General features: G+C 38.8%; 1 pseudogene; it reads right to left on the bottom strand.

The window, feature by feature from the left end:
- Positions 1–40,852: 40,852 nt before the first annotated feature.
- Positions 40,853–114,019, bottom strand: LOC139728462 (corticotropin-releasing factor receptor 2-like; annotated as a pseudogene).
- Positions 114,020–144,179: the final 30,160 nt, after the last annotated feature.

Raw genomic sequence — 144,179 nt, 5'->3', positions numbered from 1 at the left:
TGACGAGGACGTTAACGACGACGATTGCGTTGGCCGTTCTCCTCGTCTCTCCCTGCGTCGTGTTGCAAAGTAGCTTTAAATTGCGCGAGGACGCAACCTATATAAAGTAAAATGGCGCCCCAATAAGATGATGAGTGCATCAAGTGGTTCTCTGCGTCGTGAATTGAGCGGACGCTAATGTGACCTAAAACGCGTAGATAAAATTCAGACGACGCGAGATTGATTTTGATAAGCAATTCTGCGCATGCCCAGAACAGTTTTCTTTTTTCCTCTGAACGCCAACGTCGCGAAAATCTTGAAGCTCTTTTTTTTTTTGCGAGATAGTTTGCCAAAACCACAGTATGAAATATTAAAGAGCATTAGGAATTTAAGTTTATTTGATGAAAATTTGCTTTGAATTGGAGGAGATGTCCAAAGACAAAGTAAAGCGAAGCGATCCTTAAAAGAAAGGTCCCACCTTTTTATTAGGATCGCTTTGTTTTACTTTTTGAGGTGTCTCAGGGGCAGTATCAAAATCACCTCACTCCAGATCCAGCAGTGGATTACATTGCTAAAGGTCAACAACAAGGCAGTGATCAGATATTCAGGTGCGCAGTGCTTTGTTCAGCCCTTGTAAGACACACACGCACATATATATTATATGAGTTCTTATGGGTGTTTCGCAAGAAAAGAGATCGTATCAAGGTGATAGAGTTATGTAAACATTGTGCAACGCGAATGCTCGTAACACGAGGTGATCAATGGGTAAACGACATGTACCCAACTCCGGGAGTTAATTATAACTTTTACGCAGGGAGCAGCTTCACCAAATTACAGTTCTAACGACCAGTTTGAGCATGCAAACGACAAGTACGTGGTATGATGGATGCAATTACGCCTTCAAAGAAATGACATAGGGGTCGCAAGAATAATATCATAATTATGTTAAAACAACAGCAGCAACAACAACATCAACAAAAAATAACGAACACGAACAAGATGATAAGGTTTTAGATGGCAGAATATTATACGTGTAAAAATAAACAACTGTGGGGCAAATTAATTGATATTCAATAAACACAAACGCGTTATACATTGACATTGATCTGAATTGTCAAAGTAATTAATCAAACGATGTTTTCTTCGCATGCACTGTTTCCAATAGAATGTATCAATGTGAGCTTGGTGTGGACTCTAATAGCGGGCTTCATGTAAGTTTTAGAGAGCCCATGTGTGGTACGTACACATGTGTGTGTGTGTGCGCGCGCGCGTTTCTTTCGCATTGAATAAAAATCATGGCAGCTTTCATTAACATCATTTTGTTTGGTGTACTCCTTGACAGAATATATCATGTTCTGTATATTGGAATACAATGATGAACGCTGAATCTGTTGATGAACGCTGAATTTGTTTATCTGAACATTCGGGTAGAATGTCCAAGTGTACTGAGTCCTGGACAAGAGATACAGTACATAGTATAGTATTATTTCACGACTACATTCAGTTTATTTTTCATGATTATTTGAACATTCAAGGAAATAATGAATAGCAACGAATGAAATCGAAATAAAACAAAAAAAAAACAACTAGGTGAAATACATTGGAAGGAGAAAACATGAACGAGGATAATGTTTGATTGTAATCAACAATTAATATATGAGACTCTGCACCTCAAAACAAACAAAAAGTCGCCAGACATGAATTTTTAGTTAAGACCATATTCTGAAAGAGCAGACTTTAAGCTTTAAAATGATGTATAACTCAAATCAAATGGACTCTCCTATCCTATCTAAATATTGGAAAGAAAGCACAAACTCAGGAAAAGTGTGAACTGAGAAAAGAAGCTCTGAAGTACAGTGTCTATTCAAGCGCTTAAGTGCTGGCTGTGTGATGAATGGGACAAAATCAGGAAGTAAACCACCAGAGTAACAACAATGAAGAGATTATCAAATTAAACTGAAATTAAGCATGCCTCATTAACACATTCTGTCCATAATCAATGCCAACTTTCAAAGCAGTAGCACTATCCTTTCAAAAGTTATTAGAGTTGAAAGTAAAGAGTATGGACAAGGTTTTTCAGAAATGAAAAAGGGATTCTAAAGACACAACTAATCGCACTATTCTACCAAAAATGTTCGAGATAAACTGCTAAAAAAACACACTTTCCTGTCCGTTTTATGATACCAAATTTTAGCATAATGTAAAAGCAGACACGCTCTTTCAGAAAATATGAAAAAGTCAAGTTCGGCTAGGTTGACCCATTTCACTTATTTTCAGTCCTCACGCAAATTCAGTGTGTGCGACTTTATGTTCGTTTTGAGGTGCACGGTCACATATCATAATACGATTAATTATGAACAGTTCATGTGTTGTAATAAATGCATTCTGGAGTTGCAATCATTAAGCAAATCAATAATGATAACAACAACAACAACAACAACAACAACAACAACAACAACAACAAATGATACCAGCCATGTCATCCTTCCGTTGGAGAATAATCCGCATCCTAAGTACGGTCTCTCTCTCTCTCTCGTATACCATTTCTTGCGTGCGAGAACGCAGCAAAAATGCTCTGAAGTAGAGCACCATTTCCTCGAGTTTCTTATGGAACTATGCCAACGGACACAGGTGTGTCCGTTTCTATTGCATCACTCCAACTATAGCTTAAAGGGATGGCACAATTTTGGTTGAGATGGGGAATTCTGAGCTTCTTAACTCTATAGTTGCAAGACAATTAGAAATCACTAAGAATTATATATAGGTTTTCCCGGTCAATTTCATACTTTTGTCATTCAAGTTCCTATTCCGAGCATTCGATTTCACGCATTCCACGCTCGCAGCACTGAATCGGCAATCAAATTCAAAATCCGGTCATTCAAATTCACTATCCGAGCATTCAAATTCACTCTCGGAGCATTCAAATTCACTATCGGAGCATTCAAATTCACTATCGGAACATTCAAATTCACTATTGGAACATTCAAATTTAAGAGAGGAGCACGCATTTCATCAAAGAGCATTTAAATTCATGTCAAGCTGGCGACGGAATCTCGTCGGTCATTCAAATTCGTGAATAGGCAACCATGTTCCAAATAACTGCATTCAATTTAAAAGAAGTCCTGAATTTAGTTAGTTTGGGGCCGTGTATGCATGTGTTTCTCACTTGGCTTTGAATATACTGGAATTTATGATGATTATTTATTTTGCAGTAGAAGTCCACCTGTTACTTGACAATTTTGAACTCGCGCTTAATAGCAAATAGGAATATACAGGCACATGTCCCTGGGATTGGACATAAAATGGAGGTCCCACGTGTAAAAGAGTCACAACTCATGCACGTAAAAGATTCCACTTCATTTATTCATCGCAAAGAGCAGAACATCCAACTGGACCCCATATGGAAGACAAGCTTTTGCAGCTCAATATTGGTTATCCAGTCATCCTCTTTGATAGAAAATTAAACAAACAAACAAAAATTAGGCACTGTATAGGCCTACAGACGAGCATAATACGCAGGGTTGGTTGACACTTTCGAGGAAAAAAAATCGACTATATTGAAACTGATACATGAGCATTTTATACGTATTGTTTGTTGTGTATTGCTGTCTTATTGATTTAATTTTGCGGGACTATGTGAGATCATTGTGTGTCAGTTTGTCTTAAATTGATGAACTGTCATTATGTGGTTGGTGTTGGGGCGTTGTCAGCAGGCAGTATCATCAAGAAATATGATTACTAGTCGTTGTGTTGTTTGGATGCACTGCTGATTGGACATTGAAATTTGAAATTTATTGAGATGAAAAACAAAGAATACATGAACAGAGAACAATATAGAACATGTAAACAATCCTAATTACACTGTATGCAAGCATTCATTGGTTGTGTTGACCCTTTTTCCTTTCTTAAAAGTCTCCTTCATTTTCCTCGTTAAATTGATTGCACGAAGTAGGAACTTGATCGCCTAAAAATGAATTTGAACGCTCCAAACAAGCTCATTGGGACAATCACGTGACTATCGCATGAATTTGAACGCACGAGAAGGAAAGTCGGTGCTCGCATTTTGAAATTGAATGCCCAATCGTGAATTTGATTTCACGAAAACGAAATAGAACGCTCATTAATGAAATTTATCGCTCGGATTCTGAATTTGAATGCCCCAATATTTTCGCGTGCGTGGGCTGCGTGAATTTGAATGCACATTAATGAATTTGAGTGACAAAAGTATGAAATTGATCGGGAAAACCTATATTAAAGAGTGTACGATTCTAAGAAGAGTACAAAGTTTATTTGATCATGTAAATCTGTTTTGAAATGGCTGAGATATCCTCAAACAATGTAAAACAAAGAGGTCCTAATAAAAGGTGGGTCCCACCTTTTATCAGGATCACTTCGTTTCGGATATCTCGGCCAATTCATGACCAATTTTCATCAAATGAAAGTTGAATTCCTCTTAGAATTGTATGATATTCTATATTTCAGAAGATTTTTCTCATTGTCATAAAAAAAAAAAATAGCAACCTGAAGCTCCATCTAAACAAAGACTATCCTATCCCTTTAATTCCCCTACCCCTTACGACAATCCTACCCCACCACACATCCCATGTCGGTACCCTCAACTTTTTTGGACCCCATTGTCTGGTTCGCCACACTATCTATCCATTATACGACGCCACTTGGTCCATTATGTACCCCCCTCCCCTCCGTTCGAAAATGGCTTTCTAAAGTCCTGGCTAAAGCTCGCTGTGACCAATATTTCAATATTTCCCCAAGAAATTCATGTCAGGCACTTAGCACACGCTACATCCGGCGACAGGGGCTAAGTTTACATACAGGCGGCAAAGGATAGCGTGTCCTTTATTCTCTATTTTTTTTTTTTACTTTTTTTTTTGCATCAAGCTTTCTAAATAATTTAACCGCCTGTCATGAATCATCAAGACAATTAGCAAAACAAACACAAAAGACAAACAAAAAGACGTTTGCATTATCAATGACACAATTCCTCTTGACGTTTCCAGATCAAAAGGACTTAGGTCTAAACACAAACATCATTATTAGATTGTAGTACGATGTCACCCGGCAAGCAGTTGCTGTTACTACAGAAAATTAGCAAAACAAACAAACAAACAAACAAACAAACAAACAAGACAAAACAAAAAGAAGGCGTTATTACAATTCCCCACGACGTTTCCAGATCAAAAAAGACTTAGGTCTAAACACAAACATCATTATTAAATTGTAGTACGATGTCACCCGGCAAGCAGTTGATGTTGCTACAGAAACTTAGTAAACAAACAAACAAACAAGACAAAACAAAAAGAGGGCGTTAGCATTTATCAATGACACAATTCCCCACGACGTTTACATATCAAAAGGACTTAGGTCTAAACGCAAACATCATCATTAAATTGTAGTACGATGTCACCCGGCAAGCAGTTGATGTTGCTACAGAAACTTAGTAAACAAACAAACCAACAAGACAAAACAAAAAGAGGGCGTTAGCATTTATCAATGACACAATTCCCCACGACGTTTACATATCAAAAGGACTTAGGTCTAAACGCAAACATCATTATTATAGATTGTAGTACGATGACACCTGGCAAGCAGTTGCTGTTGCTACAGAAAAGTCGTGTTGATTTTCTTTCCTTTTTCCACGAGGGGACGTTGAATGCCAGCGGTTGTAAGATATCTCGTCCAACACTTTATGTTATTTTGACGCGAAAAATGAAGATGTACGGTTATTTCGTTTTGGCCGTCATCTCAAATCTGTTGTTCATTCCGCGCTGCTCATCTTTCTTGATATACCCACACATTTCACCACTTCTAAAAGGACACACACATACACACACACACACACACACACACACACACACACACACACACAAAGAGGAAGTACGAACATAAAGATACACTGATCCATGTTGACATTATGACGACTGTTCGGCCACCGTTTACCTGAACTTGCCCCCCTCGACTAGGAAATGACCAATCACGGACAAGAGTGAACGATTAAATCTCGGCGACAAAGTGCAACATCGCCGAGTCGCGATTTGCTGGCACAGTTTCCAAACGTGCCTTTCATTATATGCGGAGGGCGACTGAATGGATTCAGAGAATTGAGAAAGAGAGAGAGAGAGAGAGAGAGAGAGAGAGAGAGAGAGATGAAGAGAAAGAGAGGGATCGGGGAATGAGAAAAAGAGGGGAAGATGTACACTTATATCAGTTTTGACGGTTGATTTGGTACACAAAGACGCAGGGGATAAAGCCCTAAACTAGTTGGCAACACAGCATCCCTGTATGTCCCAGTTACATGTAAAGTCGCTCCCGATCTTGACTAGAACACCCAATTCCTCCTCCTCCTCCTCCTCCTCCCCTTCCTCCTTCCCTCCTTTTTTTTTTCTTGCTATCATTCTTTCTCTTTGAACTTTCTTCGTTCTTCTCCCTACCTTTTCTTCTTCCAGGGCTGGTAAATCGAGAACGGCTTCTTAAAGTTACACCATCAGATGGGATAAAAAAAAAAGGGGGGGGGGGTAACTAATTTCTACTTTCCGAGCACAACAGATATCTCTCGAGATTCAATAATTGATAATCGCAGCACTGCTACCATGGCAATCATATCCTCACAATAATTGTTGCTGTGCGATTTTAACCCTGCAGTGCAGTAGCGAGTGGTTTAACTTTCCATACCAATTGAGCTTAAATCGAACTGAAAAATAGATAACTAATTAAAAAGGTGTCATTTTTGTAGATTACTGTGTAATTTGCTTAAAATGTACAAGCCCGATGAAATAACTTTCCTGTCCTTAAGGAATTCCCAGGCCACTTATAATTTAATGTAGTCTTATATTATAATTATTATAACACCTCGCACCCTTGCATGCCCCCTGTAACTGTTACGTCATCAACCGCCCATCACCACTGAATAGAGGAGCCAACAGCAGCAATACCCGAGCAACGCCCGCGTCATACAGTTGGTGCTTATCTAGATATTCAGTACTTCTAATCTTCTGTAGATCCAAACACACTGTCATCAGCGAGAAAGAGAGAGAGAGAGAGGCGGGGGGGGGGGGAGGGAGGAAGAAGGGAAGAAATGGGGGTGGGGCGCCAACAATACGTGCTACTGCTATACCGGTTGACACGGTTGCGCGGCTTCGTTATATTAATGACTTTATCACTCCACTGTTTATCGGCTACTCATTAGACACATCTCCCTTTATCTATTCAACGTGGAATGCGTGGGGATCTATATAATGCATCATGATGTTGATTATACACCCATCTGAACAAAAATAAGCGAGTAACTACACAGCAAACGCAGTACGGACAACTATATAGCTTCTCCGCGCGGGGTGTGGGGGATACTGACAACAGTGATGGGTAACATATTTGTAGGGGAATTATGAGGGTTTAAGAAGAGGTGAGCGGAGGGTAGCAAAGAAGGGAGGGGTAGGAGAGTGCAGGGCACTGCGTCAACTATACCAGAGAGACAGTGGAGACAGCAAGGTCAATTCACTCCTTAACGTCACACGCCCTAAAGCCCGCCCGTTCCGACGTACTATTATTAACAAACTTCAATTTCAGAGTGCGAAACGATGACTTTTATTTTATTCAATTATTTTAGATGTTTCCTTTTTTTCTATTGTGTTAGTTCTGTTGAAGAGTGTCTCGGCTGGATGCCGAGTTAAGAACTTTCCCCTCATTTGTTAACCAAATTCCGTTTTTAGTGACGCACTTGATTTCCTTAACAGTTATATCAGTGACATGTATTGAAATAATATGAACCCAAAATAATCTTTTGCATTAGTCATGAGAGAGGACAATTTTTGATCACCATTTGTGACATGTTTGTTCACAATGTCATGGTTATTTTTATAATTATGGTGATGGAGACGGCGGCCTTTACACGGTTCACCAAGAATCTACATTGATCTAGATGGTTCCTTGATCGAGTTCCAGTAAATGTTTTAATTTAATGATTACTGTTTAGGCTGAAATCTTGTGAAACTTGACGGGCACAGCCCTAAATAAAGCAAGCTAAAAAGATACAAAGCAAGGTAAAACACAACCATAAAAAACACTAACGAATACAAAACAAAAACAACATCTCCAGTAGATGGAAATGCAATAGTTTTTTTTCTTCTTCTTTGCAGTACCTGTTTGACAGACAGTAAATCGACACTTCTGAAGAGGTGGTTTTGCTCTTAGAAACAGCGATAGACAAGAAGTTAAAAAGAAGCGTCAATAGAAAAGCGTCTAATCACCTGCTCGATTGGAATGTTCGCACCGTGAAAAGGAGACGGAAGGATTCCACCTTAATTTTTAAATTCGTTCCTTTTCCTCCTGTCATAGCTTCATGTATCACGAAGGAGTAGATACTACTGGCATAATTTAATAATTTACATACTTGATGGCAGATGGATTATACAAAGTATGGATGTGGTTATTGCTATGGCAAGAGCTCCATCAACAAGCGTTCAGGTAACAGACTGAAAGATCCACTTTATTTCAATCTTCTCCCTTTTTTTGGCGCGTGTTTGTTACATTTGTGTTTTTGTTGATATATATATATATATATATATATATATATATATATATATATATATATATGATGTAAAAATGTGTTATAATGACATCATAATGATCCGGTTCAGGCAAAACAGGAATTCATAGTGGAATCAGTTTGTTGTTGTTGTTGTTGTTGTTGTTGGTTTTTTTTCAAACACTAAAATCACCACAGAAAGATCCTGAAGAAATTTTCGTCAGTGTGTGTGCATTCGCAAACAACTGAAATACACAAAAAAAGCCCATCGTGTATTGCTGTACGATAATAATATGCGCTACATGAAGCTCCTTTCGATAGCAAACGAATGTTCTCGAGAAGACGGAGCTACTTGTTGAGTGTACCAATTCCTTCAGATGTTTTTAACCCTTCCTGTACCAAAGAGTAAAAGAGTGTGTACAAATTCCACACACACACACACACACACACACACACACACACACACACACACACACAATAAATAAACAGAGAAACAGTGTGGCAGGCAGAGGGTTAATACATGTGTGTAACTTCGATACCTGTGATCACGTGGGTTGAAGGGTGAGCAGCTGCTTGAGTCAAAGATAACAATATCCTCAGTGACGTGATATAACGTCATAATAACACAATAGAGACTGTGAGAGATGATGTGTGTGTGTGTGTGTGTGTGTGTGTGTGTGTGTGTGTGCATGCGTGCGTGGGTGCATCTGTGTGTGTATCAAAGGAGGTACTACCTCCTTGTTGGTATATCTATAATCTGGGATCTTGCATGAAAACCTCGAGTTACGTATGAAATCTGACTTTCCCATGCGATAATTGTGAGAAGATAGACGACACAATTGTGTAGTCTACACACATTGTGTGTTTCCCACGTCCCACCTTGTCAGCATGGAGCTACTGCCGCTGTAAAACATGATTGATATATTCGCGGCATGTATTTTTCGCGATATTGGTGCCGACGGCCTTTTTTGCGGCATAAAATTTTCGCGAACTGCACTGGCATTCAAAGCATATAGTGTAGACAAGAACTTTCGCGTGCATTTCAATTTCGCGAATCTTGGCGCTCGCGAAATTCGCGAAATTTAAATGCACGCGAATATTCCTCGTTTTACAGCCTACTCGTAGATCCATGCTGTCACCGAGTAGATTCTAGTTCGCGAATGGAAATGAAGAAGAAAGTGAAGAAGAAGAAGTAGACGAATATGGAGACAAAAATGAAAAGGATAGGTAGGAGGAGGAAGGAGAAGAGGATGCTGATGATAATGATGATGGTGAAAAAGAGAAGGCAAAGAAGATGAAGCGAAGAAGGGGAAGGGATAGGGACAGACATAGAAGGAGGAAGAAAAAGAGTACTTCAGCCCCTGACTGGCCCTACTTTCAATGAGGGGTCATAGCGTCATCGATCGCTATCAAATTCCCTATTGATGGAACAGCGCTTGACTTCACCGTTGAGAGAATCGGAGTGTTTGCACATGACTGTGAAAAGTGAGCGATTTAAGCCATTCCACGGGGTTTTCTTTGATTTAAAAACAGGAATAAAAGAAACCCCTGGCTATGTTGCTGCAGTTCAGCGCGCACGGTATCACCCTTTCGGGATGCTATGGTTGTTTTCGTTGTGTTTTTGTTTTTCATCTAACACTGAACAATTGCCCTTGAAAAATAGACCACGATATCTGTGACAATCGTAATGTCGATAAACAACCTCAGTGTCGTCATGCGTGCAGTTCACATCCTGTTGATCTATGTGTTGATAATCCTAACCTTCTAACAAAAAAAAAAAGCAATCGGCAAGAAAACAAAACCTTTTTTCACCTCTTGAGCGATTATAAAAGGTCAACCCTTTGTCTGCAGGGTGAAATGCTCCATCATAGTTGATAGTGTAAGTGATTTGTATTACTACTTAAAACATTGGTTTATTTTCTCGTCAGTTTGTTTGCTTTAATATTAATTAATACCAACAATGATGTGCGCCTCCAATGCTACGATTGCCGTGCACTTTGATATCTCTAAGGCATTTATAACACATTTTGTTGCAGTCGCGTTATCAGTATTTTCTATGTTCTGGAAGTGATCGAACACAAGGTGATGAAGTTTGCGGACATGAAACGTGCCGTCCTCTAGAGTACGATAAGAGCACGATATCAATTAGTGGCTATGGACGGGGGTTAACAAGTGACCTCTTTCATTCATGCCCAAGCGTTGGCGGCATGGGCCTCCGCATCGCGGATAACCTGGCAACGCATAAGGGCGGATTATTAGGTGCATTTTCAACAACGCTTTGTTTATCGCTGGTAGAAAATGAAATGAATTGAAGGAAGGGAAGTATATTAATGTCGAGAAAAGGGAGTCCCGTTATCGGTAAGTCGGAAGAGACTTCAAAAGGCATCTATTCGAGATGAATCCCAGGCTTACAAATCAACGTTTGAAAGAGACAAGAATGGGGTAGGAAACTATGAAGGGGTTCAACAACTTCCCGCGAACAAAGCTTCAAAGTTCCGAAAGTTAGCGCGCCGCCGCCCCCATTGTTGCGTTTCCTTAGAGGAGCTTCATCTTCATCAAAGAACGTCTTGCAGGAACAAGGCGGATGAAAGAGGAAGGGGTTGTGCATGCGTCAACCGACTTCAATGGGGATCATCCGCGCTCTATTGACATTAATTGACAACGGACCCTGTTCGGGGATACCGTTATGGGAAGCCTACCAGCTTTTTTTTCCATTGAAGAGTCAAGGAGGTTTTAACACTTTAAAAAAACGAAGACTTACCCTTTGTAGACAGGCCGCGTGCATCACAAGGATCATGGTTATGGAGCGAGCGAGCCGGGGACAAGCGCCGCCCCTCACTCCAAAAGGCCGGTAGAGATTTCCCATGGCGATGTCCTTTGGACCGGTCATCGTAATCAATGGATCAGATGCACAATAATGCGTATATTCCGATAACGATATCTAATACCGAAATGGTATCGTATGTTCACTTCACATAAATAATACAGACTGATAGTTCACCTTTCAGTCCAGCTCCAAAATGACATTGTCCAGTCCAGGATCTAGAGTTTGTTTCACCAAGTTCCGTCTTTAACAACAAGATTGCCACAACTCCAAAACAGAAAACGACACCACAAAGTTTTCCATTTTATCTGTCTTTCTTGCTTTTGTGTTTCTTTTCAGCTCAGGAAGTGGTCTCATGTCGCTTACGAGTTTTCCCTGCTGCAATTGAAGAATTTTTCTTGCAATTAGGTCTCGATTTAAGATGAAAAATAAGACGAAAAAGTGGAACAGAACCCTGCACTCCTGGCATAGGATGATTTAATAAATCTGCTTGCGATACAGAGTGAATGTATTTGGTTTATGCCGCTGATCCCTTCGCTGTAAGCACAGGTCCATAGGCCCAGCCGAGGAGAGCGGTGCCACTGAGCTTACTGACAAATCCGCGAATGAGGGTTGGCATTAAGTCCTCAGCCTAGCTTGGGGAGAAAGAGAGAATTAAGAAAAAAAAAAAAAAAACGAGAGAGAGGGGAAGAAGGAATCAGTTTTCCCCTGGAGTCAATCTCCGCCTAACATCAGAATCCGCCCACCTCCTCCCTCTTTCCTCTTCAGTTCACAAGAACAAGGCGGGTGTTTCTAGAGTGCCTCAAACGCGTTCTCCACCTAGCTCCCTTTGTTGTTATTGTTTTCCCGTCGCCCATAATACATACAATGCGACTTTCTTAAAGACCTCCCGGTATCCAGCGTGTGGCATCAGGGTATTATCGTCCCCAGAAACGTGAGATGCCGTCGAAGTGGTGGTGTGTGGCGCGAGCAGCAGGGATGAGGTTTGAGCCGAGCAGAAACATTATCCAGAGGACCAGAATTTCGGTCGAAGCGGAGATTTACATGAATCCGAAACAGAACTCGAGCCGTTATTTCCCTCCTGGGCGCGAAGCACCAACTGATGCGAAGAAGAGAGGGAGAGACAACTCGAGCAAATGGGAGTAGGGAGGGATGGGGGGGGGTTAATCAAAGAGTGGAGGAGGGAACAAGAAGTGCTGTAGTGTGAGATAGCGAGAGCCCAGGGAAGGGGGGAAAGCAAGAAAGGATGAGCGCACGAAAATCCGAAGTGAAAACACACGGATTGGTTATTGAAGGTCTTCTTTCCTGCCGGCTGATTTGAAAGGCTGGCGCGGCTTGCCTCATACACACGTGTAACTGCTACGGGCTCGTCGAGTTTCAATGTTTATACCGCTGTGCGCCTCTCCTCGATAAATACGGGTCCACACACAAGGAGGAGTCTACAGAGTATCTTCAGGCTGATGATGCGGCGACGATGATGGTGAATGATCAGTGGATGATAAGCACACTCGTGTTCAACGAAGTAGAATGACACTTGTCAAAGCAAGGCTACTACATTTCTACCCGACCCCCCCCCCCCTCTCGCTATTTGTTAATAACGTTTTGATTTTCTCGCCTTCGTTTATGGTGATTGCGTAACAAATGCACACAAGCGCGCGCACACACACGAACCATAGTGCCGTGAAAAACGCTGTATGTATTTACATTTCGCCATCGCTTTCTTGAGGATGCGGACGAGGTGGACGCAACTACATCCCATGGAAATAATTATCTTGTACTGTATGTCTCTTTATAGACAATATCAACCTTGTTCTCTATGAACTCCATTAGACGCTACCCCCCCCCCCCCCCCCACCCCCGGCTCTCCATCCATGATTGTGTACATCAGCGTTTGTTTTGTTTTTACTAAAGTATACTTTTCCTGTTTTGTATTCTTGGCACCAAGAGACCTTCGCTGCCGTTATCCTTTCCAAAACGAGAGTGGGCTGAGATAATCTCTTCTGATCTCAGTCTAACCCTCGACATGAACAGGGGATAATTTCGGGAAAATGGGGATAATTTGTCCATCAGTGTTTGGATTATAGAGCCTCGCTGATCCCTCTCATCGCCCCCATAGAGGAGGAAGAGGAGGAGGAAGAGGAGGAGGAGGAAGAAGAAGAAGAAGAAGAAGAAGAAGAAGAAGAAGAAGAAGAAGGAGAAGAAGAAGAAGAAGAAGAAGGAGAAGAAGAAGAAGAAAAAGAAGAAGAAGAAGAAGGAGAAGAAGAAGAAGAAGAAAAAGAAGAAGAAGAAGAAGAAGAAGAAGAAGAAGTCAAATGACACCAAAAACACCACGGAGACAAAGAAAACAAACCATTTTTACTTCTGATCGGGCAATCCTTCCTGAAATTATCAACAACTCTCTGCCATGCACACTCTCTCTCACGCACGCATTCACACACACGCACACACACACACACACACACACACACACACACACACACACACTTACACTCTAGATGTCTCAATTCCACCAATTGTAGATTGCTCTTATAATTGTACCACAACCTGCCGTGTATGCCTATTAAAATTTAGCGTCATGACTCGAGGGTCGAGGTCAACTTGATATCAAGAAAACGGCCAGAACAACAACAGTAAGATAATTTGGAAAAAAAAAATGATTTCAGTGAGGAAGACAAATGTCAGGAACGTGTGGAAATATCACAGAAATTCCGCCATGTCAGCTCAAGGTGTAATAAGCATTGTGACCAGCGCAATCTGCCGTAGAGTCAAACACAAGGGAACGGAGACGACATGGACAATATTCATTGGGCTCCAATCTTACGCATCATCTCATCTTGGCGAAACGCACCACTGTTGATACGTTAGATCCATTGGACCTATGTGAAAAAACATTGACAGATTGAGTGGCTGACATATTGATCCGTTTCCAAATCAACTGACATTACATACCGCCACATGGCTGTTAGCACCAGAAGGAAATAAATAAATCAAAGTCGTACAGATACAGAAGGTGACCAGAGAGGATATTCGGATCACCTAATAATCATTGAAATCGAGCCTAGATTTAGAGTGTAGTAGCAGCTGAAATGATGCATGCAGTGACCACGGATGCATCAGTTAAAGGAATCATATGAAGAGTTTGCTCGCAAAAACCGATAAGTCCATTTTTTTTAAGATTTTGAAGTACGGTCTCTGTCATAAAGTACAAAATAATACCTTTTAAATGATATATTGGTCACTTCATATAAAGGTACATTTTTGAAGTTATGGTTAAAAGAAGCAAAAATTTTCTTATTATTCTCTCTATTTTTCTTGACCTTTAATCGCAAATATCTCCAGTTGGCAAATATGGACTTATCGGTTTTTGCGAACAAACTCTTCATATAGTTTTGGTTTGAAACCTAATTTCAGGTTTCTAACATTTCTTTTTGTGAGATAATAGAAAAAAAAACCCTTATGAAATATGAAAGAAAATGTAATTCCAAGAGGGATTCCTTACCTATTTTATGAAAATTGGCTTTGAAATGGCTGAGATATCCAAAACAGGGCAATCCTAATAAAAGGTCGGATCCGCATTTTAGCAGTATCGCTTTGCTCGACTTTGTTTTTGGATGTCTCAGCCATTCCAAAATCAATTTTATTCTGATGAACTTGAATTCCTGTAGAAATGGTATCCTCTATGACGTCATCTCATGCAGTCATGGGTGGTTTCTTGGTATCTCTCAAGAATATTAAAGCATAATCCTCACTTCCACCAATACTATACAATCCCTTTAACACCTGCTTGGCGACTACCACCCTGGTTGAGGCGAAAGCTGCAGCCCATCTTGTATGTTTGCTCTCAGTGATCATGTCAAAAACAAACAAACAAACAAACAAAGCAAAACCAAATAACACAAAATGAGACTCTTTCTATTAGAATTTTTCTTTATGATCGGTGCGGTTTCAGTCAGGATGTAAAAAAAAAAAAAAAAAAATCATGCTTAATTTGCGTATGAATTCCTACCAAGACGGAAATTACGATAAGAATTGTTCTCATTAAGCACAAACAACCTGAAGATCGATAGTGTTAAGTCCCCCTCGGAAGGCTAGGCAATATTTTCGTGAGGATTTAAATTTCGCGAATTTTGCAAATTACTGTTGGACCGCGAATTTAACAACACGAGAAAATTTCGCCATGCGCTCTAGGATATACAATAGTTCACTCACTGAATACGCGAAAACAGCATCTCGCGAAAAAAAAATGTCCTTGACCTCCTCATTCACACACACACACACACACACACACACACACACACACACACACACACACACACACACACACACACACACACACACACACACACACACAAATATCTTTAATAGCATTAATCTAAAATAGCAGCTTATACTTGTAGACTCTGTTCATGGCTTAAAGAACATTACCAATGATGGTGCTGATAAGACCAGGGAGGTGAGCACCTCCCTGATTAGACCCAAACTGGGGACCCTGCGATTGAGCATCCACGGGTTTACCACTGGGCCACCATAACTTCTTTTAATTCTGCTCAGTACGATGACTTGAGATGCAGTAACTCCTTGCCTATACTTATACAGTAGCCTGTTATGGCCACGCGTGGGAAGTGTCAGAAATCGCTCCTTCAGGTGACACTAATCTATTTCTGAATATTGCCGAAGACCTCTCCTTTGAAGAACAATGGACATTCTTATCTTCTGAGCTCATCACTTTCTTTCTGACCCTAGGACACCCTCTCAGTCTTGTTTAGTCTACAGATAGAGATGGAAACGTGTCAGACGATGACGTTAGTACTGTAATTATATATGTTTGTATCTGTTTCATTTCTCTCTTCTCTCCTTTGTCATGTGCGGCGTTATTGGTGTCATTCAAAGATAAGAGTTCTAATTAATTCTAAAACAATGGTCTGAGTTCAAGACCCGGGAGTCCTTGTCCTATAGGCAGGGATTTTATTTGTTGTTTTATCATTATTATTCTTATCTTGTTCTCAATGTAATCTGAGATTACAGGTTCTACTCTTTATTTTTTTTTTTGACCGCACACGCACGCGTATAATATTGGCATTGTGTTGCTACTATTATTTGAATGATATTTCATAAATTTTATACATAAGAGGCAACTGAAAATGAAGATTAAAGAGAAAATCTTGAATGATGAGGTCATTGACCCTCCTTTCTTCTTCTTGTTACTCGTCTCATACTGTTTCCTCAGTGTTTTCCTCTTTCTCACTTACCGGATTAATTGATTTGTATAAGATACCTTTGTGCCATTACAGCTTTCATTTTATAATGTTGATAAAAATAACTATACCTCAGGGCTTTCTTTCTTCTTTTTTTTTTTTGGGGGGGGGGGGGTGGGGATGGAGGGGGGGGGGGGGGGGCTTGGTTTGTTATACCGTAGTCTGATTCTTGCATCTTTTCCACTGTTTTTCCCCACTTCACATTTTCAACACTCCCTTACTCCCACCTCTTCTACCATTATCGCTTCTCGTTGCGCGTCTGACAACAATTCCACTATTTACCTCCAGTAATGACGGTATAGCTTTCCGGTTCTCGCTGTTTGATACAGTGAAATCGACACTTTTTCTTTCGTTGATTATCCAGTACTCCAACTTCTACTGTTTTTGGGGTGATGCTGCGCATAACCTTCAACTTCCATTAATGTTTGTAGTACTCCTCGGATGGGTAACAATTACATCCAATCTCTATGTCATACCAAAAATAAATAAAACAACAAAACAAATAAGCTAACATAATTGTAGAAGAGATGGAGGGTGTTGTTGTTTTTGTTTTTTCTTAAATGGTCGAACAATTTGCGAAATCGTGGATTAAAAGCGATCGGTCACATTTCCGTCAATACTACAGGAAACGCCACTTCCGTCTTACTAATGGGTGCACCTTTTAGCCTTACCTGCCTGCAAAAACGGTTTAAGGAATTTAAACATCAACAATTTTATTTTTTTTTTACTCTCTTTCTTCGTAATAACCGTCACTTTTTTTGCCGTGCTCTCATTTTCGTGTGTTTCATATAGACTAGTTCTAGCAAGAGTGTTCTACGTGACTACTCTGAATTAATTCGTCGTTCGTCCTCGGTTTTAACTCGTTGTGTCAATGTCAAATGTACTTGCATCTTGAATTTACGGATGTGTAATAATTGGCCTTTCGAACGTGTCTACGCTGCCAACAAAAGAAAAAGATAATTCTACATAGATGGAAAGATAGATAGATAGATAGATAGATAGATAGATAGATAGATAGATAGACCGATGAATAGAAAGACGGTTCTTTAGTTAGTTAGTAAGATATAGAAAGATAGATAGATAGATAGATAGATAGATAGATAGATAGATAGATAGATAGATAGTCAGATAGGAAGATAGATAGTTAATTAGTTAGACAGATAGAGAGAGAGAGAGAAGTGAGAGAGTGAGAGAGAGGGCGCGTTGCTTAGTAACGGAATAACGCTACAAATCCATTAAAAAGTGGAAAAGGAGTGGACGATCTCACCAATTTGCTAGAACTTGCGTTTTGTCTTTATCGCTCAATAGAAGATGCATTAAGGAATCGATATATTAAGTAGGATTATCTTTGCACTTACAAGGTTATAATCACGTTAAGCCTGAAGCCTTTACCCGCCGTGGGATGGCGCTCTTCCGTGAAATTATTCTAACCTGTAGCAGTTAGTCAATGTCAATACGGCTCATTTTGAGAGTTAGTGAGCTTCAAGGTATTCTGCGGGTTTTAACCGCCTTCTAACGTCATCAATGATAGCATCTGTTAAATTATACTCGTGGGATTTGGAATGGAGTGAGAGAGGCTGTAATGTAGTTAATGTGGCAGTTTCAGACTTTAATGACTAAGAGTGGGTGTGTATCGTCACATGGAGAATGATTATACCATGACGATTATCCATCTTACTCAGGGAAATTTAAAAGGGTGTAACCAATTCAATTTGAGATCTTATTTTTTTTTTTCTCAGACCTAGTGCTAATGAGAACTCGTTAAGTAGTATGATACAATGTAACTTAATGGGAGGAAGAGAGAAAAAATGTATTGAAATAAGAGAGTGAAGTCTGGGATATAGGAGAATTTGACTGCTGACAATAAGAGAGGCTGTACAAGGCATTAAGAGATAGTATAGTTATCATAATTATCTCTCTCTCTCTCTCTCTCTCTCTCTCTCTCTCTCTCTCTCCGTGTCTCTCTCTCTCTATAAAGAACTTGATCAGTATTACATACATAGGACGGGGAGAGAGAAAGGTGATTTTTTTTGTGTATCCTTGCCATCTTCATAGTAAATTTATGTTCATAATAATCATTGTTCATAATAATCATTGTTCATGATAATCATTGTTCATGATAACTTTATTCTAGGTGTTTAATTCCCTGTAGATAGATAGATAGATAGATAGATAGATAGATATATTATATATATTCCTCCCCCTCCCAATTGTCGATCTAGGTATGCATCCATCTACCTCGATCTATAACATCTCTCACTTCCGCTCGTTCCCTCTCTTTTCTCATCAGAATACGATATCGCCGTCCTGCCTGTCTCATCTCAAATGGAGGTGATTTTATGAGGAGGCGAGAGGGAGACGGGTAGATGATACTCAATTTTCATTTTATACCCCAAGTCCATATTTTTTTTTCTACCGATATGTAAAATGCTCCTCTATGACCAGATTTCACTGACTTGTTATTCTTTTTTTCATTCTTGTTTTTTCTTTTTGTTTCAGGTCTATATACGCTATGCTATGCTATATATGCTATGAAAAGGGTTTACGTCACCCATGTATTGTGTTACAACAGGAAGCCTTAGAGGGGCTTTAGGTATCTCTGGATGTATGTATAATCAATAATTATTATTGTAATATTTTGCAGAGAGAGAGAGAGAGAGAGAGAGAGACGGAGAGACAGAGAGAGAGAGAAACAAAAAGGGAGAGAGTCTATGACTTTAAACAACGGGACAGCTTAGTAGCGACGATTGACTGGATATTGAATAATGCACAGCTAACAGTTTCAGTGAATCCATATGCAGCCTCCTAGCTGTGTCTGCGTTTCATAATTCATGTCTCATTGCATAGCTTCACAATCTCCTATTCTTGGACTTTTTTGTAGCCTTTTTTTTTTCATTCATGCATACAATCGCCAAGGCAAAGCAAACAGCGTAATCGTGATATGAAACTATACAGGATCAGAATGTAATGTAACATTGAGTACGATCTCATCAAAAAGTATAATTAGTAAAAATATTCATATAATAATTATAGTAATGTTTTCATCATGACTTTATGTAGTAAGTAGGCCTACATCTTTGAAATATAATTTCGTAAGAAAATTATACATTTCGGCTTCCTCCGCTTGCTACTTACATAAAGGGTAAATGAACCGGTAATATGATACCCCCGCATGTTTTCTAAAAGAAGTAAGTCAAGCGCTTTTTCATTATGCTAGAAATAAAATAAATATGTTGAGTTTCATTACATTTCAATTATATCGTTGCCGATGCGTGACGTCAGGAAATGTTGTAGTCTTCTCATGCAGGAATAAAGGCATTGAACTCTAAAAAAAAAAATCATAAAGTTTGAATGAATTGTGTGATTTTCCTCAGACGTTACTGCTGCATTCACTCATTCCGCAATTTGGGGCTGTATTCTTCTTTGAAAAAAAAAGAAAAGAAAAAGAAAACGAGATCTCTTTATGTAATACTAATACGTTAGTGGTGGCGATGAAGTAAAAAGATCGGAAACACCGAGGAATCTAGGCTACACACTTGTAAATCAAATTAGTGCTTCACATGAGTAAGTCTTAGAAGTAAAAAACAATCATACACACAAACTAACAATAACAAGCAACGACGGCACTAGAACTAGATAATACAAAAAAAAATATCTCGATATCGTCTACCAGTCATTACAGTATGAATACAAAATCTAACACTGTGCATATGCGTACGCGTTTTTCACCAAAGACGCAGAATGGTAAATTGGCACCTCGTCTACACCCACCCTGTCCACTGTCCACCTAGTCTAATGCCATCTCGTCTAAACTCACTTTGTCTACTACCAACTCGTCTACCAACCATTTTGTCTATATGCCAATTAGTCTAATTGTCATTTCGTCTACTAGTTGGGAGTAGACCAATTGGGAGTAGACGAGTTGGGAGTAGACCAGATGGGTATAGACCATATTGGGTATGGACAAACTAAGGGTTGGACGATATGATAACTAGACAAAGTGAATGTAGACTAAATGACTTGTAGACGAGGTGGGAGTAGACTAACTAGTAGTAGACAAAATAGATATTAGACGACATGGCAAATAGACATTGTGAGTGTAGACGATTTGGCTATTAGATCAATTGTTTTGTAGACGAAATGCTCCTTAGACGAGTTGGGTATTAGACAATACGGGTAGTGGGCAAAGTGACTATTAGACAATATGGGTACTGGACAAAACGAGTTGTAGACCAAATGGGTATTAGACTAATCGGTAATAGACGATATGCCAGTAGACCAATTGGAAAATAGACAAGGTGGCTGTAGACGAGGTGACTATAAACCCGAAGAATACACCGCCCTTGCGTTTCTTCGTACTAGTGTTACGTGTCAGCGTATATTCCAGCAACGCCTTACAGATTTTATCATATAACAAGTGAAAACTAGCGATCGAAACACAAAGCACAGCTGTTTCTCCCAGGGTACAGCTGAACGTTAGTGATACACACACAATGTAATGCATCACAATATAAAATTCCTTCTCCTCTTTGCTCTTTTGTTTTTATTTATTTTTTCTGTCAGACAAACAATATTCATTACAATCCCGTGACATCGCAATTCTGATGCTGTATCATTCAGTCACAGTAAGTGATAAAATTCGTGCCGAAATGCCGTCTCTGAAGCGGTAAATAGAGATATGGGTTTATCATAATGAACTAGATAGTACCGGAGAACATGAAACTTCGACAAACAAATACATTAAACAAGCAAACATATGTTACATGATATTATGTTACTAAAGCGTTCGCTAAGATTGTTATGAACTTGTTCGATTTATATAATTTATATGCTAATAAATTAAAATTATATTTATATGAATCGAACAAATTCATGAATGTGAAAAAAAATTTCAACTGGACAAAAATGTTTATGTTTAAGCATTATCAAGGTACAAGACAGCCTGAGAATGTCATTAGCCCATGTAATGCAGTTAAGACTCATTCAATTCGTTTTACAGATGCACATGAATTAGATTCAATTAGTCCAGATATCAAGTCCAGCACTACACTTTCTCGCCTTAGAACACTGTAATTCAAACAGCACACTTTCAAGAACTGTTATTCATGAATTAGAAGATTGTTGGTTACTATCATAGATTTCTTCTCTCCTCTGCTCGGATCCTTGCATTGCATTTGAATGTGTGTGTATGTGTGTGTATGTGTGTGTGTGTGTGTGTGTGTGCGTGCGTGCGTGTGTGTGTGTGTGTGCGTGTGTGTGTGTGTGTGTGTGTGTGTATGTGTGCGTGTGTGTGTGTGTGCGTGTGTTTGTGTGTGCGTGTGTGTGTGTATGTGTGTGTTTGGGTGTATGTTTTGTGTACCAAAAGAGCATTGTGTGTGTATAGCGAGTGGCAGGTGTGAAAAACTGCTTCTCATCCATTCATTATGAATATTGCTACGTTTTTTTTCCCCCACTTTTTCACAATGCGTATTACTATCAGCCACTGATTTGTCTTGTATAAATCTTGTTTTGGGGCACCACCATTAATTCACAAGCTCTATAGATGATGCAAAAGGGTCCAGGCGTTGATTTGTTAAACACATGCATGTATACGCATTGCTTTTGTTTCATTGTCTACATAATGTACTCACTTTTTTTCTTCTTTTTTTGTGCCGAGTGAGTTGAATTGAATTAACTGAATTGATCAATTGAAGCAACCAAGCAAATAGATGAACAAGCAAATAAACATCAGCAAAAACTTAACTTTCATGGAGGAGGCAAAAAATGCACTTGAATAACAAACACCCCGTTTCAGTATGATCACCACCGACAAGGCGTAAATCTTCTAACGCCGCATTCATTTTGAGATGTCAGATGAGATAACAGGAGAAGATTCCAGCAAAGGTCGCATTAAGAAACAAACAAATAAGAGAGACATGTTGAGGATTACCTTTAAGTGCAAATCTATTTGAATGGACTTGCACTTAAAGGAACATTGTTTAAGCTGACTCCTTTCTTCTTCTTCTTCTTCTTCCTCTTCTTCTAATACTACTTCTACTACTACTATTACTACTACTACTTCTATTACTACTACTACTACTACTACTGCCTCTATTATTACTACTACTACTACTTCTACTACTACTTCTAGCACTACTTCTACTACTACTACTACTACTACTACTTCTACTACTACTTCTACTACTACTACTTCTACTACTACTACTACTTCTACTACTACTTCTACTGCTACTACTTCTACTTCTACTACTACTTCTACTACGTACTTCTCCTTCATTGTCTGCTTCTTCTTTATCTTCTTCGAAATACTACGATTCCACCATTATAGTAACTCCCGGTGGCCACGGCAGTCACGTTTCAGGCTATAACACGTGGGCAAAGCGGGATGGACGTGAGGCAACGCGGGGGGACGGGATGAGCAAACGCGACAGGCCGTGATTGCCATGGATGCCATGTGAGATTCATAAACTGTAAAAAAAAAAAAGAATGTCATGACAGTGAACGGAGATCATGATAAACCTAGTAGACCGTAAGAAAACGGTTTGTACGCAACAAAACGCGACAGCATATAAAAGGCAGTAACATGTCGACATGGAGCTTGATCAGAGGAACGGCGTCTGGACATGGTATGCTTACTTGAGGTCTCTAGTGATTTGGATGACATAGCAATATAAATACTACAAAATATATCATACCAATATGTCTGGATATAACAGTTCTTATATTCCTTGGGATATGATCTGGGGCCCGTTGCATAAAACTTACCGTTGAATTTCAATGGTAACTACCGTCAAAATTAGGCATCACAGCCAATCAGCATCAAGGATTATAAAATTTACCGCTGATTTGAAGACTTACCGCTAGAAAGGAGCGGTAAGTCCAGCGGTAAGGGTTTTATGCAACAGGGTACTGGTGATTTTCGCCAGACTCATTTATAGCCGAGCATGGAGAGAAATAAATTGCACTTTAAAAATTTAGTATGTCGCGCAGACAACACAGTGTGTCAAGATCAATAAACCGTTGGCAAATTGCGCGAATATACGCACGTCACACTCGGCCGCGTAATTGTAAACATGATAGTTGGCACTCCATGTAGTAGAAGTTTGGTAAACATGGGTCAGACACGTTTCGTTTTCGCCATTTCGCACGACTCATACGAGTCGACGACCTTGCCCGCTGTACTATAGGAATGAACCTAGTGAAGCCATGTGTACCATGAAAGCTGCGAATTACGACCTGAAACAATACCCATGCTATAACGATGTTTCAAGAGTGCAACTAATATATTATTTAATCATCTGTAAAGGGTTGCTGTTGTTGCTTGTGTCCTTTGCCCATGATTGCGTGCGCTTGTGTGTGTGTGTGTGTGTGTGTGTGTGTGTGTGTGTGTGTGTGAGTGTGGGGTGGGATGGAACACAAAACTGAACGTAGCAGCATATTCCGACCTTTCCATCCGCTACTCTTTATGAGATCCAACCTTTCCCTACAAGGTACCCCCCCCCCAAAAAAAAAATGATAAAAAAACAATACAGATGTGGTCGAATGAGGAGAAGTAGACTGCTATTGTAGCAGCGGAAACAGTCATCCCAGTCACATGATTCAGATGATAGTCGAATAAATATGATGTAATGGTCTGAAAGTTGATTCATTGAATGTAATGATTGGTGACACGGCATTTGCTCCACTTGCGACAATTGCTCCGGTCTTACTTTCTCCAAAGACTTGTGATGGGTTTTAGGTTTTTCTGTGATGTGCGAATTAGGGTTAGGGTTAGGGTTAGGGTTAGGGTTAGGGTTAGGGTAAGGGTTAGGGTTAGGGTTAGGATTAGGATTAGGGTTAGGGTTAGGGTAAGAGTTAGGCTTGTGGGCTAGGGTTAGGGTTAGGGTAATGTTGTGGGTAGAATTCATGCTTGTCCGAGCGTACAAATATTTCCTGGGAGCAATTGTCGCAGGAGCAAATGCCATGGAACCAAATGCTTACCTTCGCTGAGCATGCGCAGTGCATGGCTCCACAGGGCCATCTGTCGACTGAATAGCCGTTCACCCCCATCAGTATGTTCTTCCTTGCATCTAGAATACTTGAATCCATGCCTTAACGAAAAAAAGGCGTCACAATGTGTACTATGCAATTATGATTTTTATGTCTCTCGACCAAACTGACCAATAAACTGACAGCAAAATTCCCTATTTGTATATTATGTTTGTCTTATTAAATTGGACACATGGACATCGTTTACGTGATTAACAGCTTATGCATTCTTATAAAACCTGTAATTTGAAACGGCAATTAGACAATGATGCATTATTGAAACAATTATCAGCATCGTTTTCCGTGATTAACAGTATACGCATGTTTTGTTTTCCTTCGGGAACCTTAAAACACGCAGCGACTAATTGGGTGACCTCTGCTCTGAATTGTCAAAGTACCTCTAATTGGATGGGATTGCAACTTGGCTTTACAAGCATGACAAGAGGGGTATCAATTCTCTCAGGTCAATACGTTTGTTGTAACTTCGTTACGCATGCGTTATTCCTTCAAGTTTCCTTTCCGCCTCTTAAGCTTTACATTTGCGACGCGGACGTTTGAGACGACGATTGCGCTGCGGACGTTCTCTTCATCTCTCCCTGCGTCGTGCTGAAAAATAGCATTAGATTAAGCGAGGACGCAACCCATAAAAAAAGAAAAGAAATGGAGCCCCCATTATTACGATCGGTGCGTCAAGTTAATGTAGCTCTCTGCGTCGTAAATTGTGCGAACGTATTTTAATAACCCAGAACGCGTTGTGGAAACTCAGATGACAATTTTGCGCATGTTCAGAACATATTTTTTTCTTCCGAACGTTCGCGTCGGGAAAATCTAAAGCTCCTTAACATCTATCCATGCACCTTGGTGAGTTACTAGTATAACGAGTTACCTTCTCGTCCTGTGAACAACAAATTCGCTTTATGCCTTCTATGGTTATTCTTTCTCTATTTTACTGCATAAAGAGTGTGGAATATAATCTCCCCTTCATTATCAAGCAGTCTGTATCCACAAAACAAAAAAGCTCAGCACAGGTATAGGCCTGTGTGTATGTGTGTATCCATAATATGTGTTTATACATGCATGTGTATAATTGTGACCCGCTGAGCCGAGCCAGAAAGTAGAGTTTGAAGTGAGGTCATCAAAATTGGTAAAAAACACCGAATTTTGTTTACGGTGTAATGTTGTAATCTAATGTTTCGTCTATCATCTGCAGAAATTGCGAAGCTAAATTTAATGATTAAAGGAAAGGCAAGAAACTAGCGTTATTCTGGACCATGATTTTCCTACTTTCTGTGGAACAAAAACGTGTTCGAAGATTTGGATTTTAATAGCGCCGCCGCTAGACCATAGCAATGAGGGAGTGATCTTATTGGTGAGTGCGTTGCATCCTGGTTTACTGATTGGTCGTGCGTAGAATGCTGGCGTTAAGCTTGAATGAACATAGCGGAGGTTGCTACGAACAGACCTTCTATTGTCAAAAGGTGAAAACTGTCTTTGATCACGATTGCGTCGGAAAGAAAACTTTGAAGGCGGTTTTCTTGAAACGCTGACTTCCTGTAGACCACTCGACATGGTCTCATTAATCATCAATATCTCCGCAACCAGGCACTATTATAAGTCGTGTTATACATGAAATTAAAGCTGAAAAGTAGGGGAATAATGTCATGTTATTTTCAGAAAAATCGACCTGCCTCGACTTTCGGATCCTTTTGTTGCAGTCACAATTCACAGTCACAATTGGTTAAGGCGTTTAAATGATAGATTTAAGATTGATCAAAATGTTGATTTTTTTCTCTACCGTATTTCTTTTAAATAATCTGTTTCTTTTATGACAAAATTTGTAAGCGCTCTGAGTCTAATGGGAAGAGCGAATTAGACATTCATTGTATTGTATTGTACTGTATTTCAAGTGTGTTTCCAAGTTTGTTTTTTTCATCTTTCTATTTTTTTGTTTATTCTGTTTCCTTTTTTTATGCATACCGGATTGACAGAGTGCGCTTGTCCGAAAGCACACGGATGAACTCCTACTTCTACGTAATTGGCACAAACCAATGCATGTGCAATCCAGCTGCTGCCACATGGGTTGTTCTACTGAGCGACGAGTCTGTATGGTGAATTGCTCTAATAGCCGCGAAACGCCTCATAATGACACTTCGTGTACACAATAAACGAATGCTTTAAGGGTGACTGACAGCGCCCTTATAGTTGCCAAGTTTCCAACACATACATATCCAGACAGACAGACAGACAGACAGACACACACACACACACACACACACATACACATAAACAAAAAAAGCACAATATCAGATTGTGCTGTATTAACTTTACTTATTCATAATGATGGATATTATCCGGGGTGGAGCTATGAACTAAAACCAGCATTACAGGGATCTGGCGCCTCCGTCATAGATAACCGGGGTGAACGCGTTCGAAAATTGGGCAATGAGCCGGGGGTCGACACTCACGCATGCGCAGTACGTAAAAATACGTCATAGCACGGTGACGCCGGGCTCAACGTGCAAATCGAAAAGTGCCTAATGAAGAAGGTCACAAAGTCCACCCTGACGTCGCTAGTTATTAGCTTAATCACGGTGAAACTAACCACGATCGCTGCGTGAAAATGTTGGACTTTATTGGTAAAAAGGTTTTTATAATTTACATCAATCGTCCTCCTCTTAAACTAGAAAGTAGCTGTACTCGAGGGAGGTATCGTTTCTGCCCCTGTTTTTGAGTCCTCGCTTCGCTTTCAGCTATCCTTTATACAATATCCACTGAATATGCAAACACTTTAGTGACTAAAGTGTAAAGAAACACAAAAGAAACTGGAGTTCCCTTTACGTAATAATGATTGTGGATTATTTTTGGATAAGTTATGACATTAAACTTTCTCCCCACATGACTTTGTGGTGGCAATAACTTAACAATTATTATGATAGTAAACAAGAGTTTGAAGCAATTATTGTTCCTTAATTGAAAGTTTCCTAGCAAGTTTTGACTTAATTGTCACGAAAATATGATGAAGTGATGGGTTTGGGCACGTATCATAGGAAACACAATGGTCCGCTATCCTTTATTATTATTTATTTTATTCTCCCTCTTGTCAATACGAAGTTAATGGTAATTATGTTTGTTAGATGATTCCTTACTGGACCGATTGGCAGACTAATCCAAACCTGTAATGTATAGAAAGGAAACGCCTCAAAATATTGAATTATTTAACGCAGTTTGATGTGAACACTTCTTATGATGATTTTAATAGAAAAATACAATATTATTATGATAAAAATTGTCCATTGGTAAAGTTTAAAAAGAATAATATACGTGGGAAGAGGCCTTGGATAACAAAATCGATATTACGTTCAATACATACAAGAAATAGGCTTTATAAGATTTACATAAATGATCCTACTGATTTTAATTTGAGAAAATATAAGATATACCGAAATAGATTAACAACTGTGATAAGAGATTCACGAAAAGTATATTATTCTGATAAGTTGAGACAAGTTCAATCAAATATGAAGGCCACATGGAAAATTATAAATGATTTGGTTGGGAAAAAGAACAACAATTACCAAAAACAGACTTTAAATTAAACGATTGTATTATTGATCAGGAAAATGTAGCAGATGCATTTAATTTTTTTTTTTGTTAATGTTGGTCCTAATCTGGCAAAAACATTCATGATGTAAATGAAGATTTTTTGAAATTTTTGCCAGACCCTATTTCCTCATCGTTATTTTTAAACCCTACAAATCCCACAGAAATTATTAATATTACGAAAAAGTTGAATTCTAGTAAGGCAAGTGGATGTGACAGAATAAGCACATTTAGTACTCATACAAATTATATATCAAATTGCTGATCCACTTACTCACATATTCAACCTTTCCATACTATCTGGAAAATGTCCCAATTCTTTAAAAATTGCTAAGGTAAACCCAGTGTTTAAGAAAGACGATTTTTGTCAAATTAGTAATTATAGACCAATTTCTATTCTTCCTAGTATTTCCAAAATTCTTGAAAAAATGATATATGATAGGTTTTATAAATTTTTGCATAATCAGGCAGTTTTGAATTTACATCAATATGGTTTCCGAAAGAATTATTCTACCGATTTGGCTTTGGTCCAGTTGTATGATCAAATGTGACCGTGCACCTCAAAACGAACATAAAGTCGCACACACTGAATTTGCGTGAGGACTGAAAATAAGTGAAATGGGTAAACCTAGCCGAACTTGACTTTTTCATATTTTCTGAAAGAGCGGGTCTTCTTTTACGTAATGCTATAATTTGGTATCATAAAACGGCCAGGAAAGTGTGTATTTTAACAGTTTATCTCGAACATTTTTGGTAGAATAGTGTGATTAGGTGTGTCTTTAGGATCCCTTTTTCATTTCTGAAAAACCTCGCCCACACTCTTGACTTTCAACTCTAATAACATTTGAAAGGATAGTGCTACTACTTTGAAAGTTGGCATTAATTATGAACAGAATGTGTTAATGAGGCATGATTAATTTCACTTTAATCTGATAATCCCTTCATTGTTGTTACTCTGGTGGTTTACTTCCTGTTTTTTTGTCCCATTCATCGCACAGCCAGCACGGTTTGGTAAAGATTAAGCGCTTGAATAGACACTGTACTTCAGAGTCTCTTTTCTCAGTTCACACTTTTCCTGAGTTTGTGCTTTCTTTCCAATATTTAGATAGGTTAGGAGAGTCCATTTGATTTGAGTTATACATCATTTTAAAGCTTAAAGTCTGCTTTTTCAGAATATGGTCTTAACTAAAAATTCATGTTTGGCGACTTTTTGTTTCTTTTGAGGTGCAGGGTCACAAATTACAAACGCAATGGCAAGTAGAAAACATGTTATAGGAGTTTTTATGGATTTATCTAAGGCGTTTGATAAGTTACAACATGATATTTTACTTTAAAAGTTACAGTTTTATGTTGCACTCTCGTGGTTTAGGGATTATTTATCATGTAGACAGCAATGTGTTATACATAATGACATGTCATATAATTTTTTACAGAAAAAATGTGGTGTGCCCCAGGGCTCAATATTAGGTCCCCTTCTCTTTTTGTTATATATCAATGATATTGTTAATTCGTCGTCTATATTATCATTTATATCATATGCCGATGACACGAATATTTGGTATAGTTGGTATCTACACTTAATGCAGAGTTACCAAATGTATCAAACTGGTTTAAGAATAATAAATTATCACTCAACATTGATAAAACACATTGTATTTATTTTAAGCATATGAAAACTTACACAGATGATCTTGTAAATAATATTAGGATTGATAATGCATTTCTTGAACGTAAAGTTCTATTAAGTTTTAAGGCATTTTTGTTGATGAAAACCTAACCTGGAATGATCATATACGTTATGTTACAACCTGTATTTCTAGAAATATGGGTGTTCTTTCAAAGATGAAAAGTTATCTTCCTGAACATACTCTTTTTATGCTTTACAATTCTTTAATCCTACCACATATTATGTATTGTAATCTAGTGTGGGCTACAAGTTCAAAAACTAAACTCAACCCTATTTATTTTAATACTACAAAAGAAAGCCATTCGCATCTGTACTGGATCACAATACTTAGCCCACACCAGTTCACTTCTTTATCAGTTAAAACACTGAATATATTTGATATAAATACATTACATTCTTTGCTTTTTATGTTTAAGTATTTGAACAACTTACTTCCAAACATTTTTCACGATTTCTTTAAACTGAATTATACCGTTCATTCATATCCCACTCGTAATTCGCAAAATTTTCATTTAATAAATCCCAATTTATTAATTGCACAAAAATCTATAAGACACAATGGACCAAATCTTTGGAATACACTCCCAGATTATGTTAAATCATGTAAAACTTTATATTCTTTCAAGGCTAGATTGAAAACTACATTACTGTCAGATTATAATCTATGAATATAGTATTTGAATATATATTTTGTTTTGTTTGATCACATTCCTTTTCCTTTAAATTGGATTTAAAACTACAATAAATATACGCAATGTTTCTGTGTCTATCATTTCATTTCATTCCCATTATCTTCAGCATCACCACTATCACTTTCATCTTCATTATCACATTTTTCTTTATCATTACCCTGTCAACATCATCATACATCATCATCATCACCATCATATTTCACGTTACTCTTATTCGTATCTATGCACTAGGAATATAAAAAAATAATGTATTTACAGTGTTTTATATTTTGTAGTATTTCTCCATTCCGCAAACAATATAATTTTTTGTGTATTATGTAGATAGGTCCCTAGGCTGCCACGTGCTCAAGCTTTTGCTTGTAGTGGCAGTCCTTCTTCCGCATAATTTCTCAGGTAATTATTTGGAAAATTGGTAATACGATTTATAATTTGTTAATGAAATTAATTTACACATCGATTTTCCTTCTTTGAATCATGTACTTGTAATCTGCTTATACTGATATTCCATGTGATATTACTGAAAATGATTTTGATTTATGTATGGAATTATGTTGGAAGAAAAATAAATCAAACAAACAAACAAACTAACTAAAGTACGTATTAAATCATTGAGAAATGTATATCAGAGCTAGCAGTTGGTAACGGAAATGGACGATATAACAGTAGGCATATGTAATCCATTATGCTCTGACAGAAGGCACAGTTCTAGCTGAACCCTTTTGCCGATTTCCGATGCCATCGAAGATTTGCACTACCTGGCCTTCACGAAGTTTAATTGAACTGCCGAATGTTGATAAACAGCAATGACACGCGAACCTGGAATGAGGCCTGTTTTACAAAACACGTTAAAAGTAGACCCCTTGGCAGTATATACCTGCTTGTCTCCATTGCTAGTCCCCTACGCATAAGGCAGTATCACTTCCATTCATCGTATACTGTCGATTACAACCCAGTTCACTTGGAGATCGGAATACATGTAGTGAACTAGTTTCCCGCGATCTGCGCGCCCTCCATATAGCTAGGCACGTGACGCTTTTCGCATCCACGCCACGAAAAGCGGGGCAATTGGAAAAAAAAAGCAGTGAAGAATCTGAGTTGGATGGAGAAGAGCGGAAGGAGGATGATGGGGTGGGTGATAGTTTGTCCCCTTTGGCACACGTGAAATTACCACTGCACGTTTCTCCTTGCTTGTGTGTAAGGCGAGTGAAAGAGCTCGGTGTCCGATAGAGCAAAGTTTGCGTGTCGTGGAAGGATAATCAGGGAACGATCCTATACTATTCAATTTCAATCCAATTCATTTTCATTTTTTTTTTTACTCTCTCGATCGGTAGAGGTTTGATTGAAATGTATGATGTATGAATGGATCTAAAATTGGTAACATTATATTTGACGTTTTATCTGTATTTTTTTTTTACGTTTTCAATCAAAAACTAGGTACCACTGTAAAACCAATCTCAAATGACAGACTAGGCGTTTTCACATCAGCCCGATGTTTCGAAATAGCGCGCTATTTTCTGAATTGGGAAATAGGAAAATATCTCGAGCTTAGATTTTTATCGGGCTGATGTGACAACGCCTAATGATGACTAACCCAATTTCGATCAATATAACTGAATTGTAACAGTCGGTAATTGAACAACTTGTGGAAAACGAAGTCTATATTATCAAGGCTACTCATTTACTTTTCATCTCAAACCTTCATTATTATACGAATATCTTTGTCACTCAATACGTTACGCTCACTCACGCTCGCAGTCCTATAGGGTTAGACAAGAACAACACAAACTATCACCGACCCAAGATACAATATTATTAAGTACCTGCCATTGTTTAGGTGGCCTTGATATTGAATGAACGCAGAAATACTTGGCGAATTGAAATTCCGCCACAACCTTATATCGTCAACCATGGTACAGTTCCGGTTGAGATGTACAACGTAGCTTCAGGTTTCCAACGTTTTTTTCCTTTAATGATGATTTCTGATATAATGAGATACCTGTTGTGAAATATGAAAGAGAATCTAATCCGAAAAAAGGATATCAAAGTTTATTTGATGAAAATTGTTTTTGAAATTGCTGAGATATTCCAAACAAAGCGATCCTAGTGAAAGGTGGGACCCATCTTTCATTAGGATCGCTTTGCTTTACTTTGTTTTGGATATCTTTGCCATTTTAGAACCGATCTTCATCAAATACAGTTTGAATTCCTCTTCTGCATGCTTTTCTGCATATCATAAAGTGGTTCGTAAGTTTCTCCCTAAAAGTTAAAAGCTGAGTCTTCTCCTCAATCTATGCTATACCATCCCTTCAAAAAACGAACCTTTGGAATAATGAACTCTCGGAATGACGAACATCACCCGTCTTGCCACGTCAGTGGGTCTACTGAACAACTCGATTGGACATCTCCGAGTAAATCTGGTTTCAGAGTAAACTAGTGTGTTTGTTCACAAACCAGAGTGCCCCCCAAGCAGTGCTGTTCTAGAGTTCCAATATAGAGAGAGTTGCGACAACCATAGATTTGAACGCCGCCATGTTTCCAGAAATTGCACTATTACGTAAATTGTCTATTCACGCGCGGTGAGAATCTGTTTCTTTTGAAAAGAAAGAATTTGAACCTCCATTTTGTTTCCAAAATGTGTTCAATTTCGGACCTCCCATGTCGCAACACTCTCTATTTAGGGACTCTATGCTGTTCGAATTAGCCAGTTCGGGGTTAGCTCATGGGCACATGGGTACAAATAACCTTTCTTCTTTCTCAGTTCATTAGGCACTCCACTAGTTTCAAGCGACAGAAGGCATAAGCTTGCCCAACGTAACAATTTATGGAATTCATCAGTCATGTTCAAACAAAGGATGAACTTGCGTAGAACAGATGACCAGAATGATCCTTCCATTGGCATTTTGGAAAGCATCCATTTCATTATTCTGCATTGAATGTATTCACAATCTCTTCCATTAATATTATCAGATACCACTTTTGCTGTCAGGTGGATGTGCTGGCAAGCACCACTTAAAAGGATTACTTGAATAATCATTACATCACAGATGCTTATCTCAGTGAATTTAGAAACAACATGCTCTGCTGGTACGATTAGCTTGGCCTTTTTCTGCTCATCGGCTCAAAGTGGAACCCCGAACTGGCTTATTGCACAATCTACACAGGTTAATACACATCAAAACAAATACGTCGTGATAGCGAGTTTGAGTTTGATAATAGAATTTGATTGCAAAACGAGTTAAGAGTCATTTTTAAACGTAATAAAATTTTTTCCAATGACACTTCACTCGTTAAATAAAAATGAATATTCCTTAAGTTACGATAAAGGGTCCCAATTTTTCTCAGAATTTCCTTATTTTTTTTTAGCAAGTTCAATCTCAAATGTCTTTAATTTACCAGAATGAAGTTGAGATCTAATCCTGCAATTTTACACAAAAAGACAGAAAAAAAGGAGACATGAAGTTCGTTTCTGATTTGAAAGCGCTTTTCTTTCGCTTTAATATTTCTTAACAAACGTGTTTAGACATACACATAATAATTATGCTTTGTTCAGTAACACAATGTGATCAGAGTTACGCGTGACACACAAATGTATATGTTTTATACATGCCTTCTATCTGTCATTTTACCTTTGTATGATCTGGTACAAAATATACACTATTTACACATATACACACCAAGAAAATAAAACAACAACTGATGTGAGTCTCGATATGCCAGAATTTACAATTACAGCTGGTAAACAAACAACACAATTTACACGCGTACACAAGGTAAGCGAGCTAAAAAAAAAAATATCAATAAAAAAGGCAAAGAAATACTCCAAAACATTTATTTCAGATCGATTACGAAATCACTTTGCGTCTTCAGTAGGATGTCCAGGTATTAAGCCTCGGTCACATATATTCATACGAACGTAAATCTCCCTCTTCGGGTGTTCGTAGTAGTTTGTAGAAATCTATTAGTGGAAAATTGAGCAATATGAATCCCATTTTCTTTGCTCAATTTTCCACAAATAAATAATATTCATTCCAGCCAGTTTTTCTGTTTGAGTTTGTTGAAATTCGTACGAATGCCTTTTAATTCGCAAAAACAACTCGGGACTTTTTTGAGAAACGAAGTGATTTTCTGTTATACAATGACCTTTAGAGTCCGTATGTTGTTGTTGTTTTTTTTTCGCAAGAATACCTTGAGTTCTCGTTACGTCATAGTTACGGCTATGTTACGATTGTTGTCGCAAGATAGTCGTATATACGTGCAGCTCATGACGTCATTCTCTAGTCATTCGTAAGAAGATCTTTTGCAAACAGACGCTGCCGTGTTCGTAGATAACAGAATGAGGATTAGAACTTCGTTTGGCGTTTCGAACGTGTTTGGCTTCATACACTTTTGTACGCCCTAATACCCAACAATTGCCGAAATTGTGTACGTAATCCTTACGAGCAGCTTATACGAACGTCTTATGAAGGTTTGGAGTGGATCGTACGGACTCAATACCAAACTCTTTCCTACGAAAGCCGCAAGAGCCCTTCATGAACAGCTGAAAGCGTTTTTACGATCATATCAAGAATTTGAGGCTTCTAGAATTGTCTTGTGATCCTACGAATCCTACAAAAAATCTTGTGTGGTTCTTACGTTGTTCTTACGACGTTCGTACGGCCGCTTTACGGTGGTTTCTACGGTGGAAATAAGTGTTCTACGAACACTTATTTCTTCCGGCCTTCTTAAGAATATCTTACGAAATGGTCTAAAAATTGTTCTTACGGCGTTCGTAGCAGTTCGTAAAGGCATTTGTGACCGAGCCTATTAGAACATGTATGTGCAGTTGAGATTATGTAAGTCTATTAAGTCAAACACTTCATAGATAAAAAAAAAAATCATTCAAAATGATTACTTGATTGAAGACAGACTAGACAAACAAGCAAAAAACTGAACTTAGCAATTACGTACGTATGCAAATAAGTGTGTATTAAAATCATGAGTGTATGTAGTTATGGGTGTCTGTGTGTGTGTTTGAGAATGTGCATGATGACGTTAAAGAACAAATCTAATGTTTATATTCCCTCTTGATATTACCCACATCGATAGATAACGTCAGTCAAGGCAAACACACAAACGAACAAACAAGACCCAAATACAACAGATTGGAACTAAAAGCAAAACAAAAGTAGAACAGAAAGAAACTAGATTTGAACTCGTCACTGAGACGAGTTATGTGATACGCAGGACCAGAAACTTAGTTTGCTGCTAATTCGTCATCTTTGAAACTGGGAATTCACATATCAACAAAGCAATAACAAAAATGTCGTTATGAGAATAAACATATTACCCAAAATACCCTCTTTAGAAAATGATAAAATGCGTGATGATATTGATAGCAATAATAATAATAATGATAATGACAATAATAGTAATAATAACAACAATAATAAGAATGATAACAATAGAAATCACAATTTATATTGCACTATTTCTATTAATGAAATGCTCAAGATGCATTCGTAGATGAAAGTATAAAGATTAAAAGAAAATGAGAAAGCTCTAATATTATAAAACAAATAAGCCTTCAACTTTATAGGTCATTTGCATGACCAAGGGGGAGAGACATAACCTGTAGACAGGGAATTTATCTTGAGACAAGTTTGTCTCGAGAAGTTTTATGTGTGATGCGCACAAAATTTGGGCACATTTGGGCGAAATTCTTTCTGAGATATTTGTTAAAAAAGAAGAGAAATTGCGTGTGTGTACGTTTTGTGTGTATCTGCGTATCATTTTAGAATTTAGTGCCATGGTTTTCTTGAATTGTTTATGTAAACAAATTCTTGCAAAATATACAGGGAGAGTTGAAAATGTTGATAAGATTAAAGTAAAATTATGTCACACGGTGTTTTAAAGATCATCTTCCCTTCAAAGCTTGCATTTTTGAGAGATCAACTTAGAATACCGTTCAATTCAATTCTATAGTTCACTATTTGACATAAACATGACATACACAGAGAACAATGTAAACAATACAATGTGACGTTAACAAAGTATACAAGAATGTGAAATGAACAGTGCATACAGCAATGAATCCCATTTGCATAATCAAGATGAATTTGCATAACGACTTCATTTTTTTTCTAAAAATATATTAACCAGTTCAACTTCTATATGCAAACACAATTTGAACACATTTGGACAGACTCCTTCCAGCAATATAAAGGGAAATTGCATGTTAGTGCTAATTGAGTGTGTGGTGGTGTTATAAGTTTGGTGAATTTAATGTATAATCTATACCATGAGGATTTTCACATGAACGGAATCAAACATGACACGAAGTGTTTTAAAGGTCATCTTCACCTTCAAATTTAGCTGCTACGACATGAGCTTTGACCCTAATTTTCATAACCAAAATAACATTGTATCAATTTGCCACTTAGATAATCCAATTATAAATGGATTATGGGTTAGAAATGTTGTCAGCTACCACATATCGAACTTTCAAACAAAACAACGCACCCCCCCCCCATAAGGGCAAAGTAATCAAGAACTTGATGTCATAAGCTAAATTCCAATATCTAAATTCAGATGGCTTTTGATGACGTCATGATGACGTCATAATGTACAATGTATGTAATGATGGATGAATCAAATTTTCATCAAATATTCTTTTGGAATATGGAACGGAAATGGCGGTCTCTGGAAGATCTGGCGATCTCTTGCCGAATAAAAAAAGACTTTATCTTAAAAAAAAATCATAATTGTGACCGTGCACCTCAAAACGAACATAAAGTCGCACACACTGATTTTGCGTGAGGACTGAAAATAAGTGAAATGGGTCAACCTAGCCGAACTTGACTTTTTCATATTTTCTGAAAGAGCGGGTCTTCTTTTACATTATGCTAAAATTTGGTATCATAAAACGGGAGGGAAAGTGTGTTTTTTTTAGCAGTTTATCTCGAACATTTTTGGTAGAATAGTGTGATTAGGTGTGTCTTTGGGATCCCATTTTCATTTCTGAGAAACCTTGTCCACACTCTTCACTTTCAACTCTAATAACTTTTGAAAGGATAGTGCTAATGCTTTGAAAGTTGGCGTTAATTATGGACAGAATGTGTTAATGAGGCATACTTAATTTCAGTTTAATCTGATAATCCCTTCATTGTTGTTACTCTGGTGGTTTACTTCCTGTTTTTTGTCCCATTCATCGCACAGCCAGCACGGTTTGGTAGAGATTAAGCTCTTGAATAGACACTGTACTTCAGAGCCTCTTTTCTCAGTTCACACTTTTCCTGAGTTTGCGCTTTCTTTCCAATATTTAGATAGGTTAGGAGAGTCCATTTGATTTGAGTCATACATCATTTTAAAGCTTAAAATCTGCTCTTTCAGAATATGGTCTTAACTAAAAATTCATGTCTGGCGACTTTTTGTTTGTTTTGAGGTGCAGGGTCACAATTGCACAAGAGGGCGAGTAGGGATTGTAAACCTTGACACTATCGTACTTACAGGATGACCGGAATAGACACGATGAATGGATATGGCTATGTTTGTCTGAAGAATCCTGCCATGAAAATTGTTCATGGACATTTTTGTGTGAATTTGTCGCGTCGATTTTGAGACAATCGACTTTAAAATTGAGACTGAAGATAAAAGAATAAAGAAAAGCTGACCCTGACAATTACAAAAAAAAAGAAATAATAATAATACTATGCTATGACCAAAGCGGATCTATTAACAAAAATAGAGTACGGATTTCACAGAAAACTTGAGAACAGAGTTCTATTTTCTACATTTTCTATAAGGAATCTACCACAAAAGAGTTTGACATGATTGTGCCCTCTAACAATCGAGAGAATTCCTATAAAACCGGAAGAATGGCGTGTAGAATGTGTCTGTTTTTGGCATGGAACCATCAAGATTTTCGTAGGGAAGAGATGTGTGACCTCGAGGACAACAAAAGGTCGTGTTTTCAGTATTTGGAAGAGTGATCAAGGAGAAACCATAGAGGTAGTTATGAAAATGGATGGATAGATCGATGTGTGATGTTAAAGGGACAGTATAGTATTGGTTGAGGTGAGGCTTCAGCTTTTAACATTTTGTGAGATACTTAGAAACCATTTTATGAAATGCAAAAAAAAATCAAACAATTCTAAGAGGAATTCAAAGTCCATTTGATGGAAATCAGTTTTGAAATGGCTGAGATATCCAAAAACAAAGTAAAATAAAGTGATCCTAGTAAATGATGGGTCTCATCTTTCATTAGGATCGCTTTGTTTTGGATATCTCAGCCATTTAAAAAGTAATGCTCATCAAGTAAACTTTTTGTATTCCTCTCAGAATTGTATGCTCTTGCATATGCATAAAACTTCTCGTTGTCCAAAAAAAAAAAAATGAATCATCACCAAAAAGCGTTTAATCTGAAGCCCCATCTTAGCCGAAACTGTACCATCTTTTTAATGTAGGCAAATCACCTGGCAGATAGGCAGACTACAATGTAAGGATGAACCGACAGGGAGACAAAGAGTGATAGGCATGCGATAGAAAAATAGATAAATAGATAGATAGAAATATAGATAGATAGATAGATAGATAGATAGATAGAGAAAACAGAAGAGAGGGAAAGGGGGACAACGAAAAAGAGAAGGCTCGAGTCTAGCAACTTCGAGCACGGTGTAAAAAAAAGGCGAAAGGGAGAGCGACAGAGTGCTTTTAGCTCGGTGTAAAAATGGGTATAAATGCAAACGAGAACAACAGCAACAACAACAAAATGCAAACAAAAGAGGCAGTAATAGAGAGAAAGGGATATTTCTTTTGTTTGGGGGTGCCAATTCGGTTGTAACTTTTGAAACTGACAATTTTTACATGGTATTGTTGTTTTGTTTTGTTGTTGTTGTTTTTTTTTTGTATGTACATTAGGCATGAAGAGAAAGACGGTGATACATCCCTACTGGAAAGAACACAGTGTCCCACAGTGTGTTCACAGTGTGGTCACATAGTCGACCATGTGAAAACGCTCGAATTTTACAGTGTGGAGATGATTTCACACTGTGCTTTGGTTTTCACAGAGTATTCATGGTAATGTTCTGTGTCACACTGTGAACTGATGATTCGCAATGTGTCCACACTGCTAAAACGTTCGAATTTAACAGTGTGAAGAGATTTTACACTGTGATCACAATGTGTTCACAATGTGTTCACACCACACACTGTGTTTCTCACATTGTGGGACACTGTGCTCTTTCCAACAGGGATATTCATGTTAGTAAAAAACCACTTCGTATACACTGTGGGGTGAAAAAAAAACACCGCAACATAGGATACATACGTAATCACAATGCCATGCTTGTTTGTTTTTTCATATTATGGTAACCTACTGTCTTACTTGTTGGTATCTCACATAAAGTTAATGAAAGGAAGATAATCACCCCTAGAAAATGTGTTAAAAATACATGCAGAGGCCAATCCCTCTTGCAGTATACACGTGGACTCAAAATGACCACTATAACTTGTCGCAGCAATAGCTCACAAAGTCATGCGCAATGAATTAATAACAATTGGTATGTTATACCTTTCAAATTCCTTGGTGACATTAGAGTAAATTACCTGTACACCTGATCTGATCTGGCAGCATATCAGCCATAGCTGCGGTGTCTCATGCGCGCATGCGTATGGTGAACGCATGATAGCCCTAGATATTGCGGCCTGTGTGCGAGCAATTACATCATCGTGCATTCACCTTACGCGTGCGCATGGGACACCGCAGTATTCATAGCGGATGTGCTGCCCGGTCGGATACGTCAAAAGCAAACTATCGATGCATTCCTCATATCTTCTTCTCAATTTTTTTTTTCATGATTCAGTTCCGTCAACACTCATACATGAATGATTTCACTTTCAATTGTCAAACCTTCGGTTAACACCAGAGCCTGTGATATCTTTTGTAAAGCATATCAGCAAATATTGAGTATTGATATGCATAGTATTCGCTCAAATATCGATGTTCTTTAAAGCGACATTAACAAGAAAATTCACTTGAGTATTCACAGGTAAAATTTCTTACGACAGCATTAGCTTTCATGATCTGACACATGTTGAACGAACCATGCATACACAAAGACGATTATAATATTTCAGAGTGTAGATAACAACACATCGTATGACCTTTCAAGTTTTAGGGTGTACATAAAGTTACTTGAGTTTGGCAACATTCATGTGCCTAAAAATATGATGTGGTGTCAAGTGCCAAGTGTTAAGTGTCAAAGGCCTTCTTGAAAATCTCGGACGCGTTTCAGACTCGTTGAGAACGCCATCAATCAACTCTGGTCAAAATTTAAAAAAAAATTACTACAGTTTGGCCAAAAAATTTGTGTGACGTGCTAGGTCACGTTCGTACAGCGCCACTTGTATCTTGTATACTGGTTGTACATGTAAACAGACGGATGAATTGTGAAAAGTCGGATCAAGGACTCCGTCATAGAAGATACACGCATTCTTTATGGGCAATATCTTAAAACTGGGGTGTTCCATTTTGTGAAAGAATGTCGGGGTTAATCAAGAAGGGATATTAATTAATGCAGAAGGAGTTAGTTCTCTCAGACAATACCAGCTCACCTGCAGTATTTAAAGATGTGTCACACTTGACGTTTGAATGTATATTGATTACCTTTAATGGGACATTGCAACATATTTTAAGAAGGCATCTTTATCATTTTGAGACAAAAGACCTGTGATTAGGGTGTCGCTTGTGGTGTATGATGATGTTGCCCGTGTTGATACTATCGCTTCTTCCATGATTGGTAGATGTGAAACAAACGACAAGGAATAAATCAAATTTGTAGGCATTGATGTGGATCTTGCATTAAAACAGAAGACAAACAAACACATTCGATACAGCATGCGTTTGATCACAAGCCAGACAACGGTAGACAAATTTCGAAAGATCAGTGAGGTTACGCTAGCAGCCAATCAGTCTTCCTCATGCATATTCATAACCACTCCTGGCATTGACCTAAGATTTAAAAAATCGCAATAATGATCCGAAGTGAATGCATACGTTAGAAGGAGCTGGCTTTTGGCTTGCCTAGTATAAAGGCAACCATTCGATGCATATTATCAAATATCATCTATGACGACATAACATCAAAGTATCCACGACTTTCACATTGTTCAAAGTATGATGATGTGTACTGGAAGCTGACAGTGCAACATTTTTTTTTTTTTTTGACAAACGTTTGAAGAAGTCTTGAATACAGCACAAGGTAACATGTTCAGTGTTGGCATCCATTTTGAATTCCAATAAAAAAAAAGAAGTACAACGTTGTCGTTTTGTAAATGTGTTCATACTGGTGCTCCTGTTCATTTACCATGCGTTCGCAGCAGACGATTTCCGGTTGCTATTTTCTGTTGTTTTTGTTTCAGAGTAAACCGGTTTAATCTGCTCTCGGGACGACGTTGACGTCCACGTGTTTAATACGATGAGCTGCGCTTGTTGATCAGTGGCTTCAAGGTAAGCATGCCATAATAGTCTTGTAACGGCGATGATAGAACCAAACTAACGATCTCAGAAAGGGACGGTGCATTAGACTTGTTTTCTGCGCATGCGTTCAGGAGGAAATGTCGGACAAATTGTAAAATTATCAACCACCGTTTGATTTCCTCATTTTGGACATTGGATGAATTGATAAGAATGATACCAGACTATCAAAGCGAGCATGCTATATAGTTCATTGGTTTCTCTGGTGTCAGCCTTTACCGATTGAAGGCATGCAGGACGAATCCTGTTCTTTGGGGAGAAAAAATAGACAACGTGATCTAGCGACCATAATCATCTTCTCAAGCGCATTGTTAGTATTATTTATATGAGTGTCTCAGCACACAAGTTGATGCGCCGTTAAGTGTTGCGTTTCGTTCGATTTCGCTGGGGTATCATCCGGGTACTTGACCTCTCCCGCTGCGCGCACGCCCGTCTGGGGGCTTCCGTTGCTGTTCCCATTGTCCAGCCTTGCGGAACCCTGGCGTCTATTCTTCAGCAGTGGAATATCTTCCTGAGCGGGCGATGCGCATTGTTTCTCCGCTTCCTTGTCAATTGGGGGTTTTTCAGTCATGGTTCCGAGCTCGTATTTCTCGAACTCGTCCGATTTCTCCTTGATCGGCGAGTGGGCCGGGGCGGTGGAGACGGGTGGGCACGGCTGCTTCTCCACGTTCCCGCTGATGCCCCCGTTCAGCGACGCGGCCATGTCGGAGTTGATTCGGCCGCCGTTCGGATGGCGAGAGGGACTGGACCGGAGGGTGCTCAAACACGTGTTCTCGTCGGTGAACCACCGCGAGTACGAAGAGTTCCGTTGGCGGCCTCCAAGTCGGCGCCTCATACACGGACAGTCTTGCTTTCGCATAAGCTTCACTGCAGTGCGCTTGATTGACGATTTGACCTGTGGGAGAAGAAAGATGTAAAAAATAATAATCATTATATTACATGCGTGATGTATGGTGAACATTATCCATATCCATGCACTGTTGTTAAGTCATAACATGAAAAAAAAAATGCAGACATATTGCTTGCTCAAATTTTAAATGGTTTATCTTTGCCGGAACCATGTCATCGGTACTTGACTTGAACATTAGAAATCGGATCCACTTTTTACTTTGTTTAACGTAATTGTTATACAACATTTAATCCACACCAGGTTTCGTGAGTAAGAAAAAAAAAACAACGTTGGTGCGGTATGAGTTCGAGTAGGACAACCGTGACAATCAGAGCAATTTATTTCTGTTTTTATTCAATATTGTAATAGATGTTGTCATGTAAAAAAAAAAGTTATCACGTCCAATTCATTATTTATTATCATTATCGCCAATAGAGGCAGAGTAACCATGCTTAATTGATAGCAAGTCACTTTTAAAAGATCCCCTCACTATTTTCATCATAAATTAGTTCGTTACTACAAAAAGAAAGAAAAGAAATACTAGTAGGTCTACAATTACACGCTAGGAGACAATTAGATATTTTATACAGATGGTGAAGATTGAATATGCGCATGCACGAACGCAAACGAAAAAAGAGAGAGAAATGTTAGTAAGTGATTGGATAATAATTGATTAGCTGGGTATCTGATACAAAAACGGATTAATAAAACACAACAAAATTAAATAGAAGGGCTACACATTGTCCACAATGAAAAGATACCAGTACCATGTCAGTTCCATTGTATAAACTGATAAGGAAATAACGGACGACCACGTTAAGCATTCGAATTGTCTGCATGGCATTAGACAAACAAAATAAGACACGTGCTATTTAGCGCCTGGGAGTGCGACTTAAGGGCCATGTTTTTGAGAGAATGTAAAAGGTGAGAAATAGAATGCGAACTTGAGAAATCGGCCAAGAGCGAATAATCTCGCTTTGTCGGACAGAGTGGCGAAGCGACGCGTCGCGACGCCCCGCATGGCAGCACACACACAAAAATGTGTATACCTATTTCCATTTGATTGCAAACCCATATCATAGAAAATTTCTACGAAGTTCTGCTGTTTTGTCTAGGTCTACATAAATATTTTATTTCATGTTTTCTTATAGATATTAGCAGCCCTTGTGAAAAAAAAAAATATAGGGTCCTACTTGCTACCACTTTTTTTCCGCAAAGCATTTTACATTATCGCTGAAAACGTTTCGAAACTTATCTCTCTTGTATGTAAAAGCAAACACTGTGTAATGATGTACGACGATTTTGTGTTACCAGCATTAAGTCTTTACTGGCTTTCCGCAAGTCAACGATAATTATTACGGATTACGTCATACCATGACAAGCGCAGGAGTTACACTTCTTGGCCATACTCTCGGTATAACTATGTTGTCGCTCTCTGTATGTTTTACCAGTTATCAATGTTGCCTTTTTTTTCTTTATATAGAGGATGACGCTTGCAGCTATTGGGCCGAGAATGTCGGCAAGACGTCCCATAATTAGCTTTGTTTGTTTCGTTTTGTTTTGTTTTAAAATGAGGTAAAATGACAGTTACTTGATCGCCAAAACAATAGGATACTCTGCAGCAAAAGATTAGGTGGAAAAAAAAATGTGTGGAAAGGATGGGACATACACACACACTCAACAAAAACAAACAAACAAACAAACAAAACGATAATAATGGGGTTAACATGATGACAAAACTACATTTTATGAATAATGAAAATGTAAAACATTACGCTGAAAGTGAAGTTTTACGTAGGGCGTCCTGATGTATAAAACCTTGTACTTAAAGGGGATGGCTAGTAACTGATCAGTGGGAATCAGTGGGAATGCTGTGGGATGATTGTTCCAATCCTTGTGGGATTCATTTAAGAGTATATCTACTGTTGTGTGAAAATTATTTGCTTCAGAATGGTCTCATATTCAAGCAATGTGCAGTTTAATGTTTCCAAGTTAGCATGCCTGTACAGTGACGGGGCATTAAACTGCACATTACTTGAATATGAGACCGTTCTGACGCAAATAATTTTCACACAACAATAGATTGTACTCTTAAATGAATCCCACAAGAATTGGAACAATCATCCCCAAGCAATTCCACTGATTCCCACTGATCAGTTACTAGCCATCCCCTTTAAAGTAACACCAGCAAAATTGTGCAAGAGAGTTATAAAAAAGGAAGGATGGGGAGTGGGAGAAAAGGAGAGATACACTATAATGTTTTATGACAGAAAGATGCGACGAGGGGAAATGCAATAAATGAATTGAGAAATAAAGTGGTGGGGGATTAGAGCGGGTAAATAGAATTAGTGGATAGAGAACAACGTGATGTAGAATCACGAGTGCGTAACAACATCGGAAAAGGAGTGATACCGTAAAAAAAAAACATTTTGAGAGATTTACCGAACACTGTAAAACAGAAGTCTATATAATCGGCAATAATTAGGACATGTCCCAGATAGTGTACCCACGTGATTATCTACAACAGTTTAGACCAATGAAGCTTGGCACCTGCATGACTCGATAACAGTTCCAATGTCGTTGTGAATGAGGATTATTGTGTCAACAGAGTGGTTACATAAGGATGAAGACAGAAAAGATGCACACGATAGTAAATGCTTATAAAGTAAAGACGAGTTTCCAAGCAGAATAAATACACACGTGATGAAAAATATCCCTCCTAGAATCATATCAAATGTTCACGCTTAGATACCCTCTGGAGTTGCGCAGATGATTTTATTTTTCAATTTTTGGTGTTTCTTTTTTCCTCGAAGCAACAACTTAATTCTGAATTTTTTCCACGAATATGTCTTTTTCGTCTTCTTAACCCGTTGAGGACGGGCTGATTTTGCTATACAACACGCATTTCCCATAGACACCTGCCCGAGTATACTCGGGACTCGTCCTCAACGGGTAAGATTAATTGTGTTTGTTTTTTTCTGTTTCATTTTTACTGTACCTCGACGACCCCCCCCCCCCCCCCCCAACAGAGAAAGATTTGTTTGTTTTTGTTCGCTTGTTTTTTTTTCTTTGAGAAGTTTCCTTTGACAGAAGATGAAGACGGACACTCTAATGTTTACTGACCTGATCTTAATATTACGGGAGTCTTCTCTTTTTATTTTCAAATTTATAATTGAAAGATTTCATCGCAGCACGAGCTAACTCCATTCTTGTTAAGTTGAGATATTTGTGATTAAAGTTGTTACAACAAAGAAAATAATAAAAATATGCAATATTTTCAATCATAACTTCTAGAATATTCCTTATGTTACAAGTGAGGTATCACCGGAAATGTTTATTTCGTTCTATCTGACAATGGACATATTTCAAAATATTTAAAAATGGCGCTTAGCCCATTTTGCAATGAAACCCTTCAATGGTTAGATTGTTTTGTCTATTTGTTTGCTTGTTTGTTTTGTTAAAGATAATCTTTTTTCGCTATCAGTTACACAAATGAAGAGACCTTTTTCTGCAGCTACTAAAACATTTTTTTTTTCATCAGTGACAAACATTCTGGTTTTGTTTTTGTTTTTCCAGCAGGAATGCTTATGAGCGTTCTAATACAAGAGAGCACGCGGACCCTCCCCCCTTTTTTTTACCTGTTTGTTTGGATTTTTAATTTTTGTTTCTTTATTCCTGAGTATGATTATGCATAGAAACAATTTCTTCGCAGTTCATTTCACTGCGACTAGACATTTTCATCGTGCAATGTAAGTACAAAAAAAAAAAATCTTGCAGTTTTTTGGAAGATATGTTATGTTGTTTGTCTTGAAGGGCCATTTCGTAAAAAGTTCAAGTTTACATCACGAGACATTCACTGCCCAAAAGTAGATTAAAAACGGCAAAAGTAAACCAAGTTAATTATTCTCTTGGAGGAACTCGTTGTGTGAAACCATCGATTTTGACAAGATAAAGTAAAAAAAAAAGTGAACGCAAAGCAAATGATGAATAGTAGAAAATGAATAATATGATTCTAATACATAGAAAGTGGAAGTGCACACAAGCAAGATTACGACTTCAGGAGAAAGAAAGAAACAAAGTACGTATAATGAATGTTTCAATAAATGCAGTATATGAGAAAGGTGATAATATGAATTCGTGATGAGCGAGTGGAATGATTAAAATCGTGACAATAAGAATTGATAAATAAAAATAATATGAAAAGTAAGCGCAACGACAATGGCAACGACGCGATAGATGGATGCGTAGATAATGATGACGAGTATGATTAGGATGAAGATGACGACGTTGATCACGAAGACGACAATGAAAATTTAGCAACACGGATGACGAGTGTGTCGGAATGAAATGAAACGATTGTTTGTTAATACCCTGTTAATTGAACGCATGGTGGCGGGCGGGCGGGCGGGGAGCTATTCAAGGCCGCTTTGTGCGTGAGTTTTGGTTTTGTTAGAGCATGGAGCTGGAGGCTGTGTTACGGAGGCTTTGCCGTACCTCGCTGTTGAGAAAGACGTAGATAACGGAGACCTGCAGGCCCTGCGTGCTCGTCAGCAGCGTGTTGATGTACTGGAGCACGAGCGTGACGGTGATGCCCAGCTGCGACTCGACGATGGGACGATGATGAGGAAGACAACGTAGTGGACGCCGAGGAGCACGACCAGCACCATGGTCGCTTTGGCACCTCGCCTAAATCGATGGTTGATTACAGGAGAAGTATGTTTAAACTGGGCATGTAAATAATGATGCATGTATTTCGTACGTGACTAATAACAATCATTACAGTTGTTTATTGCTGTGTACCGCAGCTGTAAATAATCAGAAGTTTGAATCAAAAAAACAGATAAACGTCATTTATATTCTTTTTTAAGGAAAGTTTAATAATCATCAAATAGTGCAAAATAAAATGTTGTTCCTTTGATACTGCACTTGTTACAAAGATATTTTTTAAAGATATCATTAACATTATCCCATACATTTTTTTTTGTTCTTCAGCAGATGAAATCTCAGAGATCTCAAAGTGTTATAGATTATGTCTGTCTTTGTACGGAATCATCTTGGAATGAATGCGGTTGCTTTTGCTTCCAAGGCAATTCTGCTCTAATCGTCGAAGCCACAAGAAATCATAGTCCTTATGAAAAAAAGAAAAAATACTGTAATTATCAAAACCGAGGGAAGAGTGTGAGAGTGAAACTTGTGCGGCCATTATAAAATGTTTTTTTTTAATAACTTTTTATTGGATGTAAACCAACAGGTAAACAACATACAATGTATTTACATTATTTACAAAAGGTACACATAAAGTCAATATCAGCAAGGTCAACAAATCACATGCTAAGTATACAGAATATTGGTTATACCGAAGTTTCAGCTGTCAATATCTTGTGGGAATTGGGTGTTATTTATAAAATTATCAAATATTACAATATATCATCACACAAAACGGGCGTACAATTTAAAAAAAAAAAAAACATTATGGAGGGTTAAGTTGGATTGTCCATTTATTCAAATGGTTCGGTAATTTGTCTTTCTTTTCGGCAATTTTCTTTTCAATATTTTGTTTCATTTTTACAAAAACCAGAAATGCCTCAAAGTTGGATGGCGATCTTGAAATTTGCACACACATATAAAATACTTCAAACATAAAAACAGAAAATTGATACATGTTTTATGTTTTGTTTCCTCATCAATACCAAACATTAGATGAAATGATAAAAATCCTCATTCATACCGGTTTCTTTTGAAATCAAATCATTATAAAATTTTTACATTTACATCAGTGCATTAGTCTTGTTTCTGAATATCACTCCTATGTATTCTTTTCACCTACCATGACTGCTGTTCCTCGTTTCGCATTTGTTCACGTAATTTTTTACACAAGCAGCGCATAATGTTGAACAGGAAAATGCAGTTTATCTGGAGTGAAGGAGCGGAAGAGTAGATTAAAAAAAGAATAAAATGTAAGAAAAAGAGGACTCACTTGCAATGGTTTACGTAAGGAAAGCAAACAGGCAACATTTAACTACAGGATCAGAGACACAATTTATTTTCACTGAAACGCACTAATTTCTCGTGTCGGCTGGCACAGTACGACGCCTGGGACACACACCACTCAAACACAATACCTTATTTTGTATGATAATAATTCGTTCAATTTCCATCTTGGAACAAAGGTATTGGCCTAGAGGTCTTGGTACGGGAGGTAGGAATCCAGATCATTCAATCAATTTGTCTGTAATGTCGTCCGATGAATTGACCCTCCTTTAAAAGATTATTCAGTTGCAGTTTATTTCACGAATGCACTAACAACAGCAGTAAAGATATCGTTACCACTACAACAACTGCGTTACCACTATGCCACGACTTCTTACTAATAAAATTGTGAAGACCTTTTTTTTTTAATCGTTCTTGTTACTATAATACTAGTATCATGCATTATTTTTACCAATACCAGAGTGTATAAATGTACTAATAGCGTATATGAAATCTTATTTTTTGGCGAAAGGTGTTCAAACTACATGATTTTTTTTTTCATGTTTTGTTTAGGAAGTCCTTGTGTGTGTGTGCTTTTTCTTTACAATCAAATATAACAAAAGAGAGGAAACACGTTTGATTAAAAAAAAAGAAATGAAGTCACCTTACCACACAATAAACGCACATTTCATTCAAGCAATTACTTACAAATAGAGCCAGTCCTATGGGACCTATTACGCAGACATAGTCTTGGATACTGCCGTTTTCTGCCAAGGAACCCGCAAACTCCCTGTTGATCAATCGAGAGAAAGAGAGGGAGAGAGAAAAAAAAAAACCACGAAAATAGCGCCATCAATGTTCAGTGCCTGCTACGTCATTCCAGGGAAGCACTTGAGTACAACGAATCAATTTGTAATCGAAGTTATGTTGATTCTCATGCTAATATATTGGAAAGGAAAACAAAAAGTATAGTGATAATAACAACAACAATAATGATAATGAAGATGATAACAATAAAAATAATAGTTATGATGATGATGATGATTATAATAAGAAGAATAATGAACTAAAATGGTTGCTCTGCTTTAGTCTCCAAAGTAAATGTGATTAGAGAATTTTGGACTTCGTAGAGCTTGTTTTATTTACCTACTACTTGCTCAAATACAAGTGGTAAAAATCGATGTTTCAATCTTCGAGCAAATTGCAAAGAAAAGCAAAACAACCTAAACGCCTTTACCATTGACAGAATCCACAAGTTGTCATTCCAAAGAAAAACAACAACAACAAAAAAAAAAGGAAAATGGAAGGTATCTAACATGTTTGAGCTCCACATTGCAAAGCAAAAAAGAGAAACTGCGTTATAAAGCAAAACCAACACAAAACATTTCAACAAACAAAAAAGGAAGGCAAACTGAACTGAAACAAAACAACAACCGCTAAACGGGTTGAATGGCACTCAACTTGTCCATTGCAATACCTACTTTGTTGTGAAATTATATTTAAGGGCAAGGCAGTTCATTGAGGCAATATAAGAAATATAATAAAAAATATTGTAAAGATAAGCGTTATTACAGCATTACCCGTACTGATAATGGTACTAGCAAAAACTTGGCTTTGTAGATTGAAGGGATGGGAAAGTTTTGGTTGAGACCTAGGGCCCGTTTCATAAAACTTGTCATCAGTGACAACTGCCACGTATCTATGACAAATTTGCTCTCAGCCAATCAGATGCAAGGATTTCAGTAGCTTGTCACATCTATGACAACTTGTCACTGATGACAAGTTTTATGAAACGGGCCCCTGGGCTTCAGGTTTCTTACTTTTTTTCGGAGGGGGAGGGGTGAGATAATGAGAAACCTCGTATATGAAAGGGCATGTAATTACAAAAGGCATTCAACGTTTATTTGATAGAAATTGGTTTTGAAATGGCTGAGATATTCGAAACAAAGCAAGAATGAGTGGAACCTCTTTTTATTAGATCGCTTTCTTTTACGTTGTTTTTGGATGAGTATTTTGTAAAAAAATATAATGTAAAAGCTTATCCTCATCTCCACCAAAACTAGAACATTCCTTTAACCCTCTGTCTGTCACGTTTATTTCCTGTCCGTAGGTTTATAATATGTAAAATTTGTGCACATTTTGACTAAGTGGCACAGAAAGGGTTAAACATGTCTACAATAATAATTATGTTCTTGGGAGCAGTCACATGTACGTAGACGTTACCCTCAGTTTTCATCGCTATTCATTTTGATTTCGTAGTAGGACGAATGGTGGCGCTCTTTACTCACCCACTCGTAAAATGAGACACGATGGCCCAGATGGACACGAGCATGGCAGGCAAAACTGTAAAGACGTGAGAGATCGAACAGAACGAGTAAATGAGTGTTGAATTCCAGATAGAGAGGGATAATAATGAACGTCACCTTCGACTGATATAAAATAGTAACTGTTGTAGTCCTATAAAAACCTTCACTACGCTTTTTTTTGTGTGTGTGTTAAGCATGGCAAAATTCTGATAATTATTATCTCTTCTATTTTCTAAATGTCTGTTTTATTGCACCCAGACTTTCTGTCTGTCCGTTTTCGATTATGTTTCTTTACTTGTTTGCTTTTATTTCTGTCGAGATCCGTTGATTACTCCCATATTATTGTCGACCGCTTGTTCTCTGCTTACAAATGAAGACTTTTATCGCAAAGCGAGCTAAATCTATTTTTGTTAAGTTGAGATATCTGTGATTAAAGCTGTTAAAAACAAAGAAAATAATGAGAAAATACAGGATGTGTTTAATCGTAACTACTAGAATATCCCTTGGTATGTTGCAAGTGAGTTATTACTGGAAAGGTTTAATTTTGCTCTCTATCCGATGATGGACTTACTTTGAAATGTTTGAAAATGGCGCTTAGCTCATTTTGCAATAAAACTCTTCAAATTAACAAGATGATATTTGATGTAGAGATAATACTTACGCCATCCAATAAAGATGTAGATGAGGAAGCTGATTCTGTTGGCGTCTATCCTTAGGGCGAAGACCACCAGCGTGTGCAGATAGAGGCCCTCTACGAGCATCCAGAAATAGTTCGTCATCAGCGAGTAGTAGTAGAGCGTGTCCAGAAGTCCGGATAACCACTTGGGAATAAAAAAAACAACAACAATGAGAACAACAAACAAACAATTGGTGAATTAGTTACGGTATTCAACGAAAGACGAACGATCGAACAGAAGAGAAACTTGTTTTTTAAAAAAACCCAGATAGTTTGCTATCTCGAAGTCCTGTCAGAATTCATCACTTCACCCAATGTCCAAAGTTCAAGCGCTATAATAAATCTTGTTTGTTTATAGTTTGGATTCTCCAGTGTTTAAATAAGTTATTGTGTGCTTTATGGTCTTGATGTAAGGGGTGGACAGATCGTGATTTACACACTACAGAAAAATTAAGAGTCTTCTGAACATACAAAAATAACAATGTCGGCTATTGGGCGATTTTATCAGGCTTTCTTGTTAACTGGTCACCAATAATTGAATCTGAATAAGAAAGATAAAGTCCAAAGTCCATTAGACAGATTTTTGAATGAATGGGAATAAGAACAACATCTTGATATTCTGAACGTTCAGTTATGGTTATGTTATCTATCTTTATCTTGCGCTACTTTGCAAGGGTCTTCAAAGATGACAGCCAAATTTGGACTTGGGGGCCCTTATTGTATTCCGGTATTCAATAAACCAGTTCGGAGTTAGCTCATGGGCACATTGGTTCTAATAACCTTTGGTTTGTTTTTTTTTTCTTTGTCGGTTAGGGGCACTTCACTCGTTTGCAGAGCGACATACATGTTGTAATAGGCTTTACGTAACAATTTATGAGATTCATCAATACTGTTCAAGCAAAGAATGAACCAGATACAGTGCTATTCAATGTCATTCTTCCATTACAGCGCAGGCTTCATGCTTGAAGATAAACACACTTTTTTTGTGTGGGTGGTTAGCTGGTGGTTAGGTGTCTAGATGACCAGAATGACCCGTCCATTAACGCTTGGGAAAGCATCCATTTCATTATTTCGCATTGAATGTATTTACAATCTCTTTCTATCAATATCGCCAAATACTACTTATGCTGTCAGATGGATGTGCTGGCAAGCAACATTTATAAGGATTACATGAATAATCATTACATCATAGATGCTTATCCCAGTGAATTTAAAAATCAACATGCCTGTTGGCACGATTGACCTTTTTTTCTGCTCATGCGCAAAGTGGAACTGCGAATTGGCTTATTGCGGTTTGGATGAACTCCACACACGAGGATAATAAGCGCCCTCAGTGTCTAATGAGGGAAATGGCAGGGTACATTATCCGTGAAAAAACAACAGCAACAAAATAATAACACAAAAAATCAAGACTGCCCGTAACCATGGTAATATACCTTAATCTTTCCTTCATACGCAGATCTGATGCCGAGAGCGACGAAATAGACAAAGTAACTAAGAATGAATGACGAGATAAGATGCCAGTGAATGTGGTTCCTCCTGCACCAGAGACGTCTATTGAGAGAGAGAAACAAAAAAGAAGTGAAATGAAATCTTTCAGCAATAATGATGAATAAATATCAAAGTAGTTATTAAGAGTTTAATAGTGCAGACACCGACATAATCTATTTTCCATTAAGCTTTGATGTATTCAAGATTGAAGCTGCTGAAAATAAATATGGATACAATTGTAATTCTAATATCTTTCAAATAGTCCTTGTATTGTAACGACTTCAGTATCATTGAAAAGATCTAATAACGTTTTTTTTGATAACCTTACGTTGATTTATTTTTGCATTTAAATACTCCATTAGAAATCATATATATATATATATATATATATATATATATATATATATATATGGAGAGAGAAGGGGAGGGAGAGAGGGAGAGTGAGGTATAAGACCATAGGGTGATGAGTACAAAGACAAGAAGAGCATCACCACCGAGTTTGACCCATGTTTCGTCTTTATTTATATCTATTCAGTTATCATCGTTATTCTATTTTAAGTCATCGTCAAGATGAATAACTCATTTGTTTTAACTATTCATTTGTAACTACATTGAAAAAAAATAATGATAAATTGCACCAAAAAATATCTTGCAGAACATGTTGACGATTAATCGGTTGACTGTTAAATTCACACTGTTTTGTTGATACGATTTCTATCATTGAAGAAAGTGTGATGCATGTTATGTTATTTTTATTGTCGAAAAACAGAAATAAATTTAAATTGAATTGGATTGAATAGCTGTGTATTTTCATTGGCAAGGACTGGTGGAAAACGCCATAGTAGATTTTTCTTACAGTTTGTATGACAAAAAGCATGATGATAGTACAATGGTTCAAGGGAAATATCAATTATCGAGACTATATTGAATCCGTCGTCACCCTCATGACCATATATAGTGACTTTCTGAAATAATGTAATGGCATGCATCTCCATACTGTAAGGATGGTCAGTACAATTGTGCTCCGCACATACTCGGTTAGCATTATGTAAACTTGCAATGCGTGTTTTTTTTTTGTTTTTTTGTTTTTGTTTTGTTTTTTGTTTTTTGGGGGGGAGGTTGTTTTCCTTCTTTCCTGATTAGATAACAATATCAATGGCACTCGTAGAAAATTCTGGGTAGTTCTTTGAGTTTTGAATTTCACGTACACCTTTGTTTTGTACTTTACGTACACCTTTGTTTTGTACGCTGCATTTATGACATGCCTTTCGGCAACGTATCACTTGCAAGATTGATGTTCCACCTACCTGCTAAAGAGGAATATTAGGAAAGCCACAATACACGCCAGAGCGGAGAGACCACATCCAAACTGATTTATGGTTGTGATTACCTGAAAGGCCACAAGCAACATTAGGCAAATTACAATCGAACAAAAGAAAAAAACAAAACAAAAAACATACATGCTTCCATAATCTCAACATAACACTTACGTTGTAATCAACTTAGATAATACTAAACTTAGATAATGCAAGCTCAGCTTAAATGATACTAACACTTTTGAGAATGCTAACATTTTTGCCTTACATAACTGTTTTACCAGTTATATAACAGATGACAAGAAACAGACGTTAAAACCAAAATGACAAAGAAAAAATGCGGTAAAAATTACATCATAATTACGAAATTTATACATGTTGCAACTGTATTCCATGAGTGAAACTAAAGTTATGAAAGAACAAAACTCTATGACAAAGAAAAATTTAATCGGCTGTTTTCTTCCGAGCTTCCAGGAGACAGCTGCCGTTTACTACTCACACAATTAAATGAGTATTGTTCCAAAAAACCCTGGACACGTTTGTGACATCATGTCATGAAACAGCGCCATCATTGTTCAACTCCCAGGGAGAACTGTTCTCCTTGGGAGTTGAACAATGATGGCGCTGTTTACATTCACGGCGTTTGATTACTAATAGTAGCCTGCATGTTGACAGGGTTGGCCTTGAGCGTTCCGTACATCCAAACTAATGGTGATCACTGTGCTCCGCCTATTGGTTTACAACCAGGACAACGGTTGATTGTCTGATCTTTAGAGTTAACAAATGAATGATCCCGTCACTCTTACCTCACAATGCAGGCATTTGCAGTACTTCCCATTCAAGTACATCTCTTCCGGAGATATGGATGTGCTCCACGTCCCGTTGAGGGTGCACTCTCGAAATGCTGTTGAAAATGGAAGAGAAAGAGAGGAGATAATGGAGTAATCAGCACGCATGAATTGATTAAAAAGACTATATATCATTCAGAATAAGCATAGAATCTGCTCATCCTTTACCAAGTTCTTCTGACTGATGTGTTAATACCAGCGTGTCGAACATGAATAAGAAAGTAGGAGAAAAATACAATCCTGGGCATGCACTCTTTACCCATCATGCATTGCTTTTCATGGAAATATCATAATTGTAGAATAGATTTGCAAAAGAGTAAAATGAAAACAACAAATAAACACAAAAGCAAGAAAGAATGACACAATGTGAAGCAGGGTGTGCAGAGCACAATATATAGGTGATTCACAAGGCGCAAGGGTCATCGGTTTCTCTGATGGTACTAGATGATAATTCAACTCTACGGACAATACAAAAAACAAAACAAAACAAGACAAAAAGGGGCATAAACAGAAAATAAATGCAAACAAACAAACTAAAAACAAACGAACAAACCGAGATCTTGCATGGGTCTGAATCCCATGCGGCGACACACATCCCTGTACAAGCTAGTGTGCCCATGCTGCCCTTTCTAATGTATGTACTTACAATGCCACGCGTAAATCTGAGTACCTGACCAAGCTGGGTGGTAATAACGGTAACCTCCGTTGACTTATAGAGCTTACAGTATTAAAGTGGCTACCCTTATGGGGTCTAGGCCATTATCATTGTGACAACTATTATACGACTACCATTACTAGCTTTTATCTTAACCACGGATACGGTCTTTTCTTTTTCAAAAGTATGTCGTTTTTACTGCTCTTTATGATGGATTTGCGAAATATTACCCAAGCGTTGGAGGTATGTACCCGGTCTATGCATTTCCGAGAAGTGTATCATTGAGGACAAAACATGCTGTCCAAGGGTACGACCTCGAGACATTTTCCGTTTTAAAAAAAAAAGAAAAATATGAACACAATTCACTCTAGGTTTGTTTATTTTTTTTTCGTGTTTCCCATTTTCTTTTTTCATTCTCCCAGTCTTGCTGTCAGAGCTGCCATTAGCATTAATTACAACTATCCGTGTCATGTTTATCAATCTGATCATCATCAAAATACACTCCATCACCATAAGTGCCCACACATATTCATTTCATGATATTTTTTTATTGTAAGTAGAAGTAGTAATGGTAGTTGTTGCCGTAGTGGTAGTAATAATAGTAGTATTAGTAGTAGTAGCAGTAGCAGCAGCAGCAGCAGCAGCAGTAGTAGTAGTAGTAGTAGCAATAGAGTAGTAGTAGTAGTAGTAGTAGTAGTAGTAGTAGTAGTAGTAGTAGTAGTAGTAGTAGCAATAGAGTAGTAGTAGTAGTAGTAGTACCAGTAGTAGTGGTAGCAGTAGTAGTAGCAGTAGTAATAGTAGTAGTAGTAGTAGTAGTAGTAGTAGCAGCAGCAGTATTAGTAATATCAGTAGTAATGGTAGTACTGGTACTAGTAGTAGTAGTAGTAAAAGTAGTAGTAGTAGTAGTAGTAGTAGTAGCAGTAGTAGCAGTAGTAGTAGTATTAGTAGCAGTAGTAATAGTAGTAGTTGTAGTACAATTTTAGTAGCAGTAGAGTAGTAGTAGTAGTAGCAGCAGCAGCAGTTGTAGTGACAGTGGTATGAGGATGACGTTAGTAATGACTACTGCACTAACGATAATGATGATAGCAATATCAATGGTGATATTAGCAATGATAGTGATTTTAATAATGAGAAGAATCGTAGAATAGTAATCAAAATATAAGTGAAAGTAGTAATGAAAGAAGTTAATGTCGGAGGAAGATTAGCATCAGACAAAGTAGAAGCATTAACGGTAATTATCATCGTCATCTTAATTACCCATGGTGGTCTGATACTGGTCGGCGAGCTCCGGGCATGGCAGATACGTTGTCTCGCCCGCTTTGGTCGGCGGCCAGCAAAGCAGCAGGTCGTATTCGGCATGGCAGTGGACCCCTGGAAAGAAATTTAGAGAAAGAAAACGTAACATTGAGAGGTCGTTATTTGCTCAAATCTAGTTAAACTCGCAGGTAGTAATAAAAGTGCAAAATGGCATATCATAATAATCGATGTATTTATTCATATGTCATATAGATGTGGGTAGGCTTATGTAGGGAGTGAAATAGCTGCATCAGAAGTAAACGAGAAAACGGGGAGTGTAGGAAAAATGTAGATAGGCAGATAGATAAAGAGAGGGGGATTACACAGAGTACATTATATTACAGAGTTATAATTATTGGCAATATGAAATACGGCACTCCCACTGGGTTGCAGCGCATGAAAGATAAACATTGCTTCAATCTGCGATCAATATTTGAACATCCGGCACGAGAATGACCCTGTGGGCCTAAAGACACGGCCTGTAATTGCATCTACTGATGAACCGTTACGTCTTCCGTCGGTACTGCTCGAGAGCAGGGGGGCAGCGGCAGCAGTGCCCACACATGCATGCAAAGAGATTAACGTTCTCCCATTAATTTCTTTAATCACCCCCAACGTCTGGGCCGCCGAAAGTTAATCTAGGCATGAATATTGCAACAGCGGCCCTGTGAGGGCGCCTTTTCACCTCTGGGACCGAAGCTGTCTTCCGCGCCGGCTGGCGTTCATTCTCGTTATGAATGTTTTCCCGGTTCATGCCATCGTCACAGTTCATCAAAATCTCTTTTGAAAACCATCAAGGTACGAAGGGCATGAGCTCGTGGGGTTTTAAGAGAATCTCCAGGACAGAAATTGATATCGAACTAAAGGTTACCCAATGTTGTCTCATATACATAGGCAGATAATTTACGGACAACATTTTAATCTATTTCAAAAGACGATCAGCTTAATCTCGACAATCATTTTTTCCGGGCAGATCGATTTGGGAGTCTCCGTATGGGTATGCATTGCACATCTTTCTCAAGCAAGGTGCAATGCTGGCGCTGCATGGTTGTAAAATGATTATAATCTAATTGCGTTTGTTTGTTGTTGTTGTTTTCAGCCAGGGTCAAGTTCTTATTCCTCAAGACTGTGCCAATTTGATGTTGCAGATTCACATAAGGTGAATCGAGGCTGACTCCGACAAACATTTTGTGAAGGCACAAACGTATTAAAACTACAAACGTTTGGAGTTTCCTATTATAGACAAAGGAGCCAGCCACGCGTACGTTATACTTCCCGTCCCCTGGGAATATGACTACATAAGGATATAACAGCAATAACAACAACAACAACAACAACAACAACACGCGCGTGGTTCAATTACGTTTCAAAGCAAAACATAAGCGCAGAGACCATTAAAACGTCTGTGCGTGGTCCCTTCATCTGTCTGTCTGTCTGTCTGTATGGTTTTAACTGAGACAAGCAAAATGATACTGACATTTTCCATTTCAATCAAAGATCTTCCACAAAAAAAAAAAAAAAAAAAATCGTGCTCGAAGTTGCTCAATCTTCGCATAACTCGACCAGGCCAGACGTTGTGTTCATTGCACCTTATTGAGTCAACATAAATGCAAACTGCTAGATGCAGATTTAAGTTGGCACTTTCATGACATGCTTTAGGGTCATGGACGCATTCTAATACACTGATATTAAAACTCGGGGCCCCCTGCTCATCTGAACCTAATATCATGAAACAGAAAACAATTATAATGCAGTCTAAGCAACAGCTGGGACCCATCATTGTAAACAAAAAAAAAATGTTCTCGAGGAGAAGAAACAGATAAATCAAACAGAATCATGCTGGTATTATAATAAGACGTACATCTCGTCAATTGGTAACAGAAATCCTACTTTCATGAGTTGAAACATGTGTAGGCTGTGAATCTCAATTTCAACAATGATTATAATACTTTATTATAAAACAAAATGTTCATCAGACCTAACCGATATATTTTCTATCTTTCCTTTTGTTTCTATTTTTTCTTTCAAACTGAGCGAAAATGCGAGCTCGCGAAGAAAATTCCAATTAAAACTCAAAAATTCACAATTTTACCTCCGAGAGAATTTACATCACAATTATTTTAACAATAACGTTGTTGCAATAAAAGAAAGCACCAGGATCATAAGGAGAAGGAGGGGGGGGGGGGCAGACATTATAAACGATCACGACAGTGAGCTAGAAAGAGCTTGTGCACTCTGATTGTTTCGTGCACTACCAATCTATCTCCTTCCGAATGATTGTACCACGTGCTTCGATACTGTCATCCTGACGAAATTATTAGCAACGTCTCTGACAGCTTGGTCACCACCGGGTCTGACAGGCAAGACTACACCTGCGAATGATACGTAAGATCGACACTTCTGCCGCTTTCTAACGTGAGCAATCTCGAAATCTCTTTTCATCTTTCGGATGAGTTTGTGTGAGCAACGCAAAAAAAAAGAAAGAATGAAAGAAAGAAATAATAATAGGAAAGAAAGGAAAGGAAGAGTAAAATTGACAGTTCCCATGTCAGACCACGTCCGCATCACACCAACCAAGGTGCTGCCATCATCTGGGGTTCTCGGAGGAGGAAAAAGAGATGTTGGAGGTGTGTGTGTGTGTGTGTGTGTGTGTGTGTGTGTGTGTGTGTGTGTGTGTGTGTGTGTGTGTGTGTGTGTGTGTGTGTGTGTGTGTGTGTGTGTGTGTGTGTGTGTGTGTGTGTGTTGGGGGGGGGGTACGAGGAGGGGTAGTACCGATTGCCAATTTTTTAAAGCAAAGAAACTAGCACTACAACACTTTATACCAGGTAAGACATCTCGGCGTGGACGCCTTTTAGCTCTCTAACCAGACAATCAACATGCCTCTTTCGATTAATGAACGGGACCAAGCAACAGCACCAGCAGCTGCGGCAACAACAATCATAACAACATCAACAACAATAACGGCAACAACAACAACATCGACAAAGAGAGATAAAAAGAAGGAAGTTAAGGAGAGGGATGGAATAACTGCAGCAGAAAACAAGGGAGGGAGATAGAAAGAAGACGAGAAATACAATAATCACGAAAGAGACGGGAGATGAAAAATAAGAGAGGAAAGAGCAAAGGGGGAAGTATTGCTGATAATAGAAAGCAACAACAGATAAAACGAGGTTACTATCTACGTACTAGGAGTTATAATTCGATCATTCTCAGTAACATCATTCTCTGTATCGTATCGTACTGTCATTGAGAAGTACGACATACGTGATTATAAGTTTTATTGCCATTTTTATTGTCATTTCAAGGCATGGTATTACGTTACTGAAATTCGATTTAAAGAAAGTAACATGTCACGCCACCAAACACGATTTGTAAAGAAAAAGTGGAAGGGTCTATATCGTCGCTTGAGAATGATAAGGGCGTTAAGTTGTCGCTAAACCCATAGTGTTCAAGACAACTTAACGCCCTTCTCATTCTCAACAGACGATATGAAATGGAGGTCCTGCCTTTAAGAGCTCGGCAGCTCCTGTTTGAGGGTTTTTGATCGAGAAGCTCGGGGGAGCACTCGGGGATAGTGTCCGTTCATTAACTGCAGCTGCGCGGCGTAATGTGCAGCCGGACTTAGGGCCCAGCGGCCGCCTTCTTTTGTACCCTGCGGTCTCTTGTTTTCGTTTCGGAAGTTCAAGGCAGAGCGGCGATTGATTCAAGGGCCCAATTAGTTTTGACCATGAATACAGAGCTTGAGACAAGGTAAAACAAAAAGAACCAAACCAAATCAAACAAAGTATAGATGGAAATACGTATATCTATAATGCATTTCAATTATACATACTCACACAGACACAGACACAGACAAACAAACACACACACACACACACACACACACACACACACACACACACACACACACACACACACACACATACTTCCTCGCGCATAGACACACACGCACACATACACACACACACACAACAAACAAACACGCACGCACAATCGGAGAAACAAGATATACCAGCAGCAGCCAGCAAGTCTTACAACATTATTTTTTCCCCTCCATATGGCTTACCACTTTGAGCGCTACGTCATGAATTATAATTTCATACGCCGTGAAATATCCAAGTTAACGAGTCTGCCATGTGCGTACAAAATGTCACAGTCGTATTAAAAAAAAAAAATAGCACTCTGCAACATATCAATTGAACATGTATTGGCAACCGTCGAAAATGATATCCAAAAATAGTGCAGAACATATAGTGATAATTACACTTTCTGCTATGGGATAGCATTCACACTGTAGGCTAATCACCAGCGACAATTCCAAATATATATTTCTTCTTTTAGTTGTTTTTTTTTTTTTTGACCGATTGCTAGAAGCTGTATATTCATAAAGCAGAATACTTTGATTCCCTGCATGGGAAACTTAAGCCAGACATGATAAATGTCCACATAAATACATGACGATGTAATCATCGCATGTTGTTGTTGTTTCCGTAGTAGTAGTAGTACATATGTAGTAGTAGTAGTAGTAGTAGTAGTAGTAGTAGTAGTAGTAGTAGTAGTAGTAGTAGTAGTAGTAGTAGTTGTTGTTGTTGTTGTTGTTAACGTTGTTGCTGTTGTTGTTGTTGTTGTTGTTGTTGATGGTGGTGGTGGTGATGGTGCAGGCAAGCACACTTCTCGAGAGCTAAAATATTCGGCAATTTCTCTCATCCTCCTGTCCGATCGAGTCCCATGATTAATTCAGTATCTCTTTTTTCATTAGCGCAAATTCGAGGGAAAATCCGCGGAGGTCCTCTCAACCATCTACGCACCCAACTCTTGAGTCGTGCTCACCCCTGTGGTTTGTTTTCAGATCTTATTGTAGGATCTGTAAAAAAAAATGCATTCAAATCAGCGCTGTCTAGGTAGATACTGTTAAATCTCTCAAAGCCATGAGACAAATCAAAGTGGTAGTAAAGGCCAAAAAAGAAAAAAGAAAAGATGCTCAAAATGCAAAGGCGAGAATATATAGCGAAACTCGTAAAAAAAACGGAAACGGAGAAATTTCTTGTTAAGACATCCTTGTCGAATCGTTAGAAAAGAATGGATATACAGAAGAAGAAACAGAAGAAAATAAGAAGAAAAAGAAGGAGGAGGAGGAGGAGGAGGAGGAGGAGGAGGGGATGAGGATGACGATGAAGATAAGGAGGATGGATACGAAGGAGGAGATGAAGAGAAAAAAGAAGGATGATGGAGGGAAACTGAGCATTTATCAAGGGTGCCAAAAAAACTTGATGTCTAGCAAATGATGGATCTTCCAGCGAGTGAGCAAATATCTTGGGACCAGTATAAAGATCGTTTATCAGAATGCTCCCGTTGCTATTTGACAGATCCCTCCATGAACTAATCGCATTCCTTCGGTCGGACAGATGTACAAACATCTGGAGGATCGCAAACATTATTAATTACCGCCGTAAACGTGAAATAATAAATCGTCCCGAACGCGCCGCGTATACATCGACATGCACGCCTGAAAATTCGACGTCCCCCCCCCCTCTCACCCTTGAAAGAAATGATAAAGAGAAAGAACGGGGTAAAAAAATAAAGCCATAACTCATTTTCGGAACTCATCGGAAGCAAATAACCTAAAATAAACCGCTTAGAAGATGATTTTCCTACTGAGACCCCGGCGTGTCTGCGTGTATATGCGACGTGTGTCAGTGCGTACGACGATACATGTATGTAACATCGCCAATATCATCATTATCATTCTGCAATGGACTCGTGATTAATCATCCACGGGAACCTGTCGGGTCTTGAGCAGACTCATCGAGAATCTTAGAAAACTCGTATCGTATGAGAAACAAAAATAATCGTTTGATATCTGCATTTGAACGGACAAGGTATGAGTAGGAATATCCTAAACGGACAGTGTGACATCCAAGCACTGGGAAGGCATTGCCTTTTTTCCTGTGTTCTCCAGAATGCAGAACACCGATTATGAAGCGACATATTCTTTCTTTAATACCCGTGAACATATTTTTCCCTTGTCTTTCAACTACAGATTTGACATGCAGTCGACATTGCCAAAACCAATCAAACGCAGAGGCACGGCACACGTGTTACGAGTTAAATCGCGTAGTGTGCAATTTGTTAGGGCGCACTTATCTTTCTTCCCTATAGGCCTACTTGTCATCTTTACCTCCTCGCTTCTCCCTCTCTCCCCCTCCCTCTCTCCCTCTTCGTCTGTCTCTCACCATCTCTATCTCCCTCTCCATTCCTTCGTTTTCTGCATTACATCATTGCATTGTTACCACGTGAGGGCAAATTCGAGTAGCGCACTTTTCCCCGTCGAATAATACGGTAACCATTCAGAGAATCGCAGAGCAATTTTGCAGCGTCTAATAGTCTAGACGTAACCGGTTCTGATGGTTATGTATAGCTTCGGATATCGTTTGAAAACATATCTTCCGTTTCGACACAAACGGCAAGTCGCGAGTACTGCCTACGTATACTGTCGCAGTTATCTGAAGTATGAATCGTTACCACTGAACCACGGTAGACATCTGCAGTGAATGTACATAGGGTGATTTATATTTTGTCATGTCATTTGGGACTAATCAACTTTCTTCAGTTCCTTCTTTCAAATGACGTGTAAAGAAAGTAATAGCCTAGGAATGACCTTCGCAAGCAATAAAATATTATGTACAGTTACAAATGACGGGTGACATGACCTGATGCAGTCAAGCATAAAACGTGAGGGGGGGTGGGGAGAGAACAGAAACAAACACAATGAGTAAAGAGTGAAAGCAATTTAATACGTCAATTCCCAAGCATTCTTATCATTCGAATTGCAACAAAAGTAATGTAGTATTAAACCTTTCTTTATCTTTCTTCAATACATAACTGTAGTCAACGTACTAAGCCAATAACAAAGTCATTGTTTACTACAACGCTGATCACACACACACACACACACACACACACACACCATTATCATTATTATCATTATTATCATTCTTATTATTTTTATCATTATGATGATGATGATGATAATGATGATTAGGTTGACGAGTAGATTCAACAAGTCAGACGTCAACCATCGTCACGACTTTGATATTAGTTAAACAGCAGTCAATAAAGATTAAGTCAGAAAAACAAAAACAATTTGGGAGATTGGACTTTACAAACATGTCGCCATTTTTTTTTCAACCTATTGCATTTGTTTGCTTGTTGGTATGTTTGATTTAAAGCGCACTTCCAAACATTTAAACAAGCTGTCATACACAAAATAGGATCAGATAATATCAAAATCGAACAAAAAATTAAAAAAGGTGTGGAAAGTTCTAGTTCACATGTTTTCATCCACGTGGTACTTTAGTCAAGATCACTCAAATCTGCAGTGGTGATGATAACAAGACTAGGAGAGAAGACAAATATATAAAGATATTCGTCTTGATTTCATGTTTTCCCAACGCGTCGAGATTTATTGGATTTCTGCAAATGTCAATGGGAGATATATAAAGCGTTGATGTTATGTTTTCTCTTATCTGCGCAATTTATACTGATCCATGTGTCACCGTTTTGAGATATCGCGTAAACTTTTCAAAATTCCATAACGCTCTTACTTTGCATACATCCTTCGGGTCTGGATTTGATTGAACTTCAACTAATTTTGTTTGTCTGAGTATACTCCAGTCGTTATAGTCAATTAAAATATCATATGGAATAACTCTTCAAACGCATAACCTAAGCGTGTATCACTCCATACGATATTCTCAAAAAACAACAGCCCCCTTTTTGACAATTTATCTTTATTCTATCTTCTTCTTTTTTTTTGTATGCGACTGCTCCTTGCGTCACCGTTTTGCAAATTCGGGGTCAGATCTTATCCGTGAAAACATCATCTAATTCTGCTCCTCCGTGTATACCCCAACCCTAGAGGCCAATTAAAAGATGATTTGAAATAAGCTCTTCAAGAACCTAATCTTAGTATGCATCGCCGCATGCGATATTCTTAAAAAAAAAACACCAAAAAGAAACAAAAAAAAAAAACTGCTGCCTCCTATTTTTGACTTTTCTTTTGTAGGTTATCGGATAATAATTGGAGCAGATCTGACATCACTGAAGAGCCTAGTGTGTAAAAAGTCTTAAACTATTGGTATCCCATAAATCGATGTTTGACGATGTTATCAGATTTTTTTTTCCAAGATGATGAGCCAGATATTTGAAATACTTTTAATATTTAAACATCGATATCTTGATTAAATCACCAGGCAATTACATATTGTGACTGGGAAGATGTGTCATAAGAGAAAACAAAAATTGAAAAAAAATATCCAACAGATTACAGAGATCTACTCGTACATGTAGAAAAACGGCCGATTTGCCACCCAGTTCATCAACTGGCATGTATTGACATGTTTGATGTGTGGACTCGAAAAGTCTCAGAGAGGAGATAGACATATCATTTTCGTGCAATATAATATGATCATGATAACATAAAGCTATCTTTCTCTCACTCTCTGTCCGTTTTTTTTCCATCTATGTAACTTCTTTCTCTTTTCCTCCCCCTCTCCATATGTATCTATATATTTATATCTATATCTATCTATCTATCGATCTATCTATCTATCTATCTGTCTATCTATAATAGTATAGCGATCTAACGCTATTTAACCTACATCTACCTTTTTCATCGTGTGCTCTTGTGGAAGTGTGTCTGTCCTTCTCTCTCCTTCTTTCTCTCTCTCTTGATACATATATATATATATATATATATATATATATATATATATATATATATACATATTTATATATATATATATATATATACATACATATATGTATATGTGTGTGTGTTTGTGTGTGTGTGTGTATGTATGTACATATAGGATTATATGTCGCTGTCTGCGTCTGTTTGCCTCTGTCTTTCTCCTCCGCCCCTCCCCCCCCCCCCACCCCCGAGATGGGACTCACACGACTATCAAACCTGCCCCCACGTGGCTGCCCACGGATCCAGCCAACGACTCCCTAGGACATCTGGCTCCTGACCCTTAATGAATGACTTCGACAATGTGTGTGCTCTCCACTTGAGTTATGACAATTACACTTTTTTACTCCCGCGCTGTTAATCTTACGCAAACGAGTGATGATTAACTGGTCATCTACAATGCCCATGAAGTTTCTTCTACACGACCACAAGAATAACGTCAGTAAATTACAATCATGTTAAATTAACATAAATTATGTCACCATAACTCAAACATTTATCATTAATGTGTGTGTTAAATGATAATTATATAAAGAGAATATGAGGAGAGCGAAAGAAAGAGATAGATAGGTATTATCATACTGTACATACATAGATAAACAAAAACTGTAGTATTTCAAGTCAAAAGAAGAGACAGATAGATATACAGATTTACAATTATTTACGTTTCCGATCTTCTTTTGCTGGCACCATATTATACCTCATTATATCCGCCTCGTGTTTTCTTCTTATTACCATCTCATCCGTATTTGAAGCAAACTAAGCTATACCATCGCTATTTTCTGTCGTTTTCAGTAAGTAACATCTAGAATTCTAGAGCTACATGCTGATAGACGAACAATTCCATGAGCATAAATATGTAGAACAATTTATTTTACTTGGCACTTTGAAAACGAAAAGCTCGCCCCTAGCATCAAGGGGAAGGTCCATAATGTTTTCACACACTCCCTTTTCATCGACACGGGGGCGTGGCAAACTAAGGGGTAACGCAAAAATGACACGTAATTATCACCAGGGAGTATACTCTCTAGTGATAGTGAGTTTTTTTTCTTTTAATGCACTATTCACAAGTTAAAAAAAAAGAAGAGCCTTTCACACGCTGCAATGGGGACAATTTGACACAGCAGGGAAGGAAGAGTCAGACAGACAGAGACAGAAAGACAGACAGACACACACACAAACAAACAGACAGAGAGGAAAATACAAAACAGCGAATGCCGAGAAGATGTCTCGATCTTGACTTACAGACACTCCAGGAGATAGCAATTAAAATACAGTCTGAGAGTTCGCTCTCCACCTCGATTCCCCCCCCCCCCCTACATTCTTGCGCATACAACCGACTAGAGATCGCGGGAAGGTACATTCTCTACCCAGCGAGACGTGTCAGGATCGCACTGTTTGTCTTTGTTTTGTGGAGAAGGTAATCATCACATGTCAAGAACTCGATTGAACAAGCCTTTCTGGAGTGTCACAGCTATGCGTGGGAAATGAACAGATGAACGAGCACTCTCGCAGGTATCGCTAAGTGCTTATCGTCTTCTTCTTGTTTTTCTCCTCTCCTCATCATCGCATTATTTTTTTTAAATATAATATTAGATATGTTTTGAATCATCTTTCCTCCATATTTCCGGGGGCGGTTGAGGTATGATGAAGGTTCTACAAATCTTCATGAAACTAATACTGAATAGCCATTGTATTCTTAATTTTTTTTTTCGTTCAATGACTACTACTAACATGAATTTCTGTATGTCTTTATTGGTATGATTATTCAATAACTTACAAGAAGCTGAAACCCAGTCAATCAATTCCCCATGGCTTACCTCGCTATAATATTTGCTAAATGATAATGAATAACATGTTTTTGAATCATCATTCCTACACTTTCCTGTGGGCGGTTGAGGTAAAACGGAGAATCTACAACACTCTACATAAAGCCCATACTGAATATCCATTGCATTTTTAATGACTATAGTATTAACATGAACACCAACATGTCTTCATTGGTATGATGTTACGATAACTTATACTGTAGCTGACATTCAGTCAACCAAATCCCCATAGCCTACCTAGCAATAATCTTTGTTAAAACTTAAATGATTAAATGAAACGAAATGAAATCAATGGCCTGAGTGGCATTGGGAAGGAAAGGGATAGAGATACATTCGAAGGAGAGAAAGAAAGAAACGGATGACTGCAAATACCAGAGATTAGTTATAGGTCGACCGTGATAAATGATGTTCACTGCATCATATCCTCACTTTCATTGTCCTTGTAGTCGGGACATTACATATAGTGTAGCAGTAGCAGTAGTAGTAGTTGTACATTGAAGTAGTAATAGTTGTAGTAGTAGTAGTAGCAGTATTCGTAGTAACAGTAGTAGTAGAAGTAGTAGTAGTGGTACTAGTAGTAGAAGTAGTAGTGGTAATAGTAGAAGTAGTAGTAGTGGTAATAGTAGGACCTAGTAGTAGTAGTAGTAGTAGTAGTAGTAGTAGCAGTATTAGTAACAGTAGTAGCAGTAGCAGTAGTAGTAGTAGCAGTAGTAGCAATATCAGTAACAATAGTAGTAGTAGTAGTAGTGGTAGTAGTAATAGTAGTAGTAGTAGTAGTAGAAGTATTAATGGTAATAGGTATATTAGTAATAGTGGTGGTATAGTGGTAGTAATAGTAGTAGTAGTATTAGTAACAGTAGTAGTAGAAGTAGCAGTAGTAGTAGTAGTACTAGTACTAGTCGTAGTAGTAGAAGTATTAATAGTAGTAGCTATAGTAGTAATAGTGGCAGTAGTAGTAGTAGTAGTCGTAGAATTAGAAGTAGTAGTAGAAGTATTAATATTAATATCTATAGTAATGATAGTGGTAGTAGTGGTAGAATTGGTGGTAATAGTAGTAGCAGTAGCAGCAGTAGTGGTGATGGTGGTGGTGGTAGTAGTAGTAGTAGTAGTAGTAGAATTAGTATTAGAAGTATCAATAGTATAGCTATAGTAGTAATAGTTGTTGTAGTAGTATAGTAACAGTGGTAGTGGAAGTATTAATATTATAGCTATAGTAGTAATAGTGGTAGTAGTAGCGGTAGTAACAACAGAAGTAGTAGTAGTGGTAGAAATAGTAGTAGCGGTAGTAATATCTAAAGTAGTAATAATGGCATTGTAGTAGTAGTAGCTGTTGTAGTAATTTAGTAGTACATTATAGTAATATTATAGTGGTAGTATAGAAGTAGTAGACATAGTAGTTGTTGTTACAGGTTATTGATGACTCTGCAGTTTCCTAAGGACGACACTTTTCCAAGGTAATACAAAAAGTTATCTGGTCACACAAAAATGCTATCTATCCTTCTATATCTTCTGACTTGTACCAATCTCCTCACACGCCCCTCATCTCAGGTAGATCGTAAAACACCGCGTGCTTTCAAAAGACGGACAAATAATGGTCGTTAAAACCTGATTTCTTTTGGGTTCACTCATGGTTATTTTAGAAGCTAAAATCAAACACATCCCCTCTTTCATACAGTCTCTCGCACCCCCCACACGCACACACACACACATACACACACACAAAAAAAAAAACAAAGAAAAAAATGATCAAAAACTCGTCCACAAAACACCTTGTTTAAGGTGACAAAAAGCCGCCGTGGCTTATGCACATCATCAGCTTTTTGATAATACATGAATATCATTAGCGTGACGCAGGATGTGTAGTCCTCTCCTGCTGTTTGCAAGCGATGGCTCAGGACAATTTTTTTTTTGCCTCTACCGTGTCGTTTCCCTTCGCCCTGCTCGATATTCCTCTTTAATGTCGGACCACCTTTTTTTTCTTGTTTCTTCAAGGGTTGCCAAATGCAATGTAGCGATGATATCACATGCGGCATCCATTTTCCTTCTCATCTCCTACTTTTTTTTTTTGTAAACGGGAACGCCCCGCCGGCAGTTGGTTTTCCAATTTGTCTTTGCCGTTCTGCACCTCCCTTATCGCGCAAACACATGATGCATATATTCACACATCCTTCATCATACACGCAGATCCCTTAAAGGAGCAGGCGGGAAGACGAATGTTTCCGCGGGCTTCGAGCGCGCCTCCCGTCATAAAGGATGCACGATGGCCGTGACCTCACAATGACACTTTTTCTCTTCGCATTTTGGAACCAGCGAATTGTATGTATAATACATGTTACCCTTCTCCCCCGCTCCGTCTATACCCTTAGTGTTTCCTCATTCGCAGCTCTTTGCCGATTAACCTTCCGCGTGCCACAATAATTTCCAGTCGAAGTTGTGTGTGTGTGTGTGTGTGTTTTTGTGTGTATGTGTGTGAAATTTGAGCACATTTTAGTAATTGGCACAGAATGGGCTAATGAGGGAAGGGGGAGGGGGTGTTATAGCAAAAAGATTCTGATGTCCATATTTTCAATATACAGTTCCACCCCCCCCCCATTGCATCTGAGCCTTGAGCAAAGGGCGGAAACTAGACTGTCATAACCGAATAACCATTCATATAATGTAACATATACATCAACATTGGGTGGACAAACCCCATTTCCTTACCGGTCATTTCTGACGTAATCCGTTTTACCCACCAGCCTCAACTTGTGAGTGAAGGTTTAAGACTTTATAAACTGTAAAACAACGATCGAAGTAACCCCTGAGACTCTTTTTAAGCCTTCTAGAAGACATTAGATTTGGAGATGTGTATATGGGGGGGGGGGGTGAGAAAATAAGAGGACATTGCTTTTTTGCCTATTGTAAAACTTTCAGAGAGTATCTGTCTTATCATATTATCATATCATTTTCTTTCATTTTCATCTAAGAAACTATCATTCGTTCTTTTGTTTCTTTACTGTAGGATCCCTCTTCTATAGGGGAAACTAATGGTTATGACGAATATGCCCCCTGTTTGCCGATTGTATAAAAACTTCAGAAGAATATATCTGTATTATCAGATATAATTTTCCTTCATTTTAATCGAAGAACATTTTTGTGAAACCTTCCGCTTCAGTAGGATTATAACGAGATGCCCTTTTAATGGACCATGTAGCATCATGTATGTATGTTTGTATGTATGTATTCTCTCCCTGGTCCTTGTTCTATCTGGAAAAAAAAAATCGTAATGGGGGTATCTCTCCTTATTATCGGGTAGGGTGTAGTCAAGTAGTGAGGGAAGGGGTGCATTTATTCCCCGCCCGGACGTCAACCTGTGCTCGTGTGTACGTTTATCGCGTCCATTCTGCCTAGAGTAAGAATTAAGAGGACGTGTAATGGATCCCCACCGTTTGAGGGGAAGGAAAAGAGAGAGAGAAAAAAAAAATCGACGTCCAAAGGAAAAAAAGAAGAAGAAGACGATCGCATCGCGCCCAAAACTTGTGCAATTTGACACCGTAATAGTCAATCTCAAAAACCATTCAATCAGGCATGAGCACTCGCCACCGGGTTTTTGAGCTGCGGTGAATCTGGTTCTGCCTGCAACATGCTGTTAAAAGAACTGCAATGAATGTAAATAGACGAATCAATAAATATATATATATATATATATAATTGAAAACAAGTACATGCTGTATTCACCAACAGTTTATTTCGGCACACAAATTTTCGAGCGAATCGCTCGAAAATGTGTGTATATAGATACAATGTTTATATATATATTATGGGCGGATTTCAAAACGACAGTGAATGTTTGGAGCAAATTGAGCCCAAGTGACAAGCCCCTTCGTAAGTTCTTCCTGACATTTGTGAGTCATGTACCCACAATGACCAATTTCAGAAATCAGTATGCTTTGTATTAAAAAAAAAATCCCAATATGTAGCTATTGAAAGCAATCAAGTTGGTTCAAGTAGACCAACACATATCAATCATAATCATGATACAAATGGACATATAAGTTTGACCAACTGGATAAGCAGCTTGTATACTTCCAAGATAATACGGGATCAGAGCATTCCCCAAAATCTGATTAGATTTTCTCCGAATGTCTCCAGATAGTCACAAATTATAACAACTGAGATAGAAGCTGTAAGATGGTGGTATTCTAAGTCGAGGCAGGGATTATTCTTCTCACATTGAATTATCACCACGCTAAAAGGAGAAAACTAGTGGAATTGACAGGAGGAAAATAATTATTATCACCTATATGAGGTAGTTTTGCGGGGCAATTATAGTTGGTATTTTGATCGGTCGTCAAGTTCAGCGGGCAATATTAGTGGGTATCACCCTTCTTCCGGGGTTCGCCATTCACTTTACATGTAAACATTCTGGTCAATCACAAAGAGGAGACATTCACAAATCTGGGACACACGCACCGCAGAAGAACACCAATAAATTAACTCATACAAGGTCGACCTCTTCCAGCAGCACTACGCGTCAAACAATGATGAGTGCATTTGTGCTTAATAACTGCACAGTGACCATCAGTTATTACAACTCTCCAAATTGAAACAGAAGCAAAAACAAAGTGTACATAGTTCAGAGATTTGAAGTTCGCCTGTTATAACTACATAATATGTATCTTGGAAGTTGGAGTTGAATGATGTACATTGATGAAAAATTTAGCAACTATTCGACATGTTGGTGATGATCTACAGGTAAGTCAAATGTGGCTTGATCTATATCACAGTGTATAGCCGTATTCACATATTTTCCTAATTTACCTAGGGGAAAGGTAATAATTATGATATTGACTGGCCTTGAGGGAGATACCAGAAAATATTGCCCGCACTGAAAAATATTCTTTCAGTTTGGGCAATATTTTCTGGTATCTCCCTCAAGGCCAGTCAATATTATATAATTATCAGACATGACATTTAATGTGAAAAGTAGAATTTCGAACTGTTACTTATGTTTATTAACGGTTATAAATGGTTATAAATGGGAGTCAGTTTACGAATGACCAGTTCTAACAAACGCTCGTCTGCGTTCACCCCCCCCCCCTCCACTGCTTCGCCTGTGCATTATACCTTCACAATGCTCCAATTCTGTAAAGGAGGTAGGCCTACCTGGTAAGATTGGAGCTGGTGCTGGCTTGGGAATCTTGGGAATATACCAGCTGAGGAATTAAGATCGTGTCACCATTTCATAAAACAAATAATGGACAACTCTTGGTCTGGCGATAGTAAACCATAAAACAGTTTCGAATCACTCTCTCAAAGTTATTATCCAACGGATAAGTTTATTGACGCCCTGTGTAATGTGAATTATTTGCATACTTACTAATGACATACATGATTATAACAGATTTTTTAGCCAATTATTGCAAGGCAAAGGGATTATGTAATGGCAAAAAAATGAAGTGAAAGTGTTCGTCATTTCGTCAAGCATAGTCTTTTGAGTGGGTACCTCCACTTTTTTTTTTCACAGAGTGTATAAATAGAGCGTATGCTTCTTTTTGTACTTAACATGTAGACATGAACATGTTGTTATCCCTGTCTGGCTATGTATATTATCAACGACTCGCATGTCAAATTTATCATGATGTTTCTTGTACATTCTGTTGGAAAAAAAAAATGTGAAATAAAGTTTGAATTTTGAATTTGAATTTGAAAATATGTGTGTGATTTCATGTTTTATAGAGATTGCAAATGTTTCAATGTTTAGTACATCTTGTGTATGAATATGTGTGTGTACAGCATGTGTGTATGTGTGTGTGTGTTTTTTTTTTTCTCTCTCTCCCTCTCTGCTTTTCTTTCTCTTTTTATTATCGTCTGTCAACATTCAAACGTCTTGGGGGCGCGGATGGATTTCAGGGGAACTCGCCATTTACGGCCGCGCAGTTAACGCCACTGCGTCTGAGTCGGGTAGACAGGCAAGATTAGCTATCCGGTTCGCGTGTGGCATTTCCGCAGCTTTTTTTTTTTTGGTTTCTTTAAAGACACCATAATTACTCGTTTCTACCCGGGGACGGCGGATGCATATTCGCGTTGCTCTGTTGACTATGGCTACACGTCTCTTACTCTCTCTCTCTCTCTCTCCCTCTCTCTCTCTCTCTTTGTGTCTCCTTACTTTTTTCTTCTTCGTCTTTTATTTCATGCCATGAGATAGCTGGGTTATCAAATCATAGGAGCGAGACACATTACAGACGATAAATAATCTCCCCTCCGCCTCCCCGTGGTTAGCGAGTAACACATTTTTACTCATTCAATCTATAGGCTAGAGCCCCTTTGGTTAGACTGCATAATACATATACCTCCTTCTCGCTTAAACCCCAAATTGGACCATTTGAAAAAAAAAAAATCGCGGTCAGCACTGTAGAATCCAATAATTTCCCTTCATCCGCGACCTTATTAGGACGTAATCGCCTCGATATATCTTGTCAAAATAAATGAAGATGGACAAAAGTGCATAACTTCTCACTTGTTTGTTTTTGCATCTGCGAGTCGAAAATTGAGTGCATTATAATATCCAGATCGCAAAGCTGGTAGAAGCTGCAACCCATACAGATAGCTTAGGTCAGTTTATTGGTATTAATCATTTCAATATTAGTGAATTATTTCTTTCCCACCCATCCCCACCCCCTCCTCAAAAAGGAAGATAAGTTCACCTTAACGGTTCCCTGAAACCTATTAGATACTATTTAAATGTTTATAATATATCACGAGGACATTATTTGTTAAAAATAAACACGATCAAATGCGGTTGTCTGCCTTTTTGTATAAAATTTTGCTGTTAAACTTCGTTAAGACCCCCAAAACGCAGTGTCGCCGGCTATTTTAGAATTATGTTTTATTGCCCCTCTCCGTCCACAAACACACTTTCCAAATATAATTTGCATGGACGATAAGCAAATCATATGTGCTAATCACAATACTCGAAAAGTTCCAAAATTTTTATTGACTTTCTTTTTTATAGCCTTTTGAAACCTGTCGCCAAATTCACCGCCAGATACGTTACCAGTTTCTTTAGTGTTACAGCATTGCGAAAATAACAAGACTATGCACTGACCCTGAGTATATGAAACCCTGAGGATATACTTCATACATTGCAAGTACTTAGATTTTTTGTGCAACAGCTTTTTATTGAGAATACGGTACAATGTTTGAAATATCGGTTTTCTACATTTTTATTTGGACAGATACGTTACATACATTTCACGCCACCCACTGCGACAGATATTGCAATGTCAGACAAATTGTATATTATACGCTACTCCTCGGAATGACGCATCGATTCAACATTAAAGTTTAGTACAAGTGAGAAATATTCGGTAGATATCGCTCTCATAATATCATGATCGACCATATACGTTACCACAGATACGTTACCGCAGATACGTGACCGAATTTTGTTCATTGGTCTTGTGCTTCCACGGGATCAAATCTGGTCAAAATTCATCCCTTCACATTACATGCTTCGTTTTGTGGGACCTCAGGATTATATTCTTACACCAAAAGGACAGGAAGTTGAAAGAGAGCAACACTTCCACATGATTTTTCTTTGTGCGTCAGTGTCTCACAACTTAATGCCAAGTATTCCGACAGATACGTTACCACATAATCAAAATGCTGAAAAAAAAATTGTACATGTTTTGACAAACAAATCTCTGTGTGTTCACAAATTCCAAAGTTCTAATCTATAAAACCCAGTCACTTTCATATTCTATGCAACAACTTTTAACGTTTATTTTACAAGACGAAGCTATGATTCAGCATATCAGTTTTTTGCTTTTCAGATTTAGCAGATACGTTACGTATTATTCAGGGCACCCACGGTGACAAATAATGTTATGTAAAACAAAGTGTTCATAAAACAATTCTGCATAGAATGACGCTTCTATAAAAAATTAAAGTTATGTTCAAATGAAGAATATTCAGTAGATATTGCTCTGTAACTTCACCGACGGATTCATTTACGGTACGCCAGATACGTTACCTAACTTTGAAAGAGTAAAAACTAGTTTATGAAAAGCTTCCGAGAAAAGTTTCAGTGTTCTGTTGCATATTTATTCTAGTGTTTTTCAACATATGAAGAACTACTCAAGATTCATTGATAAGTTGAACAATTATTTATTCATTTTCATTAAAAGGGGTGAGCCAAATACGTTACCATAGATAAAACAACTTTTTAGTATTTCAAGTTCATAGAGACTGTACCTACTTCCTTCTAAGTGCCTGCAAAAATATATTTTTTAAACCTTGTTTGCATTATCCATCAAAACTTAATGAATATTTATAGTCAGATGGATAAATACATTCAAACGTAAGATGAGAATATTCTGTGAATGAAGAACTCAGCTCTCATATTTAGGGCTCTTTTCCACTACATTTCATAGTTTAAATATTACGTACAATGTTTAAAATTGTTAATTTGGGCTTACATCATTCATTTTTACATCAATTCATAAAGTAAATAACTAAACAGGTGATATTTATTAATTCATACACAACTAAAATTATTAGTTATATTTTACCAGATACGTTACCAAAGGCAATTCGATGTTTTTCAATAGTTATTTCCCCAGGAAAGCAATTCATATTTGTTTCCTGTGCAAATTCCAGATCGGATCGTTCCCTTTGCATGATTTGTGGCATTCAAAACTTTATTTGTAAGCGAAATTTGTTAAAAATACAAAGTGAATCTTAAGGTTATATTTTATTTCAGAAAAAAACATATTTCAACCTACCACACAGAAATAATTTCTACTAACTAGCAAGGGATGACAACGTCTTTACCTCTTGAAAAATCCCAATATCTTTAGGGGGGACAAATGTCTTTTCCTGAACAGAAATTGGATCAAAACAGTAAATTTAATTCAACGTTAGGAGTCCATTACAACATGTAAATTTGCGGTAACGTATCTGATTGGTGATCAAAAATCATATATGATGCTCTATTTCAATCCATTTTTACTCAATGAATGGCCATCATTTAGAATGTTCCACTTTTTGTTTCGTATTTGACCGGTTTTGAAGTTACCAAAAACACATCTTTGAATGTATTACTTTGTGGTTGATTTTTCGGTTTTACTCACGTGGAGTTGAACACTTAATCTGAGAATGGCCCTTAAATCGTACCCTTTAAAGCTGCTTTAAATTCCCTACTATATAGTCGTACGACAATGTTGATTGACTTGATGATCGACCGCTATGGTAATACAGTGATCGTCTGCCAAGCAGGACTGTCAACACCACCGGAAGCATTACACTACTCAGCTATAATGATTACGACTTTCAAATGGATGTGTCATGCGTATATTTGATCACCTTCGAGGGGTACACGTTTCAGTCTATCTAAAACAGGACGCTATCATAGTCAAGCTATCTTCAAGGCATTCGACGTGTGCAATTTGTCATGGAAAAGAGAATGTGCTTATCTAAGCATGTATCACTGTACCCACGCGCATGCTGATTGTAATCAATACGTCCCGGCAGTCACGGCAGGGTTCATTGCTTTAAATAGGGGTTCATGATGGGAACAGAACTCTAGTTGAGCGCAGAATTTCGCAGATATTCACTGTGAATTTGAGTAAAAGTCACACATTTGCAACCCAAATAAGACATTATAGGTATTTGAAGATTCACTTCAAAACGACTTTAAATGTCAGTGCCAGTTTGCGGAGGTCAAGGAAGGAATACTGAGAATCGGGAGAAGTTGATTATACATGTTTTGAGAAGTGACAGATTACCAATTCGCGAAAGATCCGTGATGTAAGTATGATAATAAATAATTATCATTTTGCTTACAGATGCTCATAAATCCTGAATTCCAGAATTAATGCAACATTAAAATCATATTACCAACATTAATGACAGACTGCGCCTGAAAAACAAAAATTAGTGTTAGAACCTTGAAACGAATGGTTTAATTACCAAAAAGTTCTTTCTTTATAAAGATTGCCCTAACCGTTACTTAACCGAGAAAAAATACGATATAAAAAAAATAAGCACAGATGTATTTGCCAAGGAAATGAAAATTCGTCGTAGTTTTGTGACGCATAATACATTATATTCTCGTCTGTTTAGCAGTGACTTCCTTGCATAACTTTTATCCACGTTTCACCTTTTGCAGGTGGCAAAAGTCATATTCTTCATCGGATTTCAATGGGCGTGGCCACGAATAGATGCCTATTTGTCGCCAACGATGATTGTTCAGTAGATTCAAAGTGAAGTTTCTTGCTTGAATTGATGTAAATGTACTACATACACAGACATAAGCAACACTATAACAATGTCCATTGATTACACAAGACATGGCAGAAGTAAAAATAGAATTCGTCATCACTAAAGCCATACAATGCAGAAAAAATCTACAAAACTTTTTTTTTTGGGGGAGGGGTGGCAGATTTTAATTTGGTAGATGGAAAGCTTTGCATTGATATGATATGGCCTACTTCCATACACGGAAAATATGAACGAACTGAAAATAAGAAAAGTGTAAAGGTTATATTCATTCATTAAATATTCATTCATTCATCCATCCATTCATTCATTCATTCATGCACCTATTCATTCATTTTTCTTCATTCATCAATGTATTCATTTACTCATTCATTCATCCATTCATTCATTCATTCATTCATTTTTTTTTTAAATTTCAAACAGCCAAAGTCGGCTTTACGCGCATTAATTTTTCCTTGCATAATCTCCGACTTCATACACGTCATTTCAGTAACGTAATAACGCATATAATAATCATTATATCATAATAATCATGATAAATAAATAAGAAACAAACCATTGACGGCAGTAAGAAAAAAAAGGGAAACACGAACACATAATTTTCCCATGAGAGAGGAAGGCATCTCTCGTTTCATCATGCTCATTTAACATCCATCAATTTAGCTATCAAATCTATTATTAGCTTTCTTCTGTACACATATTTGTGTCATACAGAGAGAAAGTAAGGAAAAAAGGGGAGAGAGATGGAGAGTGAAAGAGACAAAGTACTGTGGGACCCTCTGCATATGTCGCATCAATTTACAAATGTTTTCCATTAATATTGTTAATATTTAACAAAGCAAATAGAGACCCACCAAAAAAATGGGAAAATACCGAGACGTAGTGGTTTTGTTTTTTCATTCATTTCTTTTTTACAGAAGTTATAAAAGTCTGATGCTTTTGATGTGCAGCAAACGTACTTTGGTGAACACAATACCGAGAAGGATTGAAAATAAAGAATGCGAAAACAGGCAAAATAGGTTTAAGGGTGTGTACAGTTCTGGTTGAGGTGAGGATTTAGCTTTTAACGTTTTGTGAGATATCCAGAAACCACTCTATGAGATGTCAAAGAGCATGCAATTCTAAGGGGTATCAAAAGTTTATTTGATGACAATCGGTTCTGAAATGGCTGAGATATCCAAAAACAAGGTGAAACAAAGAAATCATAATAAAAGGCGTGGCCTGTCGCCTTTTAGTGTTATCACTTTCTTGGATATCTCAGCCATTTTCGTCAAATAAACATTGAAACCTTCTTAAAATTACATGCTCTTTCATATTTCATAACAGGTTTCTCATTATCTTACTGAGGAAGTTCAAAACATGAATCCCCACCTCAACCAGTTAAAAGCCACTGGGTATAAGCAAAAGGGAAGAACCCTAACCACGACGAATTACGGTGTATCGGAGGCAGCGCGTATTAAAAAGCAAGCCAACTTGTAAGTATAAAAAATTAAACACTGTTTCAACAGTGTGTGGGTTTTTTGTTTTGTTTTGTTTTGTTTGCTTCCGTGTGTGTGTGTGTGTGTGTGTGTGTGTGTGTGTGTGTGTGTGTGTGTGTGTGTGTGTGTTAACTATATCCAGTATAGACGTACCTCTGATCAACGAATAACGAGTGACCGGTGGAGAATGAAAATACTCCCGCGCAGATTTCATTTAAATACCGACCCTGATCGCCTCTTAATGATTGCAAAAACAATAACAACAACATCAACAAAAACAACAGCAACAACAACAACAAAAACGAAAAAAAAAACAAGTTTAGCAACAAAAAAAGACGACAGTTTTATCCATTTCGAAAACAATGAATCTTTGTAATAACTCATTTTTTTTTTTAACTCAGCTGAGGGGAATTGATTGTTGAGTGGTGCTCAATCATAATGTGAAGTTAATGATATCGACGGGTCTTTAGGGGGTAACCTTTTTATGACGAACATCGCTTATTTTATCTTCGTCATCGGCGCTGAGCCTCAGCTTACGTCATTCAAGTTATTTGCATGTCATAAACCGGTGATGTAAACATGGCAATGATGTATGACACAACTGATGTCTCGCCATAGGTACTGTCTTTTTCATGCTCCAACCCTACTTTTACTTCAATCCTCTTCTTTTTTTCTCCAAGTTTGCTCAATGCTTTACCGTCGTGTTGCCCTTTCTTTTTTTATTACCTTTTCATTTCTTTGACATGTGATGATCGTGTGATCATGTGATCGTCATGATTATTAAGGAGCGAGCTTGTATGACAGTGACCTTACAGCTTTTTTTTTCTTCTTTTTTTATCGCTCTACAGTGCACACATTCTCGTTTTGCTGTGTAGTGTCTCATCATTGTTATTTCATAAGATTCTTGACACTACAAGAACAGATGGATGTATTCAATTAATCAATTCTGGACTGTTTCAAGCCAAATATTATTACGTTCTTTGAGTTATCAGTTATGGATACAACATTATCACACGTGTCTGTTACTTCTAGAGTTTGTTTTCTTATTCTTACATGAGCAGTAGCTTCTTTTTTTCTCTTTTTCATATCATGAAAGTTCCGGAAAAGTGACGGTTTATTCAAAAATAATCATTCGACGGAAACGGGAAGCGTGATCGACGCCCGCCAGATGTTTTGTCAATGTTCATAGATTTGTATACATTGCATGAAAAAAAAAAAAATATTGCTCTGAAAGGTATCCTAACTTGTTACAGGCAAACGCTTGTACTCAAAGGCGTACACACTAGAATACACACACACACACACACACACACACACACATCATATCAACCCGCCCCAGACGCATGAACACGCACACACACACACACACACACACACACACACACACATACCCACCAACGGGCGCCTCGGGCATATGAAGCAACATTAGCCTATTAACCTCTTGTTCTTTTACAATGATTCTGTTTTCTGCTTTATAACTGCCCGCGCCTCTTTGGAAAGGCGACGCGTATAATCGTGGCACCTTTATTTCACAGAGATAAAACGTACGACCGGCTGACACACTGGGTACTCGAGACTGATGAATTTGGCGTCACTGAGGGCGGTAGAGTAGCACTCGTAATCTGTGTTAAAGAGGAAACGCTACTTCGTCGTCGGCGGCGCACTCGTATTATGTAGTTTGTTTTGCTTCGTTATGGTAGGCCCTCTATACATGTTTTTGTCCCCCTCGTTCTCCTTTCCCCGCACTTCTTTTGAGTCTTCAGTTGAGACTCGGTAAGTGATGAGCGGGAAAGTTCCGCAGTTTTGCACGGGAGTTTAATTGCGGTGTGTTTACTGGGACTTTTATTGGGACCAGGTGAAGGTGATCGATCAAGTGAAATGCGGATAGTAATGTCTCGTTGGCAAATGGATCAGCGTTAAACCAAGGAAAGCACAAAGAGCAAAAAAAGAACAGAATTGAATTTGCTCGGTTCCTCCATCGCCATCTATCTTAATGTGTAAATAGGCATGTAATAAATTCTCACAATGAAAGAGAAAAATAAAAAACCCGACAAGAACGACCTTGTTAATTAAACGAATGTGGGAAGTTGTCCACAAATCGTGATATTGGCGGGACGCACGCTTGAGCCATTGCGCTCCCGAGTGATTTAATAGCCGAATGTGTCATTGGCGATTAATCCGCCATTAATAGGTGATGGCCGCGCGTAAACGACGTCGGAAGGGACAAATCAAGGCGACATTACTACAGAAATTTCCAATCCTCGACGATCTATCACTCGGGATGAGTTCTCTTTGCGCGTAATGGTCAGGTTTACTATAATATGCCCGATCAATAAAACACGCCAATCTTTCAAGCCAATCATTTGAGGCCACTGCTTTTTCTGATTTTTACCTTTTTTTTGTTGGTGCTTTGGTATGTTTTTGTTTTCCTTCCCTAAAGCTGTATTGACACTAACTGCCCTCTTATCTCAGTCTGTCTTCGGCGATGAACCGGAATGAAGAAGAAAAAGAAAAAAAAAATAAGAAAAGAATTGAAATGAACACTGGAAGAGTGAGTGTTGTGTTCGGACCAATGGGCCTTCGATGAACGATCACGTGGATACACGCCCTTGTCTCTAACACGTGACAAGCAGCCGACTGGCAAGTTGTAGAAGATGTAGGGCGTCTAGTTGCACTTGTAACGAGAACGATAGATCATGTAGATGAAAGCGGACGGGATGAATTAATGAAAGGTTGTCTGGAATTATAGCAGAAGAAGAAGATTACTCCAGGCAATGTTTCTTTCACGATGGCAAATTACTTTTTAGAAAAGAAATCGAGAAAAAGTACTTTGAAGTAGATAAATTAAAAAAAACGAATGAACAACATAACAATGATGTAAAAGAAGAAGAATTCTTGTGTGAAAAAAAAAACGAATTACAGAAATCAGGACAGCTCAAATGAAGTCAAAGACTGACAGGCATGACGCAAAGGAAGAAAAAAAAACTACAACAGAATGGAAAAGAGCAGAAAATAGCAGAAGAAGAGAAGGGAAGGGAGGGAGAGAAACATGGGGAGGAAAGAAAAAAACAACAAAAATTATAACAGTAAAAGCAAGGATGGATAAATCACAAGAGGAGATGGTGTCGGAAAGATAACTGAAATAATCAGGCTTATCTTTTTTTTTCCCTTTTTTTTCTCTTTTTGCCGCGCGGCATCCTCTAAGAATCATAAACAAAGTCTGGCAACACAGGATGCTGTATTTCAGTCACGTACCAAGACGACTGACAGTATGTCACGGTATTGCCTCCCCCGGGACTAGGGGGAGCTGTTAGCTAAATGTCAGCTCGGACTACCGCCAAATGAGTCGGTGTGCGGACTACGAGGATAGTCACCGAAGGGCGGATAGATATGGTTATTATTTTCTTCCCCCGTATAATACCCAATAACGATTTTTTTTTTCCGATTCGAAAGCACCGCGTTGCATAAGTTGTTTTTTTCCCCGTATTTTTAATTTAATACATAATGTATATGAATATCTTTGTAAGATCAAGTGTTTGTTTCAATCCATGAATATAATGTCATTGTTAAAATGTTCTTTTTTTTTCACAGAAGGAATGTACTCCATAACCGGATGTATACATTCTTTTTTCATCATGATGGTAAGGCGTGATCATCGTATCGATAACTGTGTGTATGATGGTTTGTGTGCATGTGTGTGTGTGTGCTTTCTTTAGTAATTAATCACAAAACTTTACTTTGTCGATAATTCACTGTCAAATGCCAAATTTCATAATTATTATCTGGTCATATTTATATATTCAATGACACAGCCTTTTCCTCAAAACATCAGTTTCCGTGTACTTGGTGGAGACTCTGTGGCGCATGTGTTCTTGGGTGATCATGTGACCCTGCACCTCAAAACAAACAAAAAGTCGCCAGACATGAATTTTTAGTTAAGACCATATTCTGAAAGAGCAGACTTTAAGCTTTAAAATGATGTATAACTCAAATCAAATGGACTCTCCTAACCTATCTAAATATTGGAAAGAAAGCACAAACTCAGGAAAAGTGTGAACTGAGAAAAGAGGCTCTGAAGTACAGTGTCTATTCAAGCGCTTAATCTTTACCAAACCGTGCTGGCTGTGCAATAAATGGGACAAAAAACAGGAAGTAAACCACCAGAGTAACAACAATGAAGGGATTATCAGATTGAACTGAAATTAAGCATGCCTCATTAACACATTCTGTCCATAATCAATGCCAACTTTCAAAGCAGTAGCACTATCCTTTCAAAAGTTATTAGAGTTGAAAGTGAAGCGTGTGGACAAGGTTTTTCAGAAATGAAAAAGGGATTCTAAAGACACACCTAATCACACTATTCTACCAAAAAATGTTCGAGATAAACTGCTAAAAAACACACTTTCCTGCCCGTTTTATGATACCAAATTTTAGCATAATGTAAAAGAAGACCCGCTCTTTCAGAAAATATGAAAAACTTAAGTTTGGCTAGGTTGACCCATTTCACTTATTTTCAGTCCTCACCCAAGATCAGTGTGTGCGACTTTATGTTCGTTTTGAGGTGCACGGTCACATATACTCTTATCACTGAATTAAGAAATAACTGAGATTACATTTCTCAACAGGGATAGGTTGCGTTAATTCCAAGCAGGATATGGTAACATGTATTTCTGTCATAGGCACTTAAAGGGATGGTAGAGTCTTGGTTTAGATGGGGCTGCAGGTTTCCAACTTTGTGGTGGTGGTGGTGGTGGTGGTGGTGTGTGTTTGAGGGATAATGAGAAACCTCTTATATTATAATATGGAAGAACATGTAAATCTTAAAGGAATTCACACTTTATTTGTTGAAAATTGGTCTTGAAATGGCTGAAATGCTAAAAAAAAAACAACAACACACGATCCTAATAAAATTCTATAGGGCACGGCTTTTGTTAGGATCTCTTTGTTATACCTTGTTTTTGGATATCTCAGTCATTTCAAAACCGATCTTCATCAAATAACTTTCAATTCTACTTAGAATCGTATGCTCTTAAAAGTGGTTTCGAGATATCTCGCAAAATGTTAAAAGCTGAATCCTCACCTCAACCAATACTATACCACCCCTTTAATGATACCGTCATGTGAGTTTCTTGCGTGTTTCCTTTCGTTATTCCTCTTTCTCGAAGCAGGCCCCATGTACTTAAAGGTTTTTGGAGATTGGAGGCCATTACGTGAAAGTCCGATCAACCTTCAGCGGTCACATATGTGATATGCATCGTCGCATCAAAATGATATGCGCGCATACATACACTATTTTGTTCTCGTAAAAACAATATTTGTAATCTTGCTCACAAATAAAGCACATTTCTTTTGGATTATCATTATTATGATATCATAAATGCATAGACTCACACGTTCAAGGAATGTAACTTATCATGGTCCAATGTCCAGTCGCTTTAGTCAGAGAAGGTGTATAGGCTTGTTTGATCCAAAAGTATTTCAAAATTGTGCCATGCCACATTAACCCATCGCTTACGGGAACTCACATGCGAAATTCATGCGGGATTTACCATACATATAGGACGCAACGGGTTAATTATAACAAGAGCTTTAATTCGGTATTCGTTGATTTCACCAAAAGTTGTCATTTCTGTATCATCTGTTTTTGTTTTTCTCTTTCGATGCTTTATTTACGTCATGGCCAACGTGATAATGAATTCCTAGATTATCGTCACATAATGTCACATTTCGTCACATTTTCAAAACTCGTTTTCAGTGCGGGTATCAACTCACTTGGGATTTATCTATTATCATTATACTGCCCCGGCTGTCGTACCGGATGCATTAATTCATTTATTTTTTTTTCCCAATTTCCAACAGGAAAATGCTTTTTTTTTTTTTTTTTTTTTTTTTACAGAAATAGAGTGCATGAATCAACATTACAATTACAATAAAGTTTGCAAAACATTGAATTGAATTGAATTGGATTGGATTTAACTGAATTTATTTCCACATCGTATGTGTAAAACAATTTGATTAGCAGAGCTGGTTTCCATAAGGGTCCCCCCAAAAAGAATTGAGTATATGGAAACATAAGACTGGAATCACTAAATTACGTGTTTATGTTACTCCATCTGCCGCCTGTTTGACGAATTTCTCCCTCCTGAACCGGCTCACCCCCTGATGCGGTTTTTGTGTATTGATGAAGACAAGAGTTTATGACAGGCGTGACAGCATTTAAGTGATCGATGCATCACATTCAGTGAATTAATTGAAATCAAAGACAAGGTCAACACGTGGGCCTACTGTAGGGAGAGAGATAAGATGAGATAGATATGGCGGGGGGGGGGGGGGGGAGGGAGAGAGGAAGGGAGAGCGCGATAGAAGTGAACGAAATATTTCATGTGTTGCCGTGTATTCCGCGCGAGTACTGCCTGACGTGCACAATTTAACATCGCGTTTCATTTGACCTCGATTAAAATGTAACATCGGTAATAACAGAATCGATAACGATACATGCATGTTATAATGAAGAATTGGACACGACACGAGGTAGTCACGGAATTCGAAAAGTCACATGTTTTCTTCGAAGGGTGACATTGTTCGCAACAGCCTGTGCATATCTTACAATGTCAGATGAAATGGAGATATGATAAAATGAAAATGACATTTCTCTGTGTACAAAAACATTACTGAAATACATCACATTGGTGTATGATTTGGCGATGGGAAAAGCAGTGAGGCAGTGATAATCTTCTTACCTGTGAAGTCACCAGACATGGATTTTTAGTTAAGGGCAAATTCGGAAAGGGCAGACTCTAAGCCTGAAAATGATGTATAACTCAACATACATGGACTTTCCTATCCGAAAAATGAAAAGAAAGCACACGCTCAGGAATAGAAGTGTTAACTGAGAAAAGAAACTTTGAAGTTTACAGCCCTATTCAAGTACTTAATCTCATCAAGCTGTGCTCTGTGCAAGGAATAGGACAAAAAAGTTGGTACAACTATGATAACCACGATAAAGGAATTGTCAGATTTAGTTGAAATTTTGCACACTCTAATAAGCACATTCTATCTATAACTAATGCTAACTTTGGAATCAATGGCATTATATATTCCTTCAAAAGATATCAGTGTTGATGCTGGAGGGAGTGTAAAGGATTTTTGAGGGAAAAAAAGGGGCCTCTTAATCATGCCTAATCACGCTATTCCACAAAAAAAAAAAATAAAATAAAAACAACTCTTGTCCTATAATACGAAACTTAAGAATATCTAGAAGGATTACTCTTTCAGAAATAAATATACAAAACTAAATACTGGAGTCCTCACGTAAAATCGGAGATTGCGACTTTTTGTTGCTTTCGTGATGCAAGATCACATACAGTAGTTATGGTATCATTATGTTTGTTACACAAGACTATTGTTTCGTATAAAGATGGGTGACTGTAACGTTCTACGACTTTCTTATTCAACGTCAGATTTTTTTTTTCTACCGTTCTGATTGTTCGACATTAATGCATGTTTAGGTTCTCTTTTTTAAAGATTGCGCGCATTGCTATAAGGGACTGCAATTTAGGGTTACAGTTCATTATACCGAAGTTTCGCTACTGCGAAGGTTCGTTCTTCGGAAAATAAAACAACGTGCATAATTTCGAAGATGCGTTTGATATGATTGGAAAGCTCGTTTAGTGCGCACCTTCTTTTCATTTTCAAATTAAGAACCTTGTTCCATTTTCAGACTAACGAACGTGCGAAATATCGAACTTGTTTTTTTTATTTATATTTGGACTAAAGAATCTTCTGAATAACAACCTTATTTCATTTTCGAAGTACCGGGCATCTAGGTCATAAGGAATTTATGTGTTTCGGAATTATGAATATTGAGAATTTTCGGATTAACCAACCTTCAAAATGATGAACATCACCCCAATTCAGACGCACTCAAAAGAATAAACGAAACACACGACACATACGCAAACTCAAACACAAAACACAAACACACACGAATACTTAAAACAAGTAACAGAGAACGATATTCCCTCTCCATATCTCTCCTAAATCAAGAGCCAATTCTCGTCCTGATGATAATTTTTGTCACACCCAATAAAAGATTTCTACATTGCATGCATGGAGTTAAAATGTAGGAAAAAAAAAACCGAACTCACTGTTCAACTTCCTGTAAGGTACGCTGAATGAGAAGTGACACATTAGATGTATGACATGCTAATTAAGATTCAGTGCGGATACCCTTTTTTTTTTCTTGGTCTCCTTCTGCGATAGAATCGAAGAGAGAGTTCGGAACCAATAACTTAAAGTAGTAAGATGACAGTGGATCCATGCCATGCATACTCGGGGGGGGGGGGGGGGGGGGTAGGGGGGAGGTGGAGGTCGTAGGTAAGTAGGGAGGATGAAGAAAAAACTAATTTTGTCACAGAGCTCGAAGCAACTTTGCGCTGTCATATGCCACGACTTATGTGTGTGTGTATGAATCTGTCCTTTATGTTTGTGTGTGTGTGTGTGTGTGTGTGTGTGTGTGTGTGTGTGTGTGTGTGTGTGTGTGTGTGTGTGTGTGTGTGTGTGTGTAAGTATGTGTTTGCAGAAACTCATCGATTCTCTTTGCATAGGCAAACATGATCCAAGTGAAGAAAGAGAAACGAAACGAGAAAGAGAGAGAAGAGAGAAGGGAGCGGGGGTTGAGAGAGAGAGAGAGAGAGAGAGAGAGAGAGAGAGAGAGAGAGAGGGAGGGGGTGGGGGGGCAAAGGTAATTAGAAATGTTCCGGTTGGCTGCTATATCGCGCTGCAGGTCCAATTATCGATCCCGATTATTGCCAAGTCCTTGACTCGTATAGAGCTTGGTCGAATATCTAACACGTCTAATGGCAATATTAACCTCTCTCTGCTGAACCTCCACCAATATCTACCGCCACCTATAGCTGGCGCGGGCCAATAACGGACGAGTGGAATGTGATTACGTGTGACATTCAGCCATTTAAAGGAACAATCCATGTATTCCATTTTATTTTGTTCAGCTCCACAAATACTTATTGCAATAATGGAAAATGACTTTCGATCGCCAGACATTACACTAAAAATGGAACTCAAACGATCAAACTGTCTCACAATTGGTTAGAGGGGGGAAAATAGATAGATAAATATGAATCACACAAAAAAAGATAGATATAAAGGTGTAAAACGTAAAAATAGAGAGAAAAATATAAACATAATTTATATAGAGAGAAAGACAGACATAGAGATGGGGAGCAAGGAAATTAACTTTATTCGACCCCCCCCCCCCCTTTTCCCCTTCACAATGACTCTTCTTAGAATATCCAGAAAGCAAAAAAAAAATAAAAATAAAAATAAAAAGGCAAAACAAAACAAACCAAAACACTGCACAAAAACAAACATAAAAAAGAAAAGAAAAGAAAACAATTTAAGGAGTAACATACAACCTATAACAAGATAATATGTATGGAAGGACCACTGTATTAAAGTCATACTGCATTCCGGCGCGAAGGTGCGATAGAAGTGAAAACATTAATGATTCTAACAACCATGAGTACAAGTGCTGTTGAGGCGAATTGTCTCGTGCACATGCAAAACATACTGCGCAATCAATCTCTGCAGAAAAAAAAATGGTATCTATACTCCATGTCAGATTGGTGAGCGACCGACGAGAGGTTCAAAAGGTTTCGAACATCAGAGGAAGACCGACAAACTGAGTTAAAAGGGCATACGTTTCATACTTGAATCATATTGGGAGCGATAGCAAGTGCAAGTGAAAATACATGCTCTCTCTCTCTCTCTCTCTCTCTGTCTTCCTTCCCCATTTTTATTTCTCTTTTTTTCTCCCTGCCTCTGTAAAGATACGAAAATAGACCTTCTTACAGATTCTTCATTGAACAAATTTCAATGGATGGGGTATTTGCACACACATACGCACACACACATACACACACACACAAACACTCAAACACGCACACACGCATACACACACACACACACACACACACACATACAGACACGCATCCACATACAAACGTGCCAAAGAACGATCTTAGAGCATGTCAAAATGAAGAAATCAGAAAAGAATAAATATACAAGCAAAAAAAAAATCTAACAATCTTTACAAAAGAATTTAAGGATTATACAAAATAAATGTAAAAGCATATTTCTATGATAACTATTATGTTGATGCTTGGTCCTTGTCGAAGTGTAGGAAAAATGGAGACAGGGGGCGTCAAGACACAGGACAATTTTAATCATCAAATCCTATTCCGCTTCCTTCCATTCCTCCTTTTTTCCATTTACCTTCCCCCTTTCAGGTTGGCATGTATGGAGACTACGGCATATTATTTCGTTGTTGTTCTTGTTCATAATGCCACCCTCCTTTAAAGAGAAGTAACGGAAGAGGAAAATACCGCCACCAGTAACAACAAACAGACGAGAAGGAGGAGAGAGGAAAGAAAGGGGAAAAAAGGCTCCTCTGAATATTTCTCCTTTTATTCTCCCAGCAGGCCAACACTGTGTCTACTTCGCAGAGCACTGGGACGCTGAACCCAAAATGTCAATAGATTCTGAGTCAATTGGGCACTAAATTAAATTTGACCGCTGAATGCTCCGCGAACGATTTTTGGCGGAATCCCCGCCAAAGCCCACACGTCCCTGCCTGCCGATCGCGCGCTGCGGTGGCATTCGATCGAGAGACCGCGAATCAATTCACCGACATACATCTTAGGACATCCGAAATAAATGAAAGAAAAAAGAAACAAGCAAACAACACAGTGATATATAACCTTGGAAATTGGATCACATCAATATCCGTCGTCGTTATTGATAACATCCTCGAAGCTGATCCGGAGCGGATAGTAAAAAGATGTCGCTTCGAACGGCGCCCAAGAAAATAAATTAACAAACAGAGGCAAAAGATGCAAAAGGCGAACGAGCGCACAATTACAGGCGCAAAGGTATCATATCACAATCAGTGAGCTGCAACTGCATTGAAACAGTCGAAACAACAACAACAACAAAATCGGGCTATACAAACAACCTTGTATTATTTTTACAGTGCAATTCTACATATACTAAAGTTTTACACTTGCTGAAACAATTCCAGTGAATCAATCGAATGAAAATTAATGGGTAGGTTTTCTCTGCATTGAAAAAAAATATATATTTTAAGGTAAAATTCAACCTAAGTTTGTATCTGAATTGAATAAATGCAGGAATCGCTGAAGTTCGAGGACAATCAGACAATCCGTTCAAAAGTTATGAATTTGTAAAGTTTCGGTACAGCCATCTCTGTGCAAAGAGCCTGCAACAGTTCGTGATGTCACAGTTGGACAATTATAATTGAATATAAAGATTATTCAAAGAGAATTTAAACTATTTTCCTATTAGAAGGCAGGGGGAATTACATTACCCTCGACATATGTCAGGAACAAGTGAAAGGAATGTATACATTTCATAAAAAACGAAAAGGAAGAAAATTCTTATTCTTTTTATATCCTTGTGTATCCATATACAACACCACGCATTGTTGTAAGCGTATGTTCAAGCGATTGCGGTATACCATAACAGTAAAATAATTTCATAACTTTTGAACTATTTGTCCGATTCTCCTCTAACCGCACCGATGATTTCTACTATAATTTCTTCATTCAGTCACTTTGCATATAATTCATTTGAGTTTTGTTCCCTATTGAATATTTCGTACTATAAAACAGAAACACTGACTACTTGTTTGGGATGTATGATACAATATATCGACGGTGTCCTCTTCCGTTTTGGAGACATATCATCAACATAGCATCAACTTTAGTTGTTGTTGTTGTTGTTGTTTAATTTATTGTGGAATCTCTCTGTGCATACTTTGTATATCCGTCATTGTATCTGACGTGTGCCTCGCTCGGGTGATCACGCCACTCTCTAGAAGTCTTCTGTTGCAGACATTCTTTTCTTTTCTTTTCTTTTTTTATATTCTTCGACGTCCGTATTTCCTTTCTTCATAAATTGTCACTCCTTTCGATTGTAAACTTCATGTGAGAATTCATTTCACATCAGCATTTGAGAATCTGCACCCTACAAGCAATGCTTCTCTGTAGATTCCTCACATTTATGCGGCAGTTCACCCATTCATTTTCTGTTTGTTATGTTTATGGTTTATTTGTTGAAACATGGAATATGGAACAATAAAAACAAACAAACAAACAAAAAATTGCACATTATTGTATAACTCAGCTGAAGCTGAAGAAATAGCTGAAGAAATAGCAACAGAGAGGGGGAGGGGGCGGGACGGGAGAGAAAGATATGGGAAGGGATATCTCAAAAGTTCATATCTTACCCTGATAGTGTTCGTCGCCCTCCTCGAACGTGAAATTGACGTACTGAGCTTCGCATTGCTTGGCCAGTTGCAAGGCTTGCTGGAGGGTTTCGTCCTCGTCCGCGACCGAGTCCTGGCCGGTGACGTGCCGGATGCCGGCCGCCATCAACAGCAGATAAAGTACCGTTCGCAGCATCTGTAATGATCATTTCAAAATGCATTATAAGACGAATGGAAGGTAAGTGGGTGAGAGCGCAAGGTGTTAACGCCATAATCTTCAACGTCATCGTGGTCATGTGCTATGCTGTTGTGCTGATATAAGGAATCATAATCACCGCTACCAGTGCTGAAATTTGTCTTGATAACACAAAACACAAACATGATGCTACCTTTGATGATGATAATGATGATGATGATGATAATGATGATTATAATGATGATGATGGTGGTGGTGGTGGTGGTAGTGGTAGTGTTGATAATAAGTTTGTATGTATTCATATATTTTGCATGTGTGTGCATTACCATGTCTCACACTAGGCTAATGATTCTTGATGGAAGAAAGTTATTGCCGCGAATAGAAAGATTTATCTTCATAGGGAGCAAACCCATCGGGTCGACCTTGGAGGGAAGGCGCCAGAGGATCGCATCCCTTGTTCATGAATATTCAAGGTACTGAAATGAGATCCTCTTCCCCAGCGCCCTGCCTCTCCCCACGCGCGCTTCCTCCTTTTCTCCTGTCACAATACCAGGGAACACATCAGGGAACGAGATTTCGAAAGAGAGAAAGAGAGTGATAGAGAAATATAAAGATATAGGCAGATTAAATAGATAGATAGAGTGATAGATAGATAGATAGATAGATAGATAGATAGATAGATGGAAAGATAGGTAGATAAATAGATAGATTTATAGATCGATAGATAGATAGATAAATAAATATATAGATAAATGAATAGATAAAGTGGTACACAGATACAGTGATAGATAGAAAGAGAGATAGACAAGATATTTTGATTAATAGTGGACGGATGGCTATGTTGTCATATATCAATGGCTAAATAATGACAGGAGTAACATTTCCTAAGTTTCAGCTTCTAGAATGACATTGGGTTCTAATGTATTCTTCTGTATGAAGTAAAACTCAGGAGAATAAGTGAAACGAAGCCAAACTGTGATCAAAATCATTATTCTGCAATGATGTTAAAATAGATCATGGATGCACTTTAATCCATTGAGGGACATTGATGTCAAATACTGTAAAAACACGCAAACATTTTCTTTCGATCCTTAAATGAAAGGAATGACGTGGATACATACTTTTAAATGCTAGATATGAACGTATGCGCACACAAAGTCACACAAAATGAAAATAATCAGAGAATAGTTAAACCGCAACCCTGAAAACAACGCAATTAGTAAGTTAAGGCACTTCTGACTCTACAGTATGACGCAACCTAATATGAGTACATCAATATTCGATTTCACCTTCTCCCTTTTCTCATAACTCCACATCCTTTAAGGTGCAATGTATAGAATAATAGCGTTGTTGCTGTGGCTGCTGCTACTGATGGTGATAATGTTGTTGCTGTTGTTGTTGTTGTTGTTGTTGTTGTTGTTGTTGTTGTTGTTGTTGTCGTCGTCGTTGTTGTTGTTATCAAACCTAAAACTCGAAGGATATGAGAATAATAAGATTTTCAAGTTTTCGGAAATCGCTGATTTGAATGATGCGATCACATCTTCAAGTATAGGAAATTAAGATTATGACTTGGTACTAACTCACATGCCCTTAATTTACTCTTCATAGTATTATAGATATTTTTACTAAATCACCTGAGTTCAAGTGAAATCGGTACGTATGTTTATTTTGCATTTAAATCCCGCAGCTTTGTCGTACGTAACTTAGCAACGATGACACACATGTTGCTAAATCTTCAATCTCTCAATCGCAGAAATAACGTTTCAGTTAACCTGTTTCGTTTATGTACGAATGGGTCAGAGAGTTTTGAATTCATTACATCATTGCCCCTTCCAAATTGTGTCGTCTGAAAACATTTGTAACTTTAAGGATAAGATTCGATTATTTTCTCATCTCGTGTGTGATTTCGATTGAGCTCATTATCATTCTGTTAGTCTGTTTTTTTTTTTTCTTTCTGTGGTTAAAACCATCGACCTGGTGTGGAATTGTGCGCTTCAAAATGAATCAGACGGCACGAATATACATGTAGCAACGGTGATAGTCGGCAGGACCTCGCCCCTTCTGGTAACTTCGTTTTCCTCCCACTCGACACGGAGCTATTCGAACCTCGGACTACACATTTTTTTGTAGTGCAGACGCTGCTCCCATTCCGAACCTCTCAAGGACGCTGGCATCCCCGAGGCAAGCCGGGGCGAAGGGGGTCAGAGTCGATGCAGCGACTTTCCAACTAGCGATGCATTCTTTTTTTTAACGTAGAGATCTATCTCTGTCTCTTTCTCCCCCTCCCCCCCCCCCCTCTTTCTCTCTTACATATATTCGGTCGCCATCAATGCATTATGCACGCTCCTCCGCCCTCAAATGAGAATGGCCCAATTGGAAGATTAAATTACTCGTCAAACGCCTCTGGGAAATAGTACTATTTCCTTTATATCATTTCCCTTCGCCCCTTTTTTTGCTTCTATTTTCAAATTCCTTGTTTGCTTAATTCTGCTCGACATACTTCAGTATTCGTATGATTGAAGAATCCATCTTAAACCCCAGTACCCGCACAGATGAGGAAGAAAATGATGTAATCGAGGAAGAGGAAGGGGGGGGGGGTAGAGAGAAGAACATAACGTTGATGTTATGAAGATACGATAAAACATGTGAAACGAATCAGGGAGGTGAGCATCTCCCTGAACTAATTGAGACAGGAATAGTTAAGTTGAATGACAAGACCAAGAAGAAAAAAAATGAGAGAGTGGCGTGGAGACAAAGTGGTTTATACACTTGGCTGGTTAAACAAAAACGACTCCAGCATCGAAGTTTATGTTTTGTCGCCCAGCGCTGGAGGAAAGTGAAAAGAGCGTTTTAGAAGAGATAGAGAGGGAGAGAGAAGGGGAAGATATTGAGATGGCGGTGACCTTTTTTTTATTATTCTCCTTCGCTCATAATAGCGGCCCCCCGGTTTGATTGCGTTGGTTTGGATTTTGCGAAACATGATAAGACGCCATGAGTTTAAATGGTCACATTTCGCCCAAGGCGCGGGGACTGATAATCAAATCTGCCGAAGGTATTTTTACGCGGGAAAAATATGCAAACGTTTGCGGCCTTTATACGGAAGAATGCGCCCCTCCGGCGCAGAGAGAAATCGGACGCGCGACGATGCTTGGAACTGAAGTGGCGGAATTGCGCCATCGGTGGCGTTGTTGACTTTTGTTGGAATCCGTTTCTCTCCGCATCTCTTTCACTTCCTGATATTTTATATTAAAAAAAGAGCCTTTGTGTCTCACTGTGTGTGTGTGTGTGTGTGTGTGTGTGTGTGTGTGTGTGTGTGTGTGTGTGTGTGTGTGTGTGTGTGTGTGTGTGTGTGTGTGTGTGTGTGTGGTGCCTGTGTCTGTATCAATGTCTGTTGTCTATGCATAAAGTGAATATGTGTGTGTCTGTGTGAATATGCGTCCGCACAGAAAGAAGAAGAAGAAGAAAAAAAAAAACAAACAAAAACACGAATGAGCAATTCCGGTCCCCTTCAGTTGCTAACATAATTATTATAGCCAGGTTCAAATTACATTGATTTAACGCACATATATTATAACTTAACTTGATCTATGTTGTGTTTTAGTCTACCAATGTCTGTGACAAGTAACACTATCTCCGCAGATATCATCTGCGTCTATCTTTTCTCATCGGGACTTCTCTCGTTCAGTAAATCAAAGTGGCCGGTAGAGAGAATGTCTGGTGATGCAGGTTTGAATTCAATTCATGATTTAATCTCACTTTTTAGCGTATTTGCTTTCCAGCGGTATACAGCGCACTTATTAGCTAGATATATTACCTGCGGTGGTCCTTGCAATGTAACTTGATGATATACCATTGGCTATATCACACCGCAATCGCTGACACACGCATCGAAATGTGAGAATTGTGTTGGGAAAAAGGAAGTCACGACACCTGCGTATCTCTTCGATCTATGCTACACTGGATTGGGATGCAGAATTTTAATTAAAAGAAAAATGATGGTGCGAAACTCACCTGTTCAATGTATAGCAGAGCGCATCCTCAAGTTCAGGTGAGAAAAAAAAATACGAGGGAAAAAAAGACGACAACTACCACACCGGGTTTTAGAGACTGAAGCAGCTCTGGCGGCGGCGGTAGTTTTGAGAGCTGGCGATAGCGGTGCCAATATGTGAAATTCATCTCTTTTCGCTTTATAGAAATGTCGTCACGCCGAAAGCTTGTCGGGGCTGGGGATTGATTCATTTCAATAGCGTATGTTTCGGATCGAGAGTAAAGAAAGAAGAAAAAAAAAAAGATGTCCAAATATACCCTCATTTCTAGCATATAGGAAGTGAAATATGACCCAGATAAAATGCCTAATGGTAATTACTTCTGTTTGACCCCACGCGCAACTTTTTTTTTTTGCTTGTTTTTGTTTTGATTTGTTTTGTTTTTTTCGCTTTCGGGAATTTGTTTGTGTGATGACGGAAGACTGGCATTTCGATGCTGTCACAGCGAATGAATTTACCTTGACTGAGGATATGCACGTTGCGTAACGAAAAAAAAAAAATGACCCCATTATCTATCATACAATACACACGCATCACACACGGTTATTGATGTTTGTGTGTCATACGTCACCACGAACACCATATAATTTCGGGAAAATGTTTTTTGTTTTGTTTAAGGTAGATATGAAATTGTCGGATGCTAAGCCTTAAATTGATATGAATAATTATCATTGACCCTACTTCATCAGAAAAAAAAAGATATTTTTGAAAAGAATTAAAAGTTAGAAAATGTGAAGGTTTTATTGGCAAAGTAGGCCTTATGAACATTATTTCTTCCTATTGTGATCCGCAACTTTGTTCAGGTAACGGTGTAACACACCACTTACGTATGGATGTGGGTTTAATGTTTAAAGGGATGGTATAGCATTGGTAGACATGAGGATTAGGTGGCTTTTAACTTTTTGTGAGATACCAAGAAACAACTTTTGAAGTAGTATAGAACATACCATTCTAAGAGGACTTCCAGATTTATTTGATGGAAATCGGTTATGGAATGGCTGAAACATCCACACACAAAGTAAAACAAAGTGATGGTAATAAAGGATGGGTCCCACCTTTTGCTAGGATCGCTCTTCTACACATCTCGGTCATTTCAAAAGCAATATATTTTCATAAAATAAACGTTGAATTCCTCTTGGAATTACATGCTTTTTCATTTCTTACAAGAGGTTTCACATCGTCTCACCCCCCCCCCCAAAAAAAAAAATGACATAAACCTTAAAAACTTATGATCTCTATAAAAAGGCCTATTCGAATATTGCCCCTGATGCAGTGGGAGAGAAAAAGACAACGAGAAAAAGGAAGAGGGAGAGATAGGGGTGGGGAGAGAGGGGAGTGAGATGAGGGAGGGGAGAGAGAGGGGGGAGACATAGGGAAAGACAGGAAGGGGGGTGTGGTTGGATACCCCCTATACGATGTTTAGTTTGAGGAGTTGTGTTCACACAGGCGGAAGGACAACAGAGTGACACATTGGTGGCAGACGAGGGAATACCCCTCCCTGTGGTACGCGGGGCGATTGACGGGGTTGTTGATTCAGAATACCTGGGCCGGGCCACCCCGGGGGCCGCCACACTCGCAGTGCCCCCCTTTATTTTTCCCCCCAGAGGAGCCCGCCCCCTACTGACAAATCAGATCATTGCTGCTCATTACACCGCTTAACCAAAGCCCATTCCTCGATTTTTCCCCATCTTCAGTTTCGGAAACTGAAGCGTGTCCCACTTCTAATCGAACGGTATCCGACAGGAGCAGAAGAAGGAATAGAAGAAGGAGGAAGAGAGGAAGAAGACGTAGATGCAGTTTCTAGCCAACGGGCTGTGATGAGGCGAACGGTGTTTATCCTGCATCCGAGACATCCGAACATTTTTGTTATTGGTGACGCCAATACATCTTCGAGATTGCGATTACCGTCTCCCCTTGTTCCCAACGACGCCGCACACTTTGCGACGCGATAGCGACTCGGCAAGCCGACACTCCAAAACAGCCGCTCGTGAGGACCAAACAAAACTTTATAATCATCCCTGGAGCGAGACACTTTAGTGGGGAAAGTAAAAGGGTAAAAAACAAAGCAAGAAAACAAGCGCTCGTCTGGCTCATATAAATCGGGTCGCAAACGTGACTGGACGACCAAGTAGAAAAAGGAAGAAAAAAGAAAGACCAATGATTCCCTGTTCTCATTTCTGATGACGTCATCACGCCATTCTTTTTGTTTTGTTTTGTTTGTTGAAATCAATAGAACCCTGCTATAAACTCCCTCTTGAACAACACAATCATTTTGCCTCCCTTTCTGGGGAGTGCTTGACAAATTACGAACATGAACTTGATGCCTTGTGTTCTAAATCTCTCTGTCTATAGCTCGAATTATGGTCAGATGAGCTGTGGATAATAGGAAGGTGATGCCTCTTCGGCCCTGTTAGGATGTTGTTCCTCTTTCATGAGGAATGTTCACCCGTTGCTTCATCTAAACCACGGGAATGTGGTGTGCCAAAATAGTTACTAAACTCGGCAACTCGATACGACATGCTTGGAGGCAAGTGGTAAAATCGGTAAAATCGTGAGCGCTACTCATCGCACTAAGGTTTCAGAGCAGTGAGTTTGGTGTCTATTATAAAGCAACGTTTTACACCGTATGCATGCGTTCGACAAATAAAAAATGTGTTAGTGTGTATCTCAAACAAAATTAGCAGCGGCGTCTAAAGCAATGAGGACAGAGAGAGTGACAGAGATAGATACAAACAGACAGACTGACAGGCATAAAAACAGGCAGGTAGAGAAAGACTTACAAAGAGAAAGAAAGTTATCACCGCTGCAGTGTGATTTTTAATGCGAACACTATTAAACCAGTGTTTCACATCAATTTAATGATCGTGTTAACTGATATGTACGTTAAAAGAAAACTCTCAACAAATACACTGATATCAATAGTAGATACATCGTTGAGTTAACCCCAGCCTTTACATGCAACGGCACAGAGCTAACCACCATTCAAATGCGGCTTTTGAATGAAGACCTTAAAGTCCGCGCGATGGACTGATGTTTGATCGGACGGTCCGCCGTCTGAACATTATCGTCACTTCGCAAACAATGGGGCGCACTCGAAATGATGAAGTACCAAAAAAACACCGAGAAAAAGTCACAAGTAACATAGGAAGAAATGCTTGGACCTCCGAATAGAAGTGATGTCCACTACATCGTGCATCGGCATGCCAGGTCACGCTCAGTGATTCTCCCAGGAAGAAGAAAAGTTTGTGCAGGTGCTGCAATGACGCGAGGGCCTCTTCGAACGAGGTGCACCCGATACGTTTGGTCCGTAAAAAGCACCCCTTTTTTGCGCATCCTCGAAACCCAAGCCTTACCATTGATTTATTTCACTCGTGTCGTTTGATCCCCCCGTCAGGACCAAGTAGATCCACGCAGTCACGCCGGTAATGATTTTTTGTTATATTTCTTTTTTTTATTCTACCCTCTTTTCAATTGTCCCTCCGCCTCCTCCTCCTCTTCCTCCTTTTTCGCCTCCTCATCTTTCTGCCCGTTTCTTTAAGAGTCCCACTGGTGACACCATCCGTCTGAGGTCTTCTCGATTTACATGCCAGATTGATTAGTGGACAGCGGACGATCACGGTCACCCATCAAGGACACACACACACATACGCACACACACACACACACACACACCCTCTCTCACACACAATCAATACACTTCCTCGCGTACACACACACACACACACACACACGCGGGACGTCTTCCAGGTGTGTGTTGTGCGACAAGGTGGGCGCCGTTGAGCAACATCAAAATGTCAATACGCCGTTTTCCGTGAGTAGCTTTTCTAGTTGCATGGCGTGGCGTTGAGACGGAAGTCCACCAGAGGGTGAAAAAAAAAGTGGCCGTGATGATGGTAGGGGACGGGGGAGGGGGGGGGGGAGGTATAAAAAGGCTGTAGCAAATGCTTATCGTGAGTGGAGACCAGCGCTGTTTAGCAATGTTACGGAGGCCGACGCACCTGGTTTACCTTTTCATTGCAAAGATCAATGGCTAGGGAAGATCAATGAACTCAACAGGGAAAAAAAAAGTTTTAAAGAGCAATCCTATACTACAATTCAGAATGATTTTTATCATCAAACATTGTCAAAGCAGCTTTGAACTTTCAACAAAATAGTACATGGTATAATTATACGTGAATCTGCATCACAAGACCAACAAAAAGTCGCCAGACATGGATTATAGTTGGGGTCTGATTCTGCGAAAGCAGACTTTAAGGTTTAAAATAATGTTAAACCCAACACAAATGGACTATCCAAAAACAACAACAACAAAAATTATTGTGGAATGCGAACGTTTTACATACAATAATTGTTTCAATCGAATTGGCGATTATTATCGATGTATAACTCCCGCAATAATGTTTGTACGCATTAGCATCATATCAACATTCAAAGCGAAAATAAGGGAATTGTTAAATTTCGTAAGGTAACTAAATTATTTCCGAAATTTAGAATACAGTAGCCTTACTTGTTTTGATTTTTTTTAATGTTAGTCTTTTGAGTTGGATTCTAGTAACAGAAGAACACAGAAAAAGAATTTTGCGGACGGAATTAGAATATAATTATTAGAATCCATGTAATCTTAATGACACGTCTTGCAATATGTTGGTACCCTATATGCAATGTCTGTGTAAGTGTTTTGGTTTGCTCTGTATTGTCCTGTTTTGTTTTGTTTTATTTTGTTTTGTTTTTTCTACTCCGATTTTCCCGCCCTCATCCGCCCCCCTTTTTTTTTTCCTCCGCAGTCCAACGCTGATGAGCTGGCTGATTTATCTGGGTGATTGATTGAGCGAGCGAGCGAGCGGCGCGTAATCAGCGAAAGTAATCGGTTTCAGCACATTAGGAGTTAATACATCGTTTGTAAGTAAAAGGGAGTAGTTTTCAATGCACGACGGAATGATGACGGGGTGTCTTTCTAGCCAGCGTCAGAACAAAAAAACAACAACAACAAACCCTGCAACAACAACAATAACGGATAAGACAAGAAACAAAGAAAAGAAAACGCAAAGAGGTCATAGAGAATCGGAATGCGCATCTCTATTATTAGGTCAATCGTGCATTCTTCGGTCTATTAATCAGTTTATGTTATCTGCTCAATCTTCATCTTTCCTTTCTTGGTATCCATCTATCGATCATCGGTATTACAATAACAGTAAAAAAATAATCAAACACAATGAATGAGGAGTTTTATCGCAAAGTGGGTTAAGCGCCAGCTTAAAGCAATTTAGATAATGTCCATCATTAGTTACAGCAAATTAAACCTTTTTTTTTTTCAAATGACACCCCATTTGTCGCAACAAGAATTCTTGAGGTTTTTATAGGAAGATTCATATTTTCACATCTTTTTCTCTTTTTTCGTAGGTTTAAACGCAGATATTTTAAATTGACAACAATAAAGTTCACTCGGTTTGAGGTCAAACTTTGCAAATATAATCATCTATTCTCATCTCTTAAATCTACTGAAGATACAAATACATTTTCCATCTTTTTTGTTTACCTTTTCGGCAAATCTAGATGAATTTGTCTTTTTTTTGGTTAGTGCCGATAACCTGACTACTGTGAGAGAACCCTATGGTGTATTGAAATATAACTAAATAAAAACAAAGAATGATCTTAGAAACCAGGAGATCTATACCTATTGTTATATTGCTTATTTAGCGCACATAACATGAGCTTGTATTGTGGGAATACCTTAGTGTACAGTTGATGGTATCTAACCCACCCCTCCACCCTCCTATTATTTGTCTCTAGATACTTAGGGTTCTCTAGGCAAAAAAAAATAAATGTGACGTCAAATTTGGCAACGATCCCACGTAACGACAGACAAAAGGAATAATTGAACAATAGGCCCAGAAGCAGGACGATATCATCATCTTTGATAGTTTCGACACTCTGCAAAGGCGTTTTTCTTCCTGTTCAGGCTATATAACAAGCATACTATACATCATTGATGCCGGGCCTTATGAATTTACATGCAGGAATGTATCTATTACACTTGATTGAGAATGCGATAAGTAAGCCGGGGTCAATTGCCCTGAATGAAGTGGGTGGATAACCGCGTGCTGGGCGCGTGAGTTAAAAAGGAAGGACATTTTACGCCCGCACAGCTTGAGTGGCGAGTTTTGTTCCAAGTTCTTCTCCTCCGGCTGGCGATTGGCAAATAGCTCCAGGTTGATTGAAGAAAAGTGGTCGGCTGCTGTGTCTATTTGCCGATCTTGCTGATGGCGAAAGATAGGTTTGAGGTTTGAACCAGCCGTTTCCTTCATTGGCTGTCAGACACGCCGAGCGACAGATGAAACACGAATCGAAGAATCCGTGCGTCGAATCTGACTGTCCCAGATGTAATGTTGAAAAAAAAAACACCCCAGCAATTGTTATGGACCCCTTTTGTGAGTATAGGTTCCAGCCTGATACACTTACAACAACCGATTGTCAAATGAAAGTACGCGCTTCTGGATGTTGCACTGTCGGTGCATTACTGTATGTCTCATCAAACAGCTTCGTTATCGCCAACATTACAGCTGACCCATTAGGCCTACGTTTGTTTGTTTGTTTGTTTGTTTACTTGTTTGATTTTTGTATGAGAGTGTAGAGCTGAACGTGTTTTGGTGCTACAAGGTGATTGGGTAACATGCGGAATTGGTAATTGATCGATGGACAAGTTGATGGAACTAACACGGAATATAACACACATACAAAGGCATTACATATAAACCATACATACACACACTCGAATGATATGACCTTCTCTAGGTCGTTGATCTCATGGAAATCAGACACTGTACTTTAATGAAGAATGAACAACTTTTAGACTACTCATCCAGAAAGGAGAGTGGATGCAGTTGTAGCAAGGCCGGGGTTTGACATCCTGAGGATGACTGTGGCAACGGAGGAAAAAAAAAAACTAATTAGCGGAGCAATTAAAGCAGTGGATAGAGGGCAATTCAGAGTCTAGTCATGATACGTGTATAGAAAATAAGATGGAAATAACAAGTAGGCGGCCTTGGAGGCAAGAGAAGACGGGTAAATAAAACATAATTAATGTGACTAGATGGAGAGGGTATTAGGCACAACAGCTGTTGGCACACTGGCGATAAACCGCTTTATACCCGAAGAACAGAGTGATATACTAGATACTAAGGAACCACGGCGTATTATTACTTCTAGTCAGCCAAACTCTTTAGCTGCTCGTAGCAAATGTTGTCCGGGGAGTCTTTGATATTGTACTGTTGCTGTCGTTGTTGGTGTTTTTTTTTTTTGCCTTGCTTAGGTTTATCTTTGTTGCCCCTTCGTCTTCTCCCTCCCTATACACGTATTTTCTTCCCTACTTTTTTAATGGCCTATAAAGCGAGACGAATTTGCAACGAGTTTAACGAACATCCTTGCTCTTCTCATTTTCTTTCTATTTTTACATCTTTCTAGACGCTTTCGCCGGAACAAACTTGTGATTTATTTCCCGCCGTGATCCGCGAAAACGATGGCCATAAAATCAGACCACGCCAGGACTGGAGTTCCAAGCACGTTCTTCATTATAAAGGGCATACAGCAGAAGACACCCCGATCGCCCCTTTTCTCTGAATGTATGGTATCGTCAAACAGCAAATCTCGAGGGTGTGTACATGCACCAGCGGAGCAACAGCTAAGTGCCGACGCCACGCTCGCTTAGGCGCGCGGATGAATAGCAACGCGCATCCGATTCGTCTTAATAGCAATCAGAATACTTGTTTCCTTTTTTCTTTTCGAACAATCTTAACCTCCGAAGTTTCTTTAATTCAGGATAGTCGTTCATTGCAATAATATTTCGCTCTCTACTTTTCTTTCGCTTATTCTATCTCTTTTCCCCCTCTCGTTGACTATATTCTGTTTAAGTGCTTATCAAACCAGGTCGGGAGAGAAATAAAAATGCACGGCTATCAAGAATGTGAAAAGAATAATCATGCAGTTGGAAAGAGAGAAATAACGGTTTTATTGCCACTTGGTCTACTATTAGATAATTTACTTCCCAGTTCGTCTAACATCGCTACGGCTAAATTCATTTGGTCTACTATCAATTTCGACAAAAATGCCCGTTTACAATACAATACAATACAATATTAGTATTACTATAGCGCTCTTACAAATAGTACATATGTATCACAGCGCTTCACAAATCCGTTTCGCGGTGAGTTGGCTCAGTCGGTAGCACGTCTGCCTACGACCCAAGCAACCTGGGTTCGAACTCGAGTCCGGACTGAGCAATGTTGTGTGTAATCATACCGTCCCCTCTACCAAGAGGCAAAACACTCTGTCCCTCGGATAGGACATAAAACTTAATGGAGGCCCCGTGTGTCAGAGAATCACAACTCATGCACGGAAAAGATCCCGCTTCATTCATTCATCGCAAAGAGCAGGGTGTTTAACCAGGTGAAGTGGTCCCGCCTCACATCCAACTGGACCCCATGGAAGACCAGCTTAACATAGCTGAATATGGGCTATTCAGCCATCTTCTCAGATGGAAAAAAATGAACAAACAAACAAACAAACAAAGGCCCAATCCTCACTTGGTCTAATGCCCACTTTGGCATAATATAATTTCGTCTAATGACCATGGTCTAATTGTCATTTTCGTCTACTTGGTTTTTTTTTTTTTTCTCACTGGGTCTAATCTCATTCGGTCTATTTTCAGTTCGTCTAAATTCCATAATAGTCAGCTATTCATCTTTTCGTCCAAGGGCATTTTGGCTAATTACTGCTAGGTCCGCTGCCCGATTGGTCTATATTTCAGTATAGGTCTAACAGGCAATTAGTCTCCTGCCATTTCATCTAATTTTCAATTAGTCCACAATCCAATTAGCTTTTTCGTCTGAACACCGTTTTGGCTCGTCACCTTTTCGTCTAATTGTAATTATTTCCAACAGGGCTTACATTTATGTATACTCTCGTTTCGTCGACAACATGCAAATAATACATCATATTTATATTACGGACTTTGCTGCCGTTGAAGTGACTTTCCTGTGTGGTATTACCAAATAAATTGTGATTTCATGTGTCCTTTCATTAGTTCCTTCATCTGTCCTTTTCATCTGCCATTTCATTAGTTCCTGCATGTGCAGTCTGCTATTTCTCCGCATGAGCTGTGGCTCATAATTATGTTAGACTTCCGTGCCCACATACCTGGTGTGTGGAAAGTTTTAAGCGCAATTGATTTGATTAAAAAAAAAGACATTCTTTCTCCGGACACCAAAGTTTAGTGTCATAAAATCAATAGATGTCCTAACATGGGGCTATATAACTGTGCATTCTTTTAACTTTCTCATTGTTTAGCTGAAGAGCGAAGTTCGCTGTAAAATCAAGTCGGCGTCAATATCAGATAATTTTCATCCCCAGTGATGCGTCATGTGTAGATTAGGTTCATTTTACAGTGTCAGGCGCTAGGACGAGGGTAGAAAGTATGATTACGCAAGGGGGTATAGGATGACATGCACATTCCTCCCTGGTTCATTTGATTATCATAGACATGAAGATACAATGTCTCATCAGGGAGGTGGAAACAACGCCTCTCTCCAACCTCCTCGATGGATGTATATCTCTTATATGTATTATAAAGTTGTACAGCAATCATACTCCTGAAAAAGGCTATGAAAATACAAAAATAACTTATAAGCAGCTATTGTCTAAATTCCTGTTTGGAAATCAATATATAAGATTGTGGTGAGGGACCAGTCAAAAATCAGATTGAGACAAACAAACAAAATTACTTTTAAATCTTTTGGATGGAGATATCTAATCTAATTTTGGCTTGGTACTTCATCGCAATCCGAATAATTTAGAGGGTAGCCGTGAGTTTCGAGATGATTATTCTCCCCGTCCCTTGCACTCCACATGTTGATCTCAAGACGACCCATATTGGAAAAACACAACCTCCAAATTTCTGAAGTCCACTGGGTAAACATTAAATAGTTAGACAACGTGAACACTGGACGAAATGAAAATTATACTATAGGTATTTATACCAACTGGGCATTAGACCAAGTGGTAGATCAACTGGTTAACAGACTAGTTGATAGATAGCCCAACTGGTTATTAGACAATGTTAGACAATAAAATGATCACTTGTCGAAGTGGAGATACATAGCTTTATTGGGTGGATACCAAGTGCGAATAAGATGAAATGGCAATTAGACAAAGTGGATATTAGACGAATGGGATTGAGACTAATCAAATATTAGACGAACAGGTGATTGGACAATGGGGCATAAAGACCAAATGGCAATAGATTTGAGACTAAGTGACAGTTTGATTATAATATTATGCTTACTTGACGAAATGGTTGTAGACGAAACAGGATTAGACCATGTCGTTTGACGTGGTTGAGACCAAATGGGTATTAAACGAAGTGGGAGTAGACCTGGGCCCTGTTGCATAAAACCCTTACCGCTGGACTTACCGCTCCTTTCTAGCGGTAAGTCTTCAAATTAGCGGTAAAGTTTATAATCCTTGATGCTAATTGGCTGTGACGCCTAATTTTGATGGTAGTTACCATTGAAATTCAACGGTAAGTTTTATGCAACGGGCCCCAGGTGATAGATCCCCAAAATAGAGGAGCGGGGAATTGAGAAGTAAGACAGCCCCTCCCCTCCCCGACACACTTTCCGTTTAAATGAAAGTGTGTCGAGTCATCGTCATCATACAAGTACACAGAAAACTCTGAACAAAATGTGAGGTCCAATCATCTGAGAAGGCAAAACTGTTTTATCAGTTGTAATATACGATGAAAATAGTGTGTAAATTCATTATACGGAAGACTTTCTTTCTCTCTCGCCTACTCTCAACGGCTTTGTAATCTGTAATGATCAATAAGGCATCACGCCGCTGTGACGACACTGACGCGACAGATTGCGTATTCACACAATAGAGAATCATAAGGATAATGATATGAAGAGATAATTATCAAGCCTGTAAATTACAGCTTATCAGGTGGCATAGTAATGATTGACGTATACCATTCAGAGAAACTGCGTAACACGCGACACCCGGGAGCAGATTCGAGTCCTATATTAATAATTGCTATAGATGTGTGGGGATGATAACGACATGAAGGTATTGACGTCTAGTCATTATACATCCCCGCAATGTTGTTTGAGCTGTCACTACAAGATCTGAGTACAGAACACATCCTCACATCCTCACACCCAACCCTACCCCCTCACACACACACACACACACACACACACACACACACACAAACACTTACACAAAATGCTTCGCAGGCTTTGGTGTAAAAAAAAAAGAAGAAAACAAGCAAATCTAATATTTCACTTAGAATTGCATGGACACTTTATCGCTATATTTTCTATGTGAACAGAAGTACTAGTCATAGCAACCTGTCGTTCTAAGTATTGCATGACACGAAACCAGTTATGTACCTCCACTACCAGATAATACATTAGTCAGTCAGATTTGTACTGGAAATACATAACTTAATTATTATGCATGACAAATTTGTACTCACATTCTTCGAACTTTTAACGCAATAAGAGCAGTATGAATAAATGAATGAATAAATAAATAAATAATGATAAATAGATAAATGAATAAATAAGTAAATGAATAAATAAACAAATTTGCGAGCATATTATATACGTCAAATTAATTTGCAAGCCCTGGCCACATTTCATTTAATGCTCCTTAATTCTGTTGTATATACCTCCATTTATGCTTATTTCCCTATTATACCATGTTTGCACAGACAAATAAATCTGAAGAAGACATTAATATCGAAAGCTTATCCTCACAAATTAATTGGTCTCCTTGGGGTATCTGCTTGCATCAAACTTATAACATCGTTAACTTTCCCATTCCTCATTATGTTTACCAAAACTTGTATCAAACATTTTTGGGGGCATTGTTACGGGTGTGTTTGCGCGTATTTCCGCAATGTCATATATAACCATGATAACAATTCTACGGATTGAATGCCGAAGATCTAGACAAAATATGATCGAACATACATTTTTTTAAATATATTATACACGATCACCGGATGTATATCTGAAATTGCTACACGAGTGGAAATATCTCCCTTTTGTCAAACAAACAGACAATTTTCAGTATCAGCGTAACACTGCCCTCACACCCAACGTAATCTGTGCCACGACGTCGGTTTTTAAAACTTGACCGAAACACACGATGGCGCCAGAGCTTCCGAACATTCTACTGGATATTCTCTCACAACGTCAAGGATAAACACAACAACAACAGCATCGACATCTTGAGCTGTCTGGTTCGCACCACATACCCAACATCTCCTTCTTCCTTTCATTCGTTTGATTTTTTGTTGTCATTTTTTCCCCCTTCGGTGGTGGTTTAGGTGTTACCAAGTCATTATCGTCAGCGCAGTAGGGTTGGGTTCCGCGTTTTTAATCACAGAACCGGGTGTGAATGCAAGTGAGACCGATTAAATAATCCATGAAACCGTGCAGTCTCGGCTAACGCCGCAGCCAGCCAACGACTATACACATTCCACCACTCTCGCCAAAGTGCCGGCTCCTCGGCAAAAATTGGGTAAAGAGAGAAAAAAGAAAGAAAGAAAGAAAGAAAAGGCGATGGAGAAGGTGAAGAAAAGAACAGAAACACTTGCAGCAGCGTGGGACAACTGATACGGTACGGTCTCGAAGGAAATCATGACTATTTACGGTGATAACATCTTTGATTACGTGAGCAAAATGTCACTGTACTCATTCGAGCTGGGTTGCGAAAGGAGGCGGCTCTTAACAGCTTGCCTTGATGCGAATGAGGCAAGCAATATAGCATGGATCATTCGTCCGTCCAGTCATACCCGGTCATGAGATGGTACGTTATATATTGGTTGTTATTAATGAGACTTTTGAACGCATTAACGTGCTATAATTATACTCATCCCAATATAACCAGGATGATACTGCAAACAAAACAGAAATGAAACAGCAAATTAGGGTTTTTTTCCTCTCTACATTCTTTATATAAAATTGCATATTGTGCATAACTGAGTGTGCGTATGTGTGCGTGTGTTCATGTATGTGTGCTCGCCCGTCCTGGCTGGCAGCACTACTTTACATCAAGGCAGGATCTGAATTTTTTTTTCCGCATCTTGTTTTATTCTTCGATACTGCATGTGAACTAGTGCTTAGTTTTCATTTAAAGGAGACCTTCCGCAAGCTTTTTGTGTCGTTCACTGACGTAACCATGCTGGTGACGTAGCTACAATGCTTATCATTAGGCTGTAAAGAAGAATGATCGCAAAGTGAGCCAGGACGGTCGTACTGGTGAGAGATTTGATTCGTTGAACTCACCATGAAATGTCTTACGGGTAACACGACAGGGTAACGGAATAATTAGGGGGTTTGTTAGGTTCAGATATATCGTCGGAGACAGGCCGCATTCAGAATGTGTTTATGGAATTATCACGTGCTCAAGGTTTCAAATCAAGCCGGGGCCTTTTTAGCTTCTTCTTCTTCTTCTTCTTCTTCTTCTTAGCACAATTAAGGATATGCTTTCATACGTTAAAACTTCTTGTTGTCTTGTTCCACTTTTGTTGTGCTTCGCATTTTTTTTTTTCACTGTGTAGTCTGCGGTATTCGTTGTAAGTTGCAAGTTGCGTAAGTTATATTAATATGTGGCGTCGTTTGTGCGTGTATGGACAGGCGCAATAATGGGTGCATGTGGTGAAGTATGCATCTGTGTCATATGTGTGGTGTATGGTGTGTGTGTGTGTGTGTGTGTGTGTGTGTGTGTGTGTGTGACGGAGAGTTTGCATGTGTATTTAAGCGAGTTGGCGGGTCGCGTATGAAGCCATGAATCATGTCGGCTAAAAATAACGGTGAACGTGAGCGCATTTTGACAGGCGCGAGGAAATACACATTTAATCATTTCCCAAACTTGCCCAAATAAACTGTCAGGAATAACTGACGCTGCTGGCAAGTAGAAGAAAGTTCGTCCCTCAACCGCCCCTAAAACAATATTCAATGATTTAATGTGTGCGTGTGTGTGTGTGTGTGTGTGTCCCCTTGCTGTATCTTCTCCCCCCCCCCCTCTCTCTCTCTCTCTTTCTCTAATGTATACATATATATATATATATATATATATATATATATATATATATATCGATGTTTATAACGATAGCATATTATTCAGTTATTGCCTATGTTTCTCAGCTGGAATAGACAAATTATACAAACAAAAGCGTAATATTTATATGACAGAAAAGGAGATCGACTTGACTTGAACTCAGAATAACTTAAAGGGTCTATGCACTGCAAATGAATGCTGACTTGATTCATGATACCTGATCATCACTTTTGCGACCAAAAAAATATCTAAATACCTGCCATATAATTCTTATTTCATAAAAATTTGTCCACTATTATTCTACAGATTTCTTGGATGCGCTCACAAAAACAACAACTTCCACGGGCTCTGCTTCTATAGCTTCTATAGCTTCTATAGCCCTGTTTTAACAGACCTTACCATGACAACGTCGCGACAATGTCCGGAAAATAAAATTCCTCGCCTCTGGCAATAAAACCGCAAGAGAGAGCTAGAGGTACCTTTTTAACAGACACACACCGAAAAACTTCTCCGGGTAGTTTTCTACTAAGGGGGCGTGTCCACTGATGCAACTACCCCGCCCACCGGCCAATCACTATTCAGTGGTCACAATGGTCGTATCGATGCACGTGATCGGCGCGCAGTGTGTCAATCATTTTTCTATCTGCAATGTTGCACATGCATATTCAATGTATCAAATGAAGTTTACCGCAGTTGCGTTCTAACAGAAGGGTTATCTGGGTAATTTCAGGGTAATGTCTGGGTAATGTCGCGGTAATTACCCTAGCTTGGTTAGAATTTGACAAAAAATTATCGCGACAACATAGGAGAAACATTATGCGGGGACCGTTTTAACAGGCAGGGCTTGAAAAAAAAGTAACCTGGACGTTACCCCCGGATGTTGTCGCGGTAACAAGGCTCTGTTAAAGATAGCCAATCCCTTTTGCATGCACATTTTTGAAAAATTGGTGAGAACACTTAGGTATTGAAGAAAACACTATTTGGAAACCCCCTGTAAATGTTGAGCTCAAGAGGGTCTTTATTTGTTTAGTTAAATTGACCTTTAAGATTTGAATAATTTTTCCGTACTACGCAAAAATTACTAATCTAAATACTAGTCTAGTTTTACAGACCTGTGTGATGCATTTAGTTGTACATGTAGTTCATGTATGTGGTGTGTTGTTATTTGCTATTGATAACAAAGTAAGAGAAGCTAGTGAATTCTTCTTTTCTGACAGCTTTAAGCATATCTGTTGTGCGAAGTATAAGCATCATATTACAACCACATGAGGATTAACGTATGCAGCTGCGCCTAGTACACAGAATACGTTACGGTGAGCGTTTGGTGCATTATATGAATTTTAACAGCTAACAACCTTCAAATATCACAGAAATGTTATAGATTTACAGTAGTCTTGTCATTCTGGTGGAATATGTCATGTTCTGTGCTATTTGAGAAGGAATGCAAAAGGGAAGGGCCATCTTTAAGATCTCACTGTTAAAGATAATAAAAAGTTTTGGTACCTCAAAAGTTTCCCTGAATTTCCTTGTCTTGGTTTGTGTTTCACGTTAAAGTACGTTGTCTGTGAGAGTTACTCGCCCCAAAGTGCTCTCATGTCTTAGTAATCATGCAATAATGGTTTCGTACCAGAGCCGTCGCCGTACTGCGTCGATAAATATTGTACGAAACCACTGTCTGCGACCAGCAGCGTGCAGCCCATTGTACGCATAGCTAACTGCGACCAGCAGACCCATGCGCATAGCGAAATGGGGCTTCGCATTGTAGCATTCAGGATCATGACAGAATTAGTATCGCGGGTAAATGGCAACTTCAAATCCAAAAATTTCTTCGATTTGAAGACTTACCAATTAAGTTGAAGTATTGAAAACAGGCTTCGAACAACGTTTGGTTCTGCCAATAGTCCCTTTCTTTTCGAATTGATGACTGAATGTGACTCGGTCGAGAGGACCTTGGGAGAGCTACTACACTGACTACTACGGCCAGCGCATGCGCACACAAACATCTTATCCGTTGATGGATTTGAAATTTGTGCGCATGTGATGTGTTCGCATGCACTGGCTGTAGTATTCAGTGTATGGTAGCTCTCCCAAGGTCCTCTCGACCGAGTCACATTCAGTCATCAATTCGAACAGAAAGGGACTATAGGCAGAACCAAACGTTGCCCGAAGCCTGTTTTCAATACTTCGCCTTAATTGGTAAGTCTTCAAATTGAAGAATTTTTGGGATTTTAAGTTGACATTTATCCTGCGATACTAAATCTGTCATGATCCTGAATGCTACAATGCGAAGCCCGATTACGCTATGCGTATGGGACTGCTGGTCGCTACGCATATGGGGCTGCTGGTCGCAGTTAATTGCATGATTACTAAGACATGAGAACACTTTGGGGTAAGTAAGTCTCACAGTGTTAGTTATATGAAAGGTACTTTAACCTGAAAGACAAACTAAGGCAAGGAAATTCAAGGAAACTTTTGAGGTACCAAAACTTTTTATTATCTTTAAATATGCATCAAACAGATAACACTGCCTGGTGGAACATACTTTATGATGTCCACTTGTGATTGAGAACTCAGCGACATTATCCCTTCCAAGAAACCACATAAAGCAGAGAACGATATGTTTTGCTGCAACAACGCAGGGTGCAGTACGCAGTACCAATAAACAAACAGAAAAAAAAAGACAAACAAACAGAAAAACCGCTTTGGAGACTACAAGACACACCTGGGACAATGAAATGTGGTTACAAACACGAGAATGACGATCGAGAGAGAGAAAAAAAAACAGACAGCGAGGGGAAGAGGGAAAGCAAGCGACACGAGAATAAATCTGTATAACAACTGAATCCCCTTCCTCCCCGACCACCCCTATCCCGCTCTATTGTCACTCTGCCGTGGCAAAGTACGTCGAACTTGACCCTAGCATATTGCAACTAAATTCATTCCATCAGACACACACGGCTTCATATGTGCTTTTAACCCAGCGCTGTTACTTCTCTCTCTTTTGGGTCGATGTTATGGGTATCAACGTTGCAACTCTTCCCTAAAAAAAAAAAAAAAATTCATTGCCAAGCTAGCTTTGGAACGCGTATCAGTTGTCTCCAATCATTTGTTTGCCCAGATCCCACCCCCACCACCGCCCGGAAAAAAAAAAAAAGTTAAGCCAGATCTTGCATTTTGTAAAAGAAAAAAAAAGACACACAAGTGAACGACATGCGTAAAATCTTCCTCCTAACAGGGAGGTGGAAGAAACCTTCCACCTCCCTGCTCCTAACAAACCGGCGCCGTTTCTCTTTCCAATCGTAATGAGAGACAAGAGCGGGGAGACTGGAGGAAATAAGTCACAGTACATCACGGTCATAGAATACACACGAAAAACTCTCGCATTATAAGACAGGCTTGGTTAAAGCCTCCATTGGCGTTCCTTCACTTACCACGCTTTCACGATCGTCTATGCACGTCTTCTTACAGAGATGGAGTAGAAAAAAGGGCGCGGTTTCGACGACCACCCTCGGGCCACCAGATGACAGCACTCCCGACGTCCCTCTTAACGCTGTCTGTTTGTTTGTTTTTTGTTTGTTTTTTTCCACGCCGAGAAACCAACGGGGGTCGTGATACGAAGCCTGTTGACGAGCGCAGTTGGTTGTTGGGGCGTGGCGGTTTTCTCGTGGCGTGCACTAGATGGAGGATGATTTATCAGCACACGGAAAGTTGGAGAATAATACTGCCGGTGTAACAAGCAGGTAGATTACAGCCTTTTTTGATGCATGTCATCTGGACGCGCGGGAAAAGTAGTCCGCTGCAACACCTGCATACAGGATGTTTGAGAGAGGCGTGGTGGAGACAGAAAGAAGAACACAAATAATAAGATAAAGCCATTTCGTATGAGATGGAAGGATTAAGGCTTGGACAGAAATCCGCCTGAGCGAAAGTCTATTTACGCTCATGGAAAAGAGAGAAAGACACGAAAAAAAGACAATTTGTAAAAACAGGAAAACTGAAAGATTGAAAGGGATTCGGTGAGATGATCTCTAAAGTGGTCCGTGGAATACCCTTGCTATATCTTCGTCTTGTACACAGTCTTACTTTGAGGGAACGGCTGTGGGCATTCGTTGGTATTCAATGAAATATAATGGCCGATTGGTTACAAATGGAACAAACAACAATCTATTTCCATCGATTTGCGAGAGAAGTCGTCAAAAAAGAGGACGGGGAGGTGTGTGTTTTGAATATATAAAAAAAATATTATGACAAACTCTACAAAAGATGTGATAATAACGTAGGTCCGTTTGACAAGGGCATGCATACTTCAAATCCATGCTGATAAAATTCCGGCCAGAGGAGAAAAAAAAAATAAGAAGAAAAATATAGCAGAGTGATCAAAGGAGAGAAAAAGAATAAACAACAAGAAGAAATCGATGGTGAAAATCTCTGCAAAGGAAATACCACACTTTTTTTTTGCAAGGTCTTGATTATCAAAAATCCTCCACAAGCCTCTACTACGCACATTTTACGGCAATTTGTTGTCCTACCTCCTGAAAAATTCATCTCTAAAATCTACCGCATGGCTGTCATTCCGTGCAAAGTGGATTTCTTTCAAAGTTCGTTGCAATCTGTTTTGCTGTAATCCGTATGATATAATCTCTTTATGAAAGAGGTTAAAAAAATGAAGACAAAAGAAACGGTTGATCAACTAACCTACTTAGTAACAAGATGGGGGAAATACATACGCATACTGGTGAGGACGAAAACTATAGTATGACAATGCAAGGACCAACCCGCACACATGATCAATGCAGAAAGTTTTGTAACTTTCTTCGATTGTTCAGTAATGGCCTTTGCAACGACGTCCCTTTACGACGAGTTTTCCCGAATTTGATCCGAAGACCCGTATCAAGTTCGATATGAGTTCAATAGAAGAAGTCGATAAACTCTTTTACCCCCAAAACACACAGCCTAAAGGTGAAACGACCGCAAACGGAAGCGTTCCTAAACAACGTGAGAGAACAAAGCTGATAGCGAGCGAGATCGCTTCTTGAGAAGACCCCGGAAAGAAAAAAAAGATAGAGCCCTTTGTTGAGTGTGGAACGTATATCAGGTCATCTCAAATGACTGTTGGGTGAAAGGAATTCTATTCAACTCATATGCAAATGTCCCGCTCCATCGCTCCTCGTTCGAGCTTCCTTTTCACGAAAGCACTTAGCGCACGATGAGTGGAGGGGAAACTTTGATCCTCGGACATTCTCGGAGTCTCATGTAGAAGAGAGGGACTTCCAACCCCCCCCCCCCTTCCTTCTCCTGTTTTTTTTTCTTTTCCTCCAACCCTGGGAGAACCCTGGTATGTGTAATGTTGATAGGTGCGCTTTCCCCCCTCTTTTCTTTCGTCAGCCTCCAAAAACTCAACAAAGCGACGCAGAACCGTCGCAGGGCGGCTGCCTGTGTCCCAGTAGGCTGGTAGGATTGATATTTTGACTGTCAAACTGTCTTATTATTTTATAGATTATGATATCATAATAAGCTCAGATGAAAGATGAAGGTAAGAAAAGCTGAAAGAAATGCAACCAAGTGGAAGATCCAGCACATAGTTATCACATTATAGAAATGACAAATTACACAGGCAGTCAAAATCCTCATGTGTTGTAATCCATACAGTCGCAACATACCGTTACTAATGTTCTTTCCATATTTTCTGAAAAAAAAAAACACATTAACAACCGATGTTATATTGGATCGCCAAAAAAAAGAGACATTGATAAAAGAACAGATACCTTGCATAGTTGTCAGGTGTTCTGAATTGCGATCAAATATCAAACTAAAAATACACTCTCGCCTTATTACCCCACCTTCCCCCGCCCCCCATCCCCATCCCCAACAGCGGCATTTGGCATAAGCAACCTGCCTTTGACAAGTAAAAAAAAAAACCAACAAATACACGAACAAAAATAAACAACAACATTATAGTCAGACAAATAGAATCTTCTGCAGCGCCGCGCCCCTAACCATGCCCGACGTCAACTCTTGTCTAAAATGTCACGTCATCCATCTGCACGTCTCATCCCGATCCTTTCTCCCGCGCCGTTGGCAGTATCCATCTCGAAACAGAAGAGAATGCCCGAACTTTTCTTTGTCTCAAGTGGACAAGCGTAAACCATCTTTGTAGTATCGCATTGATTCCCCCCTCCCCCCCCCCCACACACACACAAACACGCCACCACCACCAATACCACCACCACCACCATTACCACCACTACCACCACCGCGCATTCTCCATCCCGATTCTACATACCCACATTACTACCATCATTACTACATCCAAGCAAATAATGTCTTTTGTCTTGACCCCATGGGCAATCGCGGGCGTCATGTTCGATTCCAAACCCCGGCAAACGACAGGGAAGACTCGAATTCAATAATCGGCCCTGTCACCGCGGGCTCGGATCACGCGCGGGTTTTCACGAAATCCCCCCCCCCCCCCCCCCCATCACAACCAACAGTGATCTCTTATTATACAGATGTCACTGGTTGGAAGGCCGTGCCCTGAGATGACATGAGCCGCTCTTTTATGTTGTTGTTGTTTTTTGGGGTCTGTGTTTCCTTCTCTTGCGTCTGTCCAGAAACAAATAAACAAAATGCAATTAGATTGTCTACGATGACAAAATATCACGTCCAATGATCGCATCAGGGCAGGGCAATCTCTTTGTCTTGTTACTGCTGCTGTTATTATTTTGATAATGCTTTCCAGTGATTGTGTTACAAAACAGGCATCATAAGTCTGATCAAGTGCTATTGAATCTGTAACCTTAGCTTAGGGGTTTTTCTGTCTTTTTTTCACGTTTTAATTCATGGAAATTTTGTCAGGTCACTCACACCGAGTGATAACAACAGACTATAAATTGACATGCAAGATGCAAAAGGAATCAAGTACGGCTAAAAGAAGTAATGACGATTTTTCATGACCTCACGGCGTATCTCTATTTGCATTCTACAGGCATCAAATTTCTATTAAAATATTGCTACACAATACAGTATATTACAAAGATTACAAAAAAAAAAACAAGCAAACAATACCTCGAAAATCCCTTGAAAGATACCTACAGTTTCTTCGATTTCTTACAATAAAATATCACTGATTTATTAACGCATGGGGGAAATAGGGAACAATAGCCATATCTTTTTATATCACTTTTATAGCAAAGCTTTTCAGAAATGTATGGGAAAACATCAATTCCTGACCGAATGCTCTACAATTATCTGGCGGGCAAATCAAACACATCATTGACCTTTAGCGTTGATGTATTTAAAGGTTAGGGTCCTTAAAAAAAAAAAGATTATGAGAAGCCATTACAGCATATCCAGTTTTATTAGTAACAATGAGGTTGAAAGAAAAATCATGAGGATAACCATTCAGTGACCTTAACCAAACCAGTGACATTCAAGAAGAGAGCTTGTTCTCTTTTCATAATAGAGATGGGGAGATAATGAGGAAAAAGGGGGCAAAAGGAAAGAAAGAGAGAACGACTGTGAGAGAATGCGAAAGATATTCACCCAATGTGGTGTGCTGTGAACAGATTGAGAGATTTCAATACAAGCAATGCCTTACGATTCAATACAAACTGGTATGTAAAAACTTAATATCTTTTGTCCGACATTGCAAACATGGAATAAGGATGCATGCGAAAGCTGAATTCTAGCGAACGACTGCTGAGAATTATCTAAGAATGGAACAATCCCTTACTGGATGCCTGCAAAAGCTTTATTCTAGGGAAGGACCGCTGAATATCATTTGAGAATGGAACAATCCCTTACTGGGTCCTCAAAAGAGACGATCGGAAAACATACATTTGAATACATTATAGGAGACCTGTAGTAGCCTATTACTATTAGATCAGGAACTTTATTGATTGAACTATAACTGTCCGCAAAAGGAGCATCAAGTTTGTAATCGGTAGACACGTATGGACCATTCTGAGCTGTGATATCAATAGGGCGCTTAACCCTCATCGATCCGACATTCCGACGCAGGCATTATAACAGCTATCAATGTCACGTTTTATTCCATTAGTGCAAGCATTTAATGCATAATCTCTCCTGCCCCACTTTCTTCCTTCCCTATCCTTATCTCTCTCTCTCTCTCTTTCTCTCTCTCTCTCTTTCTTTCCGTGCAGGTATTCCTTTTCTTCTCAAGGAGTAGCTTTGGCGTATTGACACAGACTAAAAGCATTACCAAAGACAAAAAAAAAAGATCTGCAATTATCTGATTGACAGTCTGCAAAACGAGATCTAGCTGAAGATAGTAATGAGCAAAACAAAAATCACACAGAAAGAAAAAAAAGAGAAGGAGAAATGGTGAAAGAAAGTGCGGGTGATATGAAAAGAAGATCAGAGTGCAAACTGGAATGATTGGTGAAATCATAACAAGAAATGAAGAAAACATATTTGGCAGAGAGCATCCCACGCCATTCTTCACATTCACAACGGCGTCTGCAAAATGAATTCTGCAACGTTCAGCATCTTGCTATTGTTCTCAAAGGAAGTTTTCCATGCATTATGCAGGATATATATATATATATATATATATATATATATATATATATCAAAGAGATTACATGCAAAGATTTAAATTCCTAAATGAAATCTGGTCTCAACAAAGGCATCTGCTTTCAAAAGAAAAATAGAAATGACATTGATTATTATAGAAATGGACTGACTGCACAACATAGCCACGTATCTGCCATGCTTGTGCTACCAAATCAAATACTAATGCCTAGCAAATCCAAATATTCTCGTTTACTAAATTGAAAAAGAATCAAGCAAACACAGACGCAACAACTGGAAATGAAGCATTTCACTATCTTCATTAGATATGAACACACATCCAACCTCACGTGTCATTATTTGGGAAAAAATAACATTACAATAAAAACTGATGTTAATGATTATGATAATAACGGTAACGACAATATTTTAACCATGACAGGTTTATGTGGTTCAAAAACATGTATAGTTCTTGCGACAATTGCTCCCGTGAAGTATTCCTCATTGCTCTTTCTTCGGAGGTGATTAATGCCGTTTTTTATTAATGTCCCGAAGTTGCTAGCTTAAAAGATTCAGTGCTTTTTTAACACCCCCGTAGAATGACCCAAGTTCAAAAAAAGAAGAGATGAGGTAACAGACAAATAAACAAGGATGAGCAATAACACAGTAAAATAAGAAAGTTAATATAACGGTAAAACGGCCAAACAAAGATGAGTAGTACATTAAAAGAAAATAAAAGAGACACAAACGAATAGAAAAACCTCTCTTCATAACCCTAAAAGATCAGAGAGACAGAACGCTTGAAATTTTTAATTCATGAATCCTTGACGTACGAGGTAAAACAGTAACTTCTATAGAGAATGGTTAAAGATAAAAATAGAAAAGCGCACCATTTGGCGTTCAGTATTGGCTTCTACACACAACCTTGAGATCATTCAAATCCAAGACGAGAACATGACCGTATTATTTTTTTTTTCAACAGCAAACTTTGTGCCATTATATTTTTGATAGCATCTCCTTCTTATTCGTATTAACAGTTCATATCAAATTCGATCTCCCCTTCTGAATCCCTACTGTAGTCTGTTCGCCGATTTGGCACACATGAGTTGCTGAACGGTGGAAGGTGGATTTATTGGGGGAGGGGAGGGAATTGTCTGCTTTAATACACCTGCGCATTAATGTGAATTACATGTGTAATTTGGATGTATCTTTATCAAATCGGTGCGACCTGATAGCACGAGTCAACATACCTTGGGTTCGTTGACATTCATTGTTTTAACTCTGCATCTTTCTCCGCGTTCTCACCGCACCGTTTTGAGCTCGGCCCCACAGGGAAGTCAACGCAATATTTGCAGCTGAAACGCATATTGTGCCACCAATACGGCAACTCTATTTGAGTCGAAGTCATCCCGTCCCCTCCCTCATTTTTCTCGCCATTTCCTCTCGCAGATAATTAACCCTGGATGAATATTCTCCATCAAATTTGGGAGGTGACTTTCTGCCTTTTGAGGACGGAAAAAAAAAACACCTCCTAGCATTACCATCCACAGCGTCTTTGAGTATAGGTTGCTACTGGTAATGATAGTATTAAGGTTGCCCTAAACGTGGTTGCGGTCGGTAGGGAAATTGATTGCCTAGAATACACATCATGTCTCCCAGAGGGCGGGAGGGGGGTGGGGTGCGAAGCAGCGAGACCGGAAGGTAACCGTGGATCGCATCCTCTGAGTTTCTGCTTGCAGCTAAAGGCGCTTCGTTTGTATTTTTTTTTTTTTTGGGGGGGGGGGAGGGGGAGGCTGTGGTTTAGAGGGGGAGGAGTGATTACGAAAGTACGCTTAGGCTCATTACATCAATTGGCATTTGCCCAATGCGACATGCACTTATCCTGATGTCCAATTCACCACCATGATATGTGATGTTTATCCGACAAATTAGACGTCCTTAACCCAATATCGTCTCACGGCCCCAACTATTAAAAATGATTACTTCAGATGGAACAGAGATTTTTTTCTTCCTATCTCTTTAGTTCACTATGCCAACTTCTCCAGCAACACATGAATTCAATCGGAACAGGCAACGCATTCAATTGATATGATTCAGACCCAATTGTCTCCAACATCACTGCTTCCATGTTCGACAATTTTTTTTTTCGAAAGCTTCACTGTGTCAAACCTTCTTCCTTTATCCTATGCAATACATGAATGCGTCTTGATTGTTCTGTGGACAACGACGGAATTAGTTGTAAAGATGAGGGATTACAAAGGATGATGTTATTTAAATCATGCGAGCGATAGAATGTTGGCTTTTATCAGATTACATAATATGATATTTCCGACTTGACAGCAAGAATGCAGGAGCAATCATCTTTGCAATTACCATGACTATAGTTGGATAGTTGAAATATGCAGTAGATGTGTTTCATCTTTGGCGTAGTTTCATTTTTCTTCTCTCTCTTTGCTTTGTTTTTGTATTTTTTAAAGAAAGTGTGTTTGTATTTTTTTTTTCATGGCTCTCAATATCCGAAGCCAAACATACTAACGATTTGACGCCATACTTGTTCTAATCTTCGTTTACTCGTCTGTAATAGAATGCAAATCGGAGGAATATTGAAAGTATCGTCATCTACTCTATATTAACCATCATCACTACTTTACTACCATTGATATTATTATCATTATTATCGTTAGTGCGATAGTCAGCACCACTATCACCCTCATTATTATCACTACAACTGTTGCTACTGTTATGACTACTACTTATACCACTGATGCAGTACTATCCATGTTGTGCAGTTGGAAACTCTTTCTGCAATCAAGCCCATTTGAAGGAAATCGCAAAGATTGTCATAGAGAGTATGATCGGTGCATATAGTTGCCATGGCTGAAATACCACGTATGAAGCTCCACAGCTCTGCATGCGCTATATCCGAATTGTTAAGTGGCCTGCGTAGGCCTGCTGTTGATACAATTTTCCATCCGAAAGAAAAACAAAAACAAACGCCAAAGAAAACAGGCTAAAATCAAATACAGCGTAGCATTTTCATTCCGCTGATAATGCCGCGTCATATGCATAACGCCATTCACGATTCCAGGGTTCAATAGAATCAACCGCATGTGTGTACGCAAGGAAGAAACGTGCTCAATATAGCCAAATCGCGGAGTCGACGAGAATATACCGCGAAAGCTCCCCCTCAATCGATCGATCAACACTCATGGACACGCATACCACGGTATGACACATTATTGCCATTGGCCCTAATGCAAAACGCGCCACAGACGCGGGGAATAAAACACAACAAAACAAAACACAACGCAACAAGAACAGAGAAGACATTTCTCAGGAACGTACTCTCTCATTGCGCTGAATTACACTACCTTCATTATGGCGGATACTGCACTCCGTCTATTATGGCGGGTGCATCTTTTTTCACAACGACTTAAAGGGGCTTTCCAGACGATTTTCAAAAGTTCATATCATGTAGTACACAAATCGACAGCTCCATGTATAGGTTTGTGGAATTCATTGTGGTCCTTGAGCGGAGAAAGCAATACTCTGGAAAAATCTTAAACAAATTACACTGAACAGTGTTGGTGACATAGGAGCCTCACATACAAATGTATTTCAGAAATGTAGCAGTGTAATTCCGTTACAATGCCGCTTGCGAAACAATACATATATATATATATACACGTGTAGAATCTATGCATGACTTCTTCTTCTGTTCTGCTTCCTTGAGCCCTAACTCATGCAGTCTTATGGTGAGGCTGCCACGTCATCACCCTTGTTCATTGCAATTTGTTATAAATTTTGGAAACATTCTTATTCCTCATCCCAATCACTATGAATTCTAAAACTCTATACCCAGTATAACTATAGTTGTTCAAATGTAAAAGTCTGAAAATCATCCGGAGGCCTCCTTTAAGTTATTATCTATATGCCTGTTCCTGCTTCTTCTGTGTTTTATTTTTGATCTACTCGTATCATTTGAAGTTATGGTTTATGAATAATTGTCATTCAAGTAACCACTCGACACTGAATGCACAGTAGGCCCCATAAGGGATTCTGAAAATGATATTGTACATGTTTGACAGATCGTATTCGTAATGTTCGTTCACTTGTTTTTATCTCTTTCTTCCCGTCCTCGTCTATTCTGAAGTTGCTTTCTATTCATGTCGAAATTATATTTTCCCTTTTCTGTTTAATGTCGTAACCATTAAAAATTGTACATTCTGTCTCCAGGTATCACGTATCGTAACCACAGAGCAATTTCCTGAGACAGACATTGAAACGAATTAATGTCTATTAGATCTATTTGTTGTACATGGAAACAACGAACGCTCGCAAGCAACCCCTGGACCTGCCGTTTCGTACCCTCCCCTCCGACAGTCTAAACAGTAAGGATAAAGTACCGTGCCCCGAGGCGCAACTACTGCCCAAAAACGGGGCTCGAAACAGGGGCCCATGAAAAGTCAATGGTTGTAACCACAGAACCGCACGAGGGGAATCGTGAATACGGAATAATTGCAATCCTCAAATTCTCAAGCTGCCTGTATTGAGTGTGCGATGTTGAGTTCGTGTGCACCCCATGTATACATTAGTTAGTGTGTACGTGTGTATGTGTCAGTAATGTGCGTATGATATCTTCTTAGATGTGCTCTATATTTATCATCAAGTTGTCGGCGCACAATCTTAACGTTGGCCCTTTATTATGTCTTAACGTCTTTGCTTACCCTCTTTGCACTTCATGCAAAACAAACTTTTATGGGCTTTTTTTTTCTGTTATTCTGAACAAACATCGAGCAACTTTACCTTTACGAAAGGGGCACAAAATGACCAATTCCCAGCCCCCCTTTCAGATTATAGGACACCTGGAAGGGTGAGAGTGTGCGTGGTGGGCTATGTGCGTATCCTTGTTTGGCTAGAAACAAACTAATTGAAGCTAAGCAATCGCCATGACATAACTTTGATTAAAACAACAACAACAACTCGTGCATTAATTATGCATAATAAAACACAAGCAGCGGCCACGACCAAAAAACAAACAAACAAACAAAAAAACTAACAAAGTGGAAGAATGAATCCTATACACCGTCACAAAGGAATCCCAAGTCTCAAAATATGCTTTCCATACAAGATTTAATCACAAAGATAATCACAAGCCAAGATTTAAAAAAAAAGTATAAAAATAAGGATGCGCCAAAGCAACGGATGCGAAATGACGCTGAAATAACCAGGATAAAGAAGTAACCGGATGCCTCCTCCATTGCAATTAACCCGATGCTCCGCCGAGCTCGGTCACCTCAATACGGGCCCCCGCATAACCAACTCCGTTGCAGAACTGATCTGGGATAAAGAGGTCGGTGGATTTCAAATGATGGCTGTCGTACTTAAAGAAAGAAAAAAAAAGAAAGAAAGACAGAAAGAAGATGAGAGGGTTGTGACGAGGAAGAAGACAAGATGAAATGATAGGGATAAAAAAAAGGAGAGAGGAAGAGGGGAAGAAAGAAAAAGGGAGAAGGGAAAAGTGATACAACATTTTAGGAAGCACGGGGTGTCAACCATCTCAGAAATCTGTGGAAGCTCTATGCATTTTCTATAGCATGTCACCTTCCATTAATTTGTGTATTACCAGACATAATATCTATTCGTCTGTCGATTGACATTTTATCTATCTATCTAACTGTCTCTCTATCAATCTGTCATTCTATCTATCTATCTGTCTATCTATCTATTTAATATCTATCTGTTTATTCGTCATATTATGTTCTATTGTCTCTCGTCGTTTAGGTCTGGACTTTACATAAAGAATATTTTGAAACATCTGCGACAATGAATCAGAAAAATAGATATATGCCCCTTTCTACTTTTAAAAATCTTACTTTGCCTTTGGACTTGAGATACATGTGTATGTTTGTGTGTGGGTGTGTCTGTGTCTGTGTCTGTGTGTGTGTGTGTGAGTGTGTGTTGTTTGTCAATATTCTTTGCAAGAGCCATATGACTTGATAAATATTATGATCGAACACATTTTTTGAATTGTTCTTATAACCCTATCCTCTGAGCACACGCACTGGTACACACACGCGCAAACACGCACGAGCGCGCACCCACACACACTCACAGATAGACGCAAAATGTGCTAATTTAAAAAATCACACGATGATACAGACCCCCCTCATTCACTGATAACTGCTGAGATAGAATACGCTGTCCTCTTGCACATGTTTTTCAAGAGGTAAATTTCTGAAACAGCCTGTAAGGTAACGACCGCCATAAAATTGACTGTACGCATCAAGCGCATTTCCCTGTTTTGTCCACTTCACTCCTACTTATGAGTGTAATAACCTAACTAAATTTAGTCGAGTAATTTTGGCCACTTCTTCGAGTTATGGTTGTACCATGAAGATCGGGTCAAAGCACTCTAAGTAAAGCAAAGACTGTATGTAATACTCCCCAAATTCCGTGACGCCCGAGTAAGGCTAACTTGATTGAATCTTCATAAAATTTTCTCGAGCCGTGCTACCGACGATGTTCGTACTTTGCATCGTCCAGTGTACAAATGATACAGAAGTAAACCAGTGATTGTGGTGTATATTTCTCTTTCGATAAGTTGTCTTAATGAGTTGGGTAGAATAACGACAACAAACACGGAGGACGTGTGATTTTTGAGCTGTGCAACTATACCTACACGTGTGTATTCTAGGCTTTTCGAATAAGCGTGATCGAATACCTTCCTCACTTTTCCTCACTTTACTCTTCTAGTCCATGACTTGCATCCAAATTGACATATCTACCGGTATGTCAGTGTATATGCTCATGAAAAAAGTCTTATTAAGAAGCAATGGCTACGCAGAGCCAACGCCCAGACACCCAGCACAGCACAGCCAGCGGCCGATGCGTGCACGTCAGCCAGCAGCGAGAAGGATACGTTCACACTCGCTGATATCATAAAGTCGCTTCAGGACTCGGAGAAAAGGGTATGTCCGTATTTGGATCAAATACACACAATTTAGGATGTCCTCAACAAGAGAATCGATTTCAAGCTTTCGATAACACAAACTTAAATCACTTTATTTAAACTTTCCTTTTTCACGAAATTACGCGATTTAGCATTTAAGGTAGATGATGAAGCTTTGGTATAGGAATAAAGTGTTATGATCTCCTTCAAAATAATACTAGAGTTGATTTACCACACTGTCCCAGCAGGCGTACGCAACCACAACTTGTGTGCGAAAAAAAAATCCTGCAACCTTTGCGCATGTTAGCATCATGGAAATGCACTAATCAAGACACGATCTTGAACATTTTGAGGGGAATGATAGGTGTGAACGATTCCTCGTTGCACAGTATACGATTTATGATTTCCGAATTTAAAAAAAATAGGCTGGTTTGCAGTGATGTCCTAAGTCTCTATAATTATCTATCATTGTGTGAAACCTCCCCTAATAAACAATTTCGCGTATGGAGAGCAATTTTATCGAATGATGACTTAATGGATTATAATTTAGTGGCGTAATTTTTGACTGCCTCGGCGACATGTGCGCCTTGCGTCGCCCAAAATGTCTCCGTCGTCAAGAATGAAACCATCCGTAATGGTGGCAATTTGGTTACAATTTCCTGCCCCAGAATTTCGATGGAAAGAGAAATCAACAGACATTAAACTCGCTCGAGAATGATTAAATGGCAGATGGAGGAGAGAAAATGACTTCTACCATCAAATAATGACTATAACACGCTATCAGGCAGTACATTCACTATGATGATCTACTTGACAACTTTGCTGCCTTTCGTTGTTGAATTAACGTTCCAGTAGCTAGATACAATTTCCTCCTATTATATGTGTAAATTATTTTCATTGTATTTGACATGAAAGGGGCTGGCTAGTAACTGATCAGTGGGAATCAGTGGGAATGCTGGGGGATGATTGTTCCAATCCTTGTGGGATTCATTTAAGAGTACATTATATATCTAGTGTTATGTGAAAATTATTAGCTTCAGAATGGTCTCATATTCAAGTAATGTGCAGTTCAATGTTTCCAGGTTAGCGTGCCTGTACAGTGACGGGGCGATCGCTAACGGGCCGTGAACGTTCGTCCCGTCACTGTACAAGCATGTATTATATATATATGGTCACTGAAAAACAGAGATGCACGTCGTTTGTTTGTTATTCTGTTGATTGGTCTCTTTTTTCCCTTAAGTAGCATCATACTGCATTGTGCTTTAAAACCTAAAAAGAAACAAACAAATCACAAAGGAAACAACAGTGTTCTTCCACTCCCGACCTTTAAAAAAAAACAGATAAAATGAGATGATAATCAAAGGGACAAAAGACGTAAAGCGTGATAGCCAAGCTAGTGATATGAGAACACATCCAGCCAGAATAGAGCCTGCTTCGAAACAAAACAACGAAATAAAAAGAAATACAAGAAAGGAAAGACAAATCCCAGTGGAAAGTCATGAGGTTCCAGCGTCAGTTTGGCTGCCCGTCATACTTATGCAAAGAGCGCGAAAGGAAAGTTTAGCCCGCCAAATCCGTGCCATCCGGCACACCATATAGCAGACGTTGAGAGGAAAGAGAAAAGAAAACGAAAAGGAAAAAGAAAAGACAGTTGGGAGATACAATGTACGGGACAGTGGCGCGCAGACGACGGGGTCCGCTGGGGAATGGTGAGATTTAAGGGGGTGAGGGACCGGCGGGGATGAGAAGTATTGGTCGACCGGAGGGTGCAAAAACCTATTTTGATTAATCATAACTTGTCACAGCGATATAGGCCGTGCAAGGCATGATGAACACTAATGTGATTAGGCGAGGCCATCCAACAGAACATTCTCGCATTTCCGTTTTGTGCGCCTAGGTGTCTGTGACCGTGCAGTCCACGTCATAATTTACTCGGAAGATTTACTCATATAGATAAGAATATAAAAACTGATATCTCAATAACTCTGATTGACGGGACTTGTTTTGTCTTTTGTTTGTTTGTTTGTTTGTTTTTTTTTTTTTGTTTACAGCTCTCCATTCTAGCACCGTGGTTCTTGTTGATTTAACTGCGATTTGTATAGAAATAACTGTGGAACCTAAGTTGGTTTGTAATGATTTATTCATGGGCTCCCCGCGTTCAAGGAACCACAAAATGGTGCTTTAGAGTTGCTAGAAAGAGAGAAGGTATATCAAAAGTTTCATCATTATTTGCGCAGCTCTCTCGACGGTCTTTTCAAACTGATATCCACTGTGCTGTCGATAATCTTTGCAATGTCGACTAAGTCCGTGGGACGACTGGGCAGACCCACCTGGAGAAAATATCTCGTTACAAGAATACAGGCAGGGCAGCTGTTCGGCGAGAGTATCGGGGGCACACAAACGCCTTATCATCAATTTTCGATCTATTTCTCCTCCCCGGGAATGGGAGGGAGATGGGGACGTCGGCCTGTCGGGATTTTAATACGATCCAGGCGGGACGAGAGAAACCGGGTCAGGATACGATGCCAAAGCTGATAGGGTTTACATCAGATACGCAATCCAGTGGACTGGAAAGGCTGAACTGCCTATTGTGCTTGCAGCGCGATCCCGAAATCAATACATCGCTTTTGTAACGGTTATGACAGTTGGTTGTCATAGCAATAGCTCCAAATTGTCCCGGGATCGCGCGGCCGATTACTAACATCGATCGCATACGCCCGCGATTCGCTCTCTTTTATCTCAAATTGGATTGTTTCCCCGATTGTTCCGTTTCATACGCGGGAGGCCAAAATAAGCGGCGTTGCAGTTACCGGGATGATACTATCGGACTCCCATATTTTGTTCATATAAACCAGAACCTGCATATATTTCGAATCGAATAACAGGACTTTAAGAACTCTTCCGCTTTGACTTTTCTTAAAGTCGTGTGTGTGTTGTCTGTTTTCTCCCATTCTACGATTACTTTTCGGCGTACGTGGCTCCCTATAGCCTGAGCCGAAGCCAAGACTCGGGACGCCAAAATGGGAAGTGAAAACGAATATAAATCGGATTTTGATTGTGAAATATATCTGTGCCTCTGTGCGGTTGAAAGACTGCAAAGAATAATGTTCTCCTTTATGATTCTGAGCATTTTTCTTTAACGCTATATAAAGAAAAAAACATGTGATATTGACATGTTTTTCCCATTGCTTAGTCGGAGCAAATTGTGAGGCGGGGTTCTCGTCTGGGATGAGGATGTTCAATGACTATGTCATGGCCGGTTAGATTATTGATATTGTTACTCATGAATGTCACTGTATCTTTCTTGTGTATGTTTGTGGGGGTGCCTTGGTTTGTCTTGCTTTTAGCTAGAACAGCAGGATTTGAAAAGAAAAATTGTCAGTTAGGTTTAAAGCGAAAGTAAAATTGAGCAGGAACCTATGGCATGGAACCTAAACGTATGTGATAAAAATAAGTCAGCCCCAAACTATGGATGTATTTTTGTCCTGAACTATAGTGCCCGTTGTAACAAGATCCACAACAATAATGTATAAATTTGCAACACTTGTTGATAACATTTTTACCAATTTACACCGATATTTTGATATAAGATATTTCTGATCGCTATCAAATTGTTCGCGCATTAAATTTGTAGACGGGAACATATTCCAGGAATCGAATTGTCATATTCCAAGGTCCTTGTCAGCGTTCGGGTCGTTCTCCAGGGAGTACGATGTAATGTGGACTAGTCACATGCAAGTCAAGATATTAATGTATCTAGTAATATTTTCATTTTCAAAAATCACCAACTGACAGACCTAAACAAAGGAGATCAAACTTGAAAACACTGTAAAATTTATGAACAGGAAAAACAAAGAAAGATTTTGCATTACAAATACATACTGAACAATTTTGATAGTTAAGACTATTTTAACCTCATTGTTGCTCACCGCAAAGAAATATTATTCTATACATAACACTGCCAAGCAATTAACTTTGTATCAAACTGAAACGAAATTTGTGTTACTCATTTAATGGCTTTTATGAAATAGAAAATCACCTTGTAAAGGATTTTTATTGATCAAAGGATTGAGCCTCTGGTCCATATTCAGAATTTGTCTTTAGCAGCTCGCAAAGTACCAAAATGGTATGAAGCTAAGTGAAGTCATTCCTATTCTGAATAAAAAAATAAATAAATAAATTGTTAGTTATTACGAAACAAAATCTTACCTGAATTCAACGTTCGTGGTACTCGAATGTTTGGGTTCTTATATTTCAACAACTGGACTATTTGTTTAATCACACAAATATACCATTCAAACAAAAAATAGCAGTTTGAGTTCGTCAAAAAACAAAGCGCATCGCATGCCATTACTTTTGACATTCATCTTCCGAATTGCTCGTTCTATTGATCCGTTTCTTTATAGTGTCGGAAACCTTCCGGCCCTCTCCAAGACATTCGATTCCGTAAACCATGGCATACCTCTCCACAAATAATCTCACTTTTTCATTCGAAAAAAAAAAAAAAACCCTTGGAGTAATTCAAAACGTACCTATCAAACGGTAAGCAATACAACGTGAATGGTTCCTCATTTTCTAAGCATGTTTATCTCCGGCGTTGGAAGGAAGCTTACTTGGAATACTCATATTCCTCATTTATATCAACGATATGTAAATGCCCTCAAACATATGGCAGTTTATACGTCTTTACTGATGATGTCAATGTATTTTATTCTCATTCCATCCGTTTTGAACTTGTAGCCAGGTTGAACAACGAACTCGCTTATGTGGTCGATTGTATGGGACCTAACATACTATGTATCTGTGTTTGTTGGTTGTTGGTTTTTTCGTCCCTTTTATCTACTTTGACCTATCCTCCAAACGATATTCTATTGTTCAAATTTCTTTATTTCTGTTTCTATCTTCTGTGTCCTGAAAAAGGGTGTATATCTATTTACTTTCTTAGTATGTCCACATAGGCCTGATATAGATAGGCCTACCAAGTACCATGTGTTTCATATTTTTGTTTATGCGTCAAAAGATGAAAGGGTATCCCCCTGTAGTTTCTTTGGTTGTTTTGTTGTTGTTGTTGTTGTTTTGACGCAGACGCTGTCACATGATTGTCTGTTCCCGTGGGTTTTTTTATGCTTTTCCTGCAAACATTCTTGTGAATTTCAAAAATAAACCTTCCATTTACAAATATAAGAAAAGTAAAAAGAAAAGTGTAGTGTATGTAATGTATGGGGGCGAATCTAATCAATATATTTTTTTAGTCACTACTTCTAAAGTGTATCTGTAGCTATACATTACATCAAAACTGATTGACTGTTTATATAGAACGGTTACGGTGAAGTGTGACGTGAAAGTGTCAAGTACAAGAAAGTGGCCTTTGGTAAGCTGCTACGCTGCAAAAGGTTTATCTGCATCGAATGCTGGTATATTTCTACAGGCTAAATTCTGCTAATGCCACGTCGTGCGTCGTCTCGCAGCGGCTCGGATTTCTAATCTCATCTCGTGATGAAACTGATACCGTCCGAGATTAGATTAGGACGTTAAATACGGCAAGGAGAAGGAAGAAAGAAAAAAACAGAATGAGGACTTGAGAAGGAGAGAGGGATAGACATACGGAGAGACAGACCGACAGGCAGACAGCAAGAGAGAGGGAGGGAGAGAGGCTGAGCAAAATGAGAAATAGAGATGCAGAAATATAAACGTAAGTATATTTACAAATACATACAATATGTACATCATGCATCTATATCTAATTATATATCTATCTATCTATGTCCCCCTCTCCATTCTCTCTATTATGTACACAAATAATGTATATGTGAATATATATATATATATATATATATATATATATATATATATATATATATATATATATATATATATATATATGCGTGATAACGTAGCGTTTTTCTCTGTGGTATACTGAGTCTTGAGCGAGCTAGGATTCGGAGCTGGAAATATACCAGCTAGTGGCATGCATCAGGCACATCACAGAGTCACCCGCTCTCACAATCAGCACCATTACGTTCTCTTCACACATACACACCGTAGCTCATACATCCATCAACATGATCAAGAAAAAGACTAGTAAATAGAAAGAAAAGTAGGAGCCATTGTGATTACCTTGATTTTATTGCAAGATCACCTGTAGATAGCTCTGATAGCTCTGGTGTACAAGCTCCGGGCTCTCTGGCATATAACTCTGGGCTCTCTTGTATAACTCTGAGCTCATGATATAAGTCTTGTAACTCTCTGAATCTCTTGTAACTCTTGATGTAACTCTCGGAACTCTGAAACTCAGACTGCAGTGTGACGGCCTTTTATACTCTTGACCTTGCCACTGCCTCTGTGCTTTGTCCATGGTCAGTTCAAGACCAGGAAGGTGGGCTCCAGAGAGTCTTCCACTTTCACAACACTTTCTTTGTTTTAACCCGTTGCACACGGGAACCTGGTGGCTTTTGTATCGAGTCTATGGAGATTGTAGAATTCAGTATGGAACGGGTTAAGCTACTGCCCTATGTTTACTGAACAGGCATAACAACCCAACCTGCCAGGAAGAGTACCAGGGAGAAGAAAGAGGGGGAAAGAGATGATGTGTTAAAATATGAAAGGTGGCTGTGCTGGGGTAGAGAAAGGGAAAGAGAACGAAGACATGTTAAGATGAGGGAGGATGAGGTGGACAAAGGAGGAGATGAGAGAGGTAGAGAAAAGGAGAAGGGAAGGTCTGATAGGAAGGAGGAGTAGTCTCCCTGCCAGTTGTTTAATAAAATAAGATTTCCGTTACAATACAGAGCAGTCGGTCGATATAGGAGAATGTCGATATGTTGAATATCCCAAGATCTTCCTTATTCATTCCCTTGCAATTCGAAAACAAGGGCAATCTTCAATGCCTTCAGACTAAATCTTGAGATGAAGGACAGGCTTATCTCCAAACTCGGGATGAAAATGAATACGAATACACTTGAGTTGAATGTGGGTAAGATGAGAGACGGGCTACTTAGAGGGGTTAACAAACCCCACCCCTCTCCGCACATCATCTCCAGTATCCCCTATCAATTATCGCCATCTATCAATAATCCTCGATGTAACACGTAGTGTATGCACGTAAATCAAAGAACTGCAAGGAAAGAAAACCGATTCCAGTCTCCAGCTTCTGGAGACGGTGTACGTCGTCAAACCAAACGAAGAATTGGTAAACCATTACATAAAAAAAAAACATCAACAGGACAACCCATATTATTGGAAGTGTCACTTTCGTACAATTAATCGCTGGAAGAAAGTAAAAATGGGATTTAAGTCTCAGAGTGCGTAATCCATCCGAAAACAACACCCAAAAGACCGGTCATTCGTCATCACTGCGACAAGTGCGACATGAACAGCTCCGACGAGTATCCAGTAGGATGTTCTACCAAGGACTCATATCATCGACAGCCCCAAATTGGTCTGGAATTGAAGTCGAAGGGGATCAAGGAGGAGGGAAAGAAGAAAGAGAAGATGATGATGATGATGATGATGATGATGATGATGATGATGATGATGATGATGAAGTAGAAGAAGAAGACGACGACGAAAAGGAGAAGAGGAAGAAGACAAAGAAAAGAAGATTAAGAAGAAAGAAGATGGAGAAGAAGAAGAAGAAGAAGGAGAAATGGAAGAAAGAGAGGTCAATGAGGAGACAGAGATGGGGAAGGAGGAGGAAGAGTAGGAAGAGGAGAAGAAGACAATGAAGAAGATAAGTGAGTAGGAGAAGAAAGTAAGAGAAGAAGAAGAACAACAACAACAGGAAAGGGACAAACTATATTAAAATAGGAACTACATTAGAAAAAGGAGGAGACAATCACAAAGGGAAGAAGAAGAATGAGAACACTAAAAGAGGGAGAAGAAAAATAATGAAAACAAGCGCCCTAGATTCTAATAGAGAGAAATAGAGGTTGATAGGGACTGGAGACCACTCCGTTATCGAAAGTAAGAGTCGGGAAATATCATCCCAAAAGCCGTGTAGTGTAACACATAACGAGCTCCTTATCTGAGCAATGCCGAATGTGCTGGTCTATTTATTACAGACCGGCCGCCGGCTCATGCGAATGTTCCGTCTTAAAAGTAGACGGGGGTTTGCGATTTCTTTAAATTTGCCTCTCACCCTACGCGATGTATTACTACTACCACAGCATTAATTTCTGCTGTTTATTATGAAGGGAGGGAATAACTCTCCAATGACTTCCAATTGTCTCTTGTTAGTGATTGTTTAAATGCTATTACATGTAATAAATATGAAGCAAAATGGGGCGAATCTGTGGAAAACGTCACAAGCAAATAGCTGTATAGAATCTGTCGTTCGTCATTATTGCGTCAAGGTTTGTTCCTTTCTTAAATTTATTTTTTCTATGTCATTGTCTCCTCCTTTTTCTAATGTAGTTTATATGTCATTCTCTTTCTTCTCTTTCTTCTACTTCTTTTCTTTCTTCTTCTTCTTCTTCTTCGTCTTTCTCTTCTTACCCACTGTACAGTCCGAGTCCAACACAAACAAAAAAGAAAATATCAGGACAAAATAATATTATCTCAAATTCATCAGATGCTTACATTTATTGTGCGACGTGCCTTTCGTGTAATTTACATATTTTCCACCTGAATAGTGGCTTATTTCATGGAAGTAGTGAAAAAAATAGAGAAACGAAAATAACATTACTCAAACACACACACACACACAAACACACACACACACACACACACACACACACACACACACACACACCACTACAACAAAACAACTCCTAAATGGTGTAAATGTGAGAAAGAGGTACATCATCAAAGAGAAAATAAGAAACGGAAAGACAGACAGACAGACAGATAAAGAGGCAGTCAGAAGTGGTAACCTTAACTCTTAATGTGCCAGGCCCAAAACCCCTAACGTGCCAGAGGTTTTTACTTAAGGCCAGAATGTATCGAAACTGGACTGACAATGTAATTTAAAACTGCCATATCTTTCAAACTATCGACTGTTTTGAATTGAGTTCTACACAACAAATATCAAGAAATGATTGTTCTTTCGTGCCATGTAGTCAGTTTTCCGTAATATCTATCTGAACTTGAAATATTGCAGAAATGAATAATATCATCAAAAAATTATTGGAATTTTTTGTGTAGTATGAAAAGAAAGAGTCAGTCGTGGTTTTTCTTCAATAGAACGCTCCCTTGACTCTGTGAGAAAGTTTTAGAGCTACATCTCCCGTTTCAAATGATAGCAAAATTGTCTTCTAGAATTGTATGATTCCAAAGATACAAGCGGTTTATTTTGTCTTAGCAATTTCTCTTTCTGCCTCAGTAATTCATTCCCAAATCTGAGTCCTTTAGTCCCAGATCCTGTATTTGAAACTAAAGTAATTGTCCCGGGCCCTGGAAAGTGTCTTTTGTCCACTTGAGAAGGAAGCACCCTCTAATCCTTCTTTTGTCTATGCGGACTATGGGCGGGCGCACTCTATTGAAATCGGCAGGCCTTTGTCAGCGAGGATTTGTGCGCGCGCAATTCCTTGGTAACGGCGGAGATCATCCGAGTACTGATTGAGTACAATACACACTAGCGGTTGCTAGGGGCAGCTTGAAGGATGAACATGACTCCTGATCGAAAGCGAAGATGCTGCCGTGATCTGACCGATAAAAGTGCACACGTCTTCCGGTTTTTATTTGTCTAACGCTGTATCAATCAAGAATGTTGATCCGATCAACCTATTGCCAGCCACTGTCCATCCGATCACAATATTACCAAAATATTATAACAAAGTTAATTCACGGTAGTATACCACTTTTGTGTTTATTGCCAATCCAGAGAAATCAAAGTAAAGTGGGTTTGGCTAGAAAACCAGTTCAATCTCAGCACCACGAGGTCAGTCGCTCGGAGCAGCACACCACGTGCTTGTAAGCCCAGCGCTGGTGTTTGAAGCCATGTGCGTGCAACTGAAAAGCTCACCATTCATTTCATGATTCGGTAAAATAGCGCTACGTTGGGAGGAGCCCTCTCATTCTCGAAACGATCATCTCACTTTGAAATAGTAAAGTTCAATAGCGCTGTACTTGTGAACTATGCGGCCAGAGTTGTGAAGTAATTGAATCTTGCAAACGAATGAATTCAGTCAGATTTGAAATTTCCAAAAGCCCGATCAGAACAGCGAAAATAACAACGAATTGAGACAAGACACTAAAACATGACACAGATAAACAGTGAAAGGAAAGGCAGCTTTGCACATATCATGATGAAGGAGCGAACAATGCAATTACATTCAACAAAATCATTACGGTACAAATAACACTTAAAAAGAATCAAAAGCCCCCTGACAGTAGGCCTGATCTGCATAGCAAAATTGGTGACAAGAAGACAAAACTGTAGGTGCCGACAAGTATAAAATCACGTTTTACATTGCTGGTATGCTTTTTCAATGTTTGCTGTCTTTGATTGTCTTTAGTCTCATTCGCCGTGAAACATTTGATTATCTGAATATGACATTATTCAACGGCACATTCCATACTTTCACATGGCGTCAGAAATCTCTATAGCGCCTGCCAATATAGGTTTCATACCGAGCGATTTGTAACCATCAGAATTATTTTGAACGTTCATGGAAATCATAACATCGATCACTCTACTGTTGAAGTTCCTTCATTGGTTTATAATAGCCGATGGATGTTAGTTCCGTACTTGAATTCGTACCTTCATTGCGTTGTGACACAGTTTTCATGAAGCAGCATCATCCGACATTTCTTTCTTTCTTTTTTTGTGTGATCTCCAACACTGTTTTACTCCAAGGACTGAACAGCGGGATCTGAGTTTGAAGTTTTCAAAATCTGCATGCTAACAAATAGTTTGATGTTACTTTGCATCCTCTCTCTCTCTCTCTCTCTCTCCCTCTCTCTCTTATCTAAAGTCCTACGTAATAATAACTTTGATGGATTTGCTTGAGTTTGAACATTTTCCTCTTCACCTGCAACTCGGGGAAAATAACACGTTTCTATAAGAGGTAGGATAAACGATAAGCAAAGCTCAACAAATAACATAAATGCGTAAATATACTTTAATTCTGTGTCTCACTGAGCGATGAATGTTTGGAAACCTATCAAATTATAGGTTTCGAGCTTCCTAAACAGTTGAAATCAAAATCAAACAAGAAAACCCGTTTGCGAATTTGATATTGGCTGTCTACGAATTACTGATCGAATTCTGTTCTACTTTATCGAGACTGTGCTGTAGGGATTGTGTCTGCATCATTGCTTGGCGATAAACGATACAGCTTCGATTTTTGTTATCATGAAATGATAAATAATTATTGATCATTTTGCGTGGTTGAGTAAACAATTTCTATAATACACCAATCAACTGTCGATGGTTCTTTTTTGTTTGTTTTGATTTTGTTTTTGTTTTTGGCCAAAAGAAATAAGATGAATATTCTTGACGTTCGCAACGATTCTGGTCGCTAATTCGAGAGTACGTAGTTAGAGACATTTACTGTTCCCATAGCCAAGGTTATTTACACGCTATTTATAGCCGGAAAGCTACAAGAACCAAAACATCCTCCAAAATACGGCAGGACAATGACAAATTTTACAGATACGGAGAGACGCTCAATGCGTGAAAACTAGTTTTCTTCAAAATGTATAGAGAAAAGAAGAAGCAACATAATAAGAGAGAAGGCATGCCGAAAGAGGTACAGTATGAAGACCAATTGAAGAGAAACCCTCAAAGAAAAAAAAAATGCAACCGTGGACGCAAGCACAAAAACAAAAACCAGTACATGGAAAACAACATAGTTTGACTGATTTTCACGTGCACATCGTCACATACATATAGAAAATCAGGCTCTATAATGTACTTTCATATCGGTGGAGTAAAACCAATACAGCCAGTTTGCGCTAAAATTACAGTTCCAGTCACTTTCGTAAGTTTGAGAAAAAAAAAATCGGTTTTGGGTCAAAACCAGTGTTGATTAGTATTTGTACTATTTGCATGTCGTCGCTCAAAACAACAGCTCTATTCGCTCTTTGCGAACGCTGCCTACAATTTTTAAACTGAACTAAGCAAAATAATGTTCATCTTTTGCGATCTATATTTTGTCTGAAATTCCGAAACACTAGATTTCTACTTTGAATTTCATTTCGCTTCGAACTAGGAGAAGGTAATCACGCCAAAACAAACTACGAACTACGTGTGGTACCAAGCGGCATAGTTTACAGGTCTACTTTCCGTTCACTGCACACGTGCATAAGACAAGAACAAAAGCGTCTTCTTCTTTTGTATGCTAGCGTGGGGACGATTAGTGAAGTTCACCAAAATAAAAGGATGAAAGACTTGACCGACGAACGCAAGCTTACCGTCTTTGAGGGACAAAATCAAAGCAGCTTCCCGCCGGACAGCATCCAAGCGGAACAATACAACTGGAACCGCATAGGCAATACACGCAGATTAAATAGCATACACACGCGTGGTTTACCAATGAGACTTTTGATCTATACACATCTCGCAGAGGGTGCGCTCGCTGCGGATTTTCCCGACGCGAAAAAAATACATCTAGCCGAAAAATCACGTATTTACTCAAAATTTTCCAATGTAAGCATACTCATATTTTTGGTGAAAACGATGGCTATGCTAGTCAGCTACCAGTACATATCATTGTCAGTTTCTTGGTGTAACACATTATGGTACCATAAGAACTTAAATAATCAATGTTTTTCGCGCTCTTCTTTGTCGCCGATCGGCGACCATGGCACGTCAGCACTAAGGTCGCCGTTCGGCGACCATGGCACGTTAAGAGTTAATGACAGAAACATTGGTTGATTTCGGAAGAACATAACAAAAAAAAAACTGACGTAGAAAAAAAAAACCGAAAAGAGGCGAAGAGAAAGAGAAGAGAAAGAGACACAAACACAGACAGAGGCAGAGAGAGAGAGAGACAGACAGATGAAGAGATATGCTAAAAGAAAAAAAGGAAGAAATACCATGCCATAAAATATAAGAGAAGGGAAACGAGAGAGAGATAGAGGAACAAACTGAATGAGGAAAAAATCGCTGGGATGGTGGTTTTAAAGCAAGAAAAAAAAAATGAAGTTTAGGTGTCGAAGCCTTTCTTTGGTTTCGCCATTCACGCAAAGGAAGCCCCGCGGGGAGTAGACAGCGATACGTGAGTGGGGTACAATTCATGACGGAGGCCGCTAGCTGCCTTCCGCGATTTTTGTTTTCTCTTCTTTTTTTTAGTCGAAGACCACTAAAGAAGGAACGATCTCCTAGAGCGTTTGTCTTCCACCCCAATGTGGCCCCCGTGGATGAGCACGAGCGAGCTCGCTGATGAGGTGTTACATTAGAGTAGGTCGAGGTGCGGCGGGAAATGCGTGGCATATTGCGTGTGGCGTTGCGTTGCGTTAATGGAAACCAGTGGCGTGAAGTGATTCGACAAAAATATTGTTTCGTGGAACGGCGGCACCATAGGAGTGACCATAGCAGATAAATCCCAGAAGATTGACTAATGCCTCTTTTTGATTATGACCCCCTGATATTCACCTCGACAACACGCTTCACAAACACACACAAAAAATAGATAATTCAAGATGTGGAAGAAGAAGAATAAGAGGAAGAATAAGAAGAAGAAGAAGAAGAAGAAGAAGAAGAAGAAGAAGAAGAAGAAGAAGAAGTAGTCTAAGAAGAAGAAGAAGAAGAAAGAGTAGGAGGAGGATGAGGAGGAGAAAGAGATGAGTAGAACGTAGTAGAAGAAGTAGATAAGAGCACATGGAAAATATGCCCGTAACCATGGCAACCACTCTCAGTTAATAGAACAATATCAACAACGACAACAAACATGCTCCGCAATGTATCTCTGAACATGCATTATTGCTAATGATTGAAGTTCATTCCGACCGTCAATATTGAGTAGACAGTGACTAAGTGAGATAATGGTTAATTCTAGTAGTCCGTAGTGAGTGAAAAAAAAATGTTAACATTGAGATGTTCCCGTTTTCTCTGTGTGACGAGACTTGCTGTCGATGTTCACTGTTTGGCCACGCTAGGGAAAATCTCAAGGCTTTTGGTCTCTTTTGCTTGTTGTTCTCCGATTTCTTTCTGCCGTTATCATCATCATTGCTCTGGCGGAGTCAGTGCAGTCCATGCTGTTGTATTACAGACTGAAAGGACTATGTTCCTGTCGTCAAAATGATGTCATTCTATACAACGGATATCCTGCCTAGAGATACCAAAATGGCCGAACTCTTCCTCCGTCTGCCCGTCTCTCTCTCTCTCTCTCTCCTTCTCTCTCCTTCTCTCTCCTTCTCTTTCTTTCTCCCACTCTCTTACACACACACACATACGTTTAAACACACACACACACACACACATGCACGCACACACACTATCTCTTTGTTTCTCTCTCTCTTTCTTTCATATATATATATTTTTTTACTCATCCTTCTTTATATACTGTCAAGCATGAGGTATGACACCGTGTAGTTTGAATTCAAACGCGAGTCAATCATACTCATGATTAAAAAAAGGCATGTCTAAAAAGTCACGGAACCTTAAAGAGAGGGTAAAGTATTGGTGGAAAAAACGATTGGACTTATAAAGTTGGGTTTTTTTGCGAGATACCAAGAAACCACCTATAAAATGATACAGAGCATACCATTTTCAGAGGAATTCAGAGTTTATTTAGATGAAAATCGGTTTTAAATTGGCCGAGACTTCCATAAAAAAAGTACAAAACAAAGCGATCCTAATGAAAGGAAGGACCCCCTTTTAGAAGAATTGCTCTGTTTTGGATACAATATCTCAGCCATTTCAAAAACAATTTTCATCAAATGAACGTTGAATCCCTCTTGGAATTACATGCTCTTTCATATTTCAATATCTCACCAAAAATGTTAGAAACCTAAAATTAAGTCTCACCCGAAACCATTTTTTAACGATCCGGCCTTTAACAGAGCCTCACGCCTGCGATGGAAATATTTATACCCACAGCCGCTCATTCTGCAGAGCAAAATGCCTCCCTCAAGCTATCATGGGACGTGTCTCAACTCTTTCATCTTTGTTGTGGGTGTTTTTTTGTGTCCCTTTGTTTTTCTTTTCTCCACACAAAGGTAAATTCCCAACTATTCCCTGCATGGTTTAAGGGATTGTCTAGCTTTGGTTGAGATTGGGATTAAGGTCTTAATTTTTTTCGAGACCATTTGGCCCGATAATTTCAATATTTAAAGTACACAACTATCACACTACAGGAATTGAAAGTTTATGTTGTGAAAATCAGTTTTAAATGACTGAGATATCCAAACACAAAGTAGAAAAGAGGTGCTAGTAAAGGATGGGTCCAATCTTCTACTATAGGACCTCCTTGATTTTGGATATCTCAGCCATTTCAAAACCACTTTTTTTTTTTCTTCAAATGAACTTTGAATTTCTCTTAGAATTTTACGTTCTTTAATATTTCAAAAGAGGTCTCTCGTCATCTCATAAAAAGGTCGAAAAACCTGAAGCTCCATCTCACCAAAACTATCCCTACTGGGAAGAACATAATTGTGTTCACATAGTCGACTATGTGAAAACGCTCAAATTTAAGAGTGTGAAGATGATTTCACACTGTGGTGTAGTTTTCACAGTGTTCACATAGTAATGCTTTGTTCCACAGGGTGAATTGATGACTCACATTGTGTTCACACTGTTAAAACGCTCGAATTCAACAGGGTGAAGAGATTCCACACTGTGTTCACACTGTGTTTCACACTGTGTTTCACACTGTGTTTCACACTGGGTTTCACACTGGGTTTCACACTGGGTTTCTCACACTGTGGGACACTGTGTTCTTTCCAGCAGGGATATATCATCCCTTTAAAATCAACTCAGTCTGTATACCAATGACAGCGATGGCATCAAGTTTTAATGGCATTCAATCGAGCTCATGAATTCCCCCTCACAAAGTGAGGTGCAATGTACGAATTTTCCCAGCGACATACCCAAAAGAAAAAAGAAATAAGTAAAGACGTGAACAGTCCTACTTTCTTTCTCACCGAGTCTTCTGGGCAAGTCAAAGACAATTTGCTTCAGAAAGTAGGGAGAGAGCGGGAGAGAGAAAGAAAGACAAAGAGACAGACAGACTGACAAACAGACAGACAGACAGACAGACAGACAGAAAAGCAGAGGGAGAGAGAGGGAGAAAGAGAGAAAAAGAAGAGAACGAAAAAAAAAAACATAGCGAGGCAGAAAGAGGGAGATATTAATTGAATGCGTCGATGGTAAAGCGACCTTGCAGCGAACATTTTAAGAGAAGCAACACATGGCATATTGTGATTAAAAAAAACAAGAGTTGGATTGTAACTGTCATTAGCTCTCCAATACACTGGCGTTTTAAGTGAAGCATAAAGTAATTATTCTCAGTCACGTAATGAGGTATATGAAACGCATTGTCTGCTGTAAGCACACACAAGGACAAGCATGACAAGGAGTACTTCCACTTATTTCTAATCTCTTCATCCGTAAATGTATCCATCTATCCATTTATTCATTCAGTCACTACTTTCCCTTATGTATTCAATTATTTACTCGGTCATTCAATCAGCCAATACTTTCCCTTATATTAAAAAATTCGAATGAAAATGTTCACTCTTGAAGGAGTGAATAACAGAAAAGAGTGAATTTAGAGTGAAATTGGAGTGAATTTTGAGTGGAAATGTTCATTTTTCACTCATTTTGGGATCACTCCAAAATCTTCGAGTGATCCCTAATGAGGCCACTCTTAAGTGAGTGAAAATGAACATTTTCACTCTAGATTCACTCTTTTCTGTTATTAACTCCTTCAAGAGTGAACATTTTCACTCGAATTTTTTAGAGAGTACAATATTTACATTTATTCATTCATGCATATATCTACACACATACGCAAACACACACACACACAACACACACACACACATACACTCACGTATCAGACCTCTATTCAGTCTCATACTGTCACGTCCTATAACTCGGACCACGCAAGACAAAAGTGCAGCTACTCCGCATTCTGATGGTACATAGCTGACCTAATTTCATTCCCACGGTATGATACGCGGTCGTTAGTGAAGGGGTCTATTTTCGTGGAGAGGGGTAATGACAATCGCAGGGTATTTCGCGGGACAACATCCGAGATTAATGCCCCGAATATCATGGCGTCCGACTTGGATTAAACAAATACCAACAACAAACAGAAAGACAGATAAGAACGGTAGTTAATCCTATCCATCACATTGTTACTCTACAATAGCGAATACTTGTGAATAGAACCTCGCCCCTCTCACTTCGTTGTCTGTGGCGACATAAATGTGTTGTGCTTTACTTTTTATTTGTAGTTGTTGTTTTTGTTATTGCTAGCTTAACCCCTTCCCGATGAATCACAAGATTTCTATTAAAGACAGAAAATCAAATAGGACCGGTGGCAATAATAAGGCTGTGGAGCTCGTTTCACATAATGTCGTTTAAATCGACCGTGTCGTCCGAAATTTGACCGGCTCCATTGATTGGAAACGTCGTTTTTTTTTTTGTTTTTTTTTTTGGTGCTGTGTGTCTTTGTTTTTGTTTTGCATTTTTTGATTTTTTTTTTTTTTGGTCATGCGTAATCCCTCAAGTACGATTCTCCCTCGCACGTGTGCAGTCTTTTCTACTATACGATTCTCTTCCAGTATTCGACTGTAATAGCTATTATTCTTATAAAGTGCAACCGAACCCGAGATCACGAGTAAAAGAATCACTGGTTTTTAAATGCGACTGGACGAATATAGAAATGACGTATGGGTATTAGAGTGAGGTCAATCTATCAAACCACTGATCACTTGAAAACTGAAGAAACGGAAAATGGATAAAGAAAGATCAAAAATAACAATAACTGAATAAATGAGTAAATGAGTACGAAGACCAGTTCATGGATTTTATTGTATTCATTATCAGTATTTTCACGGGTTACTCAAGAATGGCGAACTTTTTCTTTGCCGCATTTTCGGACAAGTTTTATCAACCGAGATGTTTAAGGTACTCTGGTTTTACTAGCGGAAATAATAACAACAAAAAGAAGATACAATGTAATGCGTGTAAAACAATACATTCAGTCATCGCCGGCGGGAAAGACATAGTAATGAAACCTCTCTTTGGGGTTGTA

Source organism: Diadema antillarum, unplaced genomic scaffold, assembly GCF_040938485.1.
Source record: "Diadema antillarum isolate AM-2024a unplaced genomic scaffold, OU_Dant_1.0 seq00000181_RagTag, whole genome shotgun sequence".
NCBI classification, from domain to species: domain Eukaryota; kingdom Metazoa; phylum Echinodermata; class Echinoidea; order Diadematoida; family Diadematidae; genus Diadema; species Diadema antillarum.
Note: the sequence above shows the minus strand (reverse complement) of the source record. Positions and strands in the feature narration are given on the sequence as shown.